General features: G+C 35.6%; 1 protein-coding gene and 2 long non-coding RNA genes across 4 annotated transcripts; 1 reads left to right on the forward strand and 2 right to left on the reverse strand.

The window, feature by feature from the left end:
• Positions 1-9,160: 9,160 nt before the first annotated feature.
• LOC141378418 (uncharacterized) lies at positions 9,161-99,345 on the reverse strand. Its single transcript, XR_012393024.1, has 3 exons — positions 99,102-99,345; positions 18,935-19,124; positions 9,161-10,770 (listed from the first exon to the last, which is right to left on the reverse strand). It is a non-coding gene; the product is annotated as an uncharacterized lncRNA (long non-coding RNA).
• Positions 87,928-90,735, forward strand: LOC137488144 (uncharacterized). Of its 2 annotated transcripts, none has more exons than XR_011007077.2 (5): positions 87,928-87,980; positions 88,698-88,814; positions 88,907-88,948; positions 89,267-89,397; positions 89,739-90,735. It is a non-coding gene; the product is annotated as an uncharacterized lncRNA (long non-coding RNA). The 2 variants fall into 2 exon arrangements; XR_011007076.2 differs by having other exon boundaries at positions 89,267-89,353; positions 89,739-90,726.
• Positions 99,346-104,400: 5,055 nt separating the features above from the next.
• On the reverse strand, positions 104,401-111,658 carry LOC101883153 (uncharacterized). The gene is made up of 3 exons (XM_017351849.4): positions 111,478-111,658; positions 104,673-111,273; positions 104,401-104,468 (listed from the first exon to the last, which is right to left on the reverse strand). The coding sequence occupies exon 2, from the start codon at positions 108,954-108,956 to the stop codon at positions 106,410-106,412; it is 2,547 nt and encodes an 848-aa protein (XP_017207338.2). The 5' UTR covers positions 108,957-111,273; positions 111,478-111,658; the 3' UTR covers positions 104,401-104,468; positions 104,673-106,409.
• Positions 111,659-144,179: the final 32,521 nt, after the last annotated feature.

The following is a 144,179-nucleotide window of genomic DNA, read 5'->3' on the forward strand; positions in this document are numbered from 1 at the left end:
CCACATGCGCTGTACTGGGCATGTTGCTTGTGTCTGTGTGTTTGTGTGTTGTAGTCCACTTAGAATATAACATGTAACTCATTTTTGTTTGTTATTGACATTGATTATTTTGAAATTCAAATGGCTCTTACTTGCCTGTGTTTTTGTTTCTAAAATAAATACGGCGTTTCGTGATTAATCATGATTAAATAAAAAAAAATGTGACTTACTACTATTTTTTTTATAATTAGACAGCCCTAATATATATATATATATATGTGTGTGTGTGTGTGTGTGTGTGTGTGTGTGTGTGTGTGTGTGTGTGTGTGTGTGTGTGCAAATTAAGCCCAGTAACATTTCTTTGTCCATTACATTTCCTATTTTTGATGTAAAACACATATGAAAATTTGTCCTGTTTTTAATATATTGTGCTTCAGATGAATAATGAATATCATCCTTTGGGATTTCTGCCTTGGTGACTTCTCTTCTAGTCAAGAAATTCCATAGAGAATCCAAGCTAGCTTTCTCTCTTTATCGTTTCTTTGTAGTATCATCTTTGTTCATCAGTTTTAATCTGACTGTCTTGTTGTATTCTGTGCAATAGACTGAGTTCCAATACAGTGAACAATTAGCAATATGCTTTTTGGAAACATGAATTTTAATTAATTTCTTAAAGTATGTTTGGTTATGGCTGATCAATGTACTGTATTAGATCCTTAAATCCTTAACTATTCCTAAGATTTCTTAAAATCAACCATTTTTGTTTGCGATTTGCATGAGTCTTTAAACCTTTTTCTAAACTATTAGGGGACAAAAAAAAATGAAAGGTGGCACTGTAGCCCAATAGGCAGCACTGTCACCTCACAGCAAGAAGGTTGCTGGTTTGAGCCTTGGCAGGGTCAGTTGGCATTTCAGTGTGGAGTTAGCATGTTCTCCCCGTGTTGGTGTGGGTTTCCTCCAGATGCTTTGGTTTCCCTCAGAGTCCAAAGACATGCACTATAGGTGAATTGAACAAGCCAAATTGTCCGTAGTGTATATGTGTGAATGTGTATGGGTGTTTCTCAGTTATGGGTTGCAGTTGGAAGGACATTAGCTGCATAAAACATATGCTGGATAAATTGGCGATTCATTTTACTGTGGCGACTTCTAATTAATAAAGGGACTAAGCCGAAAAGAAAATGAATGAATGAAAATAAACACATTTCTCACAAGAGTCACATTTACTCAGTAGAACTGCCAATTCCTCTGACTATTTCTTTAAGGAGTGTTAAAGGATATGAATTCAATCATGGGCTAATGCACAGATAATCTGCACCCCATTATAAGATACCTTATATAAAAATAACAATAATTAAACATCTGCTTTATTGCAATTAGCTCCACTTGTATGAAGTGAGAATGCCCAGCAGCAGAGGACTTCAGGCCGTCTTCGGTGTACGTCCCGAATGATATATTGTGAATAATCAAGATCATTATCTCTGCCATCAACAGTGTTTTTCCAGTGGAACTGCTATAAAAACACCCTTTTAATTGGGCCTCTAATTACATGGGGGAACAAATGCTCACTAATAACCTAAAAAAAAAAAAAGAAAAAAAAAGAAAACTAGTAGTAGAATAGAAAGGCATTGTATAATGAAGAGGAGGTTTGGTAAGGCCGCTAATTAATTTTCCCTCTCTTTGACCCTACTTTTAAAACAAATTTTAGCCAAAGATTTCTTGGGTTAAAGTATAAAACATGATGTCTGACTTCACTGTGAATTGTGGAAGGTTTAACTAAGTAAAACACATTAAACAGGGTTGGAGAGCATTTAGTGGTTGGAAAAAAAAATCATTCCCACTCTCTTTTATGGACTAGAGGGCTCAAGCAATCCCAAAGCCATAAAGCACTGTAAATCCCAGGTTAACGTTAGTGTATAATCTATAATGATATTAGTGAGCTCTGCTCTGATAGTAAATACCAAGGTGAGTTGCTGGGCTCATGATTTGTTAGCATTTGAACCTCTGCTGAAAAATAAACTCCCCTTGATAGAGAGATGTATCCGAGGTCTTTTTTACATTGAAAATAAATACAGTTGAAACTAGAATTATTAACCTCCCTTTTGAAATGTACTGTTTTTTAATATTTTCCAAATGATGTTTAACAGAGATAGAAAATTTTCACAGTATGTCTGATAATATTTTTTTTTTCTTCTGGAAATATCTTATTTGTTTTATTTCAGCTAAAATAAAAGCAGTCTTTAATTGTTTTTTAAATGATTTTAAGGTCAAAGTGATTAGCCCCTACATATTTATATAGATAGTCTACATATACCTAGTAAAATAACTAGTAAAATATTAATTGCTGTCATCATGGCAAAGATAAAATAAATTAGTTATTATGAATTAGTTATTAAAACTATTATGTTTAGAAACGTGTTAAAAAAAAAAAAAAAAAAACGTCTCTCCGTTAAACAAAAATTGGGGAAAAAAATAAATAGAGGAGGGCCAAATAATTCAGGGGGTTTAATGATTCTGATTTCAAGTATATTTATATCTTTATTTTGACATATGAAAATAAGCTATTCATGTTACTTATTGCAGTAAAGACACACTATGTACTTTTTTTTAGCTATTCAGAAAACACTAGAACAGTTTGCTGTCTTGTGTACATATTTCTTCCCAAATATTTCAAAGAATGTTCAGCAGGTGCAATGATATTAGTCCCTTCGTGACCAGCACTACTTTTTGTGCGGAAGTTAGCTGAGTTCATGGAATTTAGGAATCAAAGCGCTTGATTTTTATGCCAGAACGAGAGAAAATAGGAACTTTTAATTTTCAGTCAGTCTTAGTACACTTTGTAACTACAGAAGAGACAATTATTAAATAAGACAATTATCTAAATTCTTTATTAATTTTTGGGCAAGATGCTAATGGTCTAATCTGATTCAATAATTTATGCTAAGCCTAGCTAGAGGTGCTCTCGCCAGACCCAGTTTTTATTTTCAATTCAATTTGTTATTTCTGTAGCGCTTTTACAATGTAGATTGTGTCAAAGCAGATTAACAAAAGTTCTAGTAAGGCAAAGCAAGTTTATTTATATTGCACATTTCATACAAATTGGCAATTCAAAGTGCTTTACATGAACAGGAATAAAAGAGACAAGTACAAGAAAATAAAAACAAATAATAAAAGTGATTACAAACAAATAAAAACAGATTAACAGATTAAATGTGTTAAAACAGGTTATAAAAGAATAAAAATGAAAATAAAGACATAATAGTGCAATCTGTCGGACGAAGATCAGAGCTCATTCAGTAAAGGCACAGCTAAACAGATGTGTTTTAGTAAAATTAAATTGTGTCAGTGCAGTCTCCAGAGTTTAAGTTCAATTTAGTTTAGTTCAGTGTGGTTTACATTTCACTTCTGAAAGTCCAAACACTGAAGAGCAAATCCATCAATGCGCAGCTTCACAAGTCCCAAACAAAGCAAAACAGTGACGACAGTTGCGAGGAGCAAACTTCACCAATTGACCAAAGTGGAAAAAAAAAAAAAAAAAAAAACTCCAGAGAAAGGTTGACCATTTTTCCTCTGGCCAACTTGAAGTCAACTCAAGTCAAGAGTTTTATTTGTCACATACACAATAATACAAAGTATTACCAGCAGTAAAACGTAGGTCAGGTCCGCTTCAAAGTCTGAAGGCTGAAGAACACTGGGCATTCATTGTGGAGAAGCTGCAGGTTTGAGTAGGTCACCGGTGGGTGTTCAGGTTCGTGCACGGGATCAATGCGGAGACTTGTCTGTCGTTCGTTAGGCTCTCCACTCCTCCATGTCCACCACAGCATCTGCTTAGGATACGGCCTGGTCTAGGATTATGGAGACCTCGGGATAATGAAAACATAAGTGTAGATGCTGTTCAAATTATGATGTCTTTTGGAAAGTATTCCCGGCTGACCCATTGATCAACTGTATAGATTCAAAAATATAACAACAAAAGTTAAAAACTAACAAAACTTAAGTGGTCCTTTCAAAGCATTGTCGCTTCAGCTTATCTTTAAACAAATGTATACGCCATTGTGGATCATCTAGACATTGAGATTTAGGAAATGGAATTAATACATTTCATTGCTCGCTGGATACCTGACTTTAGGAACACACCAAGCAGATTTTTGTATTATTTTGAAGCATAAACACCTTTAAACTGAGCTTTGAATATTCCAAAGTTTTTTTCTGTGGTGCTAAAACCTAAAGAAGTCAGAGTTGCTGCTGGTCATCTACATTCAAGAGGAGGTGCTTTCGATATAGTAGTTAAACATTAAGCTTAAATGTATTTACATTTTTTTTTAACATCAGTTAAATGGGTAAAACTGGTAGTTTCACATGTTCCATGCACTTACTGTACTATAATAATTACTATAAATTATGCTCATTTACATCTAACTAACCCAGATCCTACACTGTAAACACAGTATTACAAAGCACTTAACTGGAATATGAACTGTATTTTACTGTAGGACAGATATGAAGTGTGTTACTGTATTTTAAATTTGCATTTAAAAAAAATACTGTATATTTTACAGTAAAGGTATACATATAATTCATCGTAAATACATGTACTGTAAGATAAATAGTGCTGTAAATGTAAATACAGTATTTTTTGCTGTATTGATTGATTTACAGAAAGTTACTGGTGAACTGCTGCCAGTAAGTTGCTGTAGATTTTACAGGATTTATTTTATTTGTGATTATTTATTTATTGCAGAACAAAGCCAGCATACATGGCTAGCAACAACTATATACAAGCTAGGGTTTGCATTATATGAAAATACATAAAGCCATTAAAAATACTAGTAATAGTAAAATAAAAACAATGAAATAATAAATGAATAACAATACAGAGGAAAAGAAAAACTCTGGGGGTGAGAATTATCTAGTTATTATATAAGAAATGTTCTCAATAAAATCAGACCATGCTTTGATTGTATGGGGTTTAGCTCTGTTAATTCTAGCTGTAGAACATTCAAACAGAACATTATTTTTTGTTCAATAAGGCACATTTTTATCCGCTGGGAATGTGGGTTCGTGCCATACTTTAAATATAACCTTCTTGGCTGCAGTTAGTGCAGTTTGAAATATCCTGCATTGGGAAGTGTTTAAGTTTAGATCATACTCATCATTTAATAAACAGATGTTGGGTAATACCTTATCCCAAAATGTACTGATAAGTGGACATTCAAATACATATGCTTATATATCCCCACAGAGTTAGAATTACACAGTGTTCAAAAAGGTGTAGGTAACCGCTTCGTCCGGTGTAGCACATATGGAGTTGCACAAGCCTTGTAGATCTCTTTATTGTGTATAAGTTGATGGGCAGGATTCTTAGACATCACCTGGATACTCAACACAATCTCACGGCAATTTGTAACTTTTTAATTTAGTGGCTAATTCGTACGAATTCATACGATCTAATACGTACATTTTAGTATGATTTGCTCATCCCCCAATGACGTTAGGGTTTAGGGGTGGGGTTAGGTGCCACGCCTCCTTTTTAAAATCAAACAATTTTGTATGACTGAACTCGTACGAATTCATATGAATTAGCCACTAAACTGCCAAAATGTAAAATACTTATGTATTCTCGTGAGATAAGGCTGTATTTTACAGAGTATTGTTAACAGTGTAACCCACATTCTAACCCCAACCGTACACTTAAATACATGTAATTAATTAATATTACTTAGTAGCTAAATTAATAGTTACACTGTAACTGCATCACCTGAAATGAAAAAGTACTATTAAATGCACAATTTTAGAGCCTTTTTCTGGGAATGGTTTTTAAACTTGACTTTATGATAAATTGCTTCCCACACTGTCTGCCCTTGCCTGCACGCAGCTCATTAATAAAGGCAAAGGCCAGGTCTGTGTATTTGAGTGAGACTGTGGATAGCACATGTGTATTAAAACCAATTTTCATTTTTCCTCACTCTTATTTTTTCGAATTGGACTGTTGTAAGAAGGGGTGCAACAATACAGACTTCTCAAGGTTCAGTTTGGTATTTCGGTTTTAGGGTTTTGGTACGGTTCGATATATGATGTGTTCAGTAAAAAGGCACTGTAAATTAATAACAAAATACCACAAACTTAAACCTCTACAAGCAAAATACAACACAAAATTAATACAATATGATTCATTCATTCATTTTCCTTGGGCTCTATTTAAGAGGTCACCAAAGCGAAATGAAACGTCACGTATTCCAGCATAGGATTTACGCAGTCTTTCCATCTTCATCTAGTATTGGGAAACACTCATACACACTTATTTACACACACTACGGCTTATTTAGGCCCCGTTTACACTAATGCGTTTTAGTTTGAAAACGCAAACGTTTTGCTACGGTTACGCCATCCGTCCACACTACGCCGGAGTTTTCGAGTGCCGTAAACGGAAAGTTTTGGAAACGCTGGAGAGGCCGTTTTCATTCTAAAACGCTGCTGCTCCATCTCAGTGTGGATGAAGGAAAACGGAGGCATCTGAAAACGGAGGCGGGGCAGCCGAGATTCGCTAGCTGATTGGGGCTTTTGTGTCATTGCGTATCCTTCCCTTATTCGTCAAGCCCCTATCGCATGACTATAACACACGGCTTTAACGTTACCGGAAGACAACAGACCAGCCTTCGCTGTAAACAACAACATGAACACAGAAATGAGAGCGTTGTTTGCACTATTGTCTGTTTTAGGCGCCATTGTGCAGTTAAACTCTGCCTATTTATACAATATAGTAAAGATAATAATAGTTATAGGCATGTACCAAACAGTAGTTTTCAAATTATTGGTCATAACTTAGGCTTATTTTGTGCATCAAATTCAGCTGTTCAGATATGAGCGCTTTTCAGATTTCCTGGTTTAAGCAAGTTTGAAGGCAAGTGATTTTGAGGGAGTCAGAAAAGTCCCACGTGCGCTCACCCTCTGACATATGGCTGATGGTAACTTTCATTTTCTTGTGACGGTATTTCCTTATTTTAGTGCTCATGGATGGGGAATTTACTCACGGGACGCTGTGTTTTAGTGCATGGACTTGCATAAAATGCACAGCGCCAGTTCAGAGAGTACAGTAATTAAAAGAACTGTCGAAGTGCAAAATAAAATGTGGTCCCACTTTATATTAAGTGGCCTTAACTAATATGTACTGACACAGGAATTAATAGTTTACTATAATGTACTTATTGTGTAAATACATGTATTTACTGTGTACTTATGCTTGATTAAATACCAGTATGTAATTACATCTGTAATTAACTTTTGTAATTACATTTGTAAATACAATGTTGACCATCCCTTACACCTTAATCCACCCTTAAACCTACCCATACCACCAAATCTGTCCATAACCCAACCTCTATCCCAACTCAAGAGCACCACAAGTGTTCTCAAATACATTATGAACACAGTAAGTACATTGTATTTATTTTCTGATGGAAGTACATAGTAGTTAAGGCCACTTAATATAAAGTGGGACCTAAAATGTTTACATTTTATTGCAAAACCATAATATCCATGTGTGTATTGAACCATGGAAGTCATTCCGAATGGTTCAATATTATACAGAGGATTGTGGCATCCCTAGTTGTAAGTATGGCAATGCGATACATGCATCAATTATTTTCTAATCACAATCACACAGTATTGCTTTCTCATTTATGCAGAGGGGTTGCCAATATGCACCACTGCTCTGATGTTTCCAGAGATGTTTGCTATTGTGCCAGGAAGAAAGAATCAGCCCCTCTGAGAATAGGTTGGGTAACTTTTTTTTTTTCCTCAGTTCTTGGTGAGCCTTTGAAAAACTGTTTGTTGGGGAAGGGGTGTCCTTCACTTCAACGCCTGTGCCATCACTGCTGAATTTAATTATCATTACATTTAATTCTTTGTTTCTCTCTCTTTATTTTCCCTTTTCTGAAGAGGGTGCTTAATTTAAAAAGCTCTAATCTTAAATGAAACGGAAATTGACAGTTATTATTTGATGTGCGCAGGAATGAAAGACAAACAATAATGAATGAAGAATGAGGAAAGTTTTGATGTTTCTGAGACAGACATGTGAAGTAGAAGCTCAGTCCTGACATACTGTTTGAATTCAAGGCAGCTCACAAGATAACATTACAATTTCTGAGTGAAAAAAAAAAAATGTAAGCAATATATTTTACTAGAGATCCCTAATTAAATATATATTTTTTTTATTAGAAGTGCTTTAATATGTTTGTCACAATTCATAAATCCACTAAGCTTGTTTTCTATGACAGTGATTTTCAACCGGTGGGATTCAGTAATCCAGCAGGTGGGCTTTCAGATAGCTTAATATTAACTCTCAATGTTTCACTATAATTTTCAGATTTCAGAAAGTAATAGACTTTCTCGTGTTACGTGATTGATTACTCCAAACTTGGTGCAAAAACAGCTTCATGATCGCGTCTGAGACAGGTACATGCAAGTCTGTTCATTCACAAACAGCGAGAAGTGAAAGTGAAATTCTCTCTTTGTGTATTTTTTGTGTGAACAATTTAATATATCCACATAGCTGTCCAAATTAATGTCCTCAGAGTGTTTTATAAAGGACGCAAGGTTCAGTGGTGTTTCTGCGATAGACTGTAAAATAAACGTGAACATGTGCTTCAGACGCGGTCTGGTGGAGCTGTTCACTGTTTCTGACAACCATTTCCCAATAATATACCGCTGCAAACTCAACCACCATCAGATTGACAGTTTGTATGTTTATTTTAAATAGGAGATATTTAAATATAGTATTATAAAATATTTATTATTAATAAATATTAAATACAATATTAAAATATTTTTTTATAAAATATAAAAACAAAAAAAATGTAAAAATAAAGATAAAAATAAAATAGAAAGAACAACAAATGTATATATTTTAGTTAATAAATGAATATTTAAATGAGCATTTCATAGAAACATTTTAGAGAAAATATCAGACAGGTGGACCAAAAATTTATCAGAAAAAGAAGTGCGTCTCGAAGTGAAAAAAAGGTTGAGAACCCCTGTTCTATGTCACTTTGAAATAAAACTTATTGTATTTACAAAACTCCTTTTAAGATTAAGATAAATTACAAGTGATAGGAATCAGTGGCAAAGTTGAATTGAGTCTCATCTGCTCCCTATGCTGCATTTCATTCTTTTTTTTTTATTATTTCCATTTAATCATTTACAGTGTTTATTAAACATTTTTATATTTTTTTTTACAGCTGAAAATGGTTTTGTTGATTAAACATTGATTTATTGCTTGAGTGACTGATTCATTGACTGATGTGGAAACCACAATGCACTTTTGAATGAATGGTAATATTCAGATTTTGTCCATGCTTTCTTTTCTAAAACCAAATGATTTTGCGTTCTGAACTGATCCAAGTTTGGATCGATGATAGTGATTAAATCAGTATTATCAGTGCACGTTTCTTAGCAACAAACCTGCATAAACATCCATAGCCACTAAATTAAAAAGTTACGAAATGCCGTGAGATTGCGTTGCACTCTTAGCTCACATCATTCAAAAGAAAAGGTTCACATTGTCCCTTTATAATATCAACAGACAGGACTGTTTTAGCAACTGACTAAACTTACAGGAGGACTGAGTAAAATTGTTTATACTTTATAATTAACATTCCCAACTCACAGCAATACAACTTTAAAATGAGTACAATTGTTTGTAAGCTACTTAGTACTTTATTATTATTATAATTTTCCATTTTCCATATCTGCAATGCCTGTATTTTGGCATTTTTTTGCAGTCCACTTAGAATCCATTTTTTGCTTTATTGGCATTGATTGTTTTAAAATTCAAATAGCACTAACATGCCTGTGTTTTAATTTCTGTGTTAAATATGGCAGTCAAGCCAGGATCTTGATGGTTTATTGTGGGTGTGTTGTTTACATGAAGAAATCTGTGTTACAAGTCACACAAACATTCTAATAAACAATTATATTTAGAATTTAAATAGTTTTTGTTTTGCATTTACATTAATTTTACATTTGAAGAGCCAAAGTGACAAATTTCAGTCTTTTAAATGTGATTAATCGCGATTAATCACAATTAATTTTCAAGTAAGGTGCGATTAATTAGTGAAACATGCCATTACAAGAAGGTATTGAATTATGAGAACACTGTTGGACATGATGTCAACAATTTCAAAAAAATCATAAATCAAACAGAATAAAGTAAAACTGTACACAGTTTCTTGTGAGGATTGGGTTTATAGGGGTGGTGACATAGAGAATAAAATTTAAACATTATTTAAACCATTGAAACCAATGTAATGTCCCCACAATTCACAATAACAAATGTGTGTGTGTGTGTGTGTGTGTGTGTGTGTGTGTGTGTGTGTGTGTATGTTTGTGTGTATGTGTGTCATTTACCAAACATATTCTTGTGAAATGCCAATTTCTCAACTCATTTCATAGCACTACAAACTATTGGCTCCCGAAATGGCATACGTTGACCTTTGCTCAGATATCTGGACATCTCGAACCTTTAATTGGACCATACAATCAAATTCTAGCACAAATGGCAGTGCAATCGCAGCTCAAAGTATCAAATCTTTCATTCTCTCTGAGATGCAGGTCTTTGAACATATTCAAGTCCACGTCTTCCAGCCAGCCAATAAGCTCCTTCCCCAGGTTCAGCCCGAAAGGGGATCCTTTCTCCCAGAATGCCTCTCTTCACCGGGACGCAGCTGGAGAGAGCAGATAAGAGAGGCATGCAGGGTCTCTGGCTCTCAGTCATACCACTGAAGGGAGGAGAAAGAGCTGTAAAATAGGAGACAGAGAGAAATGGGAGAAGGGAAAAGTCAGAATTGGAAACCTACAGCATTAATTATCACTAAATTGTCAGCTGTTCAATTATTATTATTTTTTTCTGTACAATTTAAAAGATGTCAGGTTCCACACAATCCCTTCATATTTTCCAAAACAAAAAATAATTAAGTTAACTTATTCATTTTTACAAATATAAGTGAATTGAACATAAAAAAGTTGTTCCCCAAAAATCAGAATTGAGAGTGTTTGTTTCACCTCATTTTGAATAAGTAGTTTGAGCAAGCAGCAAATCCCAAATCACATACTTATGCACTACTCTACCCCATTTTGTAGTATAAATAGTGTAAGTAGTGCAATCACACTGAAAACTCTAAAAAATAATAAGTGCACTTGAATTACCCGGATGATGCACTCATTCAACTGGTAAAATGAAGTGTGGAATATTGGACAGTTCACGCACTCAACGGACGATGCTTTGCTCAAGTAGTGGAAAGGGCAGAGCTTTCGGGCACTGATGTTGGATTACTTCAGTTATTTTAAATACATACATTTAAATGCATAAGTGCATAGTGTATAGTGTGCCATTTGGGACGCAGCTAAGATTCTGCTACAATCATTGTTAAGAGCTTATGAAAAGAGAAACTACTTTGTCATGTTGTTGCTTAACAGTCTGTATGTTTATGTGGACAGCAATACTCTAATATTAACATGATCAAGGCAATACTCTGATCTAGAATGTATACAGAAAATTCAAATTACTTTATTCCAGATGAAGTTGCACTTAGAGTAAACACAAATCAAATTAGGTTAATTTATGTTTTATGTATTAATATTATGTTCATTTATTAATTTATGTAAATCAAGAGTTTTCCCAATTTAGTTGCATTTTTGAGTGCAGTAAAGACTTCTGCAGACCTTAATAAGACTAGTACCATTGTGTAGGATTTTTTGCGCCTCATTTTGCCATATTTTACACACATGGCATTGGTCAACAGCTTGATCCCAAAGAAAAGAGCAATATCATACACTCAAAATATTGGTGTGCTTCTTGGTCAAACAGTTTATTTAAATGAGCTGTAGCATTACGATTCTTGAGATTTTTTGGGACAACTTAAAGGGCCATGAAACCCCCCACTTTTTGTTCAGGTCTACCTCAGAATTTTTTTCAAAAGATGCGTGATAATGGGCGTGAAGCTCCGCGAGCAAAGGGCATGAGTGGGTGTGGCCAGCAGACCAGGGAAGAAGGAGGGGAGCTAACAACTGTTGTCAGTTAGCTCAAAATGAGACGCAAGGAGATGCATGATTTTATGGTTTACAAAGTTAAAATGCAAATAAATAAAGAGTAATTTAATGCCCTGCTACATTTGTTATTTATTATTTCATATACAGATAATCCCAATTTATATCTTTTAAAGATAATCGTGTTCATATAAACACTATGAATGGGGACTTTTCCCTAAATCCCTGGGTCTGAATCATAGGTCTGGATGCAGACTCAGTGCAGCAGGTCTCTTGCCCAGTCTATTTTAACCATTAGCCCTGTTGGTAATCTAGAGGATTTAGGTGAACACAGCAGCACGGCGATTTGTCTAAATGTGAACAAACTCCTCATAAAAGACAACGTCCGCCATTCTTCAATTCTCGTACTGCTCTCCCGACAAAAATGCTTTCTGCACACAAACAGCTTTGCTGTATCGGCCCTGACAGCATCGCGGGGAAAGACATGCAACAAACCCCATGGATCATGGAAACAAACACATACAAACCTTCATGAACAGCTAAATACTGTGTGCCGTGGGTCCGTGTGTCACACCTATGCACTGGCAGGTCTGCCTTACCTTCGGAAAGCACGTGCAGTCATGAATAATAAAGATGCCGGCTCTTCTCATAGGATAAGAAAACTCAGGTATGAATAATAATGAGAAACCGACGCGTCATCTTTGCACTTGCAGTTTTGCGCTACATCGCAGACTTTGATCCAACCCCAAAAATCATTTTAAACCCAGAAACTGAAATTAGCTGACAAAAGCTCAAAATTATCCTATTTTTCCCATAATTAAAGCTGACAGGTGCTAACATTGTATTAACTGATGCTCAACACACACAAGTCTGTTAAAATCTCTAACAAAGTACTCAAGGGTTTTATGAACCTTTAATTGTTGTTACAGCTCGGCGTTTAGGGTGAAGATAAAAACAAAGTGCGGATCCAACAGCGTATAACAGAACTTTAATGAAATAACGATTTAACAAAAAACAAAACTAAGAAAAACAAGATCATGAACACACCAGCATCATAGAAGCAACAAATTAAAAAACCATGATCAGAGTGAAAAACAAACTAGAATATACGGTTCTCCTAATAATTAGAATGTTGACCACAGCTGTGTCTGTGTATGTGTTTGGCCTCATGCGCTTCAGCTGGGACCAGGGAGATTAGTGCAAGGCATGCTGGGAGTTGTAGTGTGTGATTATTATTTTATGTTCAATCCACTTAAATTAGTAAAAATAATTATTTTAACTTAATTGGTTGGTGTTGGGACAACATAAACAATTTTAAACACGTAAAAAAGCAAAAGTAATTTTTTGAGTGTAAAAAAAAAAAAAATAACTAGCCAAAACTGCACTTTAAAAATAATGTTTGGTCCAAAGTACTTTTTTAAAATTAAGCTGAAGCAACACAATTCTTGAGGTTTTATTTTTTTTATGTTTAATCCACAATTCCTTCCTGTTGTCCCAACCCAAACCGATTGTGTGGAACCCAGCATTTTTTTACACATGTATGAGGTACCCAGGGGCGCAACTGCACATTTACTGATGGGTATGCGGCTTCAACTTTTGCGCGCCCCCCTTCAATCCAACTATATTTTATAACAGGCAAGTGATAAAATGTGGAAAATATTTCCATCAATAAATTAAAGATATTTTTTCATAAAGATATCAATATGCTTAAAAAAAACAGTTTCGCAGTTCTGAACACAACTGAAATAGTTTGAAGTATAGTAAAAGGTATAATTACATTAAGCATGTTAAGTCACAAAGAAATGCATCTCATACCACCCCAAATTTCTTCTTAATTTATTTTCACTTACTAAATGATTATAGCACCTTGACTAGCCTTGCTTTTGGACTTTTTGTAGTACCATTGTCTAAACAAAATGATAGACATGGGAGTCCTAAAGGGCAAAAGAACATTGCAATTACTTCTCACATTCAGACTGAGGCAGAAGGTCTGTCTTTGCAAGAACAATTGACTGAAACTGCTAAAAGTGAAATAAAAAAGACTGTCAAATGTTTAGTGTAAAAAAACAGAAACAAACAGTGTGAAATGTTCTATTTAATTGAAATGTTATAACTTTGTTTGTAGCTAAAATTAAAATAGTTTTGAGCTAAGAAGTTACCAAAAGGCCTGATGAATCAATATGATACATAATAAATTCATAATAACATGTGGTATAAAAATGGGGGGAGGGGTGAAATTATTTTTCAATTTAATAAAATACAATATTATACGCGTATAAAATGCTAAATACATTTTTTTAACAAAAAAATATATATACATTATTTGAAACTTTTAATATGGATAATTTCAAAAATAGTTTTGGCACAATGGCGCCCCCCCCATGTGTGGCGCCCCTATGCACTGCACATACTGCATACCCCCTTTTTGCGCCACTGGAGGTACCATAACTATGTTAAACTGCTCTCTGGAAAGAATGACAGATTTCATCGCATGTGGACTTGATGTGTGCCATTAATCAATCAAATGTACAGCATATAAAATTGGAACAAGTAAGGAATACTCTAAAACCTCAATCACAAAATATCATTTACTATAGCAATTACCAATTCATCTAGGATTCTGCATTTTGACAACCTGCTCTTTTTTTATTTTTATTTTTTTAATGGACATGGCTGAGTAGCTGTGAGCGATTTGTATTAAAGCCCAATCAGTTTACTGTGTGTTTCAGGCCTTGGTGAGTCTTAATTAAAGTGCAGTGCCTCAGTAACTTACAAATCAATAAAGCATGGATGAATAAACCCCTTTGCCTTTCTAAGCTGAAAGGTACACATCAAAGAAAGCACGGACAAATAAATGAATGTAATAGCCAGTTAAACCGTTTAGACCACCAGTTAACAAAAAAGCAGTCTGTTTCTTGTATTGATACCTGCATGTCTTGTTAATTATTATAAATGGATAGATTCAGAGCTGAATGCCAATTGGCCAATACTCAATGCAGCGTTTGAATACATGGTATATAATACTCAGCAGCCAACACAAAAAGACCAATTGTTAATCTTTAATGGTGCTTTCACACCTATGAATTAATTCAGTTGTTCTGAAACAGGGATTAAAATTGTTACATTGTTGCTTTTTGTTCTTAGTGCGGTTGGCTTTCACACGGCTAAACGGACCAAAAGAGTTAAAACAAGTCACGTGTGAGTAAACTCTCCTCACATTGGTCAGAGTCTCACGATTTATTTTGCAGAGTTCGCTCAGCTGTCAGGGGAGGTGGTGGTTTGGTGGTGTTTGACAAGGTGCGTCTGAAGAGCAAGGAAGTATGCTGTTGGGAGGGGTGAGAAGGGTGATTACCGGAAAATTATCACTCATATGCGGGTATCCGCGAGTCTCTGTGCATTTGCGGGAGACTTAGCATGTCTGTTGAATGACCTCCCGCCCTACTCGTAATTATGTATTCATATAGCCGTATGCTTATTACATATCCATATCGCTTTCTCACTACAATCGATCCGCTCTAGAGTTCGTTTCAATCGAGCCGACACAACCTTATTCAAGCGATCTCAGAGCGATTGGTGGATTCACATATGCCAAGCGAACCGCGCTAACTGGGCAAACGAGACAGGTTTCAAAACAAAAGTCTAGTTGTGAAGGCACCCTTAAACTCACATGGCAGGAACTGTTGACATTCATTCATTCAGCTTTAAGACACACCACAGCATATTATATCAGTGACACATCAGTCTTTAAATGTTTTTACATTTTTTATTTGAGTATTTTTATATTAAATATATTAAAAATATATTTTATCTCGCTAAAATAAAAACGTACGGTATTTAACTGCAAACTATTTTTTTTTTTTTTGCATTAGCAGCTTTCATACAAACCTACTAAACATGTGCATTATCTTTTATTCACGTGATAAATTCAGGATCTTTTGCAATATATTTGAATTGCACAGTATAGAATTGCACAGTATAGTTACTTTTGTTGTCATAAAGCAGTTAAAAAAATAATTGAAGATTAAAATGGCTATAATGTAAAATCAATCAAAAAAAAAGTTAAACAGCACAAATTCTGTATTTGGAAATATGAACTTATCAGAAATAAAGGAATCTCAAAACATAAAATTTTATAAAGTATTTGATTGTTTTGGTACTAAATGTACAAATCTTTACAAAAAAAGCAGTATTTTTCACGGTATTATATTGAAAGAGCAGAAAAATCCCATGCAGTATTATCAGAAATAGACAAAAGACTGTTTACCTTAAGCATTTGTATGGGATATTTTTGAACTGGAATGTGTCTCTCTTTTGTTATCTGTGATCTGATTGAGCAAAATATGTCTTGTTACCGTGTAAAGAGGGCAACATCAGTGATGTTAAATTCATAGAGTCCCTCTGTCTCATCTGCATAGTCATCCTTGCCTTTCTCATAGTAATCTTCATAAACTATCCTACATACAGTGCGTGATCGCCTTAATAATAAATAAACTGACTGCATTAAAAAGACCCTCAAATTGTGCAATGACAAGAAATAATATAGATTGTGCCACCAAACACGTAAAAAATGGAGTAACGAGCCTGATTTAAAAATGTAAGGAGTAGAAAGTATATAATTGTGTAAAAATGTAAGAAGTAAATGTAAAGAAGTAAATGTAAAATGTAAAATAGTGGAGTAAAGTACTGATACAAGAAGAATCTACTTAAGTACAGTAACAAGGTATTTGTACTGTGTTACTTCCCATATGTGCATTTGGATGTTTTAAAAACTTGACTATATAAAACCATTTAAAAGTTGATTAATCCACAAATTTAGCAGACATTAGCTATGTTTCCATCCAAAAATGCGAACTTTGTGCACAAAACTGGATTATTGCATAAAAGATGTGCGAAAAAAGCAGCGTTTCCATCCAACCAGTCAAAGCAAACAAAATAATCAATTCCTGATTATCTGGTGCAAAATTTCAACAGTAAAAATGGAATTTGCTGTGATAAGAGAAGCTGTGTGAATCGTTTCTTTGTTTAATAAATGACTTACGCCTCAGAAGGCAATCCTGACACGCAGTGAACACACGGTGGCATTTGACCCTTTTGACACTAATACTGAAATGTTTTAGGCATTTTAGAATGAACAAAACAACATTTCAGATGTTTTACAATGTGCTCAGCTGCTGGTTTGTCCATTTGCACACATTTTCAACATCACATGATCTCTTATTACAAAATCACATATTCTTTTTTTTATATATTTTTTTTTTTTATGCACATACTGCAATTTGTTTGGTAAAAGTGTTTCCATTATAGTTTATGCACATCTATTCATATCGAATAAAAAGTTTATCTTCAGTTATGCTGGTATGTTTTTTATACACAATTTCAAAATGTATGCACATCTTGGTGTTTCCATCAACTGGTTTCTATGTGCATATCCAAAATGCACATAAAAATAGGTGAACTGAAATGTAGCTATTTATACTTTTGATTAACAAGAAAAAAAAATTGTTGTTACAAAAAGTTTTCATGTTCTCCTCGTGTTCGCATGTATGCTCCGGTTTCCCCCACAGTCCAAAGACATGGGGTACAGGTGAATTGGATAAACAGAATTGGCTTTAGTGTGAGTGTGTGTAAATGTCAGTGTGTATGGGTGTTTCCCAGTACTGCCTTGGGACTGGAAGGTAATCCGCTGTGTAAAATATATGCCGGAATAGTAGGCGGTTCATTCCACTGTGGCGCCTCCTGATAAATGAGAGACTAAGCCAAAGGAAAATGGATGAATGAGTAATATAAATAAATTTAAAATACTAAGATATATCTTTTTTTGGTAGAGTAAATTAATTGCCTAAATCAAAAAAGTGCACAAATGTGAGTTAGTGAAAGCCCTTGAACATAACAATTATAAAACAGCTGACTTGAAAAATATGGCCTTAATAGCATGAAGTCTATTTCTTTAGATACATTTAGTGGTTTATGAATGTCTCTGCTTCTTGATTGTGCAAGCTAGTAGACGGTGCAGGATCGTTTTGCAGAGTTTTTACAGCTGACTTTACACAGCAGCTCTATTGACTGAGAGTGAGGAGAACAGTGGACAGGGACTCGTTTCCGACTCCTGATTACAGCTGTTTTGTGACACCTCTGAGAGTGATGTGGTGGATGCTTTAAACCTCCATAAATATCCAGGGCAAGTTTACAGTGTGTGCTGAAGTGCAGGCGTAAAAATCAAGCTTTAATGACCACTCACCACTGACTGAATGGATTCCTTTCTCAACCTCTGCTGAGTAGGCTTGATGTGGGGGAATTAGAGGATCTTAGATTCCCATTTCATTACTGGGTTATACTGTCTGCACGGACAGGGACTTTTTCTAGTGGGACAGCTGACTTAAAATTAAGCAAATAAACAACCATTATGGAAAAAAGAGATCGTTTGGAAAGGTACTTTACAATTTATAGTTATGTGTTTGAGTAAAATGCATTTTTTGTAATGTAAAATAATAAGGGGTGGGAAGGTTCACAAAATTGTCAGTTTGGTTTGAATCATGGTTGCGTAGTTATGATTTGTGGCTTGATTTGGCTTACATTGTAAAAAAAAAAATCCCCTATTATAACATTTATTTAGAAATACCATAAATCAGCATAAATTGCATAGCCTTATAATCTGCTGCATACAGTATTTTTTCATAAGTTATTTGCAGTGCCGGCAGAGCTGCCCTTACTAATTCTGTTTATAATTTTTATGGACAGAATTTCAAAGCACAACCTTGGGCTGGAGGGGGTGCAGTTTGGGAACATTCGCAGAAAATGTTGTTGTAAATGTTGTAAATCTATGTTCCTACTCTTACCTATGGTCATGAGATTTGGATCATGACCAAATGAAATACATTTCAGATATATTCAGCCAAAAAGGATCCTGGACACCTACCTAGAGTGTTGTTCCAGGCATGTCCCACCGGTAGGAGGCCTCTGGAAAGACCCAGGACATGCTGGAGGTCCTATGTCTTTCAGCTGGCCTCAGAACATCTTGGGATCCCTTCGGAGGAGCTGGAGGAAGTGTCTTGGGGAGAGGGAGGTCTGGGGTTCTTTACTTAGATTGCTGCCCCTGTGACCTAGCCCTGGAAAAGCGGTTGAAAATGAATTAATGAAATTTATTAATTTGCAATGCCATGTGTTGTAGTTTCAGCCTTAGAGTTTTAGTCTTTTATTGTTGATTAGTAGAACATTCATTTTGTCTGCTGTCATGTTAGAGATTTCTGCCATGATTGTCTACCATCACTTTAGACTTAGTCGACAGTTGGTTATTCTGACGTGGGTATATGGGTATTCTGAATCTGATTCTGATGTTGTTACATCAGACTATATGTTGCAGTGCAAGAACATGGTGAAAAGCATTTGTGAGCTGAGAAAGGGTGAATATTTAGTTTCTGCCATGTCTTGCGCTGGAATCTTTAAAATTATATAACAAACGAGATAGCAGAATTAACTGTGAAGAATTGTTGTCCATCATTTTTATAGACAGAAGTGATTAAGACAAAAAAGAAAATTTAACATGAAGAATGATTTTAATGTTTTTTTTGTAAAATAATTGAAAGTGTCTTGATTTAAAAAATCAAACAAACCAAAAAAAAAAAAGCTCTTCAGACTGGGTTATTTGGACGACAGTAGCAGATTCTAACATAGGCATTTTCAATCTTCAGAGGGGCTCTCACCACACACATCTCTCAGATAAGCACTCTAATTTTGTGCCAACTCTCTACCCGCACATCCCACGGAGAATGATTGGTGTCCTAGTGAGGAACTGTTTCTAAGCAGCTTACGAAAAAATTCATGGACACCTCAGATTTTGTGCACCTCTGGAGGTCTCTGGAAAATCTGGGATTTTACAAAAAGCCCTATTTTTTAAGGCAGTAAAATATTATAACTTTTGAACTTCATCTAAAAAATCACTCCACAAACAGTCCAGAGCTTGTCCTAGACAGTCTGGACACAAACATCCTGTTACATGTTGATGTCAGATGTTGAGATTACTACACATTCAAATGAAACCTTGAGTTTTTTGAGACTTTGCGATTTCACTAGTACCATTCTGATAAACTATACAACACTTATGTGCTTTGTGTGACAAGAAGCTCAAGCTCCAGACTGTTGCACATTATTATTATTATTTTTATTATTGCTGTGGATTATAGATAACAATAGTGTAAACAGTGGTTAGTTTGTTGTGCAGATAGATTGTTTTACTTTATAAGACCTCAGTTATCATCAGCAGCCACAGGTATTGACTTGTTTTCATTGTATGTGTTTTAATGACTCCCAACATGCCCATTATATTAAAACAATGTTTTTATAACATAATCTTGCTTTCTACTAAACAAAAAATACTGTTAAATGGTGACTCTAATGCAATACTGATTGCCAGATTGCCCATTCGAAATATGACAACATGGTGAAGAAGAGAAAACATTAATGAGCAATGTAGTTTTTAAGACTCTCATTTATTTATTTTTGGCACACACATGTTTGTTTGGAGCTTTCTAGGATTTTGGTTGAAACTCTGAAGTCACATGAAATGTTTTGACAACGTTTTTGGTTCTTTTTTCTGCGTTTTAACCCTTGCTTTCTGAAGAGGGTCAGAAAGCTTTCAGATTTAAAATAAATCTAAAATTTATTCAAAAATTTGATCTAAAAATAGTTCCGAAAATAATCAAATGTTTCGAGGCATTACAATACATGAGGGTGAGTAATTGATAACAGAATTTTCATTTTTGGGTGAATGAATCCTTTAAAAATGCAAGTCAATGTCATAGTTTACAGTGTTACAAATAAAATGAGAATGTTCTCACTGTAAAGTCGAGCATTTACACTTTTTAATTAACGTTCATTGTACTTAATAGAAACAATTTACATGGACTTACATTTTGATTATATTAGACTGAACTTAAACTGAATGAGTTTACCCAACCATGCAGATTTCTAGTTCCCAGGATATTTTTCCTCAGACTAGAAAATAAATGTGAAAAAATAAGTGTCTGTGTATTTTTTTAGCACGATTTACAGAGAAAAATTATTTGGACTTTAATGTTGTGTTACTTTGAGATTTACAGAGGCTTCTGCAAAAATTTAATTGTAAAACTTTACTAACTCAGATTACAGATCCAGTTAGGTACCGTAAATTATTGTAGTAAACGATACTTAGTATAAGTAAGGGATTATTTTTTAATATATTGGTAAGTAAAAATACTCAATGCAAAAAATTTAAAATTACTTAATTGAATCAAGGCAATACCTCTGCACAATTAAATTGAGTAAACTTAACAAATGTACATTTACAGTGTATGTTCAATTGAAATGTGGCCAGCAATTGCTTTAAACTTGACTGAAAAAAAAAAAAAAAACATCTAATGCTATATGTATTTTGAAATGCTCCCATCGACTGCTTCAACTCTCCATTGTTATCAGATCCTCCCACTGTTTTATTGACTGTCTCACTAGTTATGTTCTGCATAAACAGAGTTACTGGGATGAGGTTTCAACTGACTGGATTTAGAAGTTTTCTGGGTTTTTTTTTGTTGTTTTTTTTAAGCTGGAGGAAAGGCAGCTGGAGGGTCTGGATGTTTCTTTCTCTTGGCAGGTACACCATCCCTCTGATCATAGATCATTGATCATGCTCGTCAATATTCGCAATGCCTCTTGCATATCAATGCTCTCCTCTATCTCTGGATTAGGATGAATGGCCTCCTTTTCTTCCTCAACTGGGCGTCCATTGATTTAGGATGGCATATTGGGATGTCCATGTAATTAGAGGTCCAACTTCTCTCTGTGCGATCGTCTGGCTGGCTTTAGTTTATCACCACTTAAATCACTGTGCTGGCACACAAAGCTGGCAAAAGATCAAGAATTGAAATACAATAAGACCCTGGTTTTAGAAAGAGAGTGTTGTGAGGCATAGTTCAACATATGCTGCAGTTTTTGTGCCATTATTAGTGATTGGATGAAACTCAATTGACAGTTCTTTACATAATGAAGTAATTACTAAGACATGGTTGTTTCACAGACTGATAGGTGTTTCATTGGGTTTATTAAGCTTGGTAAATCTTGCTCAGAGCTGGGTCCAGCAATCCCATTAAATGCAAATTAATTTCTGAAGAGTCTTATTGCACCAATATGGTCAAAACACTAAACACAATTTAAAATACTATTACAGCATTTCCTTCAGCTAGATTTGTGAGCTAGGGATACCTGATATAGGATTTTTGCTGATATCTAATATGCTGGTGTATTCAGCTAATTTTGGCCAATATTCAACACCAATATTGTAACAATGGTGTGACAAAAAAGGCGAGGGTCCAAACGCGATTTATTTACAGCTTAGTCAGGCAGGTGATGGTCAAACAGGAAAAAATAGTATAATAAGGATAACCCAAAACGGCAAACAGGATAAACACAGAACAAAACAAGGGTCAGGAAACATGGCAAGGCTATACTAGGGTACACTTCATAATGTTACAGACAAAAGAAGACTCCGCACTGTGTGTGTAAATGTGAGGTGTGTATATTTAGTGCATGTTATGCATGTTTAGTCTTCATGATATACAGCTGTGTGCAATTAATCAGGGGTGATCCGGAACTGGTGTGTTTGTGTGTGTGAGGTGCCTGATGGGAAATGTAGTGCAGTTCGGTGGCAGACTTGTAGATTCACCATATTCTCTAGTGGCATTAGTGCACTAAATACCATTTCAGTTACACTATTGTATCACAAAACTATAATTTGCATGTTATAAATAATTAACTTTATACACAACTAAATTGACAAAATCAATAAAAAAATAAAAAATAAAAAAAACTGTATTTTTTTCTCTTTTGTCTTAATTTATAAATATATAAAAGTTTTGGAATACACTGTAAAAAGCAACATGTAAAAAAAGTCACATGATCACTGCCATAATGACGCCCTTACTGTCTGGAAACTTGGTCCTAGGGGAATTTAGGATTAAATGGGGTCAGTGCCCCCCCTTCACCTGGCTGGCACGTGTACGGGACGGCAGAGACAAAAAGCTCATGAGGGAAAAGACAGAAAGAGCAAGAAGGGGCGTGAGGGGGTTGACCTTGTACATAGAGGGGTGTTAGGCCGACCAGCCAACCATCTGTCTGAGCTGCCGTGGGCCTGACCCATCATGATTGTCTGACCGAGAGGTCAAAGGGATGAGATGACGTGATCCGAAAGAAGAGTCGAAGAAAAAAAAAAAAAGGTTGATTATACTGTCATGGAATTAGGTAGTCTTTTCTCTCAAAGGTGAATCCATTACCAGAGACGCAGCATACCCATTTTTTCCCCAATAATGCAGCAGAGAAGCAATTTGTGGAAGTTTTGCTAACCTTTACCCATTTTGAATGTCAGCACTGAGCACAAAACTGCACACATTAAAACAGGTGATTTTTGTCTTTTCCCAAGATAAGGGAATAATGCATGACCATTTCAAGCTGACTGCAAATGGATGTTAAGTACAACACTTTCTCTCTCCAAGCACTTTGCTCTTGAAGTGCACTGTTATTATCTGCAATCTAGGAAGCTTTATTTATTTAACTATTTAATTAAGTAACATGTTTTAAGAATGTGCAATGAGTTGAACGAATACAAATCAATGTCGTTTGATTGAGATGCATTGTCTAATATTCATCATAGTATTATTAAACATACTGAAATATTTTTTATAATATAAAATATTATAAATAATTAATACTACATGCTTTTGATTGTAAAAAATGTTTTATTAACAAAATTATATATTTTAATACTTTTGTAATATTAAAATAATAGTAGACACTGGCTTAATATAATAATAAAATATAAAATACTGCAGTAAAATACTCTTGCCATTATTTGCTCATCATGAATATAGTTGGTGGAGATTTTAACACATAAGCATGTGAATTGTTGTTTTTAATTACTTAGGTTTCTCAAGTTTTCTTGTATTGGTGAGTGGTTCTGCTGGTTGGAGTCTTACCTCACCGGCAGATCTTTCAGCGTAGCCTGGAGGGGAGATGTACCTTCGCACATTAGGTCACAGGGGTACTTCAGGGATCAGTTCTTGGTCCCCTTTGATTTTCAATTTACACCACATTGCTAGCACCTATCATCCAGTCTCGTGGCTTCTCTTATCACTATAATGCAGAAGCAACACAGCTCGATCTTTCATTTCAGCCAGATGATCCAATGATAGCTATATGGATCTCACACTTTGTGGACATCTCGGCATGAATGAAAGATCATCACCTCCAGCTTTAATCTGGAAACAGAACTTCTCTTCTTTCTTGCAACTCCAGATATTTAATGTAATTTATCATATTTTTCATCATATCTAATATTAACCTATATAACTCAGAAAAGAATCTTGGGGTGATGTTAGATGACCAGCTGACTAGCAGTGTCCTTCAAACAGCACACTGCTAACTCAGCTCAATCAAGCTGGTTTTCACTTTACAACATCAGAAAGATCAGACCAATTCTGAGTAACTGTGCAGCACAATTTCTAGTCTAAACTCTTGTGATTTCAAGGCTGAACTCTTAAACCCTTGATCTAGAACACTGCATCTTGTCTGGTCTTCAACACAGAGAGGCTTGAAGGGTGCTTTCACACTCGGTTCAATTGCCTGGACCCAATCCAAGTTCAATTGTGTCTCCTTACCACCTTCTCGGCTGGTTTGTGTTCACACCATCTTTTTTCCTTCTGAACCCGTTTGTGTCATCAAGTTGCTGTTTTGTGGACGGCTGTTGCTAGTTGATGGCCTTGAAAACAGCACCAAAATGGAAACATCCACATATTACAGTAATTCTGCTTTTACTAAATCTTTTGGTCTTGCTACCAAAACCAAAATACAGAGAGCCACTTGCGTCTTTCTGTCGCAAAAATATTATAAATGTTCAGAACATCATGCGAAGTCTGGAGAAGTCATCTTTGGTGGAGACAAGCAGACATTAATTACTGTTTGCACTGGGTCAGTCCCGCTTGTCACCAAGGTAGGTGATGCTCAGACATACACACACACACACACACACACACACACACACACACACACACACACACACACACACACACACACACACACACATTAACATTATGAAAACTAAAGTTTGTTGTACAGTTGGTGGTTCAATTCCATTGTTTGGTACGATTGCATACATATTAGAAGTGAACTGTAACAGAGTTCGCACAAACCATACACCAGACCACCTCTTTTAGGCGGACTCGAGTATGGTTCATGTGTGCGCATCCTTGTTCAGAAGACATGTTCATACTAGCTAAACGTACCATATTTTGATGTCAGGCAAACCTGAGTGTGGAACAAAAGTGCTAGTGTGAAAGCACCTTAAATTATTTTCCAAAACAGTTCCATTCACTGTTTCTTGCTGGTGGAATGATCTTCTCAATCCCAAATGGACTGCAGAATCACTGGTATCATTCTGAACTGTTAAGCCCTTTCTTCCATGAGCACTTGAGTACTTCATAAAAGAAAACCACCTGCTTTCTCTCCTTACTCTAGCTCTTACATCTCTAAGCAATTTCAGTACCTTTGTAAAAGTAGCCTTTCTTGCGTGTATTGCCTCCTCATATTGAATCGCTGGATCCCTTCCTCATTTGTAAGTCGCTTTGGACAAAAGTGTCTGCTACATGAGCAAATGTAAATGCATTTGCTGACTAACCATGTCATTATTGGTTGGTTTAAAAGCAATAAAACAATAAAAAAAAGTATAAGCATTTTGCCAATAGCTCTTTATTTCAATATAGATTTCTGAACTAAACCATTCTTTTCACTTATTTTCATTTCTTTATCTTCACAAATCCATAGCAGTCAGTTCTGTAAATACCAAATTAAACCAAATTTTCCATCAGTTTTGAAGCAAATGTTAACTATCCTGCATTTCCATCATCCCCTGAAACCTCTGCTGCAAAAAAGTGTAATCTTCCAGTTCACATGAGTTATGTTGCGTTAATCCAAATAGTGCACATTCTGAATGAAATACACAGGGGAGCTTAACAAATTCAGGATCTTTTACAAGAGCGAGGATTTTATGGCAGTGTGCAATCCAGACTGTGTTCCAGACGGCTGCTAATTTGTAAGGACGTGCTCTTTGTGAGTCTGTCCACACTTCTGCTCCATCTTAAGCCATATTTCATTCTTTGTCTGTCTGCTCTTTGTCAGGCGGAGTCATTTAACTCTCGGATGAGCGAGGCTTGTCACTTATGTGGGACTGACACTGATGTAGAGCTAACCTTTAACCCCAAACGCTTGTGTCTCATTATCACCTGCTCCTCATCTGGGATCAGAAACATTCCGGTCTGTTGTCACACGCTGTCCCATCACAGACTCCTGAGCTGGTGGAAAGAGCACAGCTGTGCTGGCACTATGGGATCAAAATCCCACCAAAAATAATACGCGCAAATCAAGAAATGTACAATATGTGTAAAAATAAAAACGACATTTGTAGAAATGTTCCTTGAATTCAGGTTTCAGTTTTGTGCTATATAACTCTAAACGCATTTTCATGTTTAATTCATGCTTATTATCTTCGGGTACATGATCTTGTTGTTTTTAATTCTGTATTTAGTTTAAATTTACGCTTATAATTTTTGATCTGCGACCGTGATACAGTTGGCATGATTTTGATCCCATAAGGCACTTTTAAATGATTTCTGTAAAAAGATATCATGCAAATATATTCTTATGCAAAAATTGTATAGTTTGCATTCACCTAATGGTAATTACACTTCTGTTATGCTGTGTGCTAACCAGTGATGGAAACAGCGGCACTATAGATGAATTACCATGTTAGTAAACATTCAGAATGCGCGCATGTCGAGGTTGCAGAAAAAAAATAAAAATAGCACTAGCGCTAGCATTTACAGCGAGGGAATGACATCTGCTGTGGTACAGAGTTTGTTGTCTTAGTAATAAGTTATATTGATTACATATTATGGTGACGCGGGGGCGCAGTAGGTAGTGCTGTCGCCTAACAGCAAGAAGGTCGCTGATTCGAACCTAGGCTGGGTATGTTGGCATTTCTGTGTGGAGTTTGCTTGTTCTCCCTTTGTTCGCATGGGTTTCCCCCATGTGCTCTGGTTTCCCCCACAGTCCAAAGACTTGTGATACAGGTGAATTGGGTAGGCTAAACTGTTTGTAGTGTATGAGTGTAAATGGCACCTGTACGGCAGTGTGGTGTATGGTAAAAGTTAAGTTTTCTATTTTTCTAATTTGGCATCCTACCGCACAACACAACATGTTTGCTATTGCAACTGGGAACCTGTGTGACGTCATGTTCCTCTATAAATAAATGGCGTTACTAACGGCGATACTTTATTCTGTAACGAGTAATTAAATGATTACTGTTTCCCCTGCTACAATGCCATTGCTTTTACTGACAATAAAATGTACAAAACTGTAAATGACTACACTGATGCGGTTTTCATGCAAGCTAGGGTTGGGCGATGTCGACCAATTTGTCATCGTGCGATGTCTAATGTGAAACATTGCAATGGACATCGTTGTCATAGTGAATTCATTATTTTTTAATAATTAATTAATTCATAAAACATTAATTATTTTTATCCTACCGTTTCAACTACCTGACCTGCATTGTCTTTGTTTTACCCATAACCAAATCATAAATAAATAAACATAAGTTACACACAAATTACCACTTGTCAATAACTTTTTCGTGAGACTCTGGCATGAATAGACAGAGTAATCTGTGTCAATAATAATGGTTTCAACAAACTTGGTTGGTAAAAAAAAATGTGCTCAACCAACAGTATTTGAGGTTTTTAAAAATTGAGTTGTTTTCTAAAATTACTAAGTACAAGCATAAAAGTGAATGACTGAAGCAGTGTACTGCTCTGACGTTTTATCCTGCTTAAAACATATGCTGGATAAGTTAGCTGTTCATTCTGCTGTGGCAACCCCAAATTAATAAAGTGAGTAAGCCGAAAAGAAAACTAATGAATGAATAAATGAATGAAAAAAAAGGTGTCCAAAACAGATGCTAAGATACTGCAAGATTGTATGTCGATCTTTTAGCTGTCTTCGTTCTAAAAGCATTTTTGAATAATTTTTTTTAAAGGCGATGTACGAAAACACCCCTCACTAAAGTCACAACGTCTAACATTTAATTTAGAAGCAAAAGCATTTTTGTTAGAAATTCCAGTAAATTCACTTCTTTATACACATATGTTTTACTTTAAATCCATAGTTCACACATACATTTTGAGATTTTTTTTTTTCTTCTGTTGTACACAAAACGTCTCGGGTTACGTTAGTAACCATAGTTCCCCGAGAGGGAACAAGACACTGCGTCTAACCACAACGCTAGGGGATCACCTCTAGCGTTCTGGTTAAATGCAGTGTTGAAGTTCCTCAGATGGGGAACATTATATTTTAGTAAAAGGCACCAATTTACCTCCATAGTCTTTTTTTTTTCTACTATGGAAGTTGAAGCAACCAGCATTCTTTAAAATCTCCTTTTCAGTGTTCTACAGAGGAAAGCAGCTCCTAAAGGTTTAAAATGACATGAGGAGAGCATAAATGATCATGAAATTTTCATTTTTTAGGTGAACTATCTCTTGTACATAAACAGTAGTATTTTATGTAAATAACTGCTAAACTAACCCAAAATTGTCTTGGCATCTAGCTGCTAAATCAATACATATAAATGTAATTTCAGTTAACACAACAAAAATAGCATTTAGTCCAGGCATAACTGTAAAAAATGCTAGGTTCAACAAAATTCCTTCAAGTTGTCCCAACACAACTTGTTAATTGTTTTTTACAAATTTAAGTGGTTTGACCAAAAACAACAAAGCTGTCCCAGAAAAAAAATCCTCAAGAATTGTGTTGATTCAGCTCATTTTAAACAAGCAGTTTAAAGAAGCAGCAAAAACATTTTATATTCACCCATCAAAAAAAAAAAAAAAAAAAAAGATTGAAGAATACTAATTCATTTTAATTATATGGTAATATATAAAACTAATATGATTTCTACCCTTAAAAAAAGATATGAATTTAATATTTGATGTAGTGTTGTAAGACTGCTCTGGTTTAGAAGGAATGACCCAGTGGCTCTTTTTACAGCATGTGTTAAAGTCTCTGCTCTGACTGATTAGCGCAGTTACACGAGACCCGCTCTTGTAAAACGAGTCTCTTTCGGGGAAAAAATGGGGCACCATGTTCTCTGATGTGGCTCAGAGATCCATAAAGCACCATGTTGTTGAGCATTTGGTGGCAGTATGCAGAACACAGTCATGGCCTTGCCTAATGAGACTACTTTATATTCACAAAGAGAAAGGCCGGGACGGGAGTTTTAAGCCTGATTAACTTACCAAAATCTGCTTATGTGTTGTTTCTTCTTTTTTTCATGCCAGACTTCAAAGGCGCCACTTTTTCTTAAATTTCCTGGACACTGGTATTAAGTGGACTGGTTTACAACTTGTGTCTTGATCTTCAAAGAGCGCTTGAACACTAAAGTGAATCTGCCGCTGTCATAAGTTCACAGGACATCGACAAGATTAACACAATTTGTCAGTAGAGAGGCTAAGAAAGAATGACCAGGAGTAGCAGGAGGGTAATGAAACTCTTTATGTGTGGGAGTTTAGAGCTTTGTGTTGTAAAATGACCTGTTTTTTTTTTTTTTGTTTGTTTTTTTAGCTGCCGGCTGTCTTTCAGTGTAGTGTAATTTGGAGTCTAGTGGTGTATGACCGAACATGTGTTGCGTTCAATTGGCCAGAATCGTTCTGGTAAAGTGGCCAGGTCTTTTCTTGCTGTATATCAATTTGATGTTGCTATTAAAGAGGTGACAAAGATGAGGACAGGAGTTATTTGGAGGATGAGCAGATAGCATGTCACCATCATTACACTGTTATCACAAAATTATATACTGTAGACTTGGAGGCTTGTGGTTTGTTGTATAGATAGCTTAAAAATAGTATAATAATACCAAAATTTCACATGTAATTTCATGTATATCGTCACTAAGATTATTTTATTTTATTTTATTGCTTTTTATTTTGTAGTTGAGTCTTTGTATTTTTTGATCAATTAAATAATAATTATATTATATTATATTATATTATATTATATTATATTATATTATATTATATTATATTATATTATATTATATTATTCATTCATTAATTTTCTTGTTGGCTTAGTCCCTTTATTAATCTGGGGTCACCACAGCGGAATGAACCGCTAACTTATCCAGCAAGTTTTTACGCAGCGTATGCCCTTCCAGCCGCATCCCATCTCTGGGAAACATCCACACACACATTCACACACACACACTCATACACTACGGACAATTTAGCCTACCCAATTCACCTGTACCACATGTTTTTGGACTGTGGGGGAAACCGGAGAACCCGGAGGAAACCCACGCGAAAGCAGGGAGAACATGCAAAACGCCAACTGAGCCGAGGATTGAACCAGCGACCCATCGACCTTCTTGCTGTAAGGCGAACAGGCTAGCCACTGCGCCACTGTGTCGCCCTTATATTATATTATATTATATTATATTATATTAAATTTTATATTATATTATATTACTTATAAATTTTCTTTTCGGCTTAGTCCCTTTATTAATTTGGGGTTATATTTTCTTATATTATATTATATTATATTATATTATATTATATTATATTATATTATTTTGTTAAATCGCATCGTATCGTATCATTTATCATATCATTTAAAAAAAAATATATATACATATATATATATATATATATATATATATATACTGGGCTTTGTATTGATTGCATCCATTAAAAATGAACTCTCACAGGACTCTCCGATATGAAAAGAGATTACTTCCAGAGTCATGGAGATGAACTTCCCATTTTGGAGTTGTGAGAAAAGCACAAGGAATGAATCCAGCAGTATAATGAATGAAGTGACACCCAACTAAAAATGTCTGGATCACAGTGACCTTTTCTCCAGTGTGAATGAGGTGGAACGGGTCCACCTGTGACCAACATCAAGTGATCAGATTCAGCTCTCAATGTGTCTTTTGCCCCCTTTGTTTGGTTTGTCAATGACCTTGTGTTCTTCTTTCAGAGATTTTTGTGGATTGGCTTATTTATTTTTTGTTAATACATGTCTTTTGTTGATGTCTTTAGCAATCACCATACATAATAAAAACACAAATTTAAATTGTTCCAACAACAAGCACTGATTTAAATTTGCAGCACAGTCTTGCTATTGGTAAAGGGTATATTTACTTCAAAAATCTAATTATTTACTTGTTTCTGATTAAGACAACCGTATGATTAAGATGTTTGCATGAGTTGCTGTTATAATATTATTTCCATCTTCACATCTTACATATTACAGTATGTATATCATCGACTAATGACAACATTTTGTTCCCACACAACACCATCCGATGTTCCCTGACTAACAATCTATTACTGTTTTTAAATATGTGCCATTGTGTCAGACACTGTACATAATTCACCCAGCAGATACTTTAATATAAAGTCCCATGACAAAGTCTCTAGTGCACTTTATGGCATTTAACTTTTTACTGAAATCTATGTGATTTTCTAGGTCTCACATATGTGGAGCGGGTAAAGTGTCTAAACACCAGTTAATTTTTCACAGTTTGTCCATATTGGTGTCCTTTTGTCCTCTGCTTAACGTCTTGACTTTGACAAATGAAGTTTTTAGCTTTTAGTTTTAGGCCCTTCATAGGTCGTGCATCTTGTGCAAAAAAGTGCCATCTGTTGCCATTGAGCTGTCTAACAATACATTCAGTTTTGTCTTCACTGGCTTTTAGTTTTGGTATAACTGGACATTCCCCCATTCTTGACAGACCCATTAAATATTAAATATTGGTTATGTTTGATATTTTGTTGCCTCTTGATTTCTGATGTAAAATCTGTATTAAAATGCAAAATATGCCTAATATCTAAAAATGTAAATTCAAGCTTGTTGTTTGCTTAATAAATAAGAGTAACATTTATTATTAAGCCTGTTTTCTAAAATGAGTTCTAAAATGTGTGTATTGTCTTGTTTTTTGTTTTTTTTTTAAAAATAGAACTAGGAAACAATTATACGTTTTTGGATGTTATAAATATAGATGTATTAAATGGTTTAAATAGGATATTAAATGTATTTTCAAAACTATTTCTTATGCTATTTATTTAATTATTATTATTATTTTTTTTATTTTCTATCCATCAAAGGAATTAAAATGGTTTCCACAAAGTTATTAATCAATCATGATTGCTTGATAAATTACAAAAATTCACAGTCAGTGAACAAATCATACAACCTTCTAAATAAATGAATGTATATTACACCAAAAACAAAGTCACGTATTACTATTGTGTGTTATTATTCCGCATATTAACTAGGGCTGGGCGATAAAATCAGAATTTATTGACCAAACACCATTGTCAATATCGATAATAAAAAAGTTTGATATGAAATTTCGGAATGAGGCGTTTTAGTTTTATTAAAATGTGACTGCTGAGTGGCCTTGGAAGCAATGCATAGCTGCCTTGGAAGCAATGCCAATAAGCTTAGGGTGTCAGTTTGCCATTTCCAATGGAGGCGAACATGGGAGCGAAGTACCAAGTTCCAGGTATACCTAGTTGAAAAACATCAGAACTTTTCCGAATGCCGCAAGCGCACCATGATTCATGTAAGTAAAACTAACCAATCTGTTTCACACTTTGTATGTAATATACACAATAATAACAGCAGACTAATTACCTCAGACAAACACAGCGCACCCAAACACTGCAGCACTTTTTATTTTTCTCCGATGAATTTGTCCGTTTGTCATCCTCTGAGAAAACGGTCGCAGAGTTACGAGAGACGCCATATAAATATTTGAAGGAAAGCGCTTGCTCGTGCTAGTCACTTCATGTCAAAATATCAACACATGCAAAAATGAGTGGCGTATAGCAGCAGTGAGGAGATTGTAAATAAAAAGGATGTAAGTATGTCGCCAGAGTGGCTGTTTGGTTTCTTTTCTTGTGCATCCCAGCCACCAGCACCCCATCTGAAATAGTTTAGCATAGTTAATGTAGTCATTCAAATTCACAATCTGTAATGTTGCAATATGTACTTGAATAGTGATGGTTGGCTCCTTTACTTGAAAGCTTAGATTTAATTATCATATTTGGTTTTGTTTACAGAGTTTGAGGTTTACTGTATTATTATTATTAACACCTTACAGATGTTGATGTAGTTGCACACACTTAGTAATATTTTACTGAGAACATTAACACTTATGTTTATTATATTGTAAAGGGATGAGATATTTAGTTTAAATACTTTTGTTTATGACTATTAAAACTACTTGCCTCAGTAATAAAGTGGTTAAATAAAAAAATCCTAATATACCTAAATATATTGTTAAAAAATTATATTGTTACAAAAAAAAAAAAAAAAAAATATATATATATATATATATATATATATATATATATATATATATATATATATATATATATATATATATATATTTGATAATTATCATGAAACATGATATCATGATATATTTTATTTCTTAATATTACCTTTGAAAGCCTTTAAAATGCATAGTCAAATTTCGTCTATGCATATTTTGAAAAATGCATCTCTGGCAGAGATTATTAATAAAAAATCACATTAATAAGTGCACTAAATATGATGTATGTGCCAATTAATAGCAAGCAATCCAAGAAAGCCATTTGCAAAGATAGTGACTCACGATTAATATTGAAGCTTATACATAATATACAGACAAGAATCTTTTGCTTGTTCAACTTTTTATTTAAAATGAGTTGGAACAACACTTTTGGGGATGTCTTAATTGTGTTATGTTCAGTCCACTTAAATTCGTAAAAACAATTAAGTTAACTTAATTGATTTGAATTGGGACAACATAAGGGGATTGGGTGAAACCCAGAATTTTTTACAGTGTATAATCTATATAAAACTCCAACTGCCACATCACATCAGTAACAAGAGATACTAATATTAACTTTTCCTATGTAACTGTCATATATCCATTCTTATTAATATTGTCAACTTCCATTATTAAATGGCATCTGCCCAAAAATGGCATACTAGTTTCTTTCTCGAACATGCAGCTGGGTTGTGAATAGTTTCCATCATATATTCATAGCCTGATTCTCTGTCCCCAAACCTTTTGTCATAACTCTCAGTCACTTCGACATTTCAGGGAACTGTTGATTAATCTCAATTCCAGGTCCCAGGCTTCCCAAGTTTGATCAGATAACTGGTCCAGCGTTCTCCTAATGCTACAAAGTCATTTCACGCAAGGCTCTGAGCTAATCTACTATCACTGTATGGCAGATATGCTCATCTCCTTCACGTATATCTAAAGCAAGCCCCCGCAGACTGGTATCAGGCCTATCAAATGAGGTGCGGTGAAGCTAACGGCTGTGCGGCCTTGTATTAATGTTACATATCCAGAGACCCTGTTGATAGATATGGGAACATTGGTAAAATGTTCTCTTTATCACAGTTAATGGAGCCGACTGGGCATGTGGTGATGCTGTTTGATTTGACTGGTCTGGTTTCGTTTTGAGCGTTTGACGATTTTGACCACCTGCAAGGGAAGTCAGTGGGTTTACTATGTATATTTAATGCTGAACATTCATTATTTTTATATATGAACACAGATTTTTAGTAATCTGTGTTTGTAATCATAAAGACAAAGAAGAATGTCAGATGTCTGATATTCCTTAACTATTATTATTAATATTATTATTATTATTATTATTATTATTATTATTATTACTATTATTATTATTATTAAATATATTGATGCGTTCACCTTGTAAAAATGATTGATCTGACATGACTTAAAAGCACATTCTATTTAGTTGATTGTTGTAGTTTCTTAGTATCCACTCATTTGTTCCATTGCTTTTTGATTATGGTCACCAGTGCCTTGTTTAGTTTCTTATTAACTTGTGTTTGTTGTCATTTATTGTCTTGGTTTAAATGCAAGCTTGTTTGCTACCCTTCTGTACTTTTGTGGATAAATTCTTGTCATTTTTGATTAAGCTGCAGCTAAAAGGATCCATTTTTTTTCTCTTTCTTCATCCCCGCTTGCACCAAGTGCTCTTGAAATGGGTTTTAAAAGGAAAAGAAAAGCTCTTCATACATGCTCCTTCGTGATATTCATATAATTGGAATTTTATGAACTGATACTTAAGAATTTAAGACCAGGAACAGAAATATGAAATTTTGATGTTTAATTGGGCAGTGGCAGGTGTGTCAGTTTTTCTGAAGCTGACTAACTGACAAGCAGGGTGTATCCGGAGAAGTAAACACTGACTAACATATGGCTGGCAAAAATTGAAAATAAACAAGGCAATGAGTTGAGTTTCTAATGTGATTTTAGGAAAGTTTCTTTCTTACACACTTTTTTAAAATTATTATTATTTTTTTTTTAATTTCCAGCAAACATACTCATGCAGAGCCCATACTGGCTCTTTTGCGGACACTAAATCTAAACAGATACTTTGCAAGCTAGACCAGGTATACTCCAGATTAGCTGACAGCCCGCATTAATTGCATGTAGGCCTAGTTTGGGCATTTTAAATTTGTTAAAAATGTTACATTAACTTAATCGATTTGTGTTGGGACAACATGAATAACTTGTGTTCAACCCTTCATTGTTTACAAAAAACACCCTCAAGTATTTGATTAATTGCTAAACGCTGACCCATAAGTGTTGGCCCTGCATGCACTGTAAGAAAAAATGTTGACTCAACATTTAAAGACAACCAGCTTCAGGACAGGACAATTAAGGCTTTTGTACTGTAATATACAACACCAACCCAGACATTGTATCACTTTTAACTATTAAAAATGTTTTCACCAAGTATCACCTCGGAAAAAATTGCCTCTCCAAATACCACTATAACAACTAGCATTGAAATACAGTAGCGTAGTTGGGCTAATTAAGCAGCTACAGCTCTGCACAGCTCAAAATTGAGACAAATTAATTAGTATTATTAAGAATTACTGTGCTTGCAGGTAAAAAATAAATTAATGAATTAATTAATGTTTAAATTAGAATATGCTTTTAAAAGTTTGTCAAAAATGGCACTGTTCTCAAAAATTAAAAAGAAATTGTGTACAAGTTGTAGTATTAATGTATAGTAGCCAGTAGGCCTTTGTGTGTCAGGAATGTCAGGAGTGTTTTAAATCAATCCAGTGCTTAACCTATTCTTACATGTGGCATTTCTGTGATTTGGTGTGAATGTGATCACATCTTTAGTGGACCGTAAAACTCGCCATGTACCGACCATTGTTTTCAAGCGGACTTTGGTAAAGGTTACAGACTGGTGTGATCGTGGCTTCAGGGAACAGTCAATACAGATCACATCAGTGTTATCATACGCGTCAAAGGCTTAAAAGTGTGTTCATTTTAGTCTTTTATCATTCAACAATTCCTTCGTGTACCACCAGAAAAAAGCCTGAGTATCACTAGTGGTTCGTGTACCACAGTTTGAGAACCACTGATATGATACAAAATAATAAAAACATCAGTCACAAAATACAGAAAGCTGCTAATTTATGGATATATTTTTTTACAGTGTGTTGAATTTGTCTTGTTATTCATCTTCTCCAGAAAACTTTTTGCGAGTAAAAATTGTGCATGTCTGGCATATGAATAGAAAGTATCACACTTTTTATTATTATTATATTTTTTAAGAGAATATCTTACGTAAAAATGACTGATAGTAAAGTAAGTAATGTGCCATAATCACAAACCCCTACTAATCGAGCTTCTTTGAGTGCTTTTTATGAAAAAAATACACTGTACATGCCACAGTAAGAAATGAGGCGGTTTGAGATAAAGGGCAGGCTGGTGCTCCAGATGTGCATGTGTCTCACATGAGAGCGACCTATAATTAAACTCTACACACTCAGTAACCTTAAGATTCTGTGCTGCCAGCATTTCCCCCCTCTGGTTTTCCACACTTCCTTTTGAGCGGGCCGCTTGTTTGTTGGCACGGCTCCCCGGGTACCTGCTGAGCTGTGTCGCACAGCTCCAGCACAAACGGGTGGCGTCATGTCTGTGTTTTGTCCGCACCCCACTGGGAGATCACACTCGAGAAGACGAAAAAAAAAAAAAAAAAAAGACCCTTTCCACTTCTCACCCCTAACATCTTCCAGGCACAGCCGGAGGAGACATCCTATGAACTTTTACCTTTTTCTGATACGCACATATTTTTGCTGTTAAAAAAAGAAGCAAAAAAGCTTCTGTTTGGAAAAAGAAAAGTCCAAGGCAATGATTTAACTTGTAACTGTTTAATCTTTATGCAGCTGTGGTGAACCTACAAAGATCAGTGGAGTTTATTTCCTTCATTTTGCTTTTTCGGAGCCGTGGGCCACATGCATACCGACAGCGACAGATACCGTGCCAAGCCAGATAAGCTTGTAAAACCATAAGGAGCCTTGTGCACATTTTTAGCTAAATGGAGGCAAATGTTGTCAGAATGTGTCAGATAGTTCCCCTCAGGAGCCAAAACTCTGGCAGAGCAACAAAAAACTAAACAAAATGGTAGAGTCAGATGGAAACAGCTTACTGATAGAGAGAACGCTAGCACATTTAGCCAAAATCGTTGCACTTGTGTGACTCAGCAATGCACTGCTGAGGGTTATAAAAGTTTATTTTATAAAGCTTTCGGTAAAAGTTGAAAAGGAAAAGGTTTGAGAATCATTATTAAATTGATAGTTCACTGAATACATATACATATAGTGGAGATAAAAATTAGAGAAAAGATTACGGTATCACTGTATGTTGATGGTCTATTTGAGTATTAGTAGACTGTCTGCTTAATATCTGTAGATACAGCTGCTAAACAGACATTTAACTGCCTATAAGAAATTTTGCAAGTACATGTCGACTTACAATAACCCTAACCCCAACCCCAACCCCAACCTAACAGTCTACAAATCTAATAAGAATTAGTTGCAATGTAATTCAAATTCAAGAAACTGACCTTCACAATAAAGTTTGAACCGAAATACAGTACTGATTCCTAAGTTTTGAGGTCTTTATTTAAAGTTGTCTCAGATTAATTACCTGAAAATCCATTTTTTAACCTCATAAAAGTAGTCGTTTACCTTAAAATTCCCAAGTTTGGTCTGAAGCCTCACTTTATCTTTTAATTCTCCTTTGCATTGTTGCTTATTTAGACTTGATGATTCATTGCGAGATACAGTAAATAACACCAGTTCTAGGATTGGCAGCTTTTCATAACAAAACTAACTGGACGATGATTTTTTTTTTCCTTAACATCACCATATATTAGTAATTACAAAGATTCTGTTTTTTTTTTTATTCATTCATTCATTCATTCATTTATTCATTCATTCATTCATTCATTTTCCTTCGGCTTAGTACATTTATTTATGAGGGTTCGCCACAGCGGAATGAAACTGCCAACTTAGAGATTTCATAAATAAAATTATTTTACTGTAATATTGCATTCAAAAAATGGCGTTTGCTGCTTGTTTAAACTACTTATTTACAATAAGTAAAATAACACAATTCTTAATATTTTTGGGATGACTTAATTGTTTTATGTTCAATCCACTTAAATTTGTAAACATGATTATTTTAACTTATGGGATTTGTGTTGAGAAAACATGGAACAACATGAATTGTGTTGAACCCTCTATTTATTATTATTATTATTATTATTATTATTATTATTATTATTATTATTATTATTATTTTACAGTGACCGAACAACAGACAGGTGACAGTAAAAATATAATGGATGTGGGAAAAAACAGAACAAATCTGGTGGAAGTGAACACCAAACTCTAAAGATATTTAATCATTTTAAAGTAAATATTCAATATATCTTTTATCAAACTGTCATCAATTGACTTTTTTATGTAGATTACATATAATTTAAAAATTATTATTTAGCCCCTGCACCTCACAAAGTGTGCTTACCCTGGTTCACCATATAGGGCAGTGGTCAACAAACTTGTTCCTGGAGGGCTGGTGTCCTGCAGATTTTAGTTCCAACCCTAATCAAACACACCTGAACAAGCTAATCAAGGTCTTACTAGGGCTGTTTCTCAATTCCAAGAACGCAGAGAACGGACTTGTGTTCTTGTGGAGAGCGGTCTTGCCAGGTGTCCTCGAAAGAACGAACTCAGGAGACCGCGAGGGCAGAGAATGCGTCCTTCGAGAAATGGGATGCTGCATTCTTCCTGATGGTCATGTGACCTTCACGCGTTTTAAATGGAAATTATTTAAACATTACAGCACTCATGCAACGATTTATTGTTTCCCCCCTCTTCAAAATATATACTTTGCATAAAAACATTATTAATATACTCTGCACAATATAAATAAAACAAATTTTAATACGGATTTCAGCAAACAAACAGCATTAATGTGTTTATTCCTTTATTAAGATTTTCATGTTAATGTTTACTTTCACCGTTTCATTTAGGGAAACTCCTGAGGTAAATAAGTGATATCTCTGAACTTTAATAATAAATCTAAATAAAATGCAGCGCTTCCCACCTCCAGTCGCAATGACTTCTGGGACTTCCAGAGCGAGTTTGGTGCTAAAGTCTGCATCAGTGCGTCCTCGATATCAAGAACACATCCGGGAAGTTTCACGCATCCATCATACTTGCGGTCTTGAGTATTGGAATTGAACTTAGGCAGCTGATGATGACGTTGCATGAAAACACGAGTACGCAAGACCGCTGAAGAACGCATATTGAGAAACAGCCTAGGTATACTTGAATCATCCAGGCAGGTGTGTTGAGGAAGTTGGAGCTAAACCCTTCAGGGACACCGGACGTCCAGGACAGAGATTGGTGACCCTTAATATTGAGCAAGATCATCTGTATATTTGGTAGAATTTGATAGAGTAAAATATTTATATAATACAGCCATATCAAAAAAAAAAAAAAAAAAGTTGCAATATGTCAAACCTTTAATCCATTTAATAATAATAATAAAAAACAACCCATTTAAAAGTAGCCCTCTTCTACAGGAAAATCATGGACTTGGCAACCCTGATCAGCTTTCACATCAAATTTAAGATGTACAGTATGTGTGTAGGTAGTATTTTTTTGACAGAACTCATGCAACTGTAGGTAATATACTCCTTTACAGACCATCTTTTCAGATAACCACACTGAAAACTTTTTTTTTTTTTTTCAGAATTCCCTTTAGCAGTATTACTATGAGCCTGAATCCCTAGAATATTCACTGTGTCAGCATTACTGCGATTTTTCAAACTAAAGTATATTCAAGCTAACAGATGGTGTTTGGACATATTCTGGGCTTGTCATTGACCACAGGGGATCACGGATGACTTGGTGCAAAGATTCTCTCGTCGCACCACAACACCTTTCAGGGGTTTTGAGGGAATATTAAAACGGGAAATTACTAGCTGTTTATTTTTCCCCCCTTGACTGAGATGCACATAGTCCACACAAAAAATGGATGTTATGATATGATATAAAATGAAATTTTACCAAATTAAAAGCTTTTTTTCTCACAATATCTTCTAACTGAAGTGAGTGCTTATGAAATTATGCTTGTGTTAATACTAGTTTATTTATTTATCTGTTTGTTCGTTCGTTCGTTCGTTCATTTGTTTGTTGTTCATTCATTCATTCATTCATTCATTCATTCATTCATTTCTACTTAGTTTATGGATATGAGATGTAAAGTCAGTAGAACCCATTTGTAATTATCTTGTAAGTGCAAATTATTTCTAAATGATTTTTGGGTTAGTTTGTTCCTTACACTAAACTATTTTTTTTCTTTTTCATTTTTTTTTTTGACAATATACAATAATAAAGCAATTTAACCCTTTGAAAATTGACATTCAGTATAACATCAGTAAATAGGTAAAAAATGTATTTCTACATTTCTAGGCATAAGAGTTTAAATAACATTTATAATAGCTGATTTATTTTATCTTTGCCATGATGACAATAAATAATATTTTCTGGATATATTTGGACATATTCTGGGCTTGTCATTGAACACAGGGAATCATTGATGTCTTGGTACAAAGATTGTCTCATCAACACCTTTCGGGGGTTTTGAAGGAATATTAAAACGGGAAATTACTAAAGTGGGTGCTTGTAAAATTATGGTTGTGTTAATACTAGTTTTATTTGTTTGTTTGTTTGTTTGTTCGTTCATTCGATTATTTATTTATTTATTTATTTATTTATTTATTTATTTATTTATTTATTTATTTATTTATTTATTTATTTCTACTTGGCTATATTGATATAAAGACGTACAGTCAGTATAAACCATTTGTAATTATTGACCTGGCAAGCACAAATTATTTGAAAGTGATTTTTGGTTTAGTTAGTTTCTTACACAAAACTATTGTTTTATTTTGTCAAGCCTCATGTGTAGAGGTGTTGAGAATTAGCAAATTTGCTAAAACACTTAAAAAATAAATGTAAGTAAGTAAACAAACAAACAAGTAAATAAATAAGTAAATATTTAAACAAACAAATAAATAAATAAATAAATAAACAACAAACAAACAAACAAAATAAATGTGTAATGTGTATTTATATAGCGCATTTATTGTGTATGGCCATACACCCAAAGCACTTCACTATCATGAGGGGGGGTTTCTCCACACCACCACCAGTGTGCAGCATCCACTTGGATGATGCGACGGCAGCCACAGGACAACGACACTAGTGCGCTCACCACACACCAGCGAGTGTGAGTGGAGTGGAGAGACAGTGATAGAGCCAATTTGGTGGAAGGGGATGATTGGGAGGCCATGATCGTAAGGGCCGATAGAGGGACTTTGGCCAGGACTCCGGGGTTACACCCCTGCTCTTTCACGAGAAGTGCCATGGGATTTTTTATGACCACAGAGAGTCAGGACCTCGGTTTAACGTCTCATCAGAAAGACAGTGTAGTGTCCCCTTCACTTTTACTGGGGCATTAGGACTCACACAGACCACAGGTTGAGTGCCCCCTGCTGGCCTCAGTAACACCACTTTCAACAGCAACCTAGTGTTCCCTAGTGGTTTCCCATCCAGTTACTGACCAGGCTCAGCCCTGCTTAGCTTCAGTGAGTAACCGGTCTTGGGCTGCAGGGTGATATGGCTGTGGCCATATCACCCCGCATATGTGTTTTTAAATAAATAAAGATCATTAACTAGGCAGGTTAGGGTAATAAGGAATGGTTATTCAATGGTTTGTTCTGTAGCCAATCGAAGAACAAAGAAAGGGGGGCTAATATTGTCCTAAAAAAAAATTGGTGTAAACAAAATCAAAACTGCTTTATTCTGGCCAAAATAAAACAAACAAGTCTTTCTCCACATGTCCTTAATCTGTTTAATATTGCTTGAGAAATATTTGAAAAAAAAAAAAAAACATTGCACAAGAGGGCTAATAGTTTTACCCTCAACTGTATATATAAATGTATAAAATTTGCAGTACATAAACTGTGGTCACAGGGATCAAGAAATACATATTAAAGATTCTCAATGGAGGACGTGAAATCGCTGATCCCGCTGTTAATTCTGAACATTTTGTTCAGTCAGAACCTGTAAGTCACCTCTGTCTTTCCTTTTGTGTTGACCTTCCCCTGAGAACATGTATTTGTCTTTGTCTTCTTATTACCATTATCTCTCCTTCTCTTTCTTCTTGCTGTGTCCTCTCTCGCATCCCTCACTCTTATCCCCCCTCCTCGATTTCTCTCTTTTTTCATTTTCACCCTGTCTAAGAACGATGGCCGGAGGCTTCTTTGAACCCCAGGGGGGTTATGAGGACAGCACTAGACAATTATCTGCAGCGTGAAGGCAGATGCTTTTTTTGACTCATGGCACATTGAATGTTGAGCTGGACTGGTGCAAATAAGTGGTACTTCTCCACACCATTATATAAAGCACTTAACGATGCCAATCACATATTTTACAGATGAATTAGCTGTGATCAGTTTTAGAAATAACTGGTCCCATATACTCCTGCTATTGAGATGTGTTTTCATTTATTCACTCATTCCAAGTGGACAATGCTAAATACAAGTGTAAACAGGGCCTAAAATGTTTTATCCACTCTCAGCCAGTTCAAGAGGTGCTCAAAAACACATTTGACCAGGTTTTTTTCAGACTGTAAATGTTCTTATGGTTGAATGCTTTCAAACAGCCACAATTTAAAAAATCCAGGGGTGTCCAAAATCGGGCAGGTGTCCTGCATATTTTTGTTCTAACCACAATTCAACATACCTGAACCAGCTAATCAAGCTCTTTTTAGGTATACTAGAAACTTCGAGGTAGGTTTGTTGAAGGAAGTTGGAACAACACTATTCAGGACACCAGGCCTCCAGGACTGAGTTTGCACACCCCTGACCTAATCTCAATCTACTGATCTAACATGACTCTTATAGAACATGCAATGAGAAAGCATACCAATTCAAGGTATTTATGTAGTAATTTGCCTAATTGTACCTACAAACAAAAATCCTACCATCCACATACTATTCCTCCACTTACTCTGACCATAAGTAGGGTTGGGTAGTGTTTAGGGTTATTTGGATACCAGTGCTAAATCGATACTTTTAAAAAACAGTGCCTTTTTAGGAAACCGATTGTAACAAACCATTTGAGTTCAACCTAAATGGATTAAGTTCACAGCACTCATACAAATTCGATTCATCACTGCGTACAAAACTCTTTTTTTTTTTTAAATGAGTAGAATTAACTTTCAGTAAGTTTTGAGTTAACTGCACTCATTTCATCTGATTAAGTTGACTGTTGAGTTTTACAATATATATTCTGAACATCAATGACAAAAAAATGTTATACGTTTGCAAAGTGCCTACAACCATTTTTTTCCAAAATTCAGACTAAATCACAACAGCTATACAATAATCACATTCACCTTTTTTTTTTTTTTTTTAGGTGTACAGTTCAGTTGGTGTTGTCACAGGAATAAACAGTGACAGTGACACTGCAGAGGACTCTCATTGACACACAGCCTCAGGCTACACTCACCTGACTCTCGATGTTGCCCTTAAGCACTGCACACATACAGTATATGTATCTGTTTGGATGAGTCTGCTATTCTACAGTTTGTCTGTCTATAGTCTACAGACAAAGACAGGATGGATTTATTGATAAAAGTATTGGATAAGGTTATTATCTTCTTGTGTCTACGTGTAAGTGTGAGCATTTGTAAGTATGTGCGATGCTATTGATTTACAAGCAGCGGCAATGAGCTTCTTTGTCTGGACCATGATTATATGTGTGTGGTGGTGGGGGATGCAGAGGGGATTAACAGCCAAGTCAGCAAACCTGTCAATCTGCCCACCCCTCATTTCAAGAGATTAAACCGCAGTGGGTGGCTGATATACGGCTCACTGATATGGATACACATGCCTGTTGCTTTTGTTTTCTGTTATATCTGATCTATCGAGCAACATGCTGATGCTTCAAGCTGTATCACCTTTCATGCTGTTTGCTGATCATCTGATTTAATGGCATCATGTGGCCCATATATATAATTTAAAAACTCTAGGATTTAAATCTCATTTATTAATTTACATTGTGACTATTTACCTCATATAATCTGATCCACTGGAACATGTTGGTACACAAAGTCAACATGTTTTGAACGAACCGAGTGAAAAAGTTTTTGTAATCAAGGCTTTAGAGGTGAAACCACATTTGATGTAGCTCTGCATAATTTCACATGTATTATCCAATCATTTAAATAATTATTTTCATTATTTGGAAATACTAATAAAAATGACTATGGGCTCTATTTTAATGATCTAGGCGCAAAGTCCAAACGCATGGCACAAAAGCATTAAGGGCGTGTCAGAATCCACTTTTGCTATTTTAAGGATGGAAAAAATCTGCTCTGCGCTGCGGCGCATGGTCTAACGCGGTTGTGCTCATTCTCTTAATGAGTTATAGGTGTGTTTTGAAAATAAACCAATCAGAGTCTCCCATTCTCTTTAAGAGTCAGTTGCATCACGCCATGGCACATTTGATATTTACAAGGCGGACTTTGTAAGTAAAACTGAATGCTTTACTGGCGAGAAAACAAACAGACCATCTACAGCGCGAGAATGTGAAAATAAGGCTCCTTATTCTTTACTTTCACTTTTACTTTTTTTTCATAAATATGGAAACGTGTTGTACGCACAGACATCCCTTAGCCTACATAATTAATTTTGTTTGTTAAGCGCAAAGATTTGTTTCAAAACTATTTCTAAATTCAGTTCTAATTTCCAGGAAACTATTAAATAAGCAATAAGAACGAAGTGTGGTCAAACAACTGAGTTATATCCTAAAACACACGTTTCTTAAAATAGCAATGCGCCAAGAATGCACCTTAACACGACTCTTATCTAGACCAAAAAACCCATGAGTCCACAAAACGGTACAAATGGATTTGCTATTTAAACAACGTGGTGAAAAACAAGAAAATTAAGGTTGTGCTGGTCTGAAAATGGCAACACGTCGTAGAAACACGTCTTGTGCCTTAATGCGCCAGGTGTATGATAAGTCCCTATGTTTACACAAATCCCTCTGTCACCATTTTCAGGCATTTTACAAAAGGTGCTCATCTGTAAAATACTTCTCACTGTCTTCACATTTTACATCTGAACGTCGTTTTAGTAAGCATTCTGTTATTTTTAAAGGAATGCAATTTAATTGTAAGCTGCAAGCAGCATTGAAGGGGATCTCACACCCCGACCCACCACAACCCGCTAGTCTTAGGAAAATGAAAAGTACAGTTGATAATAACATTCAGTTGGTAAATAAATTAGAAAAAATAATTTTAAAAAATATTAAAATGACTATTTTCTACATAAATATATATTAAAAAAATCACTGCCTTTATGCCTTCTTCATCTCGGGCAGCTTTTTTTATTTTATTTTTTTATTTTTTATTTTTTAAACATGATAATTTGATTGTGTATGATGTAATTATTATTAGCAGTATTGTTTATTATATGCATATTTATATCTGCTTTGAAAACAAGCTTATATTTGTCCACCTGTCAGGTTTTGGACGATATGGGGCATAGCATGTGTGTTTGGATATATAAGTTTTTGACCACACTTCGATATTATTGTTTATTTTATTTTATTTATTTTTTTTGATGGAAATTAGAACTGAATTTAGAAATAGTTTTGAAACAAATATTTGTGCTTAAACTAAAATAAAATGTAGGCTAATGGATGTTTTCAGTGTAGTGTGTACAGCATTGTTTTATTACTCCATGAAAGGAAAGGAGTAAAGAGTAAATTAAAGTAAAGAGGCCAAATAGAAAAGGCTCAATCTTTATCCTCACGCTGCAGATGGTCTGTTAAACTATTTTCTTGCTAGTGAAGCGTTCAATTTTTTCACTTTCCAAGTCCGCCATGTAAAGAGCAAATGCACCATGGTGTGACGCAACTGACTTTTTTAAGATGAGCCTCCGATTAGTTAAATGCACGTTATTCTCAAAACGCACCCGTAACTCATTAAGAGAATAAGCACAACACTGTTAGACCATGCGGCAGGGCGCAAATTGTATTTTTCCATCCATAAAACAGCAAAAGTGTATTCGGACACGCCCTTAATGCTTTTGCGCCATGCGCTTTAGATTTTGCACTTACATTGTTAAAATAGAGGTCTTAGTGTTAGTGTTAATAAACAACATTGTGTCCAGCAGGTGGTGTTTATGACATCTTATCAAACATGTTTTGGGTAGATCAGACATTATGTGTTTGAATTATATCAAAGCCCTATAACATGTAACACGGAATTTTGTTAAATCAACATGGACAAATCCTTTGATGAAAACTTTAGATCTGATAAACTTCCTAGGAGGAGTTTGTTACAGTGTAAAACATGTGTGGCACTATAACTGAATATTGGCATGTAGATGTCTTCAGATAAGAACTCTTCTATAAAATATGGATTTTGACGTAAATTGGACAGTGCACGCTTGAGTTATAACAGCTTTCTTTTTCTTGGCAAAACATCGAAATTGGCAAAGCCGCCATAACTCTAGATCTTCTCGGCTTAACTTCACACACTTTTAAATTGCACTGCTTAAATTTGGTGTTGATGTGATTAAACCTCTTAAAATAATTTGTTCAAATTAAAGGCCTGGAAATGGCAAAATAAAAATAAAAAACAATAAAAAAAATGTTAAATGTAGCGACATCCACTATCACTGCAGTGACTCCACAAATGTTCTGTTTTTTGAACTGTGGTATTAAATCCCCTTTAATATTGCAGATCCTGCGACGTGACCATTATGGATGTGCACATGAGATGTTGATGCTAAAACTATACATTGATATATTGTGCAGCTCTACTCTAGGCCAATCATAATATTTTGATGCATATGACTCATTTGCTCAATGCTGTTTGACACTCCCATGTCCACTGCTTAGATCTCTGTTTAACTGTATGTAGCGCAGCTGCCTTTGGATGTTTAGTGACATTTTTTTTATAGTACAATAGTTTACATTGAAGTAACCTATTACGATGAACCAGCTGCACAAATGACAATGAAAACATCAGCAAAAGCACTCGTTACAAAAATAACACTGGGAGGCGCAACTATTTAGAGGTCATATTCTGCTAATGATCTCATATTTTGTTTTTATTTTGAAACGTTTAATGGTAAAAGGACAGAATGATTTTTTTTTTATTTTGTGGAATTTACAGTTGTAATTTAATGAAAATTGTGTGGAAAGGACTTGTGAAATGTACAACTGTACCATCTAACCACTGCCAGTTCATTTAGGCACTATGATTTAGTGTTTGTAGTATTTCCACACAAAGCATAATTCTGAGTCTAAGGATATAAACAGTTCATAGTGCAATATCACATGCTCTACTTTGAAAATTTCCGAAATTAGAACATAACAAGAATGCAGTAAATGTATACAGAACTAAACAAGGCACAGGTGAGCTTAATCATTAACACTATAAATGCAAAGGAATTGAGTAAACATGAATAAAATATGAAATTATGTTCCCAAGTATTGTATAGATCTGATCACTTCATTTAAAAAAAAAAAAGTGTATTATCTAGTTTACATAGTTATTACTGCTTTGAATGAACATATAAATCATAATATGAAGCCCAAACAATGGGATATAAAATAAGCAAGACAAAAAAATAAAAATCAAAAAATAAAAATTGATGGAAAAACTGACTTACAAATGCTACAAAATATTTTACTGTAACTCCCTGTCACCTTTAATTTCAATGCAAGCATACTTTTTTTCTTGGATCAAACCTTTGTGCTCCCTCACTGAGGCAGTTTCACCTTGAAATGCAGGTTTTAATACACTATATAATGGTGCGATGTTAACATTTTATAAGGTCAGCAAATAATTTATGCGCATTGTATTTTCTCTGATCAATTATGAATCAGACATGATTTTTTTTTTTTTTTCGATTCTCCAGTGTGTGCATTGATAATCATCTGTTTATCACAATCAGCGATGTCAGCACAGGAGGTGGAAACCTTCAAACCTTGAACCAGCATGAAAACATCTGAGTGATTGACAGTAAGGCCTTGCACTGACAGACACAAGAAGGACACGTATGTGATTATTTTATTATTCAAAAAATGTAGTGTGGTTTGGTCCCCAGGGTCACACTAACCACACTGACCTGTCTGTCTTCACCCTCATTACTCATACATGGAGACTGCTGCCACATTACACCTTTTACCATTAGCAGAGCATGGTGTGTTATTAGTTTTACATCTACTGTCAACATAGGCTAAGCATTCAATTCAAATGTGGTTAGATTTTTTTTGTTTGTTTTGTTTTCTTTTTATTGTTTGTATCAATCCAGCCGGTTCTTAATGCATAAAGTACAATTTGTTGTTGTATATGGTATTTCTTTGAGAAAAGATTTAAAGATTGGTCATTCATTCTTTCATTCATTTAAACATTCATTCCCTCCAGTGACGATATACGGTCATATTGCACTGAATGATTCTCTAAAGTAATGTCTAAAGTGATGACAAAACAGATTTTGCTGACATTTTAAGATTAAAAGGCTGAACGGCATGGAATTCCATTAGTCTAGAGACTATTCTCAGTATTTCTCTGTTGTAATCAGAAGATCACTATAATTAACCTCATAAAAGTCAAAGCAACACAGACACTACCAGAATTCTGTTATGGTTGCGATAAGAAAAAACATGAAATGTATGCGAGCATTTCTTCTTGCTTTCATTTTATTAAACTACTCTGCTGTAACGGAAACATGAGACTGATCAGATAAACAAAATACATACATTCCTGATTTGCGAGGCCTATCTCACAGTAAATACACTACATTACTATTGTAAAAATACAGCACTACAACATACAAAAAGATAGAGATCGACTTAGAATGTCACTTACCAGTTTTATAATGATTTGATCTGCTGTAGTTTAAAATTACACTGCTGTTTTTCTACTCTAAGGTTTTAATATGTGGTCTCTGTTGCCATGTTGTGGATGAACAACATCAACCGGCTTTGCTCTACACTGTAAAAAAAAATCGTAAAAAAAAGGTCAAATGACTGGCAGCTACGGCTGCCAAACAAAAACCATGAAATTACGGTAAAATTTCTTTGTTTAAATAAAGTGCAAAAAATATTAAATCTACAGATATTTTCATAAAAATATTTACAGAAAAACAGTTATTTTACAGACTTTTCCTAGATTATTACGATCAAATCCATTTAATAAAGTAACACAATAAGAGTTTTACAGAGAAACACTGTTATTTTACAGACTTTTCCTATAGATTATTATGATCGAACACCATCAATAAAGTGACTGCACTAAAACTTCAAGAAAAAAACAATGTTATTAATTATTTATTTTTTTTTACAATTAAACACCTTTAATAAAATGCCAAGACATGCTCTTGGTCGTAATTTAACAGTTTTATTTTGGATCAAAAAAGTTTGGAAAAAACATCAAACGAGATACAGATTAAAATTTTCACAACTATAACATTATATTTTATTGAATAGTATTACTTTAAAACATGTAGAGGTTTAAGTTGTATGAAATGATTCAGTTCCAAACCTTAAATGAAATGGAACTGTAACGTGGAGGGGACGCTGACAAAGAAGTGCAGATTCAAATGCAGGTTTATTACACAGAGATGGTCAGGCAAGCAAGTCAACACAGGGGCAAACTGCATACAGATGTATGCAGTGAATCCAGAGTCATGGTCAATTAACAAGCAAATGATCAGTCCTGGCAGCAAACAACTTAAACAATTAACAAACAAAGCAAGGCAAAAGAAGAGAAACGCATCATAATGTTCACAGTAACAGTATAACAAGACTAAGCAATTGGTGCGTGCGTCTGTGCTGCTTTTAAAGTGCATGTAATCAGTTCATAACAGTCCTCCGACTGTGTGTGTGCAATCAGCGGAATCTGGAACAGGTGTATGTGAGCACTCTTAGCGTGTTACTTTATTAAATGGATTTGATAGTAATAATCTAGGAAAAGTCTTTAAAATAACAGTGTTTCTCTGTAAACATTTTAATGAAAATATCTGTAGATTTATTATTTTTTGCACTTTTTTTTTCAACAAAGAAATTGTACCTTAATTTTATGGTTTTTGTTTGGCAGCTGTAGCTGCCAGTCATTTGACCTTTTTTTACGATTTATTTTTATTTTTTTACAGAGCAAGTAATTACAATTTATTACTTTAATTTTACGTAATTTTAAATGTACTTAAAAAACAGGAAAAAACACTGTAAATAATATGTCAATTTTTTTGTAAAAAAACAAATTGCTGTAATTTGTCATTACTTATATAGTACATAAAATAACATTCAAGCTGTTAATTTACAGATATTGTTTGTAATTTTTACGAACTTTTGAATATATTTTAAAATAACAGAAAAAATACTGTATAAATAATACTGTAATTTCCCTGTATAAAAAACACAAATGTCAGTAATTTATCTTTAATAATAAAGTACCTAAAATGAAAGTCAAACGGTTAATTTAGAGAGATTGGTTGTCATTTTACTAAGTTTTGAATATAATGTGAAATGACAAAAAATCACTGTCAAAAATTTAAGGATATTTTCTGTAAAATTAGGTTTTTTTTTTACAGTGTACTCAGTATGACAGACTGATGGATGCCGACGCGCTCTATCTCAGAAATGATAAATATTTAAAATAGGCACAATCCTTATAAATAAACTGCATTCTTGCAATCTAAACAACTATATCCTTGCCTAAAAAAGCCTCAAAAGAACATTGTGTTGTCGATCAGCTGCAGTATTTGTCAAACTGTAGTGAAATTATTGATCTGCTGTGACTCTATGTGGGCAGATTAATGCAGAAAGGTGAGGAGGCTGTATGAGTGCTGTTATTGCAGAATGTTGCACGGCGATCGGTCAATCAGATTTGAGAACCAGACAGAACTGTTGTAATATAATAATATTATAGGTGGGCATAGATTATTATTTTTTTAATCTAGTGTAGTTTTACTGTAATATTGGAATTGATCTAGATTAATCTTGATAAAAATGGCTCATTTTAACTATGCCGAAGGCATACAGAATATGTCTGCTACTCAAACAATGACTAAAAGTGTTTGAGAATGAGTTTCTCAAGCCAGGTGGCGCATTAGACCAGGGGCTTATACCCTGTTTCCAAAATGCATCATAAACTGCTTGAGAAGCTGTTCTACTATGATAATTGGTGATGGAAATAAATGATGTTCAATAAGATGTACTTGTGTTTACAAACAGTTGCAGTTAAACATGAATTTTGAACTGTAGGCCTACATAAGCTCAAAACAGCGATTGTTGGTTACCTTAATCTGACTAAAGTCATAACTGCACTAAACAGAAATGAAATTAAGACATGTGGAGTATGCAAATATTAGTGGCATTATTGAAGTAAACACCGCAATCAAACTTTTACTATCATGTAGGATTTTTCGCCATATTTTCAGAAAAGGTCCAAACTCACGGATGTTAGTAAATGACTACACACACACACACACACACACACAAACACACACACACACACACACACAAACATTCATCGTGAAATGCAGAAGTTTATTTGATTACATTTGGCGTGCGTTATTAAATTCCATAACACTCTCAAAAGTCCTTACTCTACTCTTTATTTGCATCTAACACCCCAGTTTGTCACGGGGGCATGAATGAAATGTTCATGAGCTGAAGTAAAACTGCCGAACTGCAGTTAAAGTCACCCATAATTATAGGAAACTCGTACATAAAAGCACTTCACATAAACACCTTAATTATATTATTGTCATATGGGTTGCAACTGAAATCTGCAGGAAGGTGGCTCTCCAAGAACAGGGTTGGCCACCCCTGGTCTAAGCCAAATAACTAGATTGCTGATGTCCATGCAAACGTAGTCAGTAGTGTCTTCGAAGTCAGTTAAAGATTCAGAAGGGCCCTTTTTCAGGCTCACTGGTCAGGTATACATCCGCGCTAAAATTTCAAGGTGAAAGCCATTATAGTTTGCGTAGAATAGACCCAGCTCTCAACCCTATTTCGTTTGAGAATAGATTAATAGATCGAGTAGAGACTTTTTTTTTTCTCGCGCTATGAGTCTCCGTTAACGCAGCCAGTTATACATCCAATAAACATACATACATACACATACAACATACATACATACATACAAACAGGAACTCTGATTTCATCACATTGTATTCTTGTCCTTGTTATTATATTTAAATTATACAATTTTAGTAACAATAACATGAAGAAAAATATCAATCTTTATAGTTGATGGGCATCAGCTATAGTACAGTACCTCATTTGAAGCTATCTTAAAATCTACATTTATTAAAGCATAAACTGTATGTATAAAACAATATATTAATGTTTGTTGCTTAAAACTCCCACTAAATGGGAGAAACAGCTTTTTCTTCTTCCTCTTACCACTTCATCTTCACAGATTATCTTCACATTTCCTTTTCCCATATTTTTCTCTTGAGAAAGCCTGGCATAACGTGTCATGCAGTGTATTGGCTCATGAGACCCTTAAAGGGATTATCTCTCAGTAGTCCTGCATCTGTGATGGGGATCTGTGCCACAGCGTCATCACTGGCACACAGTATGAGCATGGCATTCTGACACACTGCCATAACTATATGATGAAGCTCTGCCACCCACAGCCACACTCAAGGAATGTTTGACCATGTGGACACATTTGGACAGTCACTTGATTAACATTCTCGTGCTTTACACTTTCCCTTTTAATGGAGGTGATGGCTTTGCACCAAAAACCTACCAGGCTGCCTTGACAGAAGCGTAATGTAACTGACACATTCATTACTGGCATGTGCCACACTGTAGGTAATAACATGCACATTATGTGTTCGGCTTCCATATGTCGACAGTATGATTTGAATGGAAGCCAATGGAAATTATGTTGTTGTTGTTGTTGTTGTTTTTGTGTGTGTGTCTTGAAACTGCAGCCTTAGTATTTATGCAATACATTTGCTCTCTGTGCACTGTAATATAATTACTTAATATAAATATATTCAATATTTTGCTTTAAAATATTGAAATGATTGCTGCTTAGTTTTTATATTTTTGTGGAGAAAGTAAAGTAACGCAGGCAGACACGCAACTGTAGAACATTAGCAACATGCTTGTTGTCATTTTAATAGCAATTTAAAATCCTTTCTGAATAAAAATGTCATTAAAAATAATACCATTAAATGAATTAAAATATTACCCACATATTTGAAATTTCATCAATATTGCTATAAAGCAATTTAGAGTTGTAAGTCACCACTATAATATACAGTAACTGTGGAATACTGGACAATTCACCATTACAGTACATGCTCATCTTATAGAAGCCTAAAGGAGAAATGATCGTATTAAATGGATAGTTCAATCAAATAAACTATAGTTTATATTTATATATCACTTCAGTTTGAATGGTGATTTTTTTATTTTTTTTATTTTATAAATTAATATTAAAATTCATTGACATCCTGTAGGAGCAATCCATTCTTCAAAATGTCTTCCTTTACATTCAACAGAGAAAACAAACAAACAAATAAATAAATAAATAAATAAATAAATAAATAAATAAATAAATAAATAAATAAATAAATAAATAAACTCAAACAGGATTCTATGGAGCCAGATCAGTTTAAAAAATAATACATCTACAAAATTTCATACACGCACAGCCCAATTCACATTTACAAAATCCAATTTGTAAATTCAAAACGCAATTCATAAATACAACACACAATTCGTGAATTCACATGCAAAATCATGAATATCTTCACCAAATGAATTGAAATTGTACATTTTTTTACGATTGAACTTGAACTAAGAATTTGTACTAATTAGCCACTAAACTGACAATACGTAAAATAGTTATGTTTTCACGTGAGATCAGGTTGGTATTTTTTAATTGTGTTTTTAATTCCAAATTGAATTTGTGTATTTATAAATTGTGTTTTGAATTTACAAGTTGTATTTGTGTATTTTTAATCATGTTTTAAATTAGTGAATTGGATTTGTTTATTTTTTTTAATTATGTAATAAATCTACGAATTAGATATGAGTACTTTTGAATTGTGTTTCAAATTTACTATTTATATTTGCATATTTATAAATCATGTTTTGAATTTACAATTGTACTTGTGTATTTTTGAATTGTGTTTTGAATTTACAAATTAAATTTGAATATTTTTGAATCGTGTTTTGAATTCCAAATTGAATTTGTGTATTTATGAATCGTGTTTTGAATTTAAGAATTGGATTTGTGCCTTCTTTTTATTATGTTTTGAATTAGTGAATTAGATCTGTGTATTTTTTAATTATGTTTTTAATTTACAAATTAGATTTGAGTATTTTTGAATCGTGTTTTAAATGTACTATTTATATTTGTATATTTATGAATCATATTTTGAATTTACGAATTGAATTCGTGTATTTTTAAATCGTGTTTTGATTTAACAATGTGGATTTGTGGATTTTTTTTATCGTGTTTTGAATTTACGAATTGGATTTATGTTTTTGAATCATGTTTTAAATTTACGAAATGGATTTGTGTATCGTTAAATCGCGTTTCAAATTTACAATTTGGATTTGTGGATTTTTAAATAGTATTTTAATGGGTTTAAATGGATTTTTGAATTGTGTTTTTTTTAAATTCCAAATTTTATTTGTGTATTTTTTATTGTGTTTTGAACTTACAGATTGGATTTTGTAAATGTGAATTGTTTTGTGGTTGTATGTATTATATTTTTTAATGTATTATTTTTACGACTGATTGGGCTCCATAGGATTGGAACAAGTGGAGAACGGGGAATCATTTTTACACCAACCATCCCTTTAAATAAATTGAGATTAAAGTAATTTAGTATTGAAAGGAGATTAAAGCGATCATGAAACATTAGAAGTTAATCCTCAAATCTATTTTAAGAAAAGAAGATGCAAATACGACTGATCCACTTGTTGTTTATCACAGATCGTTTTTCCACCATTTTAGCCTGGCTGCCCCAAGTGTATCACAGTGTTTTATCTCTGACTGCTCTTTCGAACTGCTTGAACCATGACATCACTTTTGTACACACAGGTGGTCGGCCTGTTAAGCATAATTATTATAATTGCCTCGTTCAGTTCCTGATAGCATTAGCCACACTTAAATAGCCATTTTTAAATAGAAAGGATCTACTGAACTAAATATTTACAAGCAATAAAGAACACCGGAGTCAAAAAACAAACAGCATTTCTTCTGCCTTATGATTTTAAACCATGGTGAATAAATTATTTCTCAAATCACATGCCACCAAAGTCTCCGCTTACCCCACAAAATAGATTTTCTTTCTTGTCTCAAAGCAGAAAAGCACCTGGAAAATGTCATTGTCACGTCAGATGACAAAAATGTCATCCTTTGTTTATCCTGAATAAGCAATAATTGCTAATAATTGAAGCTATTAGCGGGTATTAACCGAGCACTTGTGTGGCACTCGGCGGGTTATTCTCCTCTATGCCAACCCATTAAAGCTAAACAGCATTTAAGCTCGGCAGCATATTTAGTTCATTATTCCTTTAATTGCTTGTTTATGTCTAGTAATTACAACCACGGGTGACACAAAGCCTTAGCGCTGCACATTCAAATAGAAAATCCAAAATCAGACAAGGCGATTATGGCAGAAATGGCAGAGGGCAGACAGACGCGCCCCTTCCCTCATTTCCCTCTGAAGCCAGTCAATAAACAATCTGCATATCTTTAGTCCATCAATATTTAATAGCAGCCAGCTAAAGGGCTCCTCTCTCAGGCTCAGTCAGGTTTGATGTTTGATGCTTTGAAATGTGCCACAGACAGCAGTCGCTCGATCCCCAGAGGAGTTTGTGTGTGCTGTGTGTTTGTGTGTATGTGTAGCTGGAGTCTGTGCAGTATGTGTACATACAGTTCTTTTGAAAGCTTGTGGTAATATGTGCATTCTAGGCTATCTAGCAGGAATATCACAATACATTTCACAGTATACCATATTATTCAATATTTTATAATTTCAAGAACAACTAATTTGACTAGTTTTACAGTGATATGTAAACTTAAGCACTTAATATATTATTTTCATACTATCATTTGGATTTAGTAACCCAAATGTTTAGTAACATTTTTGGTCTGAACAGTGTGATTCTGATTTATTTAGTTAACAAAATTGTATTCCTTCCTTTTGTTAAAATTTTACATTGATAAAATGAATGAATTAATTACAAACAAATAGAGTCATAGAAAAAAAAAAACGTTATATTAAAATAAAGAAAATAGGAAATGTAATATAGTTTCACTACAAAATGATAGGTAACATTTAAGTTTAAGTCTTAATTTACCTAATATTGAGATATTAATTGTTTATTAGCTCTAAAATATGATCTTATTCTACATCTCAACTCCTACCCATAACCTAAACCCAAATACTACATTACTAACTATTAATAAGCAGCTAATAAGTTGTTTATTGAGCTAAAAGTCTTAGTTAATGGTTTGATAATAGTGTGAATTGTGACAAAATACAACACAATCTCATGGCAATTCGTAACTTTTTGATTTAGGGGCTAATTCATATGAATCTGTATGATCTAATTCATACAATTTAGTACAATTTACTCATCATCCAGTATCGGTTAGGGATGGGGTTGGGTGCCACGCCTCTTTTTTTAAATCGTACATTTTCGTACGACAGAATTCGTACGAATTTGTACGAATAAGCCACTGAACTGACAAAACGTAAAATAATTAGGTCTCCTCGTGACATCAGGCTGCAAAATAAAGTGTTATGAAGTCATTGTCCACAACATTCCTTGAAGTTGCTTCTCCAGTTTTTTGCGATAAGTATTTGTTACTTACTTACTTACATTTATGTCGAAGTTGATATTTAGCCGCACCATATTGTTGTTTCGTAACATCTAGTTTTTATGAGGTGAGTTAATAGCCCAATGTTCAACCCACAACCAAGAGGACCAGGACATACACATATGGACTATGGACAATTTAGCTTACCTAATTGACCCACAGCACATGTCTTTGGACTGTGTGTGAAAGCGGAGCACCCGGAGGAAACCCACAAATATGGGGCGAACATGCAAAGTTCACACAGAAATGATATTCATTATAAAAAAAAATACAATGAACCTCTGGAGCACATATGAGTTTTGTTTTTAATATATTTAAATATTAAATAAGATGTATGCTTGTCATTTACATGTGTTTAGAAAGAATTGAGTCAGTAGCCAAACAATGACAGTAATCAAATTAGTGTATGCACAAAATTGAAGGACTAGTGCATATGTTTTGTTTATGTCAGATGAACACAGTAAGAGTAGATTTTAATTTTATCCTGACATTATTCATACTGTACAATGGTGTTTGATCGTGGCTTTTATTTTGAAGCTTCCAAAAGCGCAGACAGTGTCATAACACTAAGATGTATACATGCAGCCAGGGGGTTAATGTAGGTTTAACTGTATAAAGCAGATCAATGTGTTTTTGTACCGTTGTTTTGTGCAATTGATGTGTGCAACACATAACACATAATTTATGACATAATACGCATTCATAGCAAAAGCTGCGGGAATAGACACATCTCAAGAGAACCCCTTAACAAACAATTTGGTTACCACAGAAGACCACGAACAAGAAACTAGTCTGCTTGCTATTTACTTTCTATACTTACTTGCTATTTACTGTCCCTCAAGTGATTCTAAACGTTTTAGAGTGTTTTTGTTCTGTTCAACATAATAAAAAGCTGTGGAAGTCAATAGGTACTGGTTTCGAAATAACTTATTTTGTCTTTAACTGGGGTGACGCAATGGGACAGTAGGTAGTGCTGTCGCCTCACAGCAAGAAGGTCGCTGGGTCGCTGGTTCGAACCTTGGCTCGGCTCAGTTGGCATTTCTTTGTGGAGTTTGCATGTTCTCCCTGGGATCGCGTGGGTCTCCTCCTGGTGCTCCGATTTCCCCCACAGTAAAAAGGCATGCGGTACAGGTGAATTGGGTAGGCTATTGTCCGTAGTGAATGAGTGTGTAGATGTTTCCCAGAGACGGGTTGCGGCTGGAAGGGCATCCGCTGCGTAAAGATGTGCTGGAAAAGTTAGCTGTTCATTCTGCTGTGGCAACCCCGGTTTAATAAAGGGACTAAGCCAACAAGAAAATGAATGACTGAATGTCTTTAACAGAACAAGAAAACACAAATATGTTTGTGACAAGTGAAGGATGAGAGGATGAAGATAGAGGGATCTATTTTGACAATCCAGACGCAAAGTCCAAAGTGTCAGGCGCAAAAGCATTAAAGGGCTATGAAACCCCCTGGTTTCAGCTGGGTGTTTTTACACCTCTACTTCGGAAAAAGTCAGAAAAGTGGGCGTGTCCAGCTTTGTTTCGGGGGGAGTGTTGGAGGAAGAAAAGAGGCATGGTGTGGGAGTGTCTATTTGGGCGCGCTGACTTTCAGAGTCAAAACACACACACACACACACACACACACACACACACACATACACACACACACACACACACACACACACACACACACACACACACACACACACACACACACACACACACACAAACAAACACACACACACACACACACACACACACACACACACACACACACACACACACACACACACACACACACACACATTGATTATGGGGTAATTTTCAGTTTTGGGTGAACTATTTGTTTAAGTGAACCCCTAGCTGCAATGCTAAATCAAGTGGGTAATAGATGAAACACTTTTAATTAATTAAAAAATCATCATTAATTAATTGTTTGATTCCTTTTCTTTGAGAATCACTACTCTTAAGGTTGTACATGTGAAATATTGTATTGTATTAAAAAGGTTGGACGGTCCACTGTGCACTGCAGTGTTTGTAAATGATGTGTGACCATGTATCTGTTAGCAAGTGTGTGTTTGTGTGGCCGGGGTGGTGTTAGCATTAGCCTGAACTGAATTTTAACGATCAAAACAAATGAGCCACTTCAGACCTGCAATTAGGGGACAGTCATGGCTGTGTGTCGCCTCTAAATGAGCAACATGACGGGCTCTTTACCCCCTCTAGAGTAAACCTCTGCCCCTGGAGAAGCCTCATTAACTGGGCTGGGTTATGGGGGGGAAAGGGGGTGACGGGGCTCTTTAAAGCGCAATAACCCTGGAGAGCCAGGGCTTGAACCCAATCCTTATAGCGCACTGCATTAGTTTGAGGCTTTGCTGTCAATCATCTTGTTCTTGTGACTCTCGTTTAATGGCTAATGATTTGTGTCTGGATCCATTGTGGACAGCAGTGTTACATAGATTTGACATCCTTCAACCATATGCACCATTGCATTGAAGAATGCATCAATATGGCATCTTTCATGTCGTGTTTGACTGTATTAAGATACACTTAAAAAAAGATGCAAAACATTTGTAAAACATTGGTTATTTACCAGACTATAGTGAAATAATGTATTATTGTAAAAATTTAGTTTAAGTAACAATTCTATTAACTAGTGGCTAATCAGCTGCCTGTTATTAATATATTGGCTGTTTATTTGACCTTATAAAGTACCTAGTATGCAGTATTCCTATTCTACATATCTAATTTTAACTAATATTACTTCAACACAGTGATAAACGTCCCCTTACCATGTTTTTTGCACCTATTTTACAGTCTTTACAGTAAACTGATGCTTGAGTTTGGTTACGGGGTATCATCTGAATTGAATTGAACATTTGATTAGAAAAGAACAAGTGTCATTAGCCCACATTTCTCTTTGGGACAGTTGATGTGTTTCTTGACACATTTCGAAAGGTTATGCATATGCTGTCTTTGTCAGCAGTGATTCTTTATGGGGGCGTCTTGGTGACAGCTAAGCTTCCGTCAAATGTTTTCTGACTGTCCCTGTACTTACAGGTCATTTGAGATCATCTTTCAACTGTCCAGAGGTGATGATTGGCTGAATCTTTTCCATTCGGACTAGAGGTCTGCATTCAGATTAAAAATTTCCAAATTAATCGTTGGAGTGGTCGGTAACGGGTGTATTTTGAACGGGAGCGGGCAGTCTAACACTATCGCTCCCGACTCCTGAGCGAGCGAGCACGCTTATGCATGTATGTGAATGAGAGAGTGTGATGCTGTGTTTAGCTTGTTTGTTGCTGTCTATGTGTGTGTGTGTGTGTGTGTATGCGTGTAAATGAGAGAGAGAGCTTGGTGCCGTGTGTGTGAGTGAGAGCGTGATGCTGTCTTTGTCACTTGCTTGGTGCTATGTGTGTGATTATACAGACAGCTTGTTATAGGCTCCCTGGACTCTGTATAGCTGAGTGGCTTTCGGTTATGTCCATAATTATGTACATAATTATAATTATGTTTTTTTTTTTCGTGTTTACCAACTGACCCCATTTCAAACTTTGGCCAATAACTGGGCAAAAACAGCAGGTCCGACATTGCCATTGCCATGTTGTCTTGCCATTACACAAGTTCATATACAAATAGTTTAATTGCAATGCACAAATATCACTATTGACATTACAATAATTCAAGTGGTTACACATGTTGTACTACATTCAATCAAAATTGAATCTAACATCAAACAATGTTTGAGATGAGGATCCTACATGAACATGGTTGTGAACCACTTGTCTAATGTATGAGATTTGCAAGTAAAAGCTAATAATTATATGCTCAGTAATTGGTTATAGACCATGTTTTATGAACATGGCTCTTAAGAAATTATTTATACACCAGAACAGTTTAGGAGCCCGGGAGGTACGTGTTTTTGCAGTTTTTGCTTTCACGGATCCGCAAGAGGCCATTGTGTGCGCTTTTTCGCATCTCAAATGTCATTCGTGCCTGCGTTGTTCTCGCATAAACCCACAAGAGGCCTCTGTCGACAGACTGAATGATTGACTGTGTGACCAGCCAATCGACTGACCCACCCTCCTTCTTCTCTAGACCCAACCAATTTTACTGATTGACCCCGCTAACTTCCCTAAACCCAACCAAACGTTTACAAAAGCTGTTCAGAAAAAAAAAGCCCTCGTCTGATTTTTACCACGTTTTTGGTTTTGACCACATTCTCTCCCCTTTTGTTGACTCGTTCATTTTATTTTTTGGATTCTGTTTTTGTCTTATCTGATTTCTGGAACCGCTCATCCCCAGACTCCAACCCGCTCGTCTTCATGGTCAACTCCTCCCTGTGTCTGGACAAACTGGTTCCGGCGGGAAAACTCTCCACACAGAGGTAAGCATCAAACGATGTCGTACCGCCCCATAGCATTCGCTTTAAAAAAAAAAATGAAATGCAGCCATACGTACCTCCAGCTACATAATTTGCAGTCTCCAGAAACATCAGTGGGACTACATTTTCAGAATGAGCCTGTGTTAAATATATATATATAAAGTTAACCGAAATATGGTATGTGGCACCAATTTATTACATTTACAGCCAACTACAGTCCATGAACCAATCCCTTTGTGTAGTTTCAGTTACAGTAGCTCAAAACTATTCAGTTTAATTCAAAACAAATGTCACTGTTAAAGGATGGCACACTTAAAGGCAGCTTCACAAAAGGAAACAATGGCAAAAGAACAAAAGTTCCACCAATTGACATTAATGGAAAACCAACTTTGGGAGAAACCTGGCTCAGTTGGTTAACCAGTTCTCCTCTGGACAAATCGAAAATAGGCAGAGCTGCAGTCTAGACAGTGGTGAACAATGTTGCTGGCCATCTTAATAAAGGAAACTGTCATGATAAAAACCCTTCTGTCTCTAAACGAGCACTATTATTATTTACACTTTAAAAGAAAAATCAATCATCATTTGCATTTTTTTTGTTTTTTGGTATAAATAAGAAATAAAGATGGAATACTCCTTTTTAATCTGCTCATCACTCAGCTCTTTTCAAGCTACTCATTATTCAAAGCTCCACGTAGGACTCAATAACCCAAAATATTTCAAAGTTATTCATAAAACTGTTTTGAAGACATGTGGAAATTGTATGACTATAAATCAACCTTGTGTCTTCACCACATTTGTATTCATAAACAATGCAGGCAAACTCTGGGTAGCTTATAGGCAGGGTTTAATTAGACTAAACATATGTCAGCAAAAAGAAATCTGTTTACTTTAACCAGAAAATCTAATTATTGTCACAGTCTGTTTGTATTTGAGGACTTTCAAGTTGATTTGCATTTTCTGCTGCCTGTGTGTTTTCCTCCCTGTGTCCAGTTCCTCTTTTCTTGGGTTCTGATTTTTACTACTTATGCTCACCTGTGCCCCATTTGGGTTCTTCAATTAAAAATGTGTGCATTTATATTCCCGTTTTTCTGAAGTCAGGTGTACACGGTGCAAATTCTGATTGTTGGAAGACGTGAAAATCTTTCAGACGCAGTGATATACGAATTCCGAAGCAAACACGTAAAATTTCTTAGGCAAAAACATGGACAAAGACGGATTTAATTGCTTTCAGCCCATGTAAACTATCATATTTCATGACCCATAATGCATGACACATTATCCAGCACTCACTGTTCAGTGAGTTTATCCATAGAATGACAATTCGGCTTGTTCAACAACACACACACACACGCACGCACACACACACACACACACACACACACACACACACACACACACACACACACACTTTTATATTTCATGTTGCTTTATAATGTTTTGGCCCAACAGGAATAAAAGCAAACAACAAACCCATAGTACACTTTTAGATCCACAATACAAAAATGTAGTAAATTGAACAATACAGTGGTATATGAAAGTATTTACTACTCCAGCATACTATAAAATTAACTATAGTGAATTGATAAACTGTAGGAAATACTGTAGTATACTTTACACATAACTGTAAGCTAGTCGACTGTGTTGTATTGTATTGTACTTTTTACTATAATATTTAGTATGTTAAAGTACGTTTTTTTTTTTTGTAAATGTACCTTATATGCCATATAGAAAGAACTTGTTGCTTTATGGAAACTAAAGGTACTAATATGGAACAGTGTCCATTATAATGTAGTAAAGGAATTTACGACAATTTATATTTTTAGCAAATCCTCAGGGCAAATCTGTCTTTGGATTGATGAAATATCAAATACATCAAAACATGACTATTGTCAGAATCCTTCCGGACCGTCAGATTCATTCACTGCACCTGCACAGCCCCAATCACCAGAATACTAATCACCTTCACCTGTTGCTCATCACCGCTCACACTATATAAGATTGGAACATTAACTCATTCACTGTCTGAACTACTTATTAGTACATGGATTCTTTTCTCTTCAGCTTAAACAGCATTCACCTGTAATTGTATCCCGTCTGCTTATTTGCACATCAGTTTGTCTGTCATCCTGTCTGTTATCTAATCCTGTGAATTCTGTACTGTGTTTACTTCCACAGGATACAACTTGTTTCAATTTCCCCCTGAAATTAAGTTATGTTTGTTCTGTCTTCTTTTATTATGTTTGATTGATGATTTTCTGTTCTGAATAACCTTTTTTACATTGTTTAAAGCAGCGGTTCTCATACTTTTTTCATCAAGTACCACCTCAGAAAAAATAGTCTCTCCAAGCACCACTATAAGAGCAGTATTGAAATACAGTAGCCTAGTAGGCCTAGTACAGCAGCTACAACTCTGCACAGTAAAAAAAAATGTGGTAGATCACCTCAGAAATATAGGCTATGTGTCAAATATGGCATATTATATACATCATTTTTGATACATTTTGAAATATATGTAGCATGTACATGACATATTTCATTCCTCCGTGTACCACTACAAGGAAGTCTGCGTACCACTAGTGGTACACGTACCACAGTTTGAGAACCACTGGTTTAAAGTATTATTCATATCCATTCTTTCTGTGATCCATTACAAAAATGTTAAAAGGGTATTCAGGGGCATTTTAAATTTCCATAAACATGCATTCTCTTTTTGTAAGCACATCAAAACTGTAAAGCAGAGCTATTCGATTGGTGGCTTTAATACATTACGGTTAATTCATCCTAAAGGCTTTTTAATGCTGCAATTTGTTTATTGTACTATAGTAGTTACTTAGTAACTCAGTGTAGTAGAAGTACCACAACAAACATCACAGTTTACTGGTAAATTTACTATAATAATGTCAAAAGCACTGCATTATTTACTACATGACATTTATTACATCCTGTATTACATTTACTCTCAAATACTAAAGTGTGTTTTATATCCCTCCTGATAGACCCCCCTGAAAAAAAAAAAATAATAATAATAATAAATCTTGCAGCACTCTATTTTTTTCCTCTAACATATATATATACAGTACCTTTTATGTTAGTACACACGCACACGAACAAACAGCTGAATGCAACACCATTCAAAGTGATAGCGTGTGCATACAGGCATGCTCAGCACATATGAACAAGAAAGGTTCATCCAGCGTCTGCGCTTTATCTATCCAAAACTACTGTAACAGTTGGAGATAAAAAGCACAGAATTAACTTTTTGTGTGTGTGTGTGTGTGTGTGTGGGACTGAAAAACAATTGTTCAGTGTTGATACATTGAAGACAAAGTAAGGCATGTGCAAGCCATGTGGGCTTCTCCGAATAAATCCTAAAACTATAGTACATTAAAAATATGTTTTTGTACTGTTTATTAGTATTCCAATCAGTCTTGGTGGCTGGTTTTTGGTCTTTTAATGAGGAGCTTTAGCAGTTAGAGCCATCAAGATTGTGTTTGAACATTCCGCATCCACATAACTGTGAAATATAAGAGCCATTCCCGTCTCTGTGGAGTCGAGACTTGTTGTGAATTTGACCCACGTACACCAGCTTCAGCACTCCTAGGGAGTGACATTGATAGCTTGCGCAGCAGAGGGAAGCTGTCTATTAACATTTAAATGATCTTCCTCAGAAAGAGATAATATTATGAAAGAAAATGAAGAATTAGTGTAATACTCAGGTCTTAGCTGGTTGGAACGAGCTCTCACTCGCCTTTGGAAGGTAATAAGTGCCTCCCAATTATGCCTAATGAATTCTAATGGCCCTTCGCCATTTGCAGTTCATCTATGCCCAGTATGGGGGCTCTAGGTCTTATTTCTTACGCCATTAACTAGTGACTGATGCGGAGGTAATCGTTTTGACACGTTCTAATGAATGCAACTATATTGTGTTTTAAATGCTGTTCAAATCGTACTTTTTTAATTTGCTGTTGAATAGTCGATATAAAATACCGTAACTGTATATGAACTTACTGGACACTTTATTAAGACACTTTATTTACATCTTACTAGTACCAGGTTAGACCCGTTTTTGCCTTCAGAACTTCCCTTTATCATTTGTAGCTTATATTCAACAAGGTACAGCAAATATTCTTTAGAGATTTCAGTCCATATTTACATGATAGCATCACACAGTTGCTGCAGATTTGTCTGCTGCACATGCATAGTGTGAATCTCCCATTCCACCACATCCCAAAGGTGCTCTATTGGATAGAGTTCTGGTTACTGTGAAGGCCATTTGAGTACAGTGAACTAATTTTCATGTTCAAGAAACCTGTTTGAGATGATTTTATTTTTTATTTTATTTTTTTTATGACATGACATGTTATCCTGCTGGAAGTAGCCATCAGAAGATGGATACAATGTGGTCATACAGGAATGAATATGTTCAGCAACAATACTCAGGTAGGCTGTGGCATTGACACAATGCTCTATTAGTACTCATGGGCCCAAGGTGTTCTAAGAGAATATCCCCCAACATCACCAGCCTGAACCGTTGATACAAGAAAGGATGGATCCATGCTTCCCATAATGACGTCAAATTTTGACCCTACCATCCGAATGTCGCAGCAGAAATCGAGACTAATTAGACCGGGCAACATTTTTCCAATCTTCTATTGTCCAATTTTGTTGAGCCTGTGCAAATTGTAGTCTCAATTTCTTGTTCTTAGCTGACAGGAGTGGCATCAGGTGTGGTCTTCTGCTGCTGTAGCCTATCTGCCTCAAGGTTTGCATGCAGTGCATTCAGAGATGCTCTTCTGCATAACGGGTGATCATTTGAGTTACTGTTGCCTTTCTATCAGCTCAAACCAGTTTGGTTATTCTCCGCTGACCTCTGGTATTAACAAGACATTTTTTTCTCTTTTTCGTACCATTCTCTGTAAACACTAGAGATGGTTGTGCATTAAAATCCCAGTAAAACAGCAGTTTCTGAAATACCAAACTAGCCCATGTAGCACATTTAAAGTCACTTAAATCACCTTTCTTCCCCATTGTGATGCTCAGTTTGAGCTGCGGCAGATCATCTTGACCATGTCTAAATACCTAAATGCATTGAGTTGCTGCCTTGAAATTGGCTGATTAGAAATTTGCATTAACAAGCAGTTGGTCAGGTGTACCTAATAAAGTGGCCGGTGAGTATATGTTTCAACCCAAATCTGGGTCAAATATGTGTAAAACTAGAACTGTTGGGTCATACTGTGTTCACACCAGACGTGGTATGCATGGATAAATTACGGTATTTGAGCGTAAATAGACGCGTGAACATTTTACTTGCTTCAATCATGTATGAAAACCTGCTTGATTCATGTGTCAAATTCACTGAGCAATAGACGTTGATTCGGTCATGGGCAGGGCTTCTGTCTGCCTGGTGACTCTAGCTTTGTTGCTAAATGGCTAATATGGATTTTATTGAGAGAATAGATGTGTTTATGTGCTTTAGGAAGGCTGATAAACAGTGTCCATTGACTTGGAGCTGTGTCTGAGTCCACTAGATTCATTCAGAGGTGCACCCAGCCCTGTAAGTTCATAAACTCCTCCAGAAACTGTACCTGGATGATGGAACCTTTCAGCAGTGCTTACAATTGAGCCGAGCTCAGTTTGATGAACTGTAGAAGAATTTTATTTTCCCCCAGGACACCAACAACAGGAGCTAGGTCATAATCACATCCCTTACAAGAGATAACTCTTGATTGGTTAACGCGGTGCGAATGTCCACTGAAGTTCAGACTTTCCAACTCGAGTGATTTGCTCGAAACGTGTGATACGCATGTCAATCACACAAAACACTTAACTATTCTACTCCCTATTCACCTCTTTGCATTGACTTAACATGTAAATCACTCGTGCTTGATGCTTCTTCCGCATCTGCTGTGAACGCAGTATTATAAATCACATTTTTCAATGATTAAAAATTGCAACCCAGTAGCTGATTTCTTATTTCCTTTTTTTTTTCAACTAATTGTCATTTTGTGCTAATATCTTCATTTTTAATTTAGAAGAAATGTCAACAGCAGTTTTGAAAAGAAAGTTTGGTTTATTTTGGTGTACAATTCACACTATTGACAAACTATAAACAAACCGTTAACTAAGACTTTTATCTCAATCAGCTACCTATTGGCTGCTAATTAACAGTTAGTATGCTAATAGTAGGGTTTAGGTATTGTGTAGTATTTGGAATGCAAATTAAGATCTAGTAAGTTCTAATAAACAATCTTAAAAACAGGCAAGTAATAAACCAGTAGTAAATGTTGTTAATTGGTACTTACAGTAAGCTAAAATGTTACCCAACGCTTTTATTAAACATATAAATATAGATATTTTGAAATGGTCTTTCTTTTTTTCGTAGATTTATCAACATCTCTAAATATTATACTTAGAATAGAATTAGAGCTACTGACACAAAATATTTCTGTCTCCCATGCTTCAATGCAGTTTTCTTGTGTTTTCAGTATTTATGTTGGCCTTGGGTGACGCAGGCCATATGCTGTATGTTGAGCAGTATTTGGTTAAACATCCGTGAATGACCGGCAGCTGAGATGTGATTCACTGTGTCCTTTGTTCTGTTGAGTAAGCTGGATCATAGAGGGGCTGTGGGGAGAAGACAGGCTCCGATTAGACAGCATTGGAACACTGCCATCATATGGAGGAGGTGGAAACTATAGCCTTCACTGGGATCATTTCATAACCGAGAGATGACTGAAGATTGTTAGGATAAAGTGTAGACGCATATGTTTTAAAAAAAAAAGAGCACTATTACTGTAAGGGCTATATGATATTGGACAATTTGACATTGTGATATTTTATTTTTCGGCGATATAAATGTATCTCAGCAGATGACTTCAATAGCTCTATTTGGAATGCGATTATTCATTTAAAATAATTGTGATATTTTTGTTGTGGAGTGAATCAAACAAATTGCAATCATAAATACATAAGATAGAGGAAATATAAAAGTGAAATAAGCAGTCCTTTATGGTTTTCCAAAGAGTCAAACGGTAATGTGATAATCAGGTACAGTAACTGAATAATCAAATGCAATGTAAAATTCGACATAACACTGTACAGGCTGATCCCAACTCAACATTGCAGATCCTGTGATGTAACTATTGCATATATATATATATATATATATATATATATATATATATATATATATATATATATATATATATATATATATATATATATATAATTATTAGCCTCCACCCTCGTTGATGTTTAACAGAGCAAGGACATTTTTACAGTATCTCTGATAATATTTTTCTTCTGGAGAGAGTCTAGTTTGTTTTATTTTTAACTAGAATAAAAGCAGTTTTTGATTTTTAAAAACCATTTTAAAGACAAAATTATTAGCCCTTAAAAGCGTTTTTTTTTTTTTTTTTCCACCACTGTAATACAATAACTTGCCTAAGTACCCTAACCTGCAAAGTTAACCTAATTAACCAAGTTAAGCCTTTAAATGTCACTTTTAGCTGAATATTAGTATTTTGTCATAATCACAGCCCCACAAGAGCAAGCTTCTGATTGGTTAACGTGTTGGGAATGTCCGCTGAAATTAATTTTTAGACTTGAGCGATTTGTGCAAAACGCACTTTAAGCATGTTAAATACCACAAAAACGAATAAAACTCTTGCATTGACTTAACATGTAAATCACTTGCGCTTAACGCTTATTCCGTGTCTGGAGTAAACAGCATTAGGAAAGCAATCAAATGCTTTTATTAGAAATGTGTGGAATTTTAAAGTGTCACTTCTGTTATATAATGTAATTAAACAAAAATCTTAATGAGAGATTAATTTGCTAATCCCTTATTTTGACATCCCAATGTTGACAGGTACGTCTAACAACACAATTCATAAAAATCAGAAGTTATGAAACACTACCATGGTGCGGCTAAATATCAACTTCGAAAAAAAAAAAAAAAAAAACGGCCCTGAGAGTAAGTAAATGCAAGTTAAAATATCACTAATGTAAAACTGGTTAAAACTGGCAATGAGGTCTTAAAATAAATGGGTAGGGGTCTTAAAAGGTATTCAATGCACTACTATGATTTCTGTTTACCCTGTAAGAATTTCTTAATTTAGTTGTCTTTAAAATGGTGGTTATGTTTGTGTGTGTGTGTGTGTGTGTGTGTGTGTGCACTGAAGTCACTCTTTATACCATTATATGCACAGATTACTAAGGGTGAAAGTTTAGTATACATTTGCTCGCCATTAAAAACAAACAAAAAAAAAAAAACACTAACAATGAAACGTGTAGTTGTGATGTCAAGCTTTTGAATCTTGTATGAAGCTTTTATTTGCTCAGATATTGCACCTAGTTTGTCTGTTGAATTAGCTGGATGTGGATTCAGAACTAGCATCCTAGCTATTAGCTTTGGAATGGATTTCACTTAAAACAGAGGAAGAAAGCTTTAATTAGCATGCTAATCATGAACCAAGTAAGCATTTCTAATCTGATTAACCAAATGGAATTGTTTTTTTTTTTTCTTTTATCTAGCTAATTAATATTCTGTAATTAAACACAATCCAGCGTATGCAGCATTTGTTGCTTTTAGTGCTTTTATTATCTATAGCATCAAAGGCTCTCACTAATTCCAGCAAATTGCTCGAAAACACTTGTAGATTGAAAGCACGGCTAGCTGTTAGCTGTATGCTACAAACAGTTTGTTTGCTACAAATGCCACTAGTATTTTCATTAAATTTAGCTTCACTCTCAGATGAAGCGGCAGTGTTTTTGTTTTGCTTTAAGTGAGTGTCTTTTGACTTCATGTCTCCATTAGACAACGGAGCACCATTGTGGAAATGCTAATGAACTCTGGTGTCTCCACGCGGTGATGGAGTACTCGCAGTGACAAATCCTTTATTCAGCAGCGCTACCCTTGATGTATAGCGCAATTTCCACTTTTTTTTAATTTAATCTATAACTTAATTCCAACAAAGTAATAAAATAACCTGAAGGCACCGTGCAGAGCTGTTTAGGGATGTCTGTTCAGATGATGTGAGTGGCCTTTAAATGCACATTGGTACTGTTTTATGGCTCAGTGGGTTAGCAGATAGATGCTTATCACCATGTCAGATCCCAGCTCTCCTTAGCCGCCACAGATGTGATGGGATCGTTTTTTAGGGTCAGTTGAGGAAATTTGTAGATGATTTAATGTGGTTAACCTGGGGTCCGTTCTTCGTACGTGGATTACTCAGTTCGCTGGATTTGGATATTGACGATTTGACACGATCCAGGATCGTTTCGTTCTTCAAAGCTGATCCGAGAGTTGTTGGCAACAGATCTGCTAGGTCAAACCTGATCGGGAGCAGGTTCAAATCATATAAACAGGATTAGATCGGCTCAGTTCAAGCAAAGATAATACAGAAAGTAAGTACCGAGTTCTGATATTTTCTTACAGTAAAAGTTATATACACTTATACACTACAAAATAGTAGTTTTTAACTATATATTTAAAGTTATAGTCATTAATAAAATAAATAAAGTTTTACATATTAATAAAACGTATGCAATCTGCACCCTCGAAATGAAAGTACAAAGACTGCCACCTGGTGGTGCAAAGAGAAAACTTATTGATATGAACTTTTTAGATCGCTTTAGTACAAATTGTGTATAATAGAAATGCACAATATGTGACTTTTTTTAAAAGCAATAATACATTTATGCAGTCATAAACATGTTTTGACAGTTAATATGCCAGTGATTTGATGCTTCACAAAAGTTGCAGACGCCTTTACCAATATCAAAATGCTTTTGGAAACAACCAGTTATTCTTTACACCGATTAAAAAAACTGTACTATAATAAAGAAAATCTTTTCTAAATGTAGAACTAAATACATTGATTTGCATTGAAATACATGATGAATACTCTTGTCTTGACAAATGAAAGTGTAAAGCCTGCAGCTCACAACAAATGTGAAGTTACTGCGTGTCATATTTAACAAGCCGTTTACTGCTAATTTGATGTAATTTTGCTCACATGGATAATTGAATATTAATCAGATGATGTCATTACGCTGCTGTGACGTCAGCCAATCGTTGCATTGCTGATCATGATTTCGAGGATCGATAGATCTGTCCTTAACAACACACGCAGCGATCTCAGATCAGTTCATCCAGACATTCTAATCTGATTCGCGAACTTGTTTGAAGAACCAAATAAGCGAGAGATCAGTTATCAAGATTAAAAGATCCAAAATCTGCCAAATCATCTTAGATCATTTAAGCGAGGTACGAAGAACGGACCCCTGGTGAACAGCTTGAAATAAAGGTGGTGGTGGGTGGTTTTTCAAATATGAACATAAAGCTGCAGCATTGATTTGGGTTTTGCCTGTTAATATTACATAAATGCAGGGCCAGACCAAATATGTAGACTTTTTTTTGTTTGTTTTTTTGCAATTTTAGTTCAGAATTTGTACAAAAAACAATCTGTGGATTTATCTGCACAAATAAGTATAAAAAAATACATACAAAATTCTTGACAAAATTATTCTTACAAAAACTACAGCAGCTTCCCTTACCTCCCAAAATTAGAAAATATTACTTAACAAACTACATTGCACATAATTTATCTAAACATTTGCCTATTAGTTAATAATATTACTAAAAGTGTGTATGTGTGTTTGTGTGAATATATATATATATATATATATTTATATAGAAAATATTTTGTTTATTTTCCCGACTACTCGAAGAAACCAATTAGTACAATATCTCTGACATTTTCACATAAAACATTTTTAATGCACAAAAACAGTACGTCTGCTCTTTATCGCCACCCTACAGGTAAGATCATTTAATCCGTGGCAACATAAGACCAACACACCGCCAACCTTACCCACCCAGCAATTCAAGAAGTCTCATACCCTATTTATCATCAGTCTCTGAGAGACTGGGAATAGGATTGGGATTTGCTTTACCCATATCCTGACCCACTGAACATTCCCAAGGTGCCCTACCCGGAGGTAAAAAAGCCCTTTAGCTCTCCTCAACAGCACACCTCTTATTCTCAAAGGGCCTCCCCGGGGAGGATTCAATTAACCAGTCAGTGCGTTTGGGACGATTTAATCCCTGAAGCCTCATTTATCTCCATAGCCACACATCCAAAGGCCAGACTCTGGAAGAGCGCCGCCCTGGATTAGGGCTCCACGCTCTGCACATTATATACAGTGCTCTTCACAGCAAGCAGATTAGACGGGTGCATATTCAACATGCTGGATTAACCCTTGCTACCTGTGTATACATGACAACAGCAGATACGTGCTCAGTTGTGATTGATGTAGGCAATGGGAACAATTGAAATGCTGAGTGGCTTTGGGTCTTGTTTGACAATATGTACACATCTCTAATAAAAAAGGGTAAAACTTTAAAATAATGTTAGGTAATGTATTTGCTAACATGAACAAACAATTAGTGGTACATTTATTACAGTATTTATTCAACCTTTTTATTGTGACTTAGGATAAATTCACATTAAATAATGGACAATTATTCTAAATTGTTATCAAAAAATTAACCACCGAGGAAAGGAAACACAGCAACAATAAGTGGAATAGGTAATAAAAGGGTGAAGTTGTTAAAAAATGAGTGTCACATGCTAAAATCAAATACAAAGTATGTGGGACACATTACATTAACCAAAACAGCTCTTAATACCATATGTAAACAGATTCACATGAGCTTCTCGTGCAAATATGTGATTTTAAACATATTTATGTGGAAAAAAAGTTATCTTTTTTTTTTTTTTTTTTTTTTTTTGATGTGATTGTTTTTAAAATGAAAATGCTATTCATTACATTATTGGAACAGTAAAATCAACAAAGAATACTTCAACAGTGTTAAAACTTCAAAATACCTTGTCAGCATTTCATATGACATGCATTCGCACGGTCAGCATACATTTACATCATTGTAGTTCCTATTGTGCTGGATTAGACCCTTAAGTTCTCTCCAGTGTAATTTTTAAGTAACATTGTTTCTACTTCCTGCACAACACCAAAAAGCCAAAAAGGTACATCAGCCAAAGTTCTAGGAACCATGAAAAAGTTTGACAGCCCTATAAATGAACCAAAAGCAGGACACTGTTGCAATAAGTGATTGTAAATCTGAGCTCACAGTTTGAAAAAAAGACATCAACAAATCTTTGTTTCATATACGCTTAAGTTCTCATGATTGTCTGTCACACATACAATGAGCACATTTGCAGCCATCATTCATTCATTCATTCATTCATTCATTCATTCATTTGTATTTTTCCGTTTAGGTTTAAAATGGGTGTCAAGGAAGCACAGTGTGTAGCACATACGCCTCACAGCAAGAAGGTCGCTGGTTCGAGCCCTGGCTGGGTAAGTTGGCATTTCTGTGTCGAGTTGTTGTGTTCTCCCCATTTTTTCTTCTGGGTGTTCTTGTTTCCCCCACAGTCCAAAGACATGTGCTACAGGAAAATTGAAGCTAAACTGGCCGTAGTGTGTGTGTGTGAAGGCAAGAGTGTATGGGTGTTTCCCAGTGTTGTGTTGTGGCTGGAAGGGCATCCCCTGAGTAAAACATATACTGGATAAGTTGGTGGTTAATTTTACTGTGGCAACATGATTAGTAAAAGGAGTAAGCCGAAAAGAAAATCAATGAATGTTTGAGGCTTGAAAGAGGCTTTGAAATTAATGAGTTTAGGCTTAAAAATTGTAGTGTTAACACTAAACTAAACCAGACTAAATAATGCATATAATTTCCTTTTGTCCATCTTCTCACATAGTGAGAAACAAATAAATAGTTTTATTTTTTTTATTCTGGGCAGGGTGTTAGTTTATTTATTTATTTATTTATTTATTTATTTTTTTAGTTAGTTTTAGTTTTTTAATTAATGATCTGGGGAAAAAAACAAAACAAAAAAAAAAAAAAACACTTTATTGAACTAAACCAGGGCTTCTCAAAGTCCAGACTCTGGTCTGGTTGATAAATAAATATATATATAAAGTGCTGTTAATCGATTGAAAATAAAACTAATTAATGACACTGTTTTTGCAATTAATAACTATTAATCACGTTTAAAAGACTGAAACTTTAAATTTTGGCTATTTAAATGTAAAATAAACATTGTTGAATTAAAAAAAAGAAAAAAAATCAATGCCAAAAAATAGGAAAATTATTTCTATGTTGGATTTTAAGTGGACTGCAAAAAAAAAAAAAAAAATGCCAATATACAGGCATTGCAAACATGGAAATTGGAAAATTATAGTAATAAAGTATTGAATACAAACAATTGCACTCATTAAAAAGTTGTATTGCTGTGAATTGAGAACATTAATTATAAAGTAGAAACAATTTTTCTTAGTCATCCTTTATATTCAGCCAGTTGCTTAGACAGTCCAGTCTGTTGGTATTATCGGGACAATGTAGCCCTTTTATTTTGAATGATGTGAGGTGAGTGAGAACAGTCTCTCACAAGCAGAATCACAGAATCAACATATGAATTTCTGTGCCTAATTTTGTTGCCACTGGTGCTGCGACAAGGACATAAGAATTATCAAGCGGTACATCAAAGACACCCAAATGTTGTGTCACACCAAAGACTAATTCTTACAGGGACTTTGGTCACATCATCTCTAAACATTTAAACCACTTTGTGGGATACGTATGGCGACATCTGCGATGTTTATGTGTTTGTTCTTGTTGCTAGGAAACGCGCATAGGCACACACACAGACACACACACACACCAATATTTCAAATTAATCGCATGCGTTAGTGCACTAATTTTGACAGCATATATATATATATATATATATATATATATATATATATATATATATATATATATATATATATATATATGAACTGATTATCAAACAGTCAAAATAATGAAAAAGACTGCATGTGTGTTGCATGATTTTGTGGACACATCATATGGAAAAAGCTTCTCTATTCTCCTGGGATGAACTGCATAATCCTATGATTTGTCTGCTTGCAGCTTTAAATATGAGAGGATCTCGTCCTCATGTCCTCCTTATACCTGGATCTACATTTTAATGGGCTCATTACAGCCTGGGCTGTTGAGTGGCAGAGTGAAGTCTAAATGGGCGCTCTCTTTCCTCAAAGGATACGATCCAGGCCGCTTCAGCGCGTGTGTTTGTAGCCCATGGCGATCCAGACCTTTAATCCATTTTTCCACCTTACTTGTCTTTGTGTTTGGGGCAAAACCATGTGAAGCTATCGATAAGAGCAGCTCAGCAGGGGTTAAAGCAGCATTCATCTCCAGCCCCTGCCCCAATCTAACATTAAATATTCAGCAGGCCAATTGAGTATTATTGTTAATACCTGGCTGCACATACTGCTGAAATATTAATTAGCAATATGGTTGCTATAATTTAAGCAGAAGTAAGTTTGAGAACTGCAATTAAAGTCACTCTTAAAAAAAGCTGACAGTGGATTTAGCAATGCTGTTATTCACTGCAGATACAGATATTCAGCTTTACATAAGGAAATAAGATTGTTTGGGTTGACTAGAGAAATGTTTGATTTTTATTTTATTATTTTTATTTTATAACTGATTAGTTCAGTATGGGAGTCCGGCAACTTGCAAAACAAAAAAAAAAATTAAATATCAATTCACTCTGTCTTACTGAAGAGTACAATTCATTTAAACTTGCATATTGGTGTGAATTCATTAGCAAATTAATATATTTTTTATTAAACTAAGAAATTTAAATGTAATGTACCTAAAGAAAATTGAAAGTGCATTCATTTTATTGGTAAAACTTTCTCACTAAACCACCTACTAACTTAATAACTAATAATAAACTTATTTTTTTTATTTTATTGAGCCAAATGTACCTACCGTATGTTATTATGAATTTGTGAGCACCTTCTATTTCGTCACATATCACGTGCGTGTTGTCATGTAGTTTTGTTTTCCTTTACCTCCATGTGTGTTTGTTGTGGCATCAGCTGTTTTGATCAGCTCACTACAGCTGTTGATTGTTTCCGGAGCTAATTCATGGTGGTGTTTTCCTTGTTTCATTGTCTGTTTATTTATTTATTTTTTTTATTTAATTTTATTATTATTATATTTTTTTCTCTCTGTGCCTCCATCAGGACTCTTTGTGGGATTGTGGGTCTGATTCTCGCCAGTGCTGTTCTCTCTGGACTCGACCATACACTGGACTTTGCACAGCACCCATTACTGCAACAGCATTTTGCCGTTTGTATTTTCCATTTGTTTGTATTTATTTTTTTCTGCACCTATTTATCTGCGAACCTGCAGACCTTTAAGGTTTCATGACAGTAGCGTGCACAAGCAGTTATCTAGATTATTTAAACTGAACTCAGATTAGTTAGATCAAATGATCTTCAACTTGCTGTTATGGAACCAATTTAAACGTGGACGTTTAGTTCGGCTCATTGATGTCAGTTTTTTACTTTAATCCCCGCTTTTCTAAATGACTTTTATGAAACCGCCCCCAGGTCACTAATAAATTTACACTCGCAATTGTTGACATTCTTTTATTCAGCATGACAATATACCCTCCTTATACTGTGAATAACAACATTCCCTAATAATCAAATAGATGTTCGATTCTTCACAGAAGTCACCCAAACGAGATTTTACTAGCAGTACATGCTCTGAGACAGAATATAATAATGATAACCTGCTCCTGGTTTCTTTTTTGGTTCTTTGTGTGTGTGTGTGTGTGTGCTTGAGCTCTGCCCTTTTAAACAAACAGGAGCATGTGTTTTTGGCATTGGTATTGGCTTTCAGCCACATCTAGCTTTTCTATCCATCTATTCTGAGCCTTCGGCACTTTAATATAAGTGGCTTTTCTAAGGTCACGCAACCACAACCTCTCAGTTTTCATCTCTACATCCCTGATTTAGGTAGCAGCTCCTCTATTTACAGTGTAGCCTTTTGCTCTACTTGTTACCTTTTAAGACTTGTTGATTTAGCTTTCATTGATAAAAGTATATATCTACGTCATACATACAAGCACCAAAAAACTTTTTAATTTATCATTACATTTCAAAGCGCATCAGTGTTATCTTATGTATTTAATCTGGAGAGCTTACATGGAGGATACAGGTTTGATTCTGACTTGTGTTGGGTCCTGATCCCATTTATCTTTGTGTCATTACTGCGTCTGTCAATATAAAGTAGATCCCCCACTGTCATGCCCATCTCTCATTGATTTTAACTAACAGTGGGTGGTGGCAAAATGGAAATGTACAGCTTGCAGCACCAGGTTTTGCCAATACATTTCAGTCACTTATAGACATTTGCAGCCATTTATAAACGTGTTAGGTGTTTTACCCCATGAAAGCTATTGGGATACTCTTTCCAATTTCCATCAGTGCCCCAACAAGGGTCTAGCTTCATATAGTTTTATGCCGTTTGTGCCATCTTTGCCTCAGTATTTTAGTTTTGACCTTGTACAACGTATTTGCTAAAACTAAATACCTCATTCCACCTTTGGTTAGGTAATGAAGTGTAAAATGATTATTAAGCAGCCATTACAGCATATTAGTGGAAACTGGTAATGATTGGGATAATTTTCACTTTCTACAAATTTGATTGGATAAAAATTATTATAGTAGAAGTTTTCTATATTTTAAATTATCTGACTGTTTAAAACGGACATGTAAAAGCTGCTGCTCTCTTTCTTGGGTGTCGCCTTGCTGCTTCGTGGTTGAGACACACTGGTTAATGTTTGCATACATATATGACCAATGGTACCATGCAACATGGCGTGGCAAATATTTTCATGAGAGCTCTATAAAAAAAATCCACAACCTATTTATTTAATACATAATAAAATTTATTAATTTAGCAACTGAAGGTGCTGACTACTTCTTAACCATGGTTGTGTCATGACAGTTACTCTGAGTTGCTCTTGTTGTCACAAAATAATACAACAACAAGCACGTCAAGACTGAAAGCCTCTGCATCTTGTGGTTGTGTGTGCGCAGTCAGTGGAGGCTCATGCTGCAGAGCCAGGAAAAACTATAAAAAAGCTGTAGTTACAAGTTATAAAAGAGTAGCATACAAAATTTGGCCAGACAGTGCTGTGAAAAAGTGCAAGATAAACAAGATGGTGTATCACTGATTTCAATTTTTGTACAATGAGTCACCTTTTCTGTTGATCGCACGCATACAAGTGATGCGAATTTGCAGGTCAGAGTTCACCAAGTATGAACTCTGGAGCTCAGCAACATGTGAAACTTGTTTCGGTTTGTCGTATTCAAGTACGTATGAATGAAAGTCATTGGAAAAAAAATGCAACTTAGGCCTACAGTGATTCAGGATTAAAAAGAAAGGGCAAAAAAAATATGACGACAGTAGAAAAGCAAAACAAAAGATGAATTGCAGACATTTTAGGAGATTTAGAAACTAAACTCTTGCCAGACACATTCTTTTAGTCCCAAAAAGAGATCCTTAAGATAAAAATGTGCACTCTTTGAAAATGTACCGCTATAGTGACATTTTTATTCTAAATGGAAAAATCTTGATAACATTTCAAAGGAACAGTATGTGATTTCCACCACTAGAGGGCATGCATTTACAACAAACAAATGCATGGTTTGATGATGCCATGGCCGAGTGTGGAATCACGGGAGTTGTTGTCTTTGTTACATTCTACAGAACTAAATTGTGTTCATGGATGAGCTGAAGTATTTAAAACTTATTATTACAGTAGTTTGAAGCAGAGTAATGCTTTGTTCACACCAGACGCTATTTGAGCATAAATAAACACATGAACATTTGAGTTTACTCAAAATCCACTTCATTTGCGTATCAAATCAGCTTCTGTCTGCATGGTGACTGAAGTTTTATTGCTAAATGGCTAACATGGATTTTATTGAGAAAATAACTGTTCATGTGTTTTATGAAGGCTGAAAAACAGCGTTGATTCATTTGGAGCAGTGTCTAAGTCCACTAAACCCTTTCGGAGGTGCACACAGCTCTGTGAGCACATAAATTCTTCAGAAACTTAACCTGAATGATAGAAGCATTCAGCGGTGCTTCATACTCAGCCGAGCTCAGTTTGATGAACTGTTGTCGGTATAGGCGGGAGGATTTCCCCCCGGGACATCAACAACAGGCACTACATCATAATCATCTCCTGATTAATTAACGCACCGTGAATTTCCGCTGAAGTTTAAATATTCGAACTCTAGCGATTCGCGCGTTCATTGTGTCAAATACTCAATTCATGCCATGTGCACATTTCGCACCGCAGGATGTCTATTCACATTTTTGCATTGATTTAACATGATAATCACTCGTTCTTGATGCTTCATCCACGTCTGGTGTGAACGCAGCATACGGCTGAAAGATGACAAAGTAAAATGGCATGAAAGCAGAAAAAAAACTTTTATTGGTAAACTTTAATTTTATTGTAGAAGAAGCAGTGCGGTTTTATCATACTAAATCCATTTTAGGTTCTTTTATGATAATAAATTGCTAATAAAATGCACAACATATTAAAGTGGCTTTGGTATTTCCCTGTTTTTGTTTTTTTTTATTTTAATTTTTTTTTTAACAAACTGGAAATCAAGAGTGTGTGAAGTCATTAGCATGACGACACAGAAAACGGTTTGTGTCTATAGTTAAAATTGCTTGGATTGGAAAACTGTGAGAAACGTTTGGGATAGTGTAAGTACATATGTCAGCAAAATATATCACTGGATTAAATGTTTTTTTAGATATTGTAATGAAAAAAAAAACATACATATATTGCCTTTAAGTGGACCTCAGAGAACAGAGAAAAATACCACTTTAAGTTTAAAATGATTTTTAAAGATGTTTGTGGTCATCATCCTTTATAAGTATTGATCAGACCTTTAGAGGTGCAATGTGTCAATAGCCGCATTTCCACTATCAGGCCAGTGCGAGCCAGGGCTTATATCGGGCCAGGCCGGGCCAATCGCCCGGGAGGTTGAGCAGTGAGGCCGAAATCATGTCGCGTTTCCACTGTGGGGCTAGTAGCTGGCAGCGCGTCACGCAAACCCCGCCCCCAAAACATCCCCCGAATCGAACGTCACTCAAACCGCCCACTTCAGCGAGAATCATGCAGATAAAGCACACCAACACATCATCACGAAACTATTAAAATTAGGACAACCAAAACAAACAAATTACACGTTACTGTACAGCAGTACAACGCATGTCTATACGCACATGCCTGTGTGTTTTCATTCATCATATTCATTTACTCGCCGACCGACTGGCATCGAAATCCAGTGGTCTTGCCACCAACGGAGGGACTCGGAGCACAGGGAGCGCACACATCCATAATATAACATCACATATATAAATTTCTCCGTTAATAACTCGATATAAAATGTATTTTATAACATCTTCTAGACAGAATCTGTCCAACATTCATCCCAAATGCTCCGGAGAGAACTGAAACATGATTTTTTTCCCCCCTATAGGCTTTATGACACTTAATAGGTGATTCCCTTTATTTAAAGATGTTGCTTATTATATCTTAAGTAAAGGAAAGTGTTCAGTGTTTCAGCACAAGAGCAGCACGTAATAAAATATAGCCTAAATTTCGTTGCGCTCAGCAGCAATGCACTAATAAAGCTCTTTATGTATTTAAAATTTACTTTTTTAATTTTACCACGTTATATAAAAACATACACACTTGTTTGAGGACACAGAACACATTTTGAACTTGCAGTTTTTCCCGTCAAAAAAGTGCTGCGCGGCTGCAGACAGAAAAAAAGGTCGCCTATTTCTGCGTTCACTCACCCCGAAAATGCTCTATTTTCATGATTGGATTAATTTCATCGTATCCAAATACTTTATAAATAATATTTAAAACATTTTCCGGTGTTTATTTATTTTTATTTTTTTAGAAAATATCTAAAATCTTTTTTTCAAAGAGGCTTTTGAAAAATGAAAGTTTAATATAAATTTGAAACAGTTTGATATAGTACCTATTTTTTTATAGCTATAGCTTTTGTTAGTTTTATATTGGTTTATTTATTTAATGTGATTTTATTATAGGCCTATCTAATATTTGTAATTCTTTAAATTATTTCAATATAGGGCTATTTTATCTAGATATGACACTATTGATTTGAGCCTACAAAAGTGGACATGAAATTTGTAAAGTTTAATGTCCTACTGTTGTATTCATATAGTGTATTATCTCGAAAATAAATTAAAACAATAAAAATAAAAGAAAAAATCCGCTCGCGGCATCAACAGAGCTATGAATGGAGCGCTCTTTTTTTCGGTCTCACACACATACACAGGCATCTAAACGCGCAAAAACACACTTACAGTATTAAACTTGACAAAACCTCTTGAAAACCTTTACTGTCTGCTGTGTCTTTAATATGGTGTAAAGATTATTATGCGTTATTGAAACATCAAAGATGCAGCAAAGAAAGATCATTTTATGCAACAGCCTACATTTAAAAGAGAAACTTAAGGGCGATCATATGCAAAAAAGACCCCAGCCTATAATTTGTTCCAGATGTTTTCTTTCCCTTATTTATTTATTTGTTTGGCGCATGTACTCGAGTGCGATCGGAAAACTGTGCCCGCCTCTCCTTTCACTCCGCCCCGAAGCCCCGGCTGGCCCTCCTTGGCCCAAGGTATTCGGCGGGCCGAAAAAGGCTGGCCGTTGGCCCCGAGAAAGCCCCGCTTTGGCCCGATTAGGCCCCGGAAGTGACAGTGGAAACGCCACTGGCCTTGGCTCGCCCTGGCTCGCTCGCTTTAGGCGCGATAGTGGAAACGCGGCTAATGTATTTCCATATACATTCACATCTATTATTCACAGAGTCAGTCTCCTACTGCGAGATGCATGATTTCACTAACACATACAAAATGCAGACGTCCATCTCTAGAGAAAAGAAGAGTGACACCCACCGAAAGCGGAGCAACATGTTTCATTCTGCTGAAAACATCTGTTATGTTAGTTACTGTTAATATGCGCTGCTACACTCAAGAACATGATAGGAATACTCATTGCGTATCCCCTTAATTCAAATATAACACATGAAATCACGTACACATTTGCAAAAGAGAAATACACATTTGTTCCACCATAAGTTCCCTGAAGGGTCTATTAATGTGCAATTCACTGATAAGTTTGTGCTTTTATTAAATCAGCAAAGCTTTTAATGAAAGCATGTGTCCTGCTGCTTCACGGGGAATGGACTCACTTTAAATCAATACTCTACAATGTTCAATTATTAATCATGATATTCAGTGATATTCAGTGCAGGAATCCCTCAGGTCTTTTTTCTGCTTAATGTTTTCTCTCATTTCCAACAAACGTTATTATAACTCTGCAATTTTTCTTATTTTTATTTTTTATTTGTCACAGGAAAGCTTTTATTATAATCCAGAACAATTTGTATTATTTACTTGAATATAGTGTTTGTCGAAATGCCACAAACAGAAATTGGTGTAGTTTTTTTTTTTACCCACTTCCTATACAGCTTTTAATTTGCTAACATTACCTTTAATACTTTTTTTTCTGTTATTTCTTTATTTCTTCTTGTCTGCCTTTTCCTCCAATTTCCCTCCATTAGTGACTTTCTGAAGCCAATGTTTGTTTAACCGGGATTGCCAATCTTCTTATGACAGCTGTTGATTTCTCGGCTCAAGCGGGGCTGGTGTGTGTAACCTCTGAACCCTGACCTTTGACACTGGAAGCCAGTCTTTCTTTCTTTCTTTTTTTTTTTTTCGCTAATCACGCAAGAGGCCACAGTGTCATTTGCTGGAGGGCTGGAGTCACTGTACCTGATGTGAAATACTGTTAACACATTTCATTTCCTCTCTGCCTCAAGGCCTGATAAAAATTCAACAACCATAGAGCACAGCGAGCGGCCACAGATCACAACCCACAACAACTGGACCTTCCGGGTCTTTTACTGGACATCATGGGTTTTGAGGCCATAGAAAACAAAAAGGATTTGTATAGTGTAAAAGTAATTTTGCACATGAATACAATTGCTACTACTAATTTAAATAACATCTGCATCCTTATCGCTGACAAACATTTTACAAATGAATTGACTGTGGAGAATTCAATTCGTCTTTATTTACATAGTGCTTTTACAATGTAAATTGTGTTAAATCGGCTTAACATAGAAGTTCTAGTAAATTTAAACTGTGTCAGAGTTGAGTTTAGTTAAGTTCAGTGTGGTTTAATTTTCACAGCTGAAAGTCCAAACACTGAAGAGCAAATCCATTTATGCGCAGCTCCACACGTCCAAAACCAAGCAAGCCAGTGGTGATAGTGGTGAGGAACAAAACTTCACCAATTGACGAAAATGAAGGAAAGAACTTTGACAGAAACCAGGCTCAAAAGGGCACTTCCATTTCTCCTCTGGCCAAACATCCTGTAGAGCTGCAGTCTGGGCGCCGGAGGCTGAAGAACGCTAGACGTCCATCGTGGAGAAGCTGTAGGTGTGAGTAGGTCACCGCCAGGTGTTCAGGCTGACCCATGGGATCAATGGAAAGACTTACTTGTCCCTGGGTCTTTCAGCAACCAGTCTCATGTTCTCCGCTCCTCCATGAACGCCACAGCATCTGCTCAGGATATGGCCTGGTCCAGGATTAAGGATACCTTGGTATCATCTCTTCACAGGTTGTCTCTTGAGGGCTTAGGATGAGTATCTCTATATGGAAAATAATTCCTATAGTCATTGATAGTATCTGCCTTAAAAAAGCTTTCTGTCAGATCCACATGTAAGTATTTATACTAAAAATAATATGTAATGGTAATAAATAAGATCTTGTCAAATGTTTGTATTCATAAATCAATAATAATAATAATGATAATGACAATAATTATTATTACTATCATTATTGTTATTGTTGTTGTTGTTGTTGTCAATGTTAGTATTATTATTATTATTGTTTTTTTTTTTTTTTTTTTTTTTTTTAGTAGTAGTAGTAATAGTAGTGGTAGTAAGCCATTCTGCCACAAAAATAATTATATTAATAATAATAATAATAATAGCCAAACCAATAGCACCTATACTAATAATAGCACCAATAGTTATTATTATTATTATTATTATTATTATTATTATTATTATTATTATTACTGTTGTTGTTGTTTTTATCTGTCACAATCACCAGTGATGTAATCCTGGCAGATCCCTGATAAAAACACAGCTCAATTATAAAAGTAACTACAAATCTGCCTGTACATGAACTACAAGTTCAATTATGCACCACTCACACACAGCTGAAGCTGTTTAGAATTAATTACATGGACTTTAAAAAAAAGCCAACACAAACTGAGTCTTGTTATACTTGCTTTGTTGTGTTTGACCCTCGCCTGGTTTGTTTGTTAAGTTATATTGTCTACTGCCCGCCTGTAGAGACCCTTCACCTGTTATTTGACAATGACTCTGGATCCTCTGTAAACATCTGTTTGCCCCTGTGTTGACTGTTGCATGCCGGACCATTCTCTGTTCAATAAACCCTGCATCATTACATTATTATTATTATTAATATTACATTATTATTGTAAAATGTTAACAAGCTATTTTTGAAAACGTTCTGCCACACAAACAATAATAATAAAAATAATAATAATAAAATAATAATAATAATAATATGGTTATTATTATTATTATTATTATTATTATTATTATTATTATTATTATTATTATTATTAATTCATTTATTGATTCATTTATTTTCTTGTCGGCTTAGTACCTTTTTTAATCTGGGTTTCCCACAGGGGAATAAACTGCCAATTTATCCAGCATATGTTTTATGCAGTGGATGCCCTTCCAGCTGCCACCCATCTCTGGGAAACATCCAAACACACTCATTCACACTCATACACTACAGGACATTGAAGCTTACCCATATAACCTGTACCACTTATATTTGGACTGTGGGGGAAACCGGAGCACTCAAAGGAAACCCACGCGAAAGCGGGGAGAACATGCAAACTCCACACAGAAATGGCAACTGACACATCCGAGGGTCAAACCAGCGACCTTCTCGCTGTGAGGCAACAGCACTACCTATTGCGCCACCGCGTCGCCTTATTGTATTTTTACAGCCATTCTGCCACACGAACACATTCTCTAAATACTCAGTGTCTTAATGTCAGATGTCGTCATTTATCACTCAATAGTCCCTCATGCATCTTATCAAGCTCTGCAGACCACATCTTTTCCTCCATTTCTGCCTTTCCACATCTTACCTTTATTATCACATTTAATGCAAGCACCGTCTCCATCTCGGCCGCACCCTGCTTTTTTTCTTTCTTTTATTCCCAGAGCCCATTATGCAGGATAAATAAGTGAGAAGCAATTTATTCTGTGCCGTGAAGGTTGAAAAGATGTGTATGATCAGCGACAGCCATTATCATACCCCGTGTCAGCATTATACCTGTAAACGCACCACTGGAGCAGCGCACGAGCCCAAAGCCTGATAAAGCCATCAATAACTTCATTCAAGGGAACACACACGCACTTCCAACAGTGGATGGAGAGGAAAAAAGGGGCGTCCTGAACTGAAGAGGAGAAGGTCATCTTTGGTCATGAAGCCATAAGTGAATACTGATGTTGTCTACCCCCTCGGGTTCACCAGTGGCCTGTCTGTCACCCCCATCAGAGAAACACCGTCCGACCACCCAAACTGTCACCCCAGAAGAGCGCAGCCCACTTCACACGCGGGATTGGACGTCTGACAGCTCGTATAAGAAATTTACAGCTCTATCACTGCTATTTAATTCGTTTTTCACACTATGATTAAATTGAAAAAGGGGGCGGTTTTATTGAGGGAGATGCTGTTTAATGTACAATGGGCAGGAGGAGATTAAGAACGGTATTGCCTAGTGATGTTTCTTTTTTTTGTGTGTATTCAAAGTTGTTTTCATTTAAGAATACATCGTTAAAAAAATTACAGTTTGGGGATATTGAAATGTTGAAAATGCAACTAAAATATAAAGTGTATTTTACTGCTATTTCAACTAGTTTGAAATGGCAGATTGTACAGGAAATAATTTATACAAAAACACATGTCAGTATAAGTCAGTTTGTTAAGTGTTTAATTTTTTTAAAGCAAAGAGCGAGGTTGCATGTAAATTCAAAAGTGTAAATCAATGGAAAACACTTGTGTATTACAAAACATGGACTCTTAGAAATTAAGAGCTGTCACTGGGGTGGTACCTTTTCAAAAGGTACAAATTTGTACCTAAAAGCTCCATATAATACCTCACGGGTACATATTAGTACCTAAAAAGTACAAAAGTGTTCCTCTTAAAATTTTTCGGTACTAATATATACTTTGAAGGTACCAATATGTCCCCTTTAAGTAAAAATGTGTACCTTTTGAGAAGGAACCACCTCAGCGACAGCTCGCGTACCTTCATATCTGTGAGTGTGGGGATTGGTAATAGCTTTTTTTTTTAACAGTGAAACAAGACAATATAGTAGGAATATTCTAATATACTACACTGTTAGACATTTCTGTAAATTATACAGTTATTTACTGTATTTCACCCAGTGTAATACTGCAAATTCCTTTTACGGTAAATAACTGTATTTACCGTTGCATTATGGGAATTTAGTGTGACGTCGAACAACATATACAGCGATGTACTGTATTTGTAAAAATTCGTGTATTACACTGTATTTTCCACAACTGCTTTAACGCCACCTTGCGGCGATTCGACTACTCTGCACCACATTTTGCCTGAGGACCCTGGAGCAATTCTGGAGGACAATTTATTAGTGTGCCTGAAGAACATACTGGATTTATCAAACTTTACACTGGTAAGCTGAGGCAGTGTTTCATTTTACAGAATGTTTTGTGGACGAGAATAGAACAAAGTATAAAGTTGGCTATTATTATTTTCTCTGGCTTGGCGTTATTTGAGAAATATATCATCTATTAAGATGTTACCTTTATTTAATTTATTACATTAACACTACTATTACTTTAAATAAGACTGTTTATGACTATTAGCCATTGTTCGTCATATCTTTTTATTTATTTACATAGGAACCGGTGTTGCAGCGGGTTTTGGTTTAGGAGGGAACCAGAGGTATGCAGACAGTTTTGGAGGACCCTTAGCACGAGACAACGGTCCGGCAGAGAGTGTTTTCCCCCAGAAGAATATGAATGAAAGACCATCAAATAATCCAGGTAAAAGCGCGTCTGTCTGTGCTGACAACACTCGACATTGATTTGAGCACCTCTATTAGCATTTGTTTGCTCGGCAACATTGGCTGAAGCAATCTTAAAATGGTAATGTTAACTGTTAGCTAAACTGAGCTAAGTTTATACTGAATTGGACTCACTCATTTTAACATGCAACGTTTAACTTATATTGATTTATACTATATATATATTAGATGTTGTGAACTTATTTTTCTCTGGTTTAGAGTAACTTAACTTATAACGTTAGCTTGAGAAAATAACATCGCGACGTAACCTATAAGAACGTTAACGTAAATCTATACAATATGCATAGAGGTAAAGTTGGTTTTATTTTCGCACATTCGTTCATTTAGAAGACTATATACTGTTTACCATGTTAGTTTGAATATTCGATCAGAATTAGCATGCCAGTATGACTTGAAATCAACATTAACACTGTTTATTTGACCGTGAGCATGTTGTACTTTGATAGTCATTAGCTGCTAAAATGATTTCGCTATTTAGAGTTTGCAAATAATACTTTTTTTGAAATTAAATTATTAAGGGGGAAGTCTGAATCTGCTAATATAAAACCAATTTTACCTCTATGCATTATGCTAATAACCATCTTTTTACTATTTATTGTTTGCTAATTATTTTTTTATCACAACTCTTGACATTTGGTTTAACATAATTGTTACCATTATATTTTTTTCTGTTTAGATATGGCACTGGCACAGCAGCAGGTTTTGTCTGAAGAAACAAACAGCATTTCGGAGGAACATCTTGATCAGCACAGCCTTATGCTTAAAAAATAAGCAAGACCAGTAAGCAACCAAGGTAAACAAATAAAAAAAAAGTTGTGTGGAGGTTGTGGATTGTAGCATGGTATTCTTATCTGTATTTTTGGCTTTTTTATGGTCTCAATATAGAATACTGGGAGCCTGCCTGTGCAAACTGGACCTCATACAACAGTAAGTACTGTACATCTATTTGTTTCTCAATATAGTAACTTTACTTTTAATACAAAATGTGTCACATGTTTAGTTGCTAGCTAAATAAAAAATATTTTTCCCTTTTTTATTAAACCATTTAGTAGGGTTTTTTTCATCTTTGTTTATAATATTTTGAGCAGATTGAGGTCTGTCATGGGTCAGACATTTCAAAATACAATAATTAGTATTGGGATACATGCATTTGTCTATGTATTAAATGTCTTTTTCCCCATTTCATGTTGCCTAAATATTTTGTAATAAATAAAATAATAAAAATTTTTGTATAAATAATTCCAGAGGATGAAACAAAATGCACAGCAACAACCAGAGTGAGCCAGAAGATAGCAGGAGAAGTAGTGAAGAGAATGACAACCATGAACAACAGTGAGTTATCCTTCTTTCACCAGCTAACTGAGAACTTGGATTAGGTGAGACACTCTCAATAGTTTTATCAGTATTCAGTCAGTTTTAGTTTATTAGGAATACATAAAACAAATAGTCTAATCTGTCCTGCAGTGAATCAACCCATCACAAATGCTACAATGTTTTTGTAAAACCTTGTTAGGGAAAAAAAGTAAACAGGACATTCTGGTTAGTTATCTTTTAAACATGGTAGTGAGCAGGTTATGAGCAGGAGCCAGTTGCTCAGTACCAGCTGAAAACTACCCCAACCTAGCTGCCATGCTTCAAAATAATTAACCAGTATATGATTTATTTTTTTTAAACAAGCTTCTTCTATGCTTATGTTAGTCTGTTTGTCCTTATCCAGAGTTCTTCATAATCCTGGACTGGGCCAAATCCTGACCAGATGCTGTGGTGGTCATGGAGGAGTGAATCCTAAAAGACACATGTGATCAATGAGTTTCCGCATTGATCCAATGGGCCAGCCTGACCACCCGCTGGTGAACTTTCGAGCCTCCGGTGCCTAGACTGCGGCCTTGCACAAGTTTGGCTAGAGAAGAACTGGTCGTGCCCAACTGAGCCTGGTATCTCTCAAGGGATTTTATTCTACACTTTCGTCAGTTGGTGAAGTTTCTTCCATGCCACTGTCGCCACTGGATCGCTTGGCTACGATTGGTGGATCGGTGGATTTGCTCTTCAGTGTTTGGACTTTCAGCAGTAACATTTACTGCTTCAATTCTGAAAACTGGACTGAAGCAGCTTCAATTTACAAGAACTTCTATATTAAGCTGCTTTGACATCATTGATCTACATTGTAAAAGTGCAATAGAAATAAAGATGAATTGCATTTGAACATGTGAATTCAGACCTTGTTGAGCATTTGACACCAGAATTAGTAATATTTTAAAGTTGGGTTGTTTCTGAGTCGGCTAATAGTTACAAATATTTATTTTTCCAACAATATGCAATTCAGAAGTTTACATTTTTATTGTACATATATGTTCTAGTGCTTTGTGTGATTTATTTATTTTTAATGTGTTGATTTTATTGCTTAATGTAATTTTCACACATTTTCCTTAAATGCTTTAAGCATTATTAATGTTTTAAAGAATGGAATATTTTGTAATTGTGTCTGGTTTAATGTCAGTAGTACTTAGTACAATTGGGTTTTTTTTTCTCAACAATATGCAGGTCAGACACTTAAATTAGTTTTGTACATGTATGTTAATGTGCTTTGTCATTTTCAATGTTTTTTTTCTTAAAATAAAATATTTTGAATGATTGCAATGTAATGTTTTTACACATTTTTAAGCTTGTTTTAAGCATCTCCAGTGTTTTAAATAAAGAGTGTTTATTTTGTTAATATTTTGTAATTGTGTCTTTTTTAGGTCTATAGTATTAAAATAATATTAATAAAATTATATTATAAAATATTTAGGACAAAATTAAAAGGTTTACAGTAGCTAACTGTTAACTTAGGTTTTTACAGTAGTTAACCATTTTCAGACACTACGGTAACATGCTGTAAACGGATTTACAGTTGTATACTGTAAATCTAAAATACAGTAACTTACTGGCAACAGTGTTGCCAGTAAGTTACTGTAAAAACCCTTTGAAATGTCTAACAGTGTAGTAACTAAGCAGAGAATATAAACTATTTTATTTATGTGTTTATTTTTTACTTAACTATACGTAACTTTGAGGTACTGAAACCACATCTATGCAAACTGAACATAGACTTTCTGTAGACTTACTGTAATAATAATAATAATAATAACAATAATAATAATCACACATTTTGGGTTGCACGATGACTCAGTGGTTAGCATTGTCTCATCACAGCAAGAAGGTTGCTGATTTGAGTCCCAGCAGGTTCAATTAGCGTTTCTGTGTGGAGTTAGCATGTTCTCTCAGGGTGCTCTGGTTTTCCTCATAATCCAAAAATATGCAATATATGTGAAATCATTCATTCAATTTTTATTTTTTTATTTTTTGGCTTAATCCCTTTTATTCATCAGGGGTCACCACAGCGGAATTAACCGCCAACTTATCTTGCACGTTTTAGGTTGCGGCTGTAAAGGCATCCGCTGCGTAAAACATGTAGTATGCAGAAGGAAAATGAATAAATAAATAATACATTTTTATTTTATTTTATTTATTTTATTTTTTAATTTTTGTAATGTTTTGGGGGTAAATCAACAAATGATTATGCAGTAGAAACAAACAAAAAAAAAGAGGAGAAAACTGTCCCAAATAATGCATTACATAAACTATATATTTATATAGGCTGCTTAAGCTCTACATACTGTACTTTTCTAGTGTAGAGCCCTTAATCCTTCAGTATGTAATAATACCTGTGACAGTTCAGTGCATGAAGTGTCCAACATTTTAATATTATTATTAAATAGTGTACTTATCAGGTATTTATTACCAGGTTTTTTTATTTTTTTTTATTTGTTGTTTTCAGTGATTACCAGGGCCACACAGAGTCTGCTGATATTCTTCGGACAAGACAATTCACACATCCATTCCATAATACCGGTAAATTCTGACATCATTAACTAGAAATGACCTCTTAGTGGTTGTGGCTGTATTTGTAAACATAGAAGAGGTCGGGCTTTTGTTGATGGTTTCACTTGTATTTGAAGCCTTAGTATCATGCAGCTGCTTTGTCCCAAAGACATCCAACGACACAAGCGCGAACCACGGCTTAATGTTTACACATCTGATCCATTAAAAATTCTGTGGATGGATAAGTATCGTGAACAACTTTGATGAAAACATATGGAGGAACGCTTTTGCATCTCGAGATGTACATAATATGTATGTGTGTGTGTGTGTGTGTGTGTGTGTGTGTGTGTGTGTGTGTGTGTGTGTGTTTGTGTGTGTGCTGGAGCTCACCAGGTGCTTCACGTGCACACACGTCAAGCAACTGAAGCAGAGCTTGAAGGTAAACAAACAGCAGTTTATCGATATTTTTTGAAACAATTTGCATTAATAATGAGCATAGAAACATTATCTGACTAACATCTAGCAGCTAAATGTATCTGGAAAAATGTATCTAAATGTATCTGGAAAAAAAAAAGTTTTTTTTTCATAAACAGCAGGATCGTGAATGTGTCTAAATGTTCTGATTGGCTGGAGTAGACATCTCACATCAGCATGTTCTAATCATGAACTCACTCTTTATGGCAAATTTCCCTATGTGTTCACACAGAGCAGCATTTCGGTAAATTACTGGTAATGTTACAACTTATGTTTCTGGAAAATTGGCGGAATTAATTTACCTGTATTTACAAGGAGGAACAATTCACACATCATTCCTTTCCTAGAAAATTACCTGCAATTTTCCAGAAAGGGATCATGTGTAAACAGACCCAATGAAGAGCTAAATAATCTGTGGAAATTAAGTATGCATATTGAAACAAACCTGCTGCTTCCAGTTTATCCATTACACTAAAAGTCAGTCATGCCCAATGAATGATGGATATAACATCTGACAAAAGATTTTTCTGTCTGAAATTCTTGTTTTGTCTAATATGTTAGCAATTACAAGATTCCACGTATACTGTAAATAAACATTGCCCATATATATATATATATATATATATATATATATATATATATATATATATATATATATATATATATATACAGTTCAAGTCAGAATTATTAGCCCCCTTTTGATTTTTTGATTTTTTTTTTATTTCCTAAATGATTTTTAACAGAGCAAGGAAATTTTCACAGTATATGATAATATTTTTTTCTTCTGGAGAAAGTCTTATTTGTTTTATTTTAGCTAGAATAAAAGCAGTTATTATTTAAAAAAAAAAAAAAAAAAAAAAAAACATTTTTGGGACAAAATTATTGACCCTTTTAGCTATTTTTTTTTTCGATAATCTACAGAACAAACCATCGTTTTACAATAACTTGCCTAATTACCCTAACCTGCCTAGTTCACCTTATTAACCTAGTTAAGCCTTTAAATGTCACTATAAGCTGTATAGAAGTGTCTTGAAAAATATCACGTAAAATATTGTTTACTGTCATCATGTCAAAGATAAAATAAATATGTTATTAGAAATACGTTTTAAAACCATTTTCCTTAGAAATGTGCTAAAACAATCTTCCCTCCATTAAACAGAAACTGTTGAAAAAAATAAACAGGGGCGCTAATAATTCTGAATTCAACTGTGTATATATATATATATATATATATATATATATATATATATATATATATATATATATATATATATATATATATATATATATATACTGAAACTGTATATTATTACAGTAAAGTATACTATACAGTATATTTCAAAGAATATCTTGAGCCCAGATACCAATTTCAGGTATTTCTGCAGTTCCTTCCTTTTTCCTTTTCCATTTTTTCCCTCAGTCATTGATTGTGACACTTGAAAGGCAATTGAATTCTGTGATTTCACACATTCTCTCCCCTCTCTCTCCATCAGTCTTTCCCCCCAGTGTCTTTTCTTTTCTTTGTCTTCCCCAGTGTGCATCAGAAAATGGTGCCCCCTTCATCGAGATCCATTCTTGAGTAAATCCTGTGCGAGTTTAATGCACTTAGACATGCATAAAACCACAATGAGCCTCTATTGTTAATGCTCAGTCGATCAGAGATGTGAAAAGCAGTTTTGCTATAGAGAAAAAAAAAAATGTGTGGATGAAAAAGACTTTGGTGGCTCTTTTAATAACATACTTATAAACACAAACTTTGGCAATAATATTTTATATCTTATACCAACATGTTTGATTATATTAAGACACATCATGCATATCTATCATAAAAGAAAGTATATTTAATGTAATATATATTATATAGGCACACACATGTGAGATTTAATAATTATGTTAACCAGTAAGCTACCACCTCAGCTAAACCTGGCCTTCCAGGTGATGATTGAAACACATACGGCTTAAACAGGATTTTCTATCTACTATGTACATGGATTTTAAGAAGATTTGCATAACTCAGTCCTTTAACAATGCCTGGATATTTGGCTCTAGCTTTTGGATAATCTCAAGCTTTGCAGTTCAAAATGATGGAACAATACCAGTGAAATGTACACTGTTAGACCTTACCAGGTTTTTTTACAGTAGAACACTGGCAACACTGTTGCCAGCCACTCACTGTAAAAGTTGGGTTACAGTAAGTAACTGGCAACGGTGTTGCCAGTTAATTAATGTAACTGAACCATTACAGTGAGTGGCTGGCAACAGTGTTGCCAGTTATTTACTGTAACTGAACCATTACAGTGAGTGGCTGGCAACAGTGTTGCCAGTTATTTACTGTAACTGAACCATTACAGTGAGTGGCTGGCAACAGTGTTGCCAGTTAATAACTGTAATAGAGCAGCAGTGGTAACTAACTGGAAACTGTACAGTTAATTACTGTATTGTAGTTTTACAAATCACAGCATTATACTGCATACACATTAATAGTATGTCATATATAATTATTGTAGTGTTACTAAAATTAATCAGTATTCTTAGCTGTTATTAAAAAATAGAAGGCATATTTTTAGACAAATTTATTTTATTGTTTTGGCACCAAACAAATAAATAACAGAAAAAGTATAACAAAATTAAGAAATCAGCAGATATAAATATTGTCTTACATATTACAGGTCTGCACAGTAAGCTGCGGTCACATTAACGTTTGAGCTTGCAAAATTCTGTCATACTGCACTGCGAAGTGGAATTAAACAAAGCGAGTAGTGGAATTAAACAAAATAATTAGAGATTGAAAAAGCAAGCCAGAGAGGTCATGTTTTGATCTGTGATTGGTCTCAAGCAATCACATGATGTGATTTCGCATGTCAGCGTTCTCCAAGCTTGATCTTTCCAATGCTGCGAATTATGAAATTTGTCGCATGAGCTATCATTCCAGGTCTGCAGTACTCACATGTGTATGAATGGAAGTCTATAGGGAGAAAAAAGCAGTGTGACCGGGACTTTAAGCTGTAACTCTAATTAAACACACCTGATCAAACTAATTAAGGCTTGTTAGAAATCTACAGGTAATGTTGAAGCAGGGTGGGTACTAAACTCTGCTGCGCTGCAGTTCTCCAGGAACTTGGAGTTTGACCCCCATGGTATATAGCAGGAGTGCTCAATCCTGTTCCTGGATATCTACCTTCCTGCAGATTTCTGTTGCTACCCATATCAAACACACCTACCTGTAATTATCAAGTGGTGTTCGGGTCCTAATTAATTGGTTTAGGGGTGTTTGATATGGATAGCAACTAAAATCTGCAGGAAGGTAAATCAGCAAATGAACAGCAAAAAACACAACATAATTATTTTAAATTTTAAAGTTTTAAATAATTAAAAACTGTGCCAAATCTCAATAAAAAGTTTAAAATAATTATAAAAAATAAAAATAAAGTTGGCAACACCGAAAAACCAAAGGATCCAATCTTTTGTTGTTATAATTATCTCATGACAACAAACTTTTTTATTGTTTCTAATATAAATTCATAGGTGGCAACACTGCTCGGAAAAATACTTAGCAACAAACTCACAACCTGGGACCGGACAGTGGAGCTTTTGTGTGTGGATGGCTATGTGTATCATGTTTTTGTGATTCCCTGTGATGATGTGCACATGTTACCTTACTGAGATGAAGGAATTTAATTTTGGCTTAGTTGCCAGAAAGATACATACAACTGTTAGCATCTGTACATTATGGCAGTATGCAATATCCAATAAATACTTAAACAAAAGTAATGTAAGAAGTTATATGAGGAGAGGCTAACTAGCTAACAATGTAGCTTTCAAGTACACAGTTCAAGATAAAAACAATATAACTTAAAACACAGCCTTATTTTAGAAACCCTCAAAAACATTTGAACACATTTTACTTACTCGTTGTAGATTCTTATTTAAAGCCTAAAACATCAGACTCTACATCTGAATTGATGGACAGAGAATAGAGCACACTCAGCAGTAAACAAATCAAACACCTGGCTCCCTTAAAGGGCCAGCATTTTCTGAAAACTCTTTCTAACACCTTTGTGTTTAGAATAAGACAGACAGCCTGTGGGAGTGTGTGGTGATGCCTAAATCATTATTTTCTGCCTTTAAAATGCACGTCTCTATAAATAGCAACATAAACCGTCAGAGAAGATGGGACAGTAATGGTTGAACACAACAGTAATTTGCTATTTATTGTCAGTTACTTTCTAAAATGAGTACATAAAGTAAATTACTGGAATTTATTCTTTGCACTACACAATTTCATACAAAGTCTACTCCTTTTACAGTAAAATAATATGTGTTAATAAATAATAAATGTTTCCTTTTATTACAGCAAAACACTGGCTATTTTACAGTTATTTACTGCACACCTACAGAGTAACAGTGCAGTTATACTAATTAAACACACCTGATCAAACTAAATCTAAAAGTAGTGTGTTGAAGCAGGGCTGGAACTAAATTCTGCTGGGCTGCAGCCCTTCAGGAGTTTGACATCCCGTGTACCTAGCATATTTTCAAAGGAATTGCCTACATTTATCACAATCATGCACATATCATTGAATAAAAACAATAAAAATATAAAAACTTCATCCAAAGCAAAAAAATAAATAAATAAATAATCTGATCGTCATGTTGTTCCAAACCTGTAGTAATAATAATACTAAAAAAACAAATAACCTGATTAATACATTTATTTAGGAAAGTCTTTATACTATACTGTTAATGCCATTTTTACCTACTTCATTTGAAGTTTTCCAAACAAATTCATTGAGTCTCTGCAAAAATGTATGTATGTGCTGTTTAAGATATTTTTTAAATAACACATTTTTATTTAGCAAAATACTAATATTCAGCTTAAAGTGCAATTTAAAAGCTTAACTATAGGCTAAACTAGGCTAATTATAATAATTATAGAAAAGTAAACAAAGTTATAAAAATGATTGTGATAATTTGGTTGCTCTGTGTGAATATTTTTGCCTTTAAATGCATCTCGTCGATATCTTTACCTTTCAATTAGCTCTGTGACATTGGTTGACTCCTGATACTCAATGTTAAAAACATAAAAGGAACCAAAGAAAACACAAAGATGGCGGCAGAGAAATTTAGCTTATCATCAATGCATTGTCTCACTTTCTCCTCAATACTGACCATTCACATACCAAAACTGAACAGTATAAATATATATATATATATATATATATATATATATATATATATATATATATATATATATATATATATATATATATATATATATATATATATATATACATGGGGTAATAATGGTTGAGCAGTAATTTACCATTTATTATCACAGTAACTATCTGTAATGGTACATAAAGTAAATTACTGTAATTTATTCTTTGCACTACAAAATTCCATACAAATCCTGCTCCTTTTACAGTAAAATACTGTTTCGTTTTATTACAGCAAAACACTGGCTATTTTACAGTTATTTACTGCATAATCTACAGTAAGGGTTAACAGTGTAGACTGAAAACAATGGCACCAGCACTAAACAAGCTCTGACTATATATATTGATGGATAATAGTGATTGACAAATATATTTATTATTTTCTGTCATAAGCATTTTATTTGTGACTTGGATTGCTTGCTCAGAGTTGGAACTATGGATTGCTTAATTGATTGATTGATTGATTGATTGATTGATTGATTGATTGATTGATTGATTGATTTTTAGTTTCAAATAAGCATCCTTTAAGACAGTAACAATTCTTTATACTATTAATACGTATTTGCTAAAAATGTAACTTTTTAATGTTAATTTATATTTACAGAATGTTCAAACGTGTTAAAGAGCCCATATTATACATGAAATAAGGTCATATCTTGGTTGTAAGGGTCTCCAACAACAGTCTAATATGCATGCAAGGTCAAAAAACACTTTCATGGTCTTATAATCTGCATTTATTTTTATCTAATTATCCCAGCGACTCCTGTATGAATCGTCCAGTGATTCATTTGTTCCCAAACCCCTCCTTAGCGCGAAGCTAATCTGCGCTGATTGGGCCGATGACAGTCTGTCGCGATTGGTCGACTGCCTTCAGTCAGAGAGAGAAATGGCCAATAGCTAATCAGCAATTTAAAAAGTAATCACAGTTCATACACGCTCGATAGTGTAGGCGTGGACTTTAGCTGCCACACTATGGCGAGTGGATAGTGCCACGGATAACCGAACGAAGGAGACAGTCGTGTACTCGCCATACCACACACACACAAAAACACACACACACCTCCGGATGACAACGCTCCCGCTTCAGCCCGCACCCGCCAGGTTTTAGCCTGAGAACCCGCTCCGTTTTCTGCCCGCCGCGCCCGGTCCCGATAGAGCGGAGAACACAACCAAATATCACCCAGTATACAGTCCAGACAGCCAAGCTGCACAAAGCACAAAGTACACAAAGCTCGTTCGTTCGTTCGCTCTCTCTCTCGCTCTCTCTCTCTCTCTCTCTCTCCCTCTCTCTCCCCGCGCCAGATTTCTGCGGCGCGGGAATACATTTCCGAATAAATCGCGGGAGCAGAACTCTAGCACGGAGCTCCATAAACAAACAGCACGCGTCGCGTTTTTAACGTGACTTTGCACGCGATAAGATAATATATCCAGTTAACCTGATACAGTACAAGCGGTTACAAGTAACAAATCACAACTAAATACATTTGCAAGCTAGAGTCAACGAGGCAACTTTAACCGCACGTACTTACACTTGAGAAATGTAGGAAGAAACCCATCCTGACGTCCATCAGTTACTCTTTACTGATCCTTCCTTTAACAAACTCAGATGAAGTATTCTTTGTAGCATGTAGCTTCCAGAAGTTTCCAACTGCTTGGTTATAATGCTGATGTTTCATCTTTGGGTAGAGACTCAATATATCCATCTGCAGTGTGACTTCAATCGACCGGCATGTTTGTGTGCGTGTGTTTGTGGGTGTGCGTGTGTTTGTGGGTGTGTGTGTGTGTGTGTGTCTGGGTTACTGCGTCAGAGGGCGGGGCCTCAGGTTTGAAATCTCCCGGGTTTGCGCGTGCACGTGAAAAACTTTGTTTCGTTCGTACGTCATGGCGAAACACCTAATGAGTCGGTATCAAGGCGACTCGTTTGAAGCACTATGATTCGACTCTTTTATAGATGAATCAACAGTTTTAAACACTGTATTCTTACAGATTTAAGCCTTAGCTGAATACTTCACTTCACTTAGAGCTGTGTTACACACTACATGGAGGGGAATTTTCAAAAACCCATAATATGGGCTCTTTAAATGTTTTAACAATGTTAGAAACATGCTAGATTATGTGACCATAATGCTTATTTACGCTAGGAATATATCTACGTTGTGTTAATAATGCTAGAAACATGCTAACATAATATTACATGCTAAATTATGTTAATAATTGTTAAAACTAACAAGAAGACATCTTAATTTATTTTAGCAACATGCTAATCCATGCTAGCAATGTCTCTACATTGTGTTAACAATGCTAGAAACAGAATACTAACATGCTAAATTTAGTTTGTAACTATTAAAACAAGCGAGAGGACATCTTAACTTATGTTAGCAACATGCTAATACATGCTAGCAATGTGTTTGCATTGTGTTGCTAATGCTAGAAACATAGTAACAGCATACTAACATGCTAAGTGATGCTAGGAATTCATCTACACTGTGTTAATGCTGGAAACATACCAACAATATGCTAACAACATGCTAAATAATGTTAGTATATATTACAACAAGCTAGAAATTACTGGTTAGTTAAAAACAATAGATTTCAGTAACAATGTTCAAATAGTGTCACCTTTAATCAATCCTTGTTGAATAAAATAAATATATATAAACAGCTTAAACCAGCCTAAGCTGGTCAGGTTGGTTTTAACTGGACACCCAAGCTGGTTTTATCAGGTTTCCTGGGCTGGTCATAGCTCCTTTGTCAGGCTGGTTTTAGAGGGGTTTTGGTCACTTTTAAGCTGGTCTTACTTGGTCAGGTTGGTCTTAGCTAGTCTTAGCTGGTCAGCCTGGTTTTAGAGGGTTTATGGCCACTTTTGAGCTGGTCTTAACTGGTTTTAGCAGGCCAGGGAGGTTTTAGAGCGGTTTTGGCCACTTTTAACGGGTCTTAGCTGGTCAAGCTGGTCTTTGGTGGTTTTGTTAGGCTCGTCTTAGCTGGTTAGGCTTGAACAACAGGTAAGCCTGACCAGGCTGGGGGACCAGCTGAATCAAGCTTGACCATTCTGGGAGACCAGCTAAAACTGGCTTGACCAGGCTGGGGGACCAGTTAAAACCAGCTAAGCATGGTTTTAGCATGGCAGCTAAAGTCCAGCCAACCAGCTTAGGCTGGTTTTAGCAGTTTTTTTTTTTTTTTTTTTTTTTTCAGCAGGGTACATGGTAACCTTCATGTAAGTAACAATTCACATTACTAAAAATTGGCTTATCTGTCTGTTTTTAAGATATTACCTGTTTACTGGTACTTATAGAAAACGATCCCTAATCCTACCCAATATCTACACCCAGCTAACTTCACTAGCTGTTAATAAGCAGTATATTAATAATTAGTTTGGTCTTGTTTAACGTATTTTTTTTTTTAATTATGAGAATTGTACCTAAATAAATTGTGACCAAATGAATCTTAATGACCACCATGTTTAAAAGTTCGCATTTTATTTATTGCAAACACACAGGCATGCGTCATTTTGATTAAACAGACTTTTAGATATCAGAAAGCTTAGTTTATTTCTGTTCTGTAACATCAGGCCTGCATACTAGAGACTTCATCCATACTGAATGAATGATATGCCTTTTCATAGGTTTCTCCCAATTAAAAATCTTTAGTGGTGAGGTTATTACAGTGCGTTAAATTTAGCTCTGATAAATGCCTATTCACAACCATGGCTTTCATTCAAAAAAGTGTAATTACTGTTAATTACAATTTGCATGAATCTTTTCAGCCAGCACCTGCCCTATAATTACATATGTAAATGAATTGTAAGCTGAAGGGACACCAACTGTAGCTATTTGTGGAGGAGTAGATGATATGAGATGGACAAAATAATGATAGTGAAGAATGATAGAGGTGAGCTTTAGTGAACCACTTTTATTTTTAGCTCTCAATCACTGTCTGTACCTTCTGATAGTGTGTAATGATGGCAATAAGAACAGCCATGAGATTGTTTGTGTTCTATTACATGTTTTCAATCAATGTCAGTTTAAGGGTTGCCCAACCCAGCATGAGCTCTGCTCTAGCTGTTGCAATGCATTTCTTTTGAGAAGCCTGTGGTTATGCTGTGTTTGGCCTTTGGTCATCTTTAGTTTCTGTCCTATAATGATGTATTACTTCCACCGCTGTAGGCACTGCACACACACATACAACAGTGAATCCTTCTGAAAACCTCCTTGGTCTCCTAAACCACACTTCCAAGGTGTTTTGCAGCTATGTTGTCTTATTCCTTTTTTTTTTTTTTTTTTTTGTCTGAATTTTAAAATTGGAAAAAAAGTTAATATTAGCTGACCTTAATTATAAGTAATGTGGCTTTTAAGGTTTTGTTCTGTCAATCTGTGTGTGCTAGAAGAATGAGGGAAGGAAACAGGAATCCGTAATTTGAATATTGACTAATGTCAAGATCCACACTCATTTAAATATTTGTGTTTTATATTTCATTTACTTAAGATTATTCAGGGAACAAAACCTCAAACATTTCGGCTCAACACTTTCCTCAGTAGAAGGTTTTTAATCCAACCCAGGCTCATTTTAAAAATGTACCGCTTTATACATTTCTGGAGAGCACCAAATATGTCATAGGAGGTACATTTTATTTAATTTTTTGTTTTCACTAAACCACCAGAGGCCGCTGCGTATGCCTTTCAGATGTCAAATTTCTCTCGCGAGTGGCATTCATGCCTGCTGTTGTTACTTAAATCCACCAGAGGCCGATGTTGACTGACTAAATGACTGACTGACTGACTAACCGATGGACTGACTCACACTTTAATTTCCAAAACCCAACCAATAGTGCTTTCAAAAGCACAAATTAAACCACCCACTTTTCTAAACCCAACCAACAGTTTTAAAAGGCAATCCAGAAAAATAAAAGTCCTCATTTTTTTCCACATCTTCAGATTTTACCACATTCTCACCCTGTTTACTTGTTTATTTATTTATTTTTTGTCTTCTGTTTTTGTCTTACCCGCTTTCTGGAACTGTTCTTCGCTGCACTCTAACCCCATCGTCCGGGTCAACTCCTCTCTGCGTCTCAAGTCCACTGACATTAAATATTTAAATGAGTGTGGATAACTGCTTCAAAAGCTATCAACAAGATCAATGCACCAGGCATTGAATTGGCAATGCAAGAGCGCAGTGCAAACCATACTATTGAACTTAATATTGTATAATGCAAATTTACTCTTAGGAAAATGTCAAATATGAAGTAATTACCAGTTGCATTTGGTAAATGCTTAAAGTACAAAAAAATTACTTTAAATTTAACTCATATCAGACTCTAATTTTAGTATGAGGTGGTTTAGAATATTAATATATTTCTTTTTTTTTCTGACTCCAATTATAAAACATTAATATGATTATTTTGTTTTTTTTATACTACTTTAGATTATGATTGAATATTCTCTTAGATTCGTTATTGTATATTATTCTCGTTCATTCGGATTCCTATTACATCCTGAATCTTGTAACGGCTGAATACAATCTCTTAAACACAAGCAACATCAGTCTTGGTCACTAAACAGATTCAATTAACCAGTATTCTAAATAGGCAGAACCCTACTTACTCAGTTTAGAATATATATATATATATATATATATATATATATATATATATATATATATATATGTATATATATATATATGTATATATATATATATATATATATATATATATTTTTTTTTTTTTTTTTTTTTGTGGTCCCCATAGATCTATCTACTAAATCAAAACAAAACTATTTAATCATGCCATGATCATTACGATGGAAGTATGCAGACCAATCTGCTTCAACTATTAGTAACTTTAAGTAATCACTATACAATTTTATTAGTATTAATAGTTTAGAGATGAAGGTCTATCCATATAATATCAATGTGTTAGTCGTAGCTTACGAACATCATGTAGCATATCATGTTTTAGTCCCTTACTAACCTGTACAGGGGCTTGTGGTGTTTTGGACCTCATGTAATCTTCTAGAGATAATAACATGAAATCTGTTTTAATAATTCAAAACATACAAATTTATTAGTCAGGTAAATGTGTGTTATGCCAATTCATTCAGTCAATTCATAAACAATCAATACAAAACATCAAATCCAAGATCAAAAGATGCAAACCTGACTTCAAAATATACATCTTATGGGGCATGAGAGCTCCACAGTAGGGGCTAATCTGGGTACAGAATCGCCCCTAACATTTTGAAACTTTCCCTTAAGTAGTCAAACTTTGGTGGGGTGTGTGTCGAATAACAAAAGGCATTTGCTTTTAGTGACATGTTTAATCTGAAGAGTTTCTGCCTCTAAGTAAAGGCACACCCTTTGCAGTGGTTCAAAAGATACCAGAAGTTATATATCTATTATTTTGATTATGTCCATTGCTGATGGAATGAGACCATTGTACCAATCACACTAAGACATTTCAAATGATATCAAACATAATAAAGTCACTTGGATTGATTTAGAACCTTCACACTTTGAAATGACCATCCTGTGCGAGTATGTATGAACAGAGGGTGAGTGAATGGAGGGGGTTGCGGGGATGCTTCAAATGAAAATGAAAACCCCAGACCCCACCTCTTTCAGACGGACTCGGATACGGGTCATGGCTGTGCACCCGAGTTCAGAAGACACATTCACACTAGCTAAACGTACAGTATTCTGACGTCAAACTAACTCGGGTGCAGACCAAAAGTAGTAGTGTGAAAGCACCCTAAGGGGCCGATCACACCTAATACGATTTATGCGTTGTGTAACAGCCCGGTTGGAGAAATAAAAGGAATAAACTCATGCACTGATGTTGCACTGTCCTCCTTTGTGCCTTTATTGTTGTGATAGCCGTCCTTAAAGACTGTACAACACCGTAAGAGCTAAGAACAGATGAATAAACACAAATAGAAAAGATGTAATGAATAATAGTTCACATAATAAGACAAAACAATAAACTTAGTGACAATATTATAAAGTATCTGCAAATATATGACTAATTTTACGATAAAATAGCAATTTAAATTATTAGCAAGCTAACAGATGCATCAAATTTTAGCAATATGTATAAAAATGTCCTCATCTACCTTGTTCTCCCTTCCAACCAGGTGTTCAAACAATGAAGATGAACAGAACAAAAAACAAACTCAAATATGCATTAAATCTCTCCTAAATCAGTCCTTAAATGTAACATTAGCTCCGTGCATTTCTCTGTGCAAGCGATCGCTCTCTCCCTCGTGCTAGGCGCGCTTCTCCGATCTCCCTGCTTCCGTGATCTGCGCGCGCTCGCGCACCTGACCACTTCCGGCAAGCCGCGCGTCAAAATAAGGGTCTCTATAGGCTAAATAACTTAGTGCAAAGCGGAGTTCAAATAAATAACAAAAACACAACAATTTTTAAAGAAATAGAGAAGTAATTAAAAGCAGCATAAATAATTAAGACTGAAACCTAACTTAAATAACTTGGGGTTATTTACACTCCCACCAATCATGAGTGATTATGAATTTTAACCTTTTAATCACGAATGATTTTAAATGAATTATAATTACTACTACTATAACCATTTAAGACTAGATGTAAACAACACTAAAACATATATTACTATGAACTGTTTACTCAAAGGATATGTCAGTATGTTCAGGCTGCCTCCATCAGCAGGACCAACTTCTGTACTGGACGTTCCACCACAGATGGTTTATGTGGACTTTTACCATCCTTCCCCAGATTTCTGTCTCCGAACTGTATTTTCACTCTTCTCACCAATCCGTCCTTGTCAGTGACTGCCTCAATAATCCTTGCCAAGCGCCACTCATTCCTGGGCAGATCCACTGCCTTCTCCAAGACAATATCTCCTACTTGCATGTTCCTTCTTGGTGTATGCCAGCACTGTCTTGTTGTGATGTTAGACACATACTCCTTATGCCAACGTCCCCAGAATTGTTCCGCTAAGTATTGGACATGCCGCCATCTCTTACGGGCATACACATCTTCCCTGACAAATTTGCCAGGAGGTGGTAGGGCTTGAGTAGGTTTTAGGGTGAGGAGGTGATTAGGGGTTAGAGGTTCAGGGCTACTTGGGTCAGTTAGACTATCAACCGTGAGCGGACGACTGTTTACAATGGACATGGCCTCGTAAAAGAATGTTCGCAGAGAAGAGTCATCGAGCCTTCCAGATGACTGTGACAGGGTGGAGCGAAGAACACTTCTGACAGTTCTAATCTGTCTTTCCCAAACTCCGCCAGTGTGGCTTGAATGAGGTGCATTAAAAACAAAGTCACACTGTTTTTCCGCTAAGAATGTTACCAGACGGTTGGTGTCAATCTCCTCCATAGCTTTGGTGAGCTCATTCTTGGCTCCAATGAAATTACTGCCTTGATCACACCTTATTTGATGGACTGCTCCTCTGATAGCAATGAAACAACGCAGGCCATTGATAAAGGCATCGGTGGACATGTCATCCAGCATCTCAATATGGATGGCTCTGCAACAGAAACAGGTAAAGAGAAGTCCATACCTCTTGTTTGACTTGCGACCTTTGCTGGTGATGAATGGACCGAAAACATCCATCCCGCTGTATGTGAATGGAGGGGATGGCTCTATGCGCTCTGAGGGTAAGTTAGCCATTTTTTGCTCTTCTGTAGGTCCACGTAACTTGCGACATCTCACACATTGTCGTACAAAGGAAGCTACAGTCCTGTTAACTCCCGTAATCCAGAATCCTCTTGATCTGATTTCATTTATAGTCATTCCCTTTCCTTGATGAGCCATCTTCTCATGACAATCAGCAATCAAGAGTTTTGTAAGTTGGTGCTCCTTCGGAAGTATCACTGGATACTTAACAGCATTAGGGATAGATGCCTCACAAAGTCTCCCTCCCACATCAGCAATCCATCTTGGTCGACAAAGGTGTCAAGATTGTATAGTCTGTTGCTGCGAGGTAGTTGTTTGCCCTTACGGAGTAAAGTTATCTCCTCTGCATATGTCTGCTTCTGTAAGTCCTTGATTATGATACATAGTGCATCATTCCGTTCCGCCAATGTACTGTGATTATGTGACTTGTCTTTCCTGACACGACGTATTAAACGTGCAACAGCTTGGATAGCTTTGGACCATGAGGACAACTTGGTGAGACGGTCTGACAAACATGAATACTGTACAGTTTGCGTGTTGAGTGACTGAACCTTCTTGACTTCAGGGTCGCCAATTGGAAGCTGCTTGCTGATTTCCATAGGTGGAGGTATTTGCTTTTCCCATAAAACTTTAGGTCCTCTAAACCAGTTGGAAGTGACAAGATTGTTAACACTTAGACCACGCGATGCGTAATCGGCTGGATTTTCATCTGAGCAAATGTACCGCCACTGTTGAGGAGTTGTGGTGCGGTGAATCCTTTGTACTCTATTTGCCACAAACGTGTGGAAACGGCGGGCTTCATTGTTTATGTAGCCTAACACCACTTGTGAGTCAGTCCAGAAAAACGCTTCTGCATCTGCCAGGTTCATTTCCTCCTTCAACATGTCATTCACTGCAACTGACACCACTGCGGCAGCCAATTCTAGCCGAGGAATTGTTGTGATCTTGAGTGGGGCCACTCTAGATTTTGCCATGAGCAACGAACAACTGATGTCACCTTGCTCGTTCTCGAGTCCGAGATATGAACACTGACCATATCCACTCATGCTGGCGTCTGAGAAGTGGTGAATCTCTCTCCTTATGATTCTCCCAAAGCCAGAAGGCACAATACAACGAGGCACTTCAATCTTTTCTAGATTAACTAGATCTGCCTTCCAGTGTTCCCATGCTGATTGTAGATCAGCGGGTAAGTTATCATCCCAACCCATACCACTTCGGCACATTTCTTGCAGAATGGTCTTTCCTTTGAGTACAAAGGGGGCAAGAAAGCCTAAGGGATCAAACAATGAGGCCACTATGGACAGTATCCCTCTACGAGTTGCTGGTTGGTCCTTAACAGTGATACGGAATTTGAAATTGTCTTGTTCCAGACTCCAGTATATGCCCAAAGCTCTTTCCAAAGGCTGATCAGTGAGAGCAAGATCGACAGCTGTAACATCTACCGCACACTCTGAGGGTGGTATTGTCTTCAAGACTTCCTTGTCATTAGACACAAACTTGTGAACCCTTAAGCTTCCCAGTGCACAAAGCTGACGAGCTTCTTCAGCCAATTTGATGGCCTTCTCTGTGCTTTCAATGCTGGAAACTCCATCATCCATGTAGAAATCTTGCATATTAAATTGCGAGCCCAGAGGATACAGACGTTCACCTTCTCTTGCAAGATGCTTCAGCCCATAGTTAGCGCATCCAGGGGACGATGAGGCTCCAAACAAATGCACTGTCATGCGGAAGGTTTGAGGCTGTGAATTGAAATCTCCATTTCTCCACCATAGAAATCGTAAATAATCACGATCCGCATGGTCTACATGAAATTGGTGAAACATTTTCTCCACGTCACACATTAGGACTACAGGGTACTGTCTGAACCTCAAAAGGATGCCAGTTAAGCTGTTCATCAGATCTGGGCCAGTTAGAAGATGGTCGTTCAAGCTAGTTCCCTTGTATCTGGCTGAACAGTCAAAAACTATACGCAATTTCCCTGGCTTTTTCGAGTGGTACACTCCGTGATGTGGTATGTACCATCTTTCTCCTTCTCGTCCTTCCTCAAACACCTGTTCTGCATTACCCTTCTCTATTACTTCCTCCATGAATGTTACATAATGCTCTCTGTACTCCTGATCCCTCATTAATCTCCTCTTCAAATGTTGAAGTCTTATGACAGCAAGAGGTTTGTTATCTGGAAGATATGGTCTTTTCCTGAATGGCAGGGGCATTTCCAGATGACTATCCTTGTTCAATCTGATATTCTTTTCCAGCTTTCTCAGAAACATGATGTCCTCCTGAGACGTCACTTTAGTGTGCCCTTCTGTATCCTTGAAATCAGATTCCAGCACTTTTATCACATCTGTGGGAGTTACTGCAGGTATTTCCTTGATAGACACTCTATGACACATGGCAGCACTGCTTTGGGACTCAAAATGTGTTAAGGAAGGACCTATAATGCTCCATCTGAGGTCCGTGCGAACAGCATATGGTTCATTCTCCGTTCCAAGAATTACTTCTCGGGGCGCTAGCGCTCTGGAACAATTGTATCCTATCAATAGTCCAACCTCACAATTTTGAAGTGGGGGAATTTTGTCTGCTAGAATGGCTAGATGTTTCCAATGACTTGCAGTCTCCATTGTAGGGATGTGTGCGTGATCCACAGGAATGCATTCTTTGGTGTATGCAGGGGGTAGATCTATAATCAGTGAGGAATTGAAACCTCTAACTCGAAGACCAGAAATCCTTTCACTTGACATCAAGGAGTCCTTTCCAACTAAAGTAGTGAGTTTAAGCGTCACGGGACAGGAGTCGACTTTAAGACTTTTGCATACTGCAATTCAATAAAGACTGAATCGCTTTGTGTGTCTAACAGAGCATAGACGAGCTTCTCAGAAACTGGGTCTTTATGTGTGGACAACCACACTGGCACAATCATAGAGGTGTTAACAGGCGTGCATCCAGATTCTACTCTCAATGACATGGTCGCAACTCCTTCATGGACATTTTCTGGGCTCTGAGCAGAAGAAGACCTCACCTTTCTATTGAAGCTGTCATCATGTAGGCAGGTAGGGTGTCTTCCCTTACAGGTGTTGCAGCAATGTCGGGAGCGGCAGTCCTTGGCACTGTGACCCAGCCTCAAACATCCATAGCACAATCTTGTATCCTTTACGAACTGTCTACGTTCTTCAAGAGACCTTGCAGAGAATTTAGAACATTCATGAATTTGATGTTCACCATTTTGACAGAACAGACATGGCTTATTGACCTTTCCAGTGGGCTTTGAATTATCATGCTGTGTGACAGTCTTTGTATGGAAGACATTAGCTTTAGGTTTACTGACCTTGAAATAATTTTTCTCTTTGTTAGGTTCTGAAACATGAAGGGCATGAAAGGATGTGACTGGATTACAGGCAACTTCAGCTTCAACAGACATGAAATGGGCAAATTCTCGAAAAGTTGGAAAATCTTGTGTTTCACTCAGCGTTTGTGTGGTTTGACGATTCCAGCGGGCAGCCGCCCAATCAGGGAGTTTGCTTACAAGCTTCCTATTCTCTTCGCAATCATTCAATATTTCCAGTCCCTTTACATGTGGCATTGCATCCTTACATGAGTTCAAGAAATCAGAGAAATTTCGAAGTCCTACCGAGTCCTTGGATTGAATTTTAGGCCAGTATGCGAGTTTCTCTCTGAATGCTCGTTGTATGATGAATGGCTGTCCGTAGCGATCTAGAAGCCTCTTCCACGCGTCCTTGTAAGCCTCCTCATCATTTCTGTAAAAGATACCATCTAGCACTTTCAGAGCAGGCCCAGTAACGTACTTCTTCAGGTAGTATAACTTGTCTCCTGAAGAGATATGTCTTTTATCAATGAGTGATTGAAATGAAGCCTTCCACTCTATGAAGTGAATGGGGTCACCACTGAAAACTGTGGGCTCTGGCATAGGAAGTCTGTTTAGTGTTATGCTATCTTGGACAGCCTGCGCTAATTGAGACACATCAGCGTTGGGACTCTGTGATAAAATGTTAGGCGTTGGATTAACGGAGGATAAGTATACTGGTTTATGCGTGGGAGGGCTTACAGGTTGCTGCAGCCCTTCATCTTGATTAACAGTGTCAACAGTTTCTTCCTTGTCATACACCTCCAGTCTTGCTCTAGCTGCTCTTACCTCCTTCATCGCTTGGAGCCTTTCAAACTCGCCTTTTTGAGCCTCAAGTTCTTTTCTTTGCTTCTCTTCTAGAAGTCGTAATTTTCCTCTTTGCTCCCTTTCTTCTATTACAGTAGCATATTCTGCTTCCTTAGCTGCTAGCTCTGCTGCTGCCTCTATGCGTTTAGCCATTAGTATAGAATTCAGAGAGGGTTGACTTGAAACAGTAGAACCATAAACAGAGCGAGCGTAGTCTCGTTCAAGCAGCTCACGTAAATGCCCCTTTACGGTTTCATTGTCAAAGCCTCCATCTACCCCTGAGATCCTCTCGTATGCAATTTTTACTATATCCTTTGTAACAGCATCACAAGCATCAATTTTCCTTCTCATATCAGTGGGTGGAGTTACATAACTTCTAACCCTTATGTATGCATTCATCACACTGTCCTTTTCCTTTTCCAATGAGTCTATGAGTGATGCTAATTCACTCTCAGAAATGTCTAATTTCAACTGACTTCTTGCTTTCCGAGCCTCAGCCTTCCATTTTTCATATGCATGCATAAGCTTTCTTTCTGCTTTATGAGACTCCTCCCTTTGATATGCAAGCATCCTGTCTGTCTGAGTTTGTTCACGGGTAGAGCGACGTACATTTGTGTCTAATTCTTCAGATTGAACTTCTATTTCTTCATCAACTTCTTTGTTTTGAACATTATCAATTTGTTCGTTTACTTTTGCAGGAGTGCACAAATTGGAACCGTGATCCGTCATCATTTACATCAGCAAATAATGTCAGTGGGTGTAAGCTCTTACTGTAACAGCCCGGTTGGAGAAATAAAAGGAATAAACTCATGCACTGATGTTGCACTGTCCTCCTTTGTGCCTTTATTGTTGTGATAGCCGTCCTTAAAGACTGTACAACACCGTAAGAGCTAAGAACAGATGAATAAACACAAATAGAAAAGATGTAATGAATAATAGTTCACATAATAAGACAAAACAATAAACTTAGTGACAATATTATAAAGTATCTGCAAATATATGACTAATTTTACGATAAAATAGCAATTTAAATTATTAGCAAGCTAACAGATGCATCAAATTTTAGCAATATGTATAAAAATGTCCTCATCTACCTTGTTCTCCCTTCCAACCAGGTGTTCAAACAATGAAGATGAACAGAACAAAAAACAAACTCAAATATGCATTAAATCTCTCCTAAATCAGTCCTTAAATGTAACATTAGCTCCGTGCATTTCTCTGTGCAAGCGATCGCTCTCTCCCTCGTGCTAGGCGCGCTTCTCCGATCTCCCTGCTTCCGTGATCTGCGCGCGCTCGCGCACCTGACCACTTCCGGCAAGCCGCGCGTCAAAATAAGGGTCTCTATAGGCTAAATAACTTAGTGCAAAGCGGAGTTCAAATAAATAACAAAAACACAACAATTTTTTAAAGAAATAGAGAAGTAATTAAAAGCAGCATAAATAATTAAGACTGAAACCTAACTTAAATAACTTGGGGTTATTTACACGTTGAGAGGCGCCTCTTATGAATGGTTTACTAACGGACGCAAGCATTTTAAGTGCTGCTTATGCACCCTGCACGCCTCGCGTTTTTGCTGTTGCGCGCTGTGCTATCTTAGTTGAAAAATAGTCAACTCTCAGTGGAAACAGCTCGTTACGTCACTCGCATCTGTTTCATTCCCCAATCAAATGACAACAGGTGCTGGGTTTCCACTGAGGTGCCTGCAATGTTTATGTGGCCAAAGCAACAAGGGAGATTTTTGAAGATGGAGGAGAGACCTGTGGTTGCTGATTCAAGTTATCCAGAGCTGTATGACTTCACAAATATTGAATATCACAATATTATTCGATATTAAAGTTATATCGATATCAACAGCAACACTCTCGCAAAATACCCAGCTGATTCAGTCATGGCCTAGCAAAAAAAAAAAAAAAAAAAAGGCAACAAAAGGCAACAAAAAGGCAGTGTGGTGCGCCTTGTAGTTTTGCAATGTAAAGGCACATTCGTGTGATTGGCCCCTAAGACTGCCATAAATGTGGTTGGTGTTGTGATCTCATTCCTTTCGAGTATGCATGGTCATTAGCTTGGGCACTCTGATAAAATGCAGTTTTTGTTTGATTCAAATGTTTAGAAACTAAACTTACAAGACAGATGTTGTTTAATTTTATTGGTGATTCCAAATATGTAATGTAATCATACATTTGGCAAACAGTTTTAGAGAATTTGATGTTTCCTCATTCAGACAGAATGCGATTTTTCAGATGTTTCAGAGATGGTGGAATGACTTGCCTTAAAGGGACTTTGGCTTCAGTGAGATGCACAAGGGGTTAGGAACTCATCCATAAAAAAAAAATAAAAAAAAAATTCAAAGATCTCTATAGTTTATTGTTTACAGATACAATTTATCATTTTAACACTGAAATGCAATAGCAATAAAGATGTGCTGTTCAATACCTTAATTAAAAATGTTATATAGGAATGACTATTTAAGCATTCACCAACAACCATTGCTTCACATTTCCTAAAGGTATTTTTCATGTTTGGCAGCTGAGTGAGCAGAAAGATGTAATCTCTTCTAAACAAATGAGAAAGATGTGATGATATGACTGGCCTGGATAATCAACAGCTGGCTCGTTCCTCTATCTGTCGTTCTCCAGGGTTTTCAGAAGGGTAGGCAAATAAACGGTAATGTATCAACACATTCAAATCATCTGACACGATCATCGTCTAGACATGCATATAATCTGGCAAAAGCACTTTTATCCAAGCCACACACACCTATATGATCATGAACATATGCAGACGCACCCATCCTGAATCATTCATTCAGTGCTTTTCTGAAATGTGGTTGAGAAACCACCTAGCCTCAAAATGCTATATGTATAGACATAATGCATACGTTATATCAAGACACACAGGATACTTAAATTCAGTGCATAAATATTGATTCTGCATTCTTTTGTCAGTAGGGAAAAATGAAGGTGCTGATGCCGTGTGACACTGAATATTTCTTTAGCATGATACTGATGGATGCACCTCATTGATTCCAATTACAAAACCTTTAAGGCCAAATAAGGACACCCTCGATCATCTTTACCCTCCTGCACATAAAGGCAGTAAAAATCCCTCCTTCATTTCATCTAGTGTCTAAATTACCACATCTGACCAATCCATCAGGCCCTGTTTGGTATCGGAAGCCATTAGCTTCTGCATGCTAAATTGAAAGGCGACTTCCTCGGCTTTGCATCATCGTTTGATTAACATTGCTAATGGAGGGCTAGCGCACCGGAGGGGTGGCGGCTGATGCATCTATGCCAAGCGGCGTGGTTAAGAGGTGACAGCAAATAAATTGGACTCCACCGAGATAAGCATTTCCGAATACCAGTCTCATTTGATGACAGCCATTAGCCTTGGTGTGCCAAATTGATCAAGTTGTCACAAAAGGCTGAACTAGCCAACTTATTAACCAGCATGAAGTCTTCAGTAATTTTATGTAGGTGAATAGATATGATTGTTAATAAGTGTGGGTTTTGCAATTATGGATCACAAAATCCTACTGTCTACTGCAGGCCTGAAACATTTCATTTCATTTTCTTGTCAGCTTAGTCCCTTAATCAATCCGTGGTTGCCACAGCAGAATGAACCGCCAACTTATCCAGCACGTTTTTTTTACGCATCTGATGCCCTATCAGCCCCAACCCATCTCTGGTAAAGGCCTGAGACATATCATATCATAAACATGTCATATGATCGTGAGTCTTTGAGATGCATCCCCAACTCTTGCATTTATTTTTGAGTAAAGGATATTGTATATTTGCAGTATTATCTCTGAATTGGCTTTCTATAATACAATTTTACCAGACAAATAAAATATTCTATTTGATTTATTTTGAATTTGACTGAAATCATTATTACCGGAAAACTGAGTGGAAACTTTTGTTGACCTTTAATGTTTTACGACTATGAAATCACAAATAAAGAAGTGAATAGCACTTATTTGTTTGCCTTTAGCTTTAGCTTTCTGACTACTTTTGATCTGGCAAGTTTCACTACCTTTTCTGTCACAGAGCAAGCAGTAGTTGGCAGGGTTAAAAGGCACCAGTTGCCATCAAACCATCAAACCTCTAACTAAGAATAAAGCTCGCGAGCCCAAATGGGGAAGGGCTGTGAAATTGGCCAGGCATGGACTCAGAACGACAAAGGATTCCTAATGAAAGAATAACTGATAGTATAGTGTACAGTTGAAGTCAGAATTATTAGCCCCTCTCTGATTTAAAATTTTTATTTATTTATTTATTTATTTTTAATAGATTAATGAAATTTTCACAGTCCAGTATGTCTTATAGTATTCTTTTTTTCTAAGTCTTATTTGTTTTATTTCGGCTAGAATAAAAGAAATAAAAAAATAAAAAACATTTAAGGTCAAAATTATTAGCCCCTTTAAGCTATATATTTTCCGATAGTCTAAAGAACAAACCATCATTATACAATAACTTGCCTAATTAACCAAGTTAAGCCTTTAAATGTCACCTTAGGCTGTATAGAAGTGTCTTGAAAAATATCTAGTAAAACATTTTTACTGTCATCATGGCAAGATCAAATAAATCAGTTATTAGAAATGTGCTATTAAAACTATGTTTAGAAATGTATTAAAAAAAATCTCTCTGTTAAACAGTAATTGGTGGAAAAAAAAAAAAAAAACAAGGGGGCTAATAATTCTGACTTCAACTATATCTGGAATAATCAAATATCAAAATTTACAAACCTTTGGTGAAAGTGATCCATTACAACACAGTCTAAATTTTATGATCCCTTAAAATTCGAGTCAGATAAAACTTAGAGCTGGAAGTAAACAAATTATAATAAACAAGACAATTATTTTCAGAAGAGCTACGAAAGGCTTACACACATTAACCTTTGACCATGCTGTTAGTTTTATCCTTGGGCTAATAGATGGACCTTTACAACCCAAAAATGAAAATTTCCCTACGCTCTAAATAATTACGTTTGCTGTTTGTCCAAAGTACTTAATTAAAATGAGCTAAAACAACAAAAAATGTTGGGGGGTACAACTTAATTGCTTTATGTTCAATCTGCTTAAATTTGTAAAAACTAAAAACGAAATTCCTTCATGTTGCCTCAACACAAATTGATTGTGTGGAACCCAGCATTTTTTACAGTGCACATTTAGTCGTCCCCAAAATTTTAATTTCTCATTTCTGAACACTAAGGAAATCTAAGGCCCCATTTACACTGATGCGTTTTAGTTTTAAAATGGAGTTATAGAACCAAAACGCTCAATGTCCACACTGCCATTCATTTAGCATTTCGCACCAATGTTAACGCACATCACATGACCACACACTCTAGCATGCGCAGATATGCGCTCGTCTGAGCTCCAGGCAGTCAGCGGGTGCTTTGACCACAACACATAAGATCTACTGCTGGATTTCAGCTCACTAAAGTTGTTAAACATGATATTTTTTTATCTTGTCTATATATAATGATTAACAAATGACTTGTTTTCAGGTAACATGTTTTGGCTTAGCGCAAAGGTAAGTTAATATGTTAATTTATGTAACCATGTACACTGATTCTGCATATTTGACTGATTGCTTGCCGTTATTTTTTACATTGTATTAAAGGGCACCAATGGTGAACAATCTACTTCAAACTGTTTGGACAGACATATGTGTAGGTATAGTATATAGACAGTCATTTTGGGGTAATATAAACACACCCAGTCCTTTTTTTTATTTCAATTTAACAACATAAACTACGATCCCTTCGCCCACCAATATTGATTCACAGGCACACATTACCATACCCTTAGTTTGTTGTTTGACATCTGCCATTTTCAGCGTGCGAGTCAAAGTGATGTCACCAAAAGAATTACGCTTGCTCTATTTTTAGATATAAGGCTCATTAGGCTTAACACAAGATCAACATTCACCACATGATCGCTCTTATCGGTGCCGTTTTTTGTGACTTTAGGTGGGTTTGCAAACGTGTACTTTTCACTGCGTCTTCCTTAAACTTCAGCCTTGGTCACAGAAGCTCTTTGTCATCTTAACATTGCCTCACATGCGCATACCTCCATTGGAATAATCGAACTTGCCTTAAGCAGGTCGTACACTAGAAGCGCTGCTTGGCGACTTGCAGCACCATGCATTTTAGAATTCTAAACACCGGCGCCCAGCCACGACTCAGGACACTGTTCATATTTTTTCCGCGGCACAAAGCGCCATCTGAATAGTTTCATTTTCAATAACATGCGAATGTGAGCGTCTGGTGTGCCGTGTCACGGCTCTGATTTTCGCATCTAGTGTGTGACGCACTTAAGTTATAGCCTCAGTCAAAGTTAATTCAGTGTACGTGGTTATTAGTCTCTGTATACAAGCTTGGAACTTCAAACCAGCACACAGTTGGCTGTAGAACTATACAAAGACACAAATGAGTTTGTAGTCTCTACTTGGTCTGTGTCTGAGTCGTACATGTACGGCTAAATGCTGGTCCTCTCACTCATGTTGCTTCTCTCTGTCTGCCTGTCTGTTGCCATACACAAAGCGGAGGAGCTCTTGGCTCCGCCCCCTTGTAAAGTTGGGCGGGAAGTGGAAACAAATTTTAATGTGAAGCAACACACCCCTAAAACAACGAGCTGTGTACACAGCCCCAAAATTACATTTTTTAACACATTATACTAAAACAAATCTGAACTGTGTTTTGAACTGAACCTGAACTGACACACTCAGAAGAACCATAATATTAAATCTTAATAAAGGGGTAAACTAGGTGCCCTTTAACTTATTGTACGTTATACTTTTATAAGGGCCATTATGGATTATTAAAACTGACATTCATCGAAAGAGACAGGTATGTTTATTTTTTTTTTATTTTATTTTTTTTTATGAAAATGAAAGGAGGTAGTTATGTTATAGGCTTTGTTTAGTTATAAATATGCATACAGTAAAGATGGATTTGTAGCAACATGATGCCTTAACATGTTTGGTGTCTGGTAAGTTGTTAATATCAAAATGTAAATTGGCAGTTCTTCAGATCCTGTTTTCATTCTATTGTTAAGAAAGTGAAACAACATAGCCAGTGGAACGCAAATGATGTTATAAAGTATACGTTTCCTTTGAAGATTTACCCACCGTGTCATCGGGAGTTTGTTTTCCATATTAAACTTGCAAAGTATGAACTTGCAAGCTAAGAATTTAAGACTTTAACTTTGTGTACTTATCATTGAGAAAAAGTCCCAATCAGATCCGCCTCCATATTCCGTATTCAGTCTGTCTCTGTTTTCCCCCATCCACACTGACATGGAGCAGCAGCATTTTAAAACCAAAACGGCCTCTTTAATGTTTTCAAATTGATCTGTTTTCGGGGCTCGAAAAACCAAGGGTAGTGTGGATGTATGGCGTAAACGTAGCATAAGTTATACATTTTAAAACTAAAATGCCTAGTTTGCACATCTTTGAAAAACATGTTTTGAGCCTTAAAAGCCAGACTGAACTAAGACTTCAAAATAAGGTTGTGTATTGAGGTTTTTTTTTTTTTCATTCTTTTTTTAAAGCACTCTTGGTGGGCACTTGCCCACTCCAGCAGCTAATCTCTCTGAATAGAAGAGAGAACACCAATCTTGATAGCACAGAAGGGCAGACAGATAAGAAAACAGACTGCCATTACAGAATGTCTATCCAGAGTAAGGGCAGAAAGGAGAGACTGGATCCTGTATATAAAAAAGAGAGTGTTCTTCGGTAGTTCTCTTCGTAACTTTCCCCTAAAGTGCTGGAAACCTTAAACGGGTGTTGCTGTAAAGCCAGGGCTTTGTAAGAAAGCGAGGACTCTCAGTGTCTCAGCTGCTCTCGGGTGACATTGGGTCTCACTGACTGCATGTTAACACAGCCTGTCCCAGAATCCTCAGGGAGGGCCTGTCTCCATGTCAGCATTATCTTGCTTCCTTTGCCCTTGCATGCAAATTCACTGCAGTGTCATGCCTGATAAACAGGAATCCCATGAGAGAAATTGTGCATTTTTCTACAAATTTACATTTTTTGTTTTTCTAGTTTGCAGTATTTGATTCATCTAGTCCTTTCTCACTTCAGGCATTTTTATAGTAAATACTTCAATAGCATAATGCTTTCTCTAATGATGTTGTATACAGTTCCAGAGTTAGCCAATGACTGTGAAATAATCAGTCTAAAAATATAAAAGGATCATTAAAGCATTATAAATACAAGCATCAATATGAATATAAAATAAATAACAAACAATCTAATATACAATGCTTCAAATCAACAGCTCATATTTCACTAAACACATACACAAGTGTCAGATAAAACAACCGGTAAACATCAATATGCAGACAAAGATGATATAAGTGAAGTAACAGTAGCTATAATCCTTCAATCTGTATATTATTGTATATGTATCACATCTGTAATTGTTCATTTGTAATTATTTATGTGTTTATGGTTGAACTAAACATTTAAAAGAATGTTTCAGTTGCTCTTTTCCATTAAATTACTAATATCTGATTTTTGATGAGCCTTTATTTGTAACAACACTGTTACATGCAGCGAAATTGGACCCCTCTGACCATACACAAGCATCATACATCCATACATACATACAAGACAAATCAGTCTAGAGGTAGCATAGGAAAATAGGAAATAACATATGTTGGGGAAAGAGGAGGTAAAAAAAAATCCCCTCCCAGATTGTCCTAAAATAGGGCAGTGTAAGATTGGGGGGAAAAGCCCCTACACTAAAAAACCCAATAAGTTAAGGTAACTCAAACCGTTCAAGAAAACCGATTGCATTAATCCATTTAAGTTAAAAAACTAATCCCAATGAGTACTGTGAACTTAATCCATTTCAGTAACAAAGCAATTTGAGCACAGTAAAACCCAATAAATAAAAAGGAATCAAACCAACTGAGTACTGTAAAACTAATCTATTTGAGTACTTTGAACTTACTGCATTGAGTTAAGTTGAAGTAATGCGGTTTTTAATTAACTCGTCATTACCTTCAACACTGAGTTCAAAACTCTTTTCAAATGAGCAGAATTAACTATGTCAATTTTGAGTGAACTACACTCATTTCATTTCATAAAGTTGACTGTTGGGTTTTACAGTGTAACAACGGATGCTATTGAAACCTTTTTCGGATCGAAAATTACCGGTTGTAAACGCTGTAAACGGAGTTCTAAACATTCTACCGAAAGACGCTGGTCACTATGGCGCCCTCCATGCAGCAGCTAAGAAAAAGGTCTATAATTGTAATGAGTAGGGGTGTGAATCTACACTGGTCTCACGGTTTGGTTTGGTTAGGATTAATATAACATCCATTAGGTTCAATTCGAAATCACGGTGCATCTCGTTGCATTGACAATGCTTTCCATACATATTTCGATTTTTTTAATTATTTTTTTCTATCTATAAATATATTTATATTTATATATTTTTTGTAATATAATATTGTCCTTTAACACAGCAGTAAGATATGTGAACTGTACCTTTATTTTATCTGCTCAAAGAAAACACTCTTTCTGAATGTATCAAACAAAACTCCAACACATGCACAGAAAACAGCATAAGCATTCATAGCAAATAAACTAATGTAAATATTCTCCTGTTTGCTTTTTGAGCGCTGACAGGCAAGATCTCTACACCCCTATGATTGGTTATTGTCTTTAACAGAAAGGTTATTCGCTCAACAGAAAGGGCTGTGATTGGCTTTAGAAATGAAAGCGCCATTTATCGATGACAGGAAGAACAGCCGCGGTTACAGTCTGTATGCTCATAATTTGCAGTTATCACAGGTAATCCGTAATAGACACCGTGGAGAAAACAGCCTAGAGGAGAGGAAAAGTTACCTCACAAACACACCAGCTGTGTCCAAAGTGAGTGAGAGAGAGAGAGAGAGAGAGAGAGAGAGAGAGATAGAGAGGCAGAGATGGAGTTTAAAGCATTTCTCCGTAGTAGTGAAATAGCTGCTTATGTGCTGGCCGCCTTCATTTTCAAAGAAAGACACTCGAGCAAACTCACAAGCAGTTGAATTGTGCACATTTATCTAACTTTTTTGTAGTAATTTTATTCGCCCTCGCATCCTTCGCCAAAGTATTCTACTGCGACATCACGCATAGGAGATAAATGACATCAGTTCGTAATAACCGGTTATGATCTATTACTGAACTAATATCAATAATTTTGACAACCTTAGTAACGAGTAAGCACATAAAAAATCAGCACATAAAAAATCTATCGGAGTAAAAATATTAAACTCATTGAAAATTTGTACTGAAGTAAACGTGGAAGTAGGAGAAAAAAACAATACTCCAGTAGATTACAGATATATTACAGATCTTGGCATATTTCACAGAAGACAATTTCTTCCATCGTGGCTAGTGTGGCGCATATACTAAAACCCACCTTTACGCATGCGCAACGTCGTAAATTGTATAAAAAAGTGTAATTGCATAAATCGCATATGGGTCACAATTAAAATAAAGTGGAAACAGACAGGCAAAAAAATCAGATATAGGCAACAAATCGGAATTGGTCATCAAAATCCGACAGTGTAAACAGGGCCTAAGTAAAGTAACAGTAGCATTAATCCTTAAAAAATAAATAAATAAATAAATAAATAAATAAATAAGCAATCAAAATGTTAATTTATTTGAATTTGATTATTGGAGTATAATGGAAACTCTACTGTACACGAATATGTTAATCACCCAATAACCTGTTATATACCTGAGCACCAAGGCTACCAATCTCCATCTGCTATCATCTCTATAAAGCACTTTCACAGCACAGTATATATTTTACACTCTGACTTTTTCAGTGTGTATTATTTCCTTCTTTTCACACTTCATCTCTCTCCATCCAGCTGCTTTGCATCATGTGATCTCCACACTCCTGACAAGGTCTGTGGGTTCTGGAGGAGGAGCCGGCGACCTTTGCTTAACTAACGACTCCTTCATCATGGCTCTGTTCGCCACCAGCACAGGCCTCCCCTTTATTGCTCTTTATTTCAAATTAAAGCAGCGGCAGCAGTCATCCATCATGGCCAGTCCTGACCTTTATCAAAGGAGATGACTGGCCTCATACGTGCGCACACACATACAATGCATATGGCATCAAGAATGTCCTTTCTAAAGGAAATAGACACTTGAATATTCAAGCAATGTAAAATGCATACAACTTTACATAGGGCTCTATGGAATGTGTTTTGTTTTCTCAAATTTCATTCAAGTCAGAATTATCAGCCCTCCAAAATCATTAACACTCCTATATTTTTCCCTCTAATTTCTGTTTAAAAGAAAGACATTTGTTTTAAAACAATTTCTAAACATAACACTAATTTCTAATACCTGATTTATTTGATCTCTGCCATGATGACAATAGATAATATTTGACTAGATATTTTTTCAAGACACTTCTATACAACTTAAAGTGACATTTAAAGGCTTAACTAGGTAAATTAGGCAAGTTAGGGTAATTAGGCAAGTCATTGTATAATAATGGTTTGCTATGTAGACAATTGAAAAATAATATTGCTTAAGGAGGCTAATGATATTGCCCTTATAATAATAAAAATAATAATAATAATAATTTGAAAAAAAATGATAAAAACTTTATCGACGAAACTTTCTCCAGAAAAAAAAAAAAGTTATAGGAAGTTATAGGATTTATATATATATATATCAGTGTTGGGCAAGCTACTTGAAAAATGTTGTGAGCTAAGCTATTAGCTATTCTACTTAAAACGTACTAAACCCCAGTGTATGTCACTACACTAAGAGATATCGTCATGGAAATGTAGCAAGCTATTTGTTGTTAACCACCGTAAAACAGAAGAAAAGAAGAAAGAAAAAGAAGAAAAAGAAAGTGTCAATCTTGCCATCATATGGATTTACTTTCATTGGCTAGAAACCGGCCTCACAGCTCCGTGAATGTCAGTGTCGTCACTTATTGATCAGCGATCGGTAAATGTAGCTTGTGGGGATGCAAACTGCACTACTTGCTTAAAATAATAACTTTGCTACAGAAAAGCTATTTGGTTTAGAAAATAGCGAAGCTTACAATTTCACGTTTCATTCTTAGCATTCAGTGCTCGCATTTTATTTACTTATATGTAACTTTTTATTTATTTATTTTTTGGCTGAGTTCACTGCTGCAATCTAAAATGAATAATGTGTATGATTCAGCATACCGTGAACTTACCTGATATAAAATGAGGACTGCAGAGTCAAGCATTTTAAATTAGGTCATCACTTCATTCAGCTCCCTTTTAGCCAAAGACGTCTGTGGTTGGCATTAAAAGCAGTGTGGTGTACGGTAAAAGATAAGTTTTTTATATTTGGACTTAATATTTCCAATTTGGCATCCTACCGCACAACACAACATGTTTGCTATTGCAACCTGTCTCTTTTTGCAACCGGGAACCCGTCAGGTTTTACATAGGTTGGTAATTTGTCTAGAAACATCAAAGAGCCGATCCTCCCGATAATCAACTCATAATGCCGAACAACCAGCTCCTTGCTCTTAAATGTGAATCTGATTCGTTTTATTTTTTTTTTTTTTAGGCATGAAAACTCTTTGAAATAAATATAAAAATGGCAGGACTCTTCCTTTCTATTATAAGCGCTGTTGTCCCTCCTATGCAATCCTCAAAGCAGGCAGTTCATGTAGCGGTGCGTGCCTGTCAGATGCAATCCATAGTGATACATAGACACTGTTTTCCAAAGGGATTCTGTACACGCGATTTGAAGTGGAGCAAAAGTGTGGGTTTTGTGTTTGAACAGACATATACGCATAATTAATAATTATAAAATCAAAAGAAATACGTCTTGGAGAGCTTCTTTTACGCACAACAAATTTTGTCTTCAATGAGCATAAACAATTAGGAAAGCAATCGAACGCTTTCATTACAGATGTGTGTATTTTTTAAAGTGACACCTCTGTTATTTAATGTAATCAAGCGAAAAATCTAAACGAGAGATACATTCGCTGCTCTTTAATCAGAGTGTTTAAAGTTATACGGTGAAGAAAAGATTAATGGGATATGATAACTTCTTTACATTCATAATAGCTATTAATTTTATTAGGCAAAACTTTTTGCTAATTTATTTTATAGCTTTTTCTAATACATACCATTCGTTCTATCCTTTGTTAAAAATAATATATATTACTGACCGTTTAACTGTTTATTTACAATAAAACATCTCCAGATGATTTAAATTTTAAAGAGTGTGAATGTGTTGAACTCAATGTGTTCTGGCTGATTTAGCTATAGCAGAAGCATTTGTAATAATTATACAGCATATATATTATTATTTTATTAATATATATTAATAATATATATTATTAATATTATTATATTGTTATTATTATTTTCTTTTTTTCCCCACTGGATGTGTTGTTACCGATTTAGCTAGCAGAAGCTTACAGTGCTATGCTAAATAGCAACTGCTAGAATAGGTTATTCACAGCTTGCTCATGGCTTTCACGTACTCTTGCAGAACAATCAAATCTTTCATGTCCAAATCTCTGTTCTCAAAGTGAATTAAGTGAATTCTCTGCCACAGCGTACATCATTTTAATCCACTCTTTACTTTATTGCTAGCCATTACTTACTGCCTCAAAATGTTGTTTTTGAATGAACACCTCTCTTTCATTGTCGTTCTGTACTAGCGATGTGAAAAGCACTTTAAGAAGAATACTTCACCATGATACCTTTTATGCAAATTGCACAGAGAGAATAGAGGAAAGTATATTGGCCGCTTTAAAGCAGAACTGTGAAGCGATTTTGTCTGTATGGATAATTACAGATGCGACAATGCTCAAAAGCACCAAAAGAGGTTCAGCACTTAGCACCGCATGTTACAATGAAATATAATATACAGACAGACAATTATCATCAAGCTGCACTGTCTAGCAGATTTACTTTGCAGCGGAGCAGCAATTTCCTGAGGTAATGATGATTTAAAAGTTGTGGTAAATAGACAGCAAAACACTTGACGAATTTAACTAGATTGCTAAAGCAAGGTATTTTGTGTTGGATTTCCAAAAAACTACTTTGGACAGATGTTTTATTCCAGTTTTGAAATGTACATGTCTGAAGATCAGTTCTAAAATAATATTGGGTTAATCTAACAAATTTGCTTATGCCATTGTTTATTTAATCTTATTGACTTTAAAAGGCATTGACATTTTTTATTGTCAAAAGTGTTATGGTGTTACATTTCACTTTGTAGGAGTCTAAATTATCATATGCATTTGTTTATATGGCAAAAAAATAAATAAAAAAAAAGCCTTTTTCATCAAAGAAGACTCACACAAAGTCCAAAGGCAGATACTGATTAGATCAGGGCCTGGTGTGTGGACTTTGGGGGTTTAAAAATGTGGTCACATGTTGATTGGTCAGTTTGAATCTCTCAGTATTTGGGCTTTGGTCATATGGTCAAGAAAGAGACAAAAATAGCTGGTAAACTTTGCTCTGTCTCTTTTTTTTCCCTCTGCGCTTTCCTGAGCTCTGCTCCTCTCCTTCTCTGGAGGTTATCTTCTCTGGCTCTACTGCTCCCAGGCTCTTTGAGGCCTACTTAGGCCCAATCTCAATTCTACCCCTTAAGGCTGATTTATACTTCTGCGTCAAACACCGGCGTATGCTACGGCGCTGACGTATAGCCCTTCGCCGTGGCCGTCTGCGTCGCTGACGTGCCCCTCTCAAAAAATGTAACTACACGTCGCAACGACGCGTAGCGCAAGCTCTGTGATTGGTAGGCTTGGTAGCGCTGACGAGTCTGGGCGGGACCGAGAGCCGCGCGAATGGCGCGAGCGATTGTTTACAAGTGTGGAGTCCTGTGAAGGAGCTCCGGATGGACAGTTTTGTTTTGTGTTTACCTCATAGTTAAAGTTGTTGCACGTCCGCCGGTTCCTGCCTCAAAATGAGCGAGTTTGAGTCACTTGTACAACCAGGAAGTGTTCAGGAAAAGCAAAACAGCAGTGAAAAAACTCGACACAAAGGAACATTTACACCTCACTGACAACTAGCGTTTTGGAAATGTTAATGCAGACCAACAGAGACAGCGCGCAGAAGTATAAATGCACAGCTGCGCCCGTTGCCTGCGCCGTGAGCTACGCCGGTCACTTGACGCAGAAGTATAAACCAGTCTTTAGCCCTTCCCCTTACCCCTACCCCTCGTTTTGCGCATGCCTGTGAAGGGGTAGTGGTGTCCCAATTCTCTTTAGCTCGAAGGCGTAGGGCTAAGGGCAAAGTGTATACACCCCTTCAAACGAAGATTTTTCAGGACCATTATTTTTTGTCATTATTACGAATTTTTACAACAAACAAACAAACAAACACGCTTTAAAATATTGACAATCCTGTTCGTGTTTTACCATCATGCTTTAAAAAAAAAAAACGCTAAAATAAAAATTTAAATTTTCACGATCTATTTGTGATCTTTAATCCCTAATAATAATTATAACTCCTGTACAGCAGTCCCACAACATTCTGACACTCGATCACACTTGAATACCCTGTCAGAAAAGTCTAGTGGCTGAGAATGAGCTTTTTACAGATTCTGTTTTAATGTTTATGTTGCTTTTGCTGTGTTTACATAGATGATTATGGCCACTGTGTAAATGCGCAGTAAAGTTATTATCGATCTTATTGCCACATTAGATCATTTTGATAACATAATATATGCCTTCAGTGATTTCCTGAAGATGAATACCAAAAAAATAACACAACTGGAATAACTACAGCAGTAGCAATCGTCTGATCTCATATGAAGCAAGAGATGGCGATGACATATGATGACTTGTGCATGTGCTGTAGTGCTGTCCCAATTCTTGGGGGTAAATTTTAAAGGCCTTCCCCTTAACCCTTGGTTGTAAGGGGGAAGGGGATGGGGTTGGGAACAAAAATAGAATTGGGATTGGGCCTTACTCTCTTTGTCTCTCTCTCCCTTCCCCTGTCTCTCTCTGTAACTTTATTTTAATTTAAGCTGGGTACAATTGTCACATGTTTTTTTTTTTTTATTTTTTTTTTATCATTTCACATTTGATCATTTTATACAGTTATTTGTAACTAATTCAGTTGTAACCATAGATAATTCATTTCATTGTCAAGTATTTGTGAATTACTTTTGATTTAACATCAAAACTTAATTGTTTCATATTGCAATACAATACAATTACATAATAACACTGTTCTCCCACATTATTAGCTATTAATGTTGCCCTTATTTCCAGTTTTGGTATAGGACTGCTGAAGAATGGTTTGACTAGAAATGTACAGTTTTTTTTTTTTTTTAACCATCATACTGATAACTTTTTAGTCATTTGGAAAAACTACAATTCGAACCGCTGCAGTTAAAACCCAGTCTTACAACTTTAATATTGAAGTAGTTAAATTACATGGTCTACAAAAAAAGTCTACAGAATGATAAAACCTTTATATGAAATTCACATGTTAATATTGTCATAACAACTCTGAGAGATTTATGCCCAATCCCAATTCTATTTTTTAACTCTACCCCTTCCGCTTGGCCCTTCCAACAGAGAGTGAAGGGGAAAGGCTTTAAAATTCACCCCTATGGGACACTACTTCATGGGAAATGGGACACCACTACATCACCTGCACACATCATTGTATGTTGTCGCGAGTTCTTACTTCGAATGACTTCGATGATCGCGACCACTGTAGTTATCCCAGTTGCATTATTTTTTGATATTTAGCTTCAGGAAATCACTGAAGGCAATGCTATCATGTTATCATAATGATTTAATATGGCAATAGGCTCGTAACTGAACTGTGCATCTACACCGTGGCCATATCCATCATTACATTTACATTTATGTAAGCACAAAAAGACAGCAACAATGACATTAAACACTTTAAAAAGGTCATTCCCAGCCACTAAAACAAGAATGCCGTTATGAATGTATTAAAACATAAGCTCCTTTGTTCTGAAAATTCTTAGTAATGGCAAATAAATACTCAATTGAGCATCTCCTGACTCGCATATGCAGCCATGTTGCCATTGTAGATGGTCTATTCTGGTTTAATACCCCTTGGTCTTTAGTATGGTACCGGAAAATCTCAGTTTTAAGGGTTATCTATCTTCTCAGTTTGGTGTCCTGACAGATGTGTGTATCATATAACAGGAATGTAAAGTACTTTAATGCACCCAAAACATCCGAACTCAACAGTAAAATACTCAGAATGATGACTTTCACAACAGCAGCTACAGAATCACCAATCTGTGGTTTGTATATTTACATTCTAAAATCTGAATGACAAGAAGCCATTAAAACTTCTAAATCAAGACCGCAATTTCCATATCCTGTCCATTTTGCAGTTTATAGCCCATTTCCACATCAGATTGCTTGCAGTTAGAACATAATACAAATTTGCTTGCTGTTTACAAGCTGGCTGCTCAGTTTTAGGACAGTAAAAGCAGAAGATATCAGGCTGTGAATAATGAAAATAGTGATTTTTACAGAAGTTCAATATTGAATTCTGGCTTTATTATTCCCCGGTGTGCCTTAATAATGATGAGGTTAATGAGGCAGATGCACTGAGGCAATTCACTTTTAGAACTAATTCTTCTCTCTCTTTCTTTTCTCTTTCCACTTGATATTGGCTGGTTCACTCAGTGTCAGCTTTATAAAGGGCACCTCTCAACCTGCTTATGAATGCAAATCTCTAATGAGCCAATCAAATTGCAGCAACTCATAAAATCCTCCATAGCCAAGAGGTTGAGTTGCTCTTCAAAACAGGAGAATGGAGAACAGGATGGTTTACAGAGGGGAGTTTACATGATATAATTTTCAACTAAACACTGTAAATGCTTTTATGCCATTTTTGGCAGGTCGTTTGGATGAAAGTGGCATTTTGGAGGTCTAGAATTGTAAACTGTTAAAAATAAGTGTAAGCTGGCAGGTATTCATTTATAATATGATTATAAATTTTGTGTGCACTACAAAAAATGATTTAGGAAAAAATGGATGCCTCTATATGCAGGCACATATAAGAATAGATATACAGTATGATATATAAATTGATGTGTTATCATTAGTAGTTGTTTCAATGTTTAATGTCCATAAGTTGTCCATCACTCTGAAACACTCAAAGCCAGTTTGTAAAACACTAGAGCAGAAGTTGACTGTGTGACAGCCACTAACTTTATTTATATACAGGCATTCTATTTCTGCAAAAAAAATAAATAAATAAATAATAATAATAATAAAAATAATAATAATAATAATAATAATAAAAAGTTAAGAAGAAGATTTTGATTAGCTAACAGATTAAACAAGATAAAGACAACTTATATATAAAATCTACCCAAATAATTATTATATTGAAAAGTGTGTATATGGGATTCAATTAAAACATTAATTGCAATTTCTCTTTTGTTATTAATTGCATTTTGCAAAAATCAACAAAACTGTGTAACACTTTAAAAAGGTGTTTTAAAGCACTGTTCTTTTTTTTTATTTTTACAGTTAAATTATCTTAAAAAAATATAACTAAAACATCAATGTAATTTAATTAAATCTAAAACCAAAATGATGTGCTTGTGCCAGTGCATTTAGAGATAATTAAGTGATCATTACCTCAGTAGTTCTCAGTTCCTGTCCTAGCACAACACTGTATACAGAAAAACAGCTTGATAGATAGACAGTGTTCATTACTCCTTACCAACCTGGGGTGCATTTACAAAAATCATCTTTAGCCAACTAAGGTCACAAGTTACATCGTTACAAACAGTTTGTTGATTTAACATTTTCTAAATCCGTAGTTTCAACAAACATTCACAAACTGCGTCGCAAACTTGTACACTTGCGACTACAGCTCTAGAGCTGCTGGCGGTGTTCTATTCCCAGTTACCCCCCTTATGCCCTATTCATTTAAAACATTCCAACATTTAAACTTGGAATTATTTAAAAAATAAAGCATTTAAGTCATATCTCTTAGGTGTAATTTGCTTTAAAGCATTTTTACAGTTCAGTTTTAGTGATCTTCATGTAGACCATTGCGCTCCCTTTACAGAGCACTTTAAAAACATTTATGTCATTTTGAACGTCGTGATTTATGGCGAAAGCTATAAGTGACCTGTTATTTAAAGGCGGAATTCATGTTACGTCTCCAAAGCTTGTGAAAAAAAAAATGCTTTTAATTTATAGTAGGTTATTTATTAAGTGTCTGTACTGTATATGACATAGGCCTGTGGGTTAAAACATTTCTGCAGTGGTTTGCATGTGTCAAATTGTAAAAGTAGACTTTAAAAAATTAAATAAATAAATAAATAAAATAAACAATATCCTACTTAATAATAATAATAATAATAATAATAATAATCATCATCAACAAAATAATCTTTATTAATATTATTATTAAAGATAGGATTTCCTAATAAATAATAAATGTTAAATTTTATTTGGTAATAAATAGCTTCATTATTTATTTATTTATTCATTTATTTATTTATTTATTTATTTATACGATTTATATGATTTATATATGATATTTGAATGTGTCAGCTTTCGTAAGTGATTTTATGTTTCAGAATAGAATGTGTAATGTTCTCAATAATATTTGTAGGGTAACACAGGCCCTATATATGCAATTTAAATTTCAATTAATATGGAAAACGAGAGCATGTTTTAATCAAAACTTATATTGGATTTTTGTATATAATTTGCACAAAGAAATTATGGGGATCTTCTCTAAAGACGTTACTCCACCCATTTAGAACATTTATATGGGTGTTTCAAGTTATAAATAATGTAGTTCAAATGAGGGATTTGCGACAGAGAAACTACGGTTTTGGGAAACCCTCGTCAGTACATCGTTCTTTTCCCAAACGATGCATCATACTATGATAGTTCAGCCGTGAGTAACGTCGTTGTTTGGGAAACAAACCCCTGAGTGTGGGAAATCTTTACGCTACACAATATTTACAAAATTTATATTTAACACTTGCAGTGTGTGTATTATAACTAAAATATGTTGGCTTCACACCAAAACCAAAATTTAGTATTCACTTGAGCAGAATACATAAAAAGTCATTGCAAACCAGCAAGTATAAGCAAATTTCAATAAGACCACAGGAACAATGCGGAAGACACGATCGAGGTCAATTTTACAATCTCAAACACATTACGCATTCCACGTCATTTACATTCAAGGAATCTAACACAAACAATTAAATTAATTGCATCTTTGTTTCTACAGTAGAGCTCTTTTAAAATGTATCTTGTGTCAAAGCAGCTTAACATAGTAGTTATAGTAAAATGAAACTGTGTCTGTCCAGATTTCTAAGTTGAGAAAACAAACAAAAACATTGTTTTAAGTAAAAAAAAAAAAAAAAAAAAAAACATCCCACAAGTATTGATGTGATGCTCTACATGTGAAGACACCCATCATAGGTTCTGTTCAATACCCAACCCCTCCTGTGACCCCTTGTTTATCTGTGTGTATATTTGTTTCTCTTAAATATCCTTTAGTGGTTGGTGGGTCCAACTGTCCAGCCTAATCCATTATTTGCTCTTTATAATTCTTCTATATCTGTATGTTGCCCTTTGCATATCTCCATATAGAGTACTGCACTGGGAAAAAAAGCCACGCCGAACTGACAGCTATTTCTTTCCTGCCTACAAAAATTCAGCTAGATAAAGGCAGATAACTGTCAGCCCGTTTCATCAGGATGGAAATGCTCTGCATGGTATGTGTGAGATTATTCCGGAAATCCATGACCACAGGACATTCATGACAGAGGCACTATCTCTGATCCTGCACAAACTTTAATACGGTTATTGATGCAGGGCCGGATATCTCTGCTGTGGTCTGATGTTGTGGCCATGAGCCATTCAAAGGTTTTGACATCTATTTCTGTATGACAAACGTGAAGCAGTTGGTATGATTTTATTTGAAAAGCCAATGAAAGGATACTTACTTGAAGTAAAAATTGTGGCAATCCTTTTTTTTTTCTTTTCTTTTCAGTTGATCATAGTAAACAGATGGATTTATATCTTTATTTCTTTCATTTTCTGTCAGCTTAGTCCAGGGGTGTCCAAAGTTGGTCCTGGAGAGACGGTGTCCTGCTGACTTTAGCTCCAACTTGCTTTAACACACCTGCCTGGAGATCTTCTCGTATGCCTAGTAAGAGCTTAATTAGCTGGTTCAGGTGTGTTTGATTAGGGTTGAAGCTAAATTCTCCAGGACACTGGCCCTTCCATAAATCCCTTATTTATCAGAAGTCACCACAGCAGAATGAACCACCAACTGTTCAAGCTTTTCTTTAAAGCAGCAAATGCCCTTCTAGTCACTTCCCTGTACTGGAAAACACCTATACACCCTCACATTCACACACACACATACAGCTTGACCAATTTGGTTTACCCAGTTTACCTATGTCTATGTCCTATGTCCCAGTTTAACGCATGTCTTTGGACTGTTTGGAGAAACAGGAGCACCCGGAGAAAACCCACGCCAACATGGGCAGAACGTGCAAACTCCGCACAGAAATACCTACTGGCCCAGCCGGGACTCGATTATGTGACCTTCTTGCTGTGAGGTGATAGTGCTAACCACTGAGCCCCTGTGCCACCTCTATATCTTCACTGTTCATCGAATGATCTTCTGGTTTACACCCTTTGGGTCTTGCTATAGTGTGGAGGTAGTAGAAAAAAGATTGATGAGCCGTTTTGCTCAGTTTGAGCCTCCAGTCATCTCCAAACCCACTCCAGTACCAAAGCAGCATTGTGACAAAGCCCAGTCTCTCTGAAAAAAATAAAACCTCCTATGATTTATTTGATAAGACAATTTACAGTGAAGGGGCGGCGTGGTGGCGCAGTGGGTAGTGCTGTCACCTCACAGCAAAAAGGTCGCTGGTTTGAGCCCCGGCTGGGTCAGTTGGCATTTCTGTGTGGAGTTTGTATGTCCTCCTTATGTTTGTGTTGGTTTCCTATGGTTGTCCAAGGACCCCCACAAGTCCAAAGACATGCGCAATAGGTGAATTAGTTTAGCTAAGCTGTCCGCAGTGTATGTGTGTGAATGAGAGTGAATGGATGTTTCCCAGTGAGGAAAAGTTGGTGGTTCATTCCGCTGTGGTGACCCGATATTAATAAAGGCACTAAACTGAAAAAAATAAAAATAAAAATAAAAAATAATGATTGAATAAATGAATGTACAGTGAAATTCAGATAAATTTTACAAATAGTTATATATCTTACATCAAGTCCAATTTATTTATCTATATCATATACCATATAATACCATATTATACCATATAAATTCTAATTATAACTATCAAGGCATTGCTAGCTCTTTTTTTAAATAATCTATATTTTGTCTACATCTTTGAAAATCACACAAATTCAATGAATTGTTTTATTCACAGTAAATCCCTATTATGTCTTTTATTTTTTTTTAATTCTTTCTTTTTTTTTTTTCTTGTTGCCTACACTGTTAGACCTTACCAGGGTTTTTTACAGTAGAATACTGGCAACACTGTTGCCAGCTACTCACTGTAAAAGTTCGGTTACAGTAAGTAACTGGCAACAGTGTTGCCATTTAATTACTGTAACTGAACCATTACAGTGAGTGGCTGGCAACAGTGTTGCCAGTTTTCTACTGTAACTGAACCATTACAGTGAGTAGCTGGCAACAGTGTTGCCAGTTAATTACTGTAATAGAGCAGCAGTGGTAACTAACTGGAAACTGTGTAGAGTTAATTACTGTATTGTAGTGTTACAAATCACAGCATTATATTGCATACACATTAATAGTATGTCATATATAGTTATTGTAGTGTTACTAAAATTAATCAGTATTCTTAGCTGTTATTTAAAAATAGAAGGCATAACATTTTTTCAGACAAATTAATTTTATTGTTTTGGCACCAAACAAATAAATAACAGAAAATGTTTAACAAAATTAAGAAATCAGCAGATATAAATATTGTCTTACATATTACAGGTCTGCACAGTAAGGCTGCGGTCACACTAACGTTTAAGCATGCAATATTCTGCACTGCGAAGTGGAATTAAACAAAGCGAGTAGTGGATTTAAACAAAATAATTAGAAATTGAAAAAGCAAGCCAGAGAGGTCATGTTTTGATCTTTGATTGGTCTCAAGCAATCACATGATGTGATTTCGCATTCAGCGTTCTCCAAGCTTGAACTTTCCAATGCTGCGAATTGTAAAATTTGTCTCGTGAGCTATCATTCCAGGTCTGCAGTACTCACATGCGTATGAATGGAAGTCTATAGGGAGAAAAGTGCAGTGACCGGGACTTTAAGCTGTAACTCTAATTAAACACACCTGATCAAACTAATTAAGGCTTGTTAGAATTCTATAGGTAATGTTGAAGCAGGGTGGGTTCTAAACTCTGCTGCGCTGCAGTTCTCCAGGAACTTGGAGTTTGACCCCATGGTATATAGCAGGGCTGCTCAATCCTGTTCCTGGAGATCTACGTTCCTGCAGATTTCAGTTGCTACCCATATCAAACACACCTGCCTTTAATTATCACATGGTGTTCAGGTCCTAATTAATTGGTTTAGGTGTGTTTGATATGGATAACAACTGAAATCTGCAGGAAGGTAGATCTCCAGGAACAGGATTAAGAACCCCTGGTATTAGCAATACTTTTAAAGCAACTGCCAACATTTATCACAATCACATATCCAACAAACACACACACACAAAGTGCTGCAGTGAAATGTGTTACTCTCTCCTCAATGCTGACCATGCAAAAAAAAAAAACTGAACAGCAAAAAACACAAAATAAATATTTTAAATTTTAAAGTTTTAAATAATTAAAAACTGTGTCAAATCTCAATAAAAAGTTTAAAATAATTGTAGAAAACAAAAATAAAGTTGGCAACACTGAAAAACCAAAGGATAAAATCTTTTACTATTATAATTATCTCATGATAACAAACTAGGTGGAAACAGCTCGGAAAAATACTTAGCAACAAACTCACAACCTGGGACTGGACAGGGGAGCTTTTGTGTGTGGATGGCTATGTGTATCATGTTTTTGTGATTCCCTGTGATGATGTGCACATGTTACCTTACTGAGATGATGGAATTTAATTTTGGCTTAGTTGCCAGAAAGATACATACAACTGTTAGCATCTGTACATTATGGCAGTGTGCAATAGCCAATAAATACATATACTTAAACAAAAGTAATGTAAGAAGTTATATGAGGAGAGGCTAACTAGCTAACAATGTAGCTTTCAAGTACACAGTTCAAGATAACAACAGTATAACTTAAAACACAGCCTTATTTTAGAAACCCTCAAAAACATCTGAACACATTTTACTTACTCATTGTAGATTCTTATTTAAAACCTAAAACATAACAGACTCAACATCTGAATTGATGGACAGAGAATAGAGCACACTCAGCAGTAAACAAATCAAACATCTGGCTCCCTTAAAGGGCCAGCATTTTCTGAAAACTCTTTCTAACACCTTTGTGTTTAGAATAAGACGGACAGCCTGTGGGAGTGTGTGGTGATGCCTAAATCATTGTTTTTTACAGTTATTTACTGCATAATCTACAGAGTTACAGTGCAGTTATACTAATTAAACACACCTGATCAAACTAAATCTAAAGGTAGTGTGTTGAAGCAGGGCTGGAACTAAATTCTGCTGGGCTGCGGCCCTTCAGGAGTTTGACATCGCTGGTACATAGCATATTTTCAAAGGAACTGCCTACATTTATCACAATCATGCACATATCATTGAAAAAAAACAATAAAAATAAAAAAAAACTTCATCCAAAGCAAAAAATAAATAAATAAATAATAATAATAATAATAATAAATAATCTGATTAACATGTTGTTCCAAACCTGTAGTAATAAAAATAAATAAATAAATAAAATAACCTGATTAATACATTTATTTAGGAAAGCCTTTATACTACACTGTTAATGCCACTTTTACCTACTTCATTTGAAGTTTTCCAGACAAATTAATTGAGTCTCTGCAAAAATGTATGTACGTGCTGTTTAAGATATTTTTTAAATAACACATTTTTACTAGTTATTTAGCAAAATACTAATATTCAGCTTAAAGTGCCATTTAAAAGCTTAACTATAGGCTAAACTAGGCAAATTAGATTAATTATATTAAAGTAAACAAAGTTATAAAATGATTGTGATAATTTGGTTGCTCTGTGTGAATATTTTTGCCTTTAAATGCATCTCGTCGATATCTTTACCTTTTAATTAGCTCTGTGACATTGACACATGATACTCAATGTTAAAAACATAAAAGGAACCAAAGAAAACACAAAGATGTCTGCAGAGAAATTTAACTTATCATCAATGCATTGTCTCACTTTCTCCTCAATACTGACCATACATATACCAAAACTGAAAAGTATAAATATATATATATATATATATATATATATATATATATATATATATATATATATATATATATATATATATATATATATATATATATATAGCAACATAAAGCATCAGAGTACATGGGGTAATAATGGTTGAGCAGTAATTTACCATTTATTATCACAGTAACTATCTGTAATGGATACATAAAGTAAATTACTGTAATTTATTCTTTGCACTACAAAATTTCATACAAATCCTGCTCCTTTTACAGTAAAATACTGTTTCCTTTTATTACAGCAAAACACTGGCTATTTTACAGTTATTTACTGCATAATCTACAGTAAGGGTTAACAGTGTATAACAGATTGGTTTAAAAGAAAAAGCTTAAAAGAAAAAGCATAAAAGAACAGCTCAAAAAGTAATATTCAATTCATCTTTATTTGTTTAGCGCTTTTACAATTTAGATTGTGTCAAAGCAGCTTCACATAGAAGATTATAGTGATTTGAAACCACGTCAGTTCAGTTTTCAGAGTTTAAGTTCAGTCTAGTTTAGCTCAGTTCAATGTGGTTTAATATTCACTGCTGAGAGATTTCTTCTATGGCCAAATGTCTTGTGCAGAGCTGCAGTCTAGGAGCTGCTGTGGCTTTTTGTAGAAGCTGGATGTCAGTGAGACTCGTTTGTCCCTGGAGCGTCACAGGAATCATGCGCTCCACTCCAATAAAACACATGTACATTTTCTTAATACTACAATTAAACCAAAAGACTGCTGAACATGCATTTTTTTTTTTTTTTTTTTTTTACAATAAGTGATCTGTGCTACAAAATGCTGTGCTTTACAATATATTTATTTGGCTGTGTATACAATTTAGGATTGGGATTTCTAAACTTATCAGAGGTGAAAATGTTACATTTTTTTTGATGGAAAAACCTTTTTAAATATTCATTCTAATGAGATGTTTTCCTCCACAGCATTTATTTTTTTGCATTCCCCCTGTCCCAACCACATCATTACTTTTTGATTAGAATTTACCTAATATTACGATATTTACAGTATTTACATATAACAAGTAAATGAATACTTATATTTAAACTCTTTTCACTCAGTTCAAGTAAAAGTGCAAATACAATATTTAAAGGAAGTCTAGTTCTTCTTAACTTGAATATTACCATTAAAAAATGACAATATATTTATTAGATTTTACCACACCAAAAAGTATATGTCTAGATATTTTTTTTCAGTCTATAAGCCAAAGCCTGTGCACAGACTACTCTCACCACCACAGCTGCCATGGTCACAGAGTCCATCTCTGACCCAGAGCCTGAGCCCACCTGCAGCGGTATATAAAATTGTCCCAGAGCACAAGTCATTTGTGGTGGTTTAGCATCTGCAAAAGTATAAACCAATAGCCATCCCAGATGAGTCCCACCCATGCCCATTTCCTTGCCAAGCAATTTTGCACAGTAAGTATAATAGACTCCCTGGTTCCCTTCTTTTGCCAAGCCATGCCTCCTCTGCTGATTCTGCCCTGCTTCATATTCCATTCATTAGCACTGCTTCCACCCAAGCTCAAGAGTCCTTCTTTGCCACTGGTTCTGCCAAGGCCAGATCTCCATCATCATCGTTGGTTCCACCAAGCCCAAAGCCTCATATCAGGTGCTTGTCCAGCCAAAACAACAAGAAATTCATGCAATAATACATATTATTATTATTATTATTATTATTATTAGTATTAGTAGTAGTAGTAGTAGTAGTAGTAGTAGTAGTAGTAGTAGTATGTAACAGAATGAAATGTTTGTCACTTGTTTAATAATAAACATAATAATAAACATATTATTATTATTATTATTATTATTATTATTATTATTATTATTATTATCATTATCATTATCATTGTTGTTGTTGTATTAGTAGCAGCATCATAAATAATAATAATAATAATAATAAATATAATAATAATAATAATATTAATAATAATAATAATAATAATCTGCCATTTTAGAATGTGTTTGCTTTTATTAATCTGTGTAAGGGTAAATGCAGCTGAAATGTAGAAGATAATTTTATAGCCAACTTCTGATGGTGCATCAGAGTAAAATCTAATCAGATTTCATCATATTGCAGCATTACCTGAAGACAAAGGTGGCCACTCACGGGTCGGGTAATTTAAACCATAATTAATCATTTTAAAATGGGAATTTATAAGCAGAGCATATTTTGGCCAGAATTCAGTTGGTAGGAAAATGCGAGCATGCAGAAATATCCATCTGTACTGATGAGGATGATACCCTTGAGTTGACAGCAAATTTAGAAAATAAAAATGGGCACACCGCCAATTAATTATGTCTTCATGAACTTTATCTTCAAAGCAATCTGTCCCATTTTCACAACAGGAAATATTCCTTTGGACCCAGTTATTCATAACATGAGAATCAAGAATTAGGACAACACAACTGATTGTAGACAGTTGAAGTCAAAATTATTAGCCCTCCTTTTTTTCTGTCAAATATTTCCTGAATGATGTTTAACAGAGTGAAGAAATTTTCACAGTATTCAGTATTTACTATAAATATATATATATATATATATATATATATATATATATATATATATATATATATATATATATATATATATATATATATATATATATATATAACAAATAACAAAATAACAAATATAAAACATTTAACGTTCTACTATTAGCCATATCACCTTGCAGCCCAAGACCGGTTACTCACTGAAGCTAAGCAGGGCTGAGCCTGGTCAGTAACTGGATGGTAGACCACATGGGAAAACTAGGTTGATGTTGGAAGTGGTTTTAGAGAGGGGGCGCTCAAACTGTGGTCTATGTGAGTCCCAATGCCCCAGTAAAAGTGAAGGGGACACTACACTGTCACTGGGCGTCGTCTTTCGGATGAGACGTTAAGCCGAGATCCTGACTCTCTGTAGTCATTAAAAATCCCACGGCACTTCTCAAAAAGAGCGGCGGTATAACCTCGGTGTCCTGGCCAAAGTCCCTCTATCGGCCCTTACTAACAATAATCCACATAAACTGAATTGGCTCTATCACTATCACTTCACTCTTCCTATAGCTGGTGTGTGGTGAGCGCACTGACGTCATTGTCCTGTGGCAGCCGTCACATCATCCAAGTGGATGCTGCACACTGGTGCACCTCTCAATATTGTGAAGCGCTTTGGATGTATGGCCATACTCAATAAATGCACTATATACAGTAAATACACATTACATTACATACACATTACATTACACTCTAAGCAGTATATATTTTTTGGTTGTCTATAGATTGTCAGTAAGACAAAAACCTTAAGAATTGTTGAACCCTGCATTTTTTTTACAGTGCATGCTTTTATCGTTCCATTTGGACTGGTTAATAATTTCTTAAATTCCCACACTGCTGCTGAGAATTATTTTAATTATGTATTTTTTTATATATCTGAATAGATGAGATTCCAGTTATTTGAATTGTTGACATTTTAATTAGCCTAAATTAACAATTTATTTTGTCAGAGCACAATAATTAAACAGTTTTGTTTTTATTCACCTCATAGAGACGTCAGCGTCTGCCACTTTCACGGATCAGTTTTTGTTGTTGTTATTGTGTTTACATGGCAGCGCCGCTCCAGACAGGCTCCATCTATTGTTCCCCTGTCCCATACTCTCCACAGCGATATGCTCATCCAAATTCTTATTACTATTATCTCGCCGCCACAGCCGAGTGAGCCCAACTTTCTCTCTCTCTCTTTCTCCTTGAGGAGCGCAACATAATTTGTTTGGAGGATATTTAACAAGCGACACAAGAAGAAGAACCGCTCATACATATATCTGATCTGGCTCACGGCCTGAAAGTTGATACATCCCTGCTCGGGGAAAAGCTGAAACGAGTTCAGCAAGTGTTTTATTCTTTCGCCTTTCCTGGCTTCTTCAGTCATCCTGTCAGGCCAAAATAACCTTCTCTATTTCATTGTACCGTCCTTGGTTTTGCAGCAGAAATAACTGGAGTGTCATTGTGGGTTCTGTGTGGCCATTATGAGTACTGGAGACGTAGTTAGGCTCTGCTGTGGCCCATTTGATGGACAGCTTTATGATTCGAGCATAAAATAAGATGTTCTGTGGCTCACATCCTTGCTGTAGTGCTTGCTAGTGATGGAAAGACTTTCATACTTCAATGAATGTTTTGTTCATATTCAATTTGATTAGATATTTTTTTTTTTATTATACAGATGTAGTTATTGTTATTAGCCCTCCTGTGATTCCCCCCCACCCCCACCCCCGCCTTTTTTTTAATATTTTCCAAATAATGTTTTTTTTTACAGTATTTCCTATATCATTTTCTTCTGAAAAAGAAAGTTTTATTTGTTTAATTTTGGCTAAAATAAATGGCAAATATTTTTCTTAAAAAAATAAAAATAAAAAATACTTTTAGATCAAAATTACCAGCCCCCTTACGAATATTTTTTTTGATAGTCTACAGAAAAAAACATCAATATACAATGATTTGCCTAATTACCCTAACTCACCTAGTTAACCTAATTAACGTAGTTAAGCCTTTAAATTGCACCTTAAGCTGAATACAATTATCCTGAAAAATATTTAGTAAAATATTATATGAACAAGCAGTATTAATTTTAAACAAGCAGTGTGACATGTTATCTAGTTAAGTTATTCTCTACCTTTTTAGGAAACATTTAGCCAGTACTGTAGTTCTATCTGTTCATAAAAATAAAAAAAGAGGGCAGTTAAAGGTGCAGTAGGTGATCTGCCAAAAAGCTAACTGCTTACCATATTATCTTTGGACGGCGGAGAGGGACTCACAAAGCCACACCCCCTGAAATTGCGAGTGCGTGCAACAACCGACAGACAACCCACTAGTTCAGGCCATTCGCCAGTTAGTTAGTGCAGGAATTACATTTATTATACTTAGCCACACATACATGCTATTTCAGAGCGAATATTCAGAGTAGCATGGTAAACAGTGTAGGAAGGCTATCATTGCTCAAAAATAACCCAATGTGAATATAAAAGCAACTTCAGCTCAGTAAAGCAGGCTAGGCGGAATAGCGCTATTTACTGGTGTTTTGTTGTTAAACTAAATATAAATCTACATTATAGATGCTGTCAAAGAACCTTATGAAACTGAAAATAATCACATCAATCTTTCACCAGGAGATTTCAGTGGCTGAACAACACGTCTGTGCATACAAGTCATTCATAACAAAACATAATCTAACATAAGATAGTTTTAAAACAGAACATTACCTGTCTAACAGTAATACTTCAGCCATGGTGTCGTCCTTCCTCCAGCGTGCTAAAGTAACTCCAATATTGATTCAGGTATTTAAAAGTTTCAATTCAGCATTTGATTTCTCCCGGTCCGTCTCGTGACCGCGCGGCCGCTTTAAGAGCGAATTATACCCGCGCCTGGCTTTACAGTAATCGGCCCGGGCTCGGCTGTCATTCGGTGCCTCCGGCTCCGACTCTGCATCTGCGAGCGGCCCGCAGCTCGCTCGCGCGCATGCGTTTGTGATGCAGAAGGGCACGTGCTAATGGCGGATTTGCGTGAACAGATGCGCAGAAGTCGGAATCTACATTTGCTGACAGACAGTCCGACCTACTTATCGGAATTAAAGGAGATGACGGTCCGACTCTATTTAATTGGATGAACATTTTTTTTGTTTTATGCTTTACCCAGAATATAAAAATACATATAAACACATTTAGATCATTTACTGTAATCATTACTATTGGACTGTAAAGAGACTTTCAACCAGCACAACAAAAAATGTTTCTGAAGACAATCACCTACTGCACCTTTAAAAAGTAAAAGTCATCACCAAGTTTTTATGTTTACGAAAGATCAAGTACACCAAACTATGTTCTTAGATTTGGTCTCAGGTCTGAGTTGAGCCTGTGGGCCTTGATTTGGTCTTGATTTATGGCACATTTCCAGGGCTCGAAACCTTTTTCTTGGTAGCACCAGTGCTCCTAACTTCAAAACTGTAGGTGTACCAGACAAAATTTAGAAGCACCTATCAAAAATGATAAGCACCCTTACTACACATTTTATAATAACAGCTTTCTTGCATTTGAAATCAACAGCTCTAATCTAAACTAACACAAAAACAAAAACTGCATGCACTCACCAGCCCTGCACGCATTACTTGACGTGAATGAGATGAACTGAATAAACAATGATAACTGTGCTGTTCTCCAAGGGTCGTGTCTGATATTGCACAGATGATATTGACATATAATGTATTATTTGCATATGTCATCTTAATAGCAGTAACAGTCTTTTCATGAGCTACTATATTAGTTTCATCTCGGTGAATGCATGCTCTTTAGCGATGGTGAACGTGTTGTCAGTCGCACGATGTTGTACTTAAAAGGTGTAGATTCAGTGGCAAACACTGTAAACTCCTTCACACCGGCTTTACGGTAATTGCTTGAGTAATTTTCATAGCGGACTTTAACCACTGGAAGTCTTTTATCCACTCGTCGAGATGTGTAAATGCTGGATTGACATTCATTACATGATCACTAATCAGATGTGTCATTATTTGTAACTTAAGATGGTTTCTAAAACTACATCTGTCAGGGTTGTTTTCATTCTCTCATATCCAGATTATTACATTTTCGCGCCTGTAGCTCCCTTTCATCCATTCATCCATTCAATCCATTCGTGTTCTGTTCTAGCACAGTGGGCCAAAAAGAAGAGCTAGAAGGCGGGACAAGCATTGTGGGCTTTGTATACTGCAGCAAGTTGATATGTCATCTGTTTTAAACCATTCCTGAGTGCTGCATTTGGTGTTCTTATAGGTGCAGATGCATAATGTGTGAATGCCTCCTAAATCCACTCATGTGGTGAAAATTTTGCTGTGAAAACTGGTCAATAATTTTGTGCACTCGCACAAATGCTCCCAAATATATTTTGAACTTACATAGCTAAAATTTCGGGCACAATTTCGAACCCTGATTTCCACTAGAACAAAGCAAGCGAAGCAGAGAGAGACAGAGTGCTTTCAGTTAATTTCTGTGAAGAAGGAACAAAGCACAGAGATTGTCTTCATGTATGTCTTCATACAGGTGAAGGCAAAATTATTATCCCTCATGTGAATTTTTTTTCCTCTTAAATATTAAAAAAATGTTTTCCAAGTGTTGTTTTTTTTTTCTTCTCCAGAACACATTTTAAATACAATAGTTTTGGCAACACTATATGTTTAGGAAGTCTTTTTTTCATCATGATGACAATACATAATATTTACTTGCTGTTTTACAAAAAAAAAAAAAAAAACATATATATATATATATATATATATATACACTATTAAGATGTAAATTTAAAGCCCTATTAAAAAAAAAAAAAAGTTTCTTAACAGAGGTTATAATATTGACCTTTACATAAATAAACAAATAAATACACACAAATACATGAATGGTCAGTAGATGAATTTTCTGGAAATTAAATGTATGAGCTTTGGGATTTGTTGTATCATTTTCCACGAACTAAGTGTTAAAGCATACAAGGGTGTTTTTAGAGTGACATGACTTGACTGTAAATATGAAATCGACATTATCACATGCTGTTAAGAGCTATTATAAAATTTTCTAAACTGTAGTTGTGGGTCATGCTCATCCTAGCTCGATGGTTGTTCCATCATTAGGAGTTTAATTTTACTGTTGACAACATGTCAACAAATGAACAGCTAATGGGATTCAAATGAAAACCTGTTATTTTTCATGTGCACCAATAAGGCAAAACTATAATTCACTCAATGTAAAAAATTCAGCCATCAAGTGAACTGAAACTATGTCTGTCGAGCTTAAAAAATGCTAACATGTACACAGAAACTGCAGTTGCCATGGATTCTGCGGTGGTCAGAGGAGAAATGGTCATGCCCAACCGAGCCTGGTTTCTCTCAAGGTTTTTTTTCCCTTTACTTTGGTCAATTGGTTAAGCTTTGTTCCTTGCCACTGCCACCACTAGCTTACTTGGTTTGGGACTAGTGGAGCTTCACATCAATGGATTTGATCTTCAGTGTTTGAACTTCCAGCAGTGAAATTTAAACCACACTGAACTAAACTAAACTGAACTTCAGCTCTGAAAACTGACCTGACACAGTTTCAATTTACTAGAACTTCTATGTTAAGCTGCTTTGATACAATCTACACGGTAAATGCGATATAGAAATAAAGATTAATTGAATGCCTATTTGTTTGTTGAGGTTGGCATGTCAATAGTGAAATCGTGAGAATCGCAGTTATCATGACAGCCTTAGTTTTAATGTAGCGTTGGGTCAAATATGGACAAACTCAACTTTTGGGTTAAACAATTTTATTAAATATCTAAAATTGCTCTAATTTGAATATACCATAGCAAGTGCAATTATAATCC

This window comes from Danio rerio, chromosome 17 (genome assembly GCF_049306965.1).
Source record: "Danio rerio strain Tuebingen ecotype United States chromosome 17, GRCz12tu, whole genome shotgun sequence".
Lineage (NCBI taxonomy): Eukaryota > Metazoa > Chordata > Actinopteri > Cypriniformes > Danionidae > Danio > Danio rerio.

What these genes read in the sequence shown, in the direction of transcription:
- LOC101883153 (XM_017351849.4), bottom strand. Translation starts at nt 108,956, where the DNA reads ATGTCAAGTGAAAGGATTTCTGGTCTTCGAGTTAGAGGTTTCAATTCC.